The sequence below is a fragment of the Rosa chinensis genome, chromosome 3 (assembly GCF_002994745.2).
Source record: "Rosa chinensis cultivar Old Blush chromosome 3, RchiOBHm-V2, whole genome shotgun sequence".
Lineage (NCBI taxonomy): Eukaryota > Viridiplantae > Streptophyta > Magnoliopsida > Rosales > Rosaceae > Rosa > Rosa chinensis.
In genome coordinates, this window is record NC_037090.1 from 28,458,489 (window position 1) to 28,599,778 (window position 141,290).

Sequence of the window (141,290 nt, forward strand, 5' to 3'; positions counted from 1 at the left end):
TAGCCAGGATGGTTAGGTTGCTTTGATTTTTGAGCAGGTATTCCTTGAATTGATGAGTTAATGTGGCTATTCGTTTTCCCAATTAAGTATTAGTGAGATGAATCATTTTGCTTTCACGAGTTTCTTCTTCTTATTTTTTTTTAAGAGAAGAAACCCTACAAATTTTTAGCTTTCATAAGTTGTGTTACCTTTAAATTAGGGTATAGAAACTCAACACAAATCATGCCATTAATATTATAACTATACTGAAACCCATTCACAAAAGGACAAACAAAATGAATGGTCCCTTGACCATTCTACCTCTGTTCTGCTTCCTCTTTTACGGAAGTGTCCCTCCAGTTATTAAAAAAAAAAAATAATAATAATTATACCTTACATGTATAAACATCACCTGCAGCAACGACAACTCATAAAAAATGACTTTAAAAAAAAAATTTATCATAGTTTAGATAAGAATAACTTTTTAAGTTTGTAAACAAGTATGACCCTGCCTATAGGTTAATGTCTTTTCTATATTAGATTTATATAACATATGCGTCATGGACATTAGCCAACAAATTTTGAATTATAATCCCTGCTTTATTATGTATAAAATTCAGAAAGAAAAGAGACCCGCAACATCATGCGGGCTTTCATCTTCATGACTAGTTATATACTAAAGTAAAATCAGGACTGTTACTGTTAAATAAATAATACTTGACCATTTTGCCCTCACATGCTCTTTGTTGTTTTTCCACTTTACCCTTGAATGAATAGTAAAATATGGGTCCCATTGAATGTTTTGCCCTTGAATTTATATATATACATTAAAGTAAGATGAATGGTGGTACTATTGATGAATAGTAAGAAGACTATTTTGCCCTTAAATAGTGAGAGGACTATTAATTAAAACATTCAATCTGCTATTTCGGTATTATATATTCAACAATCAACATATGTCATCTCTAGCCCTCTAGGATTTTTTTTCCTCCTACTTTGGTTGAAGTGGTTTAAGCCACAAAATTTTCTGCCATTAGCTTTACCAAGAAACTCTTGAATAAGTGATGAGTTTTAGATTTTATGGAAGAGTTATTCACTATGTTTGACTCTTGGCTAGAATGAGAGATGATTGATTAAAACATCGGTTGTATATAACACTGCCCTCTATTGTGTTGTGTCCTAATTTTGAGCTATGATATCTATGAAATGTGATGGCGGATTTGTTAACGTTGAAGTTGAGATGGCCAACGAACTTTTGCTTAATATGTAGTTTTTTCTATTTCTTTTTTGTTAAGAGAAACTGTTGATGTCAAATAGTTACCCTAACAACAATATGTTCAATGGTCTTTGTCTTACTCTATGCATATAGTTATGATTTATGAATATGTTCAAATATATATGAGAATCATTTATTACATTTAAAATTCAAAAAAAATTAAACCCACAACATCGCACGGTCTCATTTGCTAGTAAATGACAAAATAATAAGACGAGTGATTTTAATGGTGAAATGTTTGTTAAGAGGACGCTCTGGTGGAAGATATCAAAACACTATTGCACGCGCTAATGCTAACATTTGTTTCTTCTTGTAAAAACAATACCATTGCGCATTCGGTGAGTCATTTTATGAGAGTTGGACAAACCCTCCCTCATTTAGTAATTTCACATACTAAATTGAACATTTTGAAAGTCAAAATGCTTTTGAGCTTTTATTTTGTTTATATATTAATCAAGAAGGAAACATAACATTAACACGAATATTTGTTTTGATTTAGAATGGTGATCCATTGTGGGTTACAGAGATAAGTTCGTTCCTCTTCCTATGAGTATTTTTATCCAAGACAAGTTTGGAACCTCCATCTCTATTACCAGGTATGAGGTATCAAAGCAGCGTTCGTTTGTGCAAGGAGGTCTCCGCTATCCAACTCCACCATATCACATGGGCAAAGAAAAAAAAAGGGTTATTATCACAAATAGTACCTGAACTATACCTCAATCTTATCGATGGTACCTGAACTTCAATTTTGATCACAACCAGTACCCGAACTTTTCGATTTCATTTTAAATGGTACCTAGAGCCACCTCCGGTTACTATTCCGACTAAAAATGGCATGGAAGTCGATCATAGTGATGATTTTTGATGATTTCAAGGGTTGCAAATCATATATAGTGATGATTTTTTGGTAATAGACTTGCCTTGAACTTGTTTTTTTTGTTTTTTGCTTTTTTTTTTTTTTGGATTTGGCTTTTTTAGCCGGAATAGTGACCGAAGGTGGCCTTAGGTACCATTTAAAATAAAATCGAAAAGTTCGGGTACTGGTTATGATCAAAATTGAAGTTCAGGTACCATCGATAAAATAGAAGATAAGTTCAAGTACCATTTGTGATAATAACCCAAAAAAAAAAAAGACTTCCAACCAATTTGTGAAGAAAAGAGCGAAAATTACTTGGCCTATTGGGGTAAACGAACACAATAATACAATACCCTCTTGTCCCCCAAATCCCCATTAATCATACACAAAGACATGGAGTAATAAATACTCAAAATCCACCCAATGCAACCATACAATATTGCAGACTGGCAAATCCAGAACAACCAAAATATAGAATCAGCATGATTGATCCCCTCGAGCAGAAAATAAAATAGAAAATGAAGAAGGAAAAAAAAAAAAAAAAAACAATATAGAAAGAAGAAGCAAAGAAGAAGAAGAAGACAGAGACCCCGCCCCCACAAGTCACCACCAAACTGGGTGTGCAAAAAAAAGAAAGAAAGAGAGAGAGAGAGCAGTTTAATTCAAGTCTACGAAACACCCAACTCCAACCACAACTCCTCACCCCCCAAACTGTCGGCACCACCAAACCCCCAGATCACCCTCAACCTCTCGACATCCCTGATTCAATGTCTGCCCAAATTCCCAAGAGCTCAAGCTCATTATAGTCAAGTCACTTTAAACTTGGGAAGATATTATTTTGAGGCATTGGGGTAGTGTATACTGGTACTACTAGTAGAGAGTTTAGTTCAATGTTGGTCCAAGAGCGCAGCAGACCCAAGTCCCCTAAATTCTCCAACACCAGAGCCAACCTCGATTTCTCCCCCAACCTCGATTTCTCCACATGGTTTTCCGACAACCTATACAAGATCGTCACCGTGGTGGCCCTCATCGCCACCGTGGCGGCCCTCTTCGTGCTCCGGAACATCGGCGACACGGCGGCGCTGCTCTGCTTCCAGACCCAGGCCGCCGAAGCCGTGGAGAGGATCCAAATGCCGCAGCTGGAGGAGAAGAGCGTCAAGCGAGTCTTCGACAAGGCGTCGCCGTACGCGGCGTTCCGATCTGAGAAGTGGGTGGTGGTGTCGGTGTCGGAGTACCCGACGGAGCCGCTCCGGAAGCTGGTGAAGATCCGAGGGTGGCAGGTGCTGGCGGTTGGGAACTCCAAAACGCCGTCGGATTGGAGCCTCAAAGGTGCGATCTTCTTGTCCCTTGAGCAACAAGCTGGGTTGGGTTTTAGGGTTTTGGAGTATTTGCCTTATGATTCTTATGTTAGGAAGACTGTGGGGTACTTGTTTGCGATCCAGCACGGTGCCCGGAAAATCTTCGACGCCGATGACCGTGGGGAGGTTATTGATAACGATTTGGGGAAACATTTTGATATAGATTTGGTAGGTGAGGAGGGGCATAGGCAAGAGACTATATTGCAGTATAGCCATGAGAATCCGAATAGGACTATTGTGAATCCCTATATACATTTCGGCCAGCGCTCCGTTTGGCCTAGAGGTTTACCGTTGGAGAATGTTGGTGAGCTTGGTCATGAGGAGTTCTACACTGAGGTTCTGGCTGGGAAACAGTTCATACAGCAGGGGATATCCAATGGGCTACCGGATGTGGATTCGGTGTTTTATTTTACGCGAAAATCGGGGTTGGAAGCGTTTGATATTAGGTTTGATGAGCATGCACCGAAAGTGGCATTGCCGCAGGGGATGATGGTGCCGGTGAATTCTTTCAATACGATTTTCCATTCGCATGCGTTTTGGGGATTGATGCTTCCCGTTTCGGTTAGCACAATGGCGTCTGATGTGTTGAGGGGGTATTGGGCGCAGAGGATTTTGTGGGAAGTAGGTGGTCAGGTTGTGGTGTATCCACCAACTGTGCACCGGTATGATAGAATTGAGGCGTATCCGTTTTCGGAAGAGAAGGATCTTCATGTGAATGTAGGACGTTTGATTAAATTTTTGATTTCATGGAGAGCAAGCAAGCAAAGATTGATTGAAAAGATCCTGGAGTTGAGCGTTGCTATGGCAGAAGAGGGGTTTTGGACTGAGAAGGATGTGAAGTTTACTGCTGCTTGGCTTCAGGACTTGATTGCTGTTGGGTACAACCAACCAAGATTAATGTCATTGGATTTGGGTAGGCCACTGGGAAATATTGGTCATGGGGATAGAAGAGAATTTGTTCCTCAAAAGTTCCCATCTGTTCATCTTGGAGTTGAGGAAACGGGAACTGTGAACTATGAAATTGGAAATTTGATCCGATGGAGAAAGAACTTTGGGAATGTTGTCCTTATTATGTTCTGCAGTGGTCCTGTGGAACGTACTGCTCTTGAATGGAGATTGCTTTATGGGAGGATATTCAAAACTGTGATCATGTTGTCAGAATCGAAGAATCTAGACCTTGCTGTTGAAGAAGGAAAACTGGAGAATGTTTACAAGTAAGTCACTCTTGTCATAATTTTACGTCAGTTTGGTCATATTTCTTTTGTTAAATTCCCGTGTTGGCTGTCCTTTTTATTTAAGAGAGCTTTCCATCTAGTTAAATTGCTTAGGGGCTTAAGAAGATGTAGGATTGATATTTCATTGAAATCCTGTTTTTTATTTGGAAACCTATATTTAGGGATATGGTCAGACACCCCAAACTTGTATTCTAATATTAAGTGCATTTGGAGATGACATGAGGCTTTGCACATCTAATTTTAATTTCTTTATTAATGATAATTATGGTTCTCTTATGAAATGGAAATGATCTAGTATATAGGATTGCAGATGGTGTAATGACTTAACATTCTTACAGTTTAAGACTCGATATGTATTAGGTAATATGTAATACTCAAATATGTTGTTACATAAAAATGATAGGGTCACTTCCGGAGCATGATATAAGTGGTAGGTGCATATCATTTATGAATTAAGGACACAAGGAACATTAGTGACCTAATTGAGTGTCTTGGTAGACAGTGCACCATCTATGAGATTTTTGAGGATCTAGAAACAGCAGGAGTGGTTTTTGTCATCAAGTAGGAGGTATCCAGGCTCTGCTCTTCTCCTTTCTTGAAGGGCAAGGTGCAGAGCCTTTCATCACTTAAAAGGGGTTGTACATGTAGTCTTGGGCCTCATGTACTTATTAATGTTGGCAGATATCCAGTTATTCAGTGATTCCACAATTTCTGCGGGTTGGTAGAATTTGTGAATTCATATATCACTTGCACAATATCCTCCTTGTCATTGTTGAATTTCCTCTGGTTGTAGTGGTTATGATTGGTTTCATAAGAATCCTGTGTGGCTCATAAAGATTTTTATTTTAGAAGAGTATTGATCCTTCTCCTTCTCAGTTTCATGACTTGCTGCCTTTTGGGTATGCCTTCTATGCTAATTAAGTCAATCAAATTTAGGCTAGAAACATGAGTGAACCAGAGGCAGATTGACAAGTTGTTTCTGGAACCCGTAATATATATTAGGACTGCAGAATCTATACATAATCTAGTTTTGGAATAAGTCTGGCACCAAATGTGCTTAATTGATGCACTTCTTTTAAAAGCAAGCTCTGGTAGTTGCGTTGTTAGTGTAGACGCGTTGTTAGTTTTTAAGTAACTTTGACTTGTAGTTTAGTTAAAGCATATAATGAAAGTAGTTAAGATGGGCCACCACCAATTTTCTAACTTTACTATTTAATGTTGCTTTGCAGGTACCTACCCAAAATATTTGATCGATATTCTGGTGCAGATGGGTTTTTATTCCTTCACGACGACACTATTCTTAATTACTGGAATCTTCTACAAGCAGACAAAAACAAATTATGGATCACAAATGAGGTAATATGACTTCTGATCCATTTGCATATTATCGTTTATAAATTATGCCAACTTTACAAATAGTTATCACAGTTCCTTTTAGAAACTTCATTAAGTTTCGTTTCACTTTTAAGGAAAAGGTAAATATTAGGACAAAAAAAAATTGTTAGTGTTGGTCCTTCTTGCCAAATGCTGCTCTATCTCACTCACAATTACAATGGAATTCAGGTATCCAAGTCTTGGACCAAGGTGTCACCAAATGACAACTCAGATTGGTTTTCAAAGCAAGCAAGCATGGTAAAGAAGGTTGTTAGCATGATGCCAGCTCACTTCCAAGTCAGTTATAAGAACACCATACCTAGTCGCAAGAGCTTCATAGTATGCAGTTCTGAGATATTCTACATCCCTCGTCGCTTCATATCTGACTTCGTTGATCTTGTTAATCAAGTGGGAGATCTGGAAATCCATCACAAAGTTGCCATTCCGATGTTCTTTCTAGCACTAGATTCACCTCAGAATTTTGACTCGGTGCTAAGCACAATGGTCTACGAGGAAGAATCAGCTTCTACTAATTCTTCATCCCTTTATTCAGCCCAAGTGCCTGCCGTTCACCCATGGAGTGTGTCAAGCGAACAAGATTTCATAAAACTAATAAGAATAATGGCAGAAGGTGACCCTCTCTTAATGGAGTTAGTCTGAAGGTAAATTCATCTCTTTTGATACTTACAAAATACGAAGAAAGGGAGTAAGAAAGAAATGTGTACCACTTTGTTAATTGTCATACGAACCATCTTTTTATTTTTCTTTGAGGGAGGGCATGTTTTTATTTTTTTCTTCTTTATTTTTGGTTCTCTGTAGGTTTACATTTTACCATTCATTACTGATTGTAGATGCCCCCCCCACAAGATGTATTCATCTCTCTCTTTTTGCTCGTGAATATATGAAACAGAATTGTGTAATCAACAGTGAGAATTTGACCTGTGTACAGCTGTGATTAATTTAGTAGAAATGTGATTGTTTAGAGGAATTATCTAGCAGCAAGAATTGCAATGCGCGGCCAATCTTTTATTTAAGTAGCCAATAAACACATTTAAGAGTTACGGTTTAGCACACTTCATACAAGAGAGAACTATACAAAAATCTGAAAGTCTCATGTCATCATAAGCATGCATCACCGCAGTTGTTGCAAAAGATCTGAACTCATCACTAATCAGGTTGATCTGTTAGAGCATTTAGGGGGAAATGTGAGGAGCATTAAGGATTATTTAATATTGCATAGAAAATTTGGAAGTGTAATTTCATTTGGGGCCATTAGTCCATTATGCTTCTTTACTATGACGGTTCTCACACAACGATACTCAATTCTTTAGTCAGGTTCAAGTGCCTAAATTGAGACAAATTAATCCAAGGCTTTAACAATGTTAAATTGAGATTGACAACAACGATAATATTTATTACATCAATTATGAATACATGTATTTATAGGACTTGATGTCTGAGCGTAAAAGTACAGATACATATCCACAAATGAATTAACAGTGGGGAACTGGGAAAAAAATTCACATTAGGACATTTCCTAGAAGCTCAAGTAAATGATCATGTTACTTATATTTGCAAATTAATGTACAGTTTTCTCAACAATGAGTTTTGAGTTCACCGATCAATTCCCTCGATTTTGTCTTCAACTTCTGAGTACAACTCCTTCAACCTCTCAATATTCTGCTCATCAGTGTCCCAGTAACCGCGTCCATTGGCCTCCAGGAAGGTCTGTAGCAGCTTCCTAAAGGAGTTTGGATTTGTTTTCATAAGCCTGTTCAGCATCTCCTCATCTTTAATGAAAGTCGAGTTGGCCTCTTCATACACAAAGTTGTCAACTTGCCCAGAAGTTGCACTCCACCCAACTGTATTAGTGAGTCTCTTCTCAATTTCACGAACACCCTCGTACCCACTAGACAACATTCCTTCGTACCACTTGGGATTCAACAACTTGGTCCTTGCATCAAGACGCACGGTCTCAGAGAGCGTACGAACCTGCATTGTAAGAAAGATTGTTAATTGCAGATTCTATTTGGTTTATTCGCAGCTTCTGCAATATTAACATCTATGACATATACTGAACTCAGTACTGAAAGAGTACATATACTGTATCGTTCTCACCTGGGCATTAGCTGTGGTAGTGTCAGCAATGTAAGAACTAGGTTTCTTTCCATCCTTCCTTAGGTTTTGCACCAGATTGGTTGGATCCGAATCAAAGTAGTGACTCACATCAGTAAGTGAGATTTCTGATGAGTCCAGGTTTTGGAATGTTGCATCAGCTGTGCTCAATGCCATCTCAAAAACTTTTCTGTTCTCAGCCATGCCTGTACCTGGAGCATCACAATCAAAAGCAAATGATTTCCGGCTCAGATACATGTCTTGCAGCTGCTTCTCATCATTCCATGAGGAGTTCTCCACAGCAAGATTTATATTAGAGGAGTAGGAGCCTGAAGCATTGGAGAAGATCCGGGTTGCAGCTTCACGAACCCCAATCCCAAGGGTTTCTGCTTGCTCCAGTGCATGCTTCCTGACAAAGTTCTGTTCAATTGGCTCATCTAGTTCAGCTACCATCTTCACTGCTCGGTCAAGCAAATTCATCTGCAAACAATCACAAATTTTGACAAAAGGTAGTAAGTAACAATTATACAATTCTTACTTTGCTAACCATGTACGAACATAAGAGCCAAAAGATAGGAAGCACAGTCCATAGAGAGGGAAAATACCTGGTTGATAAAGAGGTCTCTGAAGACTCCTGAGCAGTTGACAACAACATCAATCCTGGGTCTTCCAAGCTCTTCAAGACTCACTACTTCTACCCGGTTGACTCGTCCAAGACCATCAGCAACTGGATTCACACCAACCATCCACAAAACTTGAGCCAAGGACTCACCATAGGTCTTGATGTTGTCTGTACCCCACAAAACAAGTGCAATCGTCTCAGGATACTTTCCTCCATTATCAATCTTCTGCCTCTCTATCAACCTCTCCACCACAATCTTTGCACTATTCATTGCTGCTGTGGTCGGAATAGATTGTGGATCAAGTGCGTGAATATTCTTTCCCGTTGGCAACACTTTCGGGTTTCTGATTGGGTCACCACCAGGTCCTGGCTCTACAAATTTACCCTCCAATGCTTGTTTCAAACTCCCTATCTCATTGTCCGCCACAATTAGCTTCAAGCATTCTGCCAAGTACTCAAACAAAGTTCTAAGTTTGTCCCTGTCTGCCCTGTAAAATTTTGTGTTTGCTAAGTACTGGATCCAAGGCTCATTGATACCAAACCCAAGAATTGAGGTCAACTTATTCTTTACATCAACTACTTGACCCTTCTCATTTGTTGTACGCTCCACAAATGAAGAAACTGCTCCCCTTGATGTGTCTGTTATTTGCTTAAGAAGCTCCACATCCTTCAGTATCCCCTTATCACTTTGCCTGTAAATATCCTCTATGTCTCTTCCAACTGTCTCAGCCAATATAGCTGGGAGCGAGAAAATATTCTCTTCTGGACGGTTCAGTGCAGCAATGTTCACCAGAGTTGCAACTGCTTCCATGGCTGTTGGAGGCTCACCAATGACATGGAGCCCACAAGGTAGCAGGCGGGACTCAATCTCCATGATTTTGTTATACACCTTTCCGACCACAAGATCTCTTTCTTTGGCAGAGATTTCCACACCTTCATCAGGTAGTTCTACATCCTTATCAAGATTGCATTGCCTAGCAGTGCTGATTATTGAGCTCACAATCTGTTGTCCACGGCCGGTGTCTTTAAGCGACTGGTAGGATGCGATAAGCTCGCTCAATTGCTTGAGGCCTTTGTAAAGCCCAGCATTTTCTGCAGGTGGTGTCAGATAGCTGATGGTATTGGCATAGCTCCGACGCTTAGCTATTGTAGCTTCAGATGGATTGTTAGCAGCATAGTAATAGACATTGGGAATGTTCCCAATCAGACTGTCTGGGAAGCATGCATCACTCATCCCTACCTGTTTTCCAGGCATGAATTCTAGTGAACCATGAGTACCAAAATGCAGTACAGCATCAGCTTGGAAAATCTTTTCAACAAATGAATAATATGCTGCAAAACCATGATGCGGGCTAGCTGATTTGGAGAACAGCAGCCTCATCGGATCACCCTCATAGCCAAATGTGGGCTGAACACCGATGAAGACATTGCCGAACTGTTTCCCATATACTAAGAGATTCTCTCCATCAGAGTTCAGGTTCCCAGGAGGCTTTCCCCAGTTTTCCTCCAAAGCAGCGGCATAGGGAGTCAAGCTTTGATATTCACGGACCCCCATTTTGTAAGCAATGTTCAGATTTGGGCTGCTGAACTGAGCCTCTTTGTCATGGATTACCTCTTCAATCAAAGCTTCTGAAGTCTCTGGAAGGTTCTCCACATTGTAACCATCTCTTTTCAGTTCTTGCAGAACTGAGAAGATGGAGGAGAAAACATTAAGATAAGCAGCTGTTCCTACATTTCCTTTGTCTGGAGGGAAACTGAACACTGTGATCGCCAACTTCTTCTCTGCCTGCATCAGTGCATATACGTGGGCATATTGAGATTACCAAAAACTATCTCAAATTTTATTCAGTGAACAACCAGAAGCTGAGGATGCTTAAGAATGGAAGGCAAGGGAAGTATTTCCATGACCAGAATCTATCTACTTGAATGGCATAGATAACTTCCCAAAAAGCATCTTGCTAATTTCAAACATAACTTTCAAATAAACTAAACAGCTTATGTAGAATATTTACAGATTACTTGATTACCTCCTTTTCCATTAATAATAACTATGTCCTGTATATGCAATGACGACAGCAAAGCATGAAACTTATGGGCTTTATATAATAAAAGAGAAAATTATGTACTCCCTTCATCCCCAAGCTCCACTTTTCTGAAAAAGTGGATTCATAAAGATCATTTCTATGTAACATTTTGAGACATTGACAAACAGTAGGAATATGATAGGTATTAGTCAATTTTCTTTTATCTCCAAATAATAGGCATGGAACTTCCTTTTAGTTTCATGTATTGGTAGCAACTTCCTTGGGTTTAAGAAGAAAATAAGAAAAGCATAAATTAAGGTAAAATACCTTGGCCTTCCTTTTCAGTTCACCCCATCTGATTGCCCTGGTGCAGAGCTGTTCCACCCTCTTGTGAAGAGCATGTGATTTCCCTGCAATCATGATTTGATCCTCAGTAACCATAAGAACTTTTGACTACAAGGATGCACAAGTAGAGAATGCAAGGGTAACCAGAACAGGAAAAGAAAAGTAGAAACTAGTAAGAACATAACTGTCTAAGCAATCAAGTATGTGGCCCAATTTTGATTCATTCATTGATAACAGCATTTATCTCTTATATTTTTTCACAAAGTGCAAACTGAATACTACTTGTGAACTACATAAACAATAAAAGAGTAAGAACATCACTCACCAGTCCTAGGATCCCGGCCAGCAAAAACAATAGGCTCCATGCCTCCATCAAGCTCCGGAAGAGCGACTTGCAATGCCACCTGAATTGGATGCAAACCCAAAGTGCTGTTCAACCACTCCTCAGTTGTCTGGAACACCAAAGGCAATGCAACAATGTACGGAACATCAAGCTTCATAAGAGCCTCGATAGCCCTCGGATGATCCTGCCTAGCTGGCCCCCCAACAAGAGCAAAACCAGTAAGCGAAATTGCTGAATGAATAAACGGCTTCTTAGTCACCGGATCAATCAAAAACTTCTCAACAGGCCCCGAAAAATCAAGTCCGCCAGCGAAAATCGGTATCACCTTGGCCCCTCTTGCCTCCAACTCCATAATGACAGCCACATAGTGACTCTCATCACCTGTAACAATGTGGCTCCTCTGCAGAATCAACCCGACTATCGGCGCATTCGGGCTCTTAAGCTTCTCATTAGCATCCCTTCTAGTATCATACCAGTTCATATACTCCTTCACATCATCATACATACAAGGCGCCAAAGGGTGCCAGATTCCACTGTCCAAAAACAAAACCGGGTCCGAATACGGAATCTTTGCCCCTTTGAGAGCCGGAACATAAGAACCGGATATCATTTTCAAGAAATTCTGCAAGTTATCAGGAGACCCACCAAGCCAAAACTGCAAACTGAGAATATAAAGCCTAGCATCCTGAGCTTTATCACTAGGCAAGTACTTGAGTACCTTGGGCAAAGTCCTGACCAGCTTGAGCATACTGTCAGCAAAGCCAGCACCTTGCTTCTTCCTCTTGAAAAGCTGGAAGAACGGGCTCTTGGACTGGCCCAGCTGCGACATGCTGAACGAGCCCAACTTGTTGAGCCTCATTACTTCAGGCATGGAAGGGAAGACCAGCACTGCGTCCATTCTGTCCCTTTGCTTCTCCACTGCCTCCTTCACTTTGAGGGCCAGCTCCTCCACGAAGATCAACGACCCGATGAAAATGTTGGCGTCTTCGAGGTCCTGGCAGAACGTTTTGTATGTCGTTTCGTCTCGAAGCTCCTCCACCAAGTAACCTACGACCTCGAAAGAAGCGTACTTGTTGCTGGAGTTTAGAGACTGGACTGCGGCTGTCAGGGAGGACTGGTACTGTGCTTCCAGTACGACGTAGACGACTTTGACGGTCGGGAGGCCTTGTTTGTTTTCCGGGACTATACGACGCACCTCCTGTGTCGTTTGGGTGAAGAGGCCGTTGCCCATTGCGCATTTCACTTTGAGGGTGGACTTTGAGTTGGTCTGGTTGGCCTTTTTGGGGAGAAAGGAGTGGAGAAAGTAGTGCTTTTTGGAGAAGGAAGATAGTTGGTCTGGTTTTGTTTGGGGTAAGGTGAAAGGTGAGGACACTAAAGAAGCCATATTTGGTGATCAAAACCCAAGAAGCAAAAATTTAGACACTCCTCTGTTTTTGAAAATTGGGGAGTGGAAAAAAAAAAGAGAGAGGGAGAGGGAGGGAAGTGCTCCTCTCTTGTGATTGTGTTGAGGTTGAGGTTTGTTTGTTGTGTCTTTTTTCTTTTCTGGGGGATTTGAAGGTTGTAGTTTTATAGTTTGTGTGGAGAAGAATAGAAGGAGGAGAGCACACTTTGGGGACTGTGAGTCAGTAACAGTTTGTTTTCATGGCCGGTGGTGGGAGTTGGGGACACGTGGCTTGATGGGTAGTCAAGCAAATTGTATGACGGTGTAAATTGGGTTCTGAGGTGAAGTTGGCTTGGGGATTTTGGAAGAGAGAGAGAGTGGGAGAGAGGACTAGCTTATCTATCTATTCGGGTCACTCCGATGGAGTTTCCTGAATTCTCATTGGCTCAATTGGATTACTCTAGAGTGCTTGTTGGATGATGAGAGAGAAAAAGGGGAAGGAGATATTTGCTTTGCTTCAAGTGAAGCTGATCTTGTGTGTAAAGATTCTGGTTATTAAGTCTCTGTCTTTTGGTGAAAAGGAGTTGATATTGTTTCTGTGACACTCATGGGACCAGGTATCATAGTCCGAGGCCATTGGACTACACATTTGCTGCTGTCCACATCTATGTGAAGCTTTTTTTTAGTTACTCTATTGCAAAACTCAGTTCACTTGGCCAAGAAATGAATAAACATAGTTCACACTCAAAAGAAAAACACCCTGATATGGAACTAACAGCTTCAGTCATTTAAAGCATTTACTCCCAGGTAAGGTAAAGTCAGTTAAAATAGGCCATTTTGGCCGCTAGCATCATGAAAGGAATAAAGTGAAGATGGTAGGATCTTTAATGTTGTTCAGACAACCTAATTTGAATGTCATAAACAACTAACAAATACACTGATGCTTAAGACTTCATACTGTCCACTGGATGCAGGTTTTAATGAACATGCAACAAAACATTTCATGATTCATGAGTTTACAAAGAAAATCATTTGCAACTGAACTAATACGAAAAGAGACTGCAAAGGAAAATAGAATGGTCCTGGAATAAGGAAAAGAAGCTTTCACACTAGAGGTTCATTTATATTTTTCAGTAGACGCTTGAACTCTAATTTGGAAAAATTGGCAATGGCATGCAACGATGACGAATAACTTGATTACAGCCATGCTTATCGAATCAAAGTTAACTCAAAAGAGATTGATGTGTTAAAGACATTGTAAGCTAATGTCTCTCATAATGCATTTGCCATTTTGGCTTTGCTCTCATTCCCTGAACCCAATAATTTAGCGACAATGATTGGACCTGTAGTTTGCCACCACACGTCCAAATTGATGCCACATATTTTAGAGGAGATACCAACACACCCCCTCTCTATTTTTTGTCTTTCAAAAGTTCACCAAATGGAAAGAACAAAAATCTTTTGTTCTTATAAAGAAAAACACATTCTGCAAGAGAACAAAAAAAGAAATACACATCAATCTGATCTCCACGCATCGCCATTATTACATTTTGACACCTTCGAGGTTTTTTTTTTTTTGGTTAATAAAAGAAATGGAAAGGCTTAGAAGAGGGAATCATCAACGCAGATACTATTTCTTAAACTATTATGAGCACAAGAAAAACATAGTAAAGGCACAATCAATCTCCAATCCTCCTCAAAAAACAGTATGATGAACATGTATGTAACTCCAACCAATTTAGAACAGATATAGTGAGCGCCACGCAAGTACAGTAACAAGCTTTGTGCACACAGAAAGCAACCCATGGCATCCAAATTTCAAGGAATTTGAATTACCACAACTGCTAATTGCTCTAACAATGTGACAATAAACATTAAGACGTATGCCAACAAAAGATTGCAGAACAGTTTCACATAGTGATTCAATATTTGACTATTAATGCTACCTTTCTGAAGCCTTTCACTAGAGTAACCAATATCAATACAAAATAAGGCCAGAATAAGATGTAAATAGAAAAGACATTCCCTTAGGAGATGAAAGATGAAACTAATCGACCTCCATACCAGCGGTGGCTTCGTCTAGAATTGTCTGAAGCTCCCTCACTCTTTGCCTAGTGAGTGCCACACAATCCTGCAACCAAAGAGAGTCTTCCTTATCATCATTTGGATCATAAGTCATGATTCATTACAATTTTTCATCAGCCATTGCATTCTTATGCTCTTACATACATAGCTTAGCTTACTTGATTTAGACGAAATGTATACAGCAAAAAATGGAGGATAACTTGGCATCTTTCTGCCTAATTTTCATAATGGAGTTATTTAACATAAACAAATAATAAATACGCCAAGACAGTCTAATAGTAACTCAACATACTTCATATGAAAAGGAATCAAGTTGAATCAAGTTCCAGAGTTGCCTGCCAATTTCATTAGTTTCAAGCCAATTGAAAGCTGAACACATTCTTAAAATTGATTCGCTTTAGATTATTGGTTCAGATGGGAAAAAGATTGGAATGTCGTATTCATGTTCTCTTTTATTTTTGGGTGGATGTATGCAACTCATGTCAGAAGACAGAAGACTCAAAACAGTTTAAAACCTTAGTCACTCATGTTTGATGAAAATGACTATGGATTTAGCAGACACTTTATTACTCTCAGTTATCATGGCATGCAGACAGACTGAGAACATAAATCTGAAATTCATAACCTCCTAGCAAGTTGAATTGCAGGGAACCATCAAAACATTGACATGAAACGAGGGTAAAAACTAAGTAACCAACCTGGATAGCTGATGTATAGGCAAGAACTGATCCACCTGGCTTGTAAAGAGACACAAGTTGACCAGATGAATCCAAAACCACGGTTACAAGGGTTTCCATGATCGACTCTTCCTCTGCTGTAGGGTCCGCCAAGATGTAATTCTTATAAAGTATGCATGTTAGTGAAAATGGAATACTGCATAACGTGAGTTTCCTCTTCTCTTTATTGACTGGCTCCTTTCCTCCCTCATTTTCCTCAGACATGACTACTACTTTCCCTTCATCATTCATAGAAACTACAGGAATCTGCACTGCACGACATGGGAGTTAAATGGTACACAACTTGCAACAGAAAATTCATGATGTACATTATACAACTCTCCATTTGTTCAACTAGAGGATATTCTTTTTTTTTTTTTTCTTTTAATTAGATGATTTTAGGGAGTACAATTCAATCATTTCACCCCACCTCACTTGCATCATTCATTAACTTCACCTTTTTCTCACTTGTAGTGTCATTTATGTAATCTTCTTTCCCAACCTAAGTCAAACTCTTTTTCCGAAGAGGGTACAACTCCTTTGACAGCACTAAAAGGGAACAACAGTCTATTTATTAGTGATAAATACAGCAACCTTCTTTTTCAAATCCAAAGAGTAGGGGGCTAACTTTTATAATACAGTACTACATATGCCAAAATAAAATTTTGAGCTATTTGAGATGCACACAAGATGTTCTACAAAGTAAAGCTACCCAGAATTTCGAACAGCACTTAAATGGATGACTTTTAACTTTTAGATTTTATATATAGAAAACATGTTCCCAAACATGCACAGAAGAAGAGACACTCAAGAGAGAGACGTAAACCAGACATGCATGAACAAGAAAAAAACAGCACAAGCTTCAGTAGTATTTTTCATGTACATTTCTCTTCTTTAATGCTTTTTTTTTTTTTTTTGTTATGCATATATGTAGAAATCAAAGTCTGGGATAAAACTCAAAACTTTGAGTAATATAACTGGGGTAGTTGGAATTTTGGGCAACTAAAATAATTCCTTATTTTGTAACTGAGCTCTTCACACAGGGAAAGCCAATAGTTGTAAGACTTACAGTGAGAAAAGGCAGCGACTGCTGACAGCAAAGCAGCATCAAATAGAGCACCATCAGCATCCAAACAGTATATGTCCTGATAGTTGGAACAGATAAATCAGACATTTGTTCAGAATATATACGTAAGTATATATGTCTAAGTTTGGATAAAAATAAATAAATAAAAAAAGAATATATGTCTAAACAACAAATTAACTGCCATAGGCACTGGCACATAAGATATTTCCAAAGTTTCCATGAAATTTACCAGGTAGACCATCCAAGCAGCTTTTCCACTAATCAAGGATAATTCCTTCAAATTAATCATGCCGGAACTGCAACAACCAAGAAAACTAGTAAATTCACAATATCCAAGATTCCAAATATCAAATGAAGCATCATACCGAAACAGAGCAAGTAGCTATGCAGCATGAAAGCTAAGACAAGAAAAAGATAACGATACCAATATGCAATGCATTGCATTACAGGATTTCAATGCATCAAACTGAACAGAGCAAGTAAGTATACTGCATGAAAGCTAAGACCAGAAAAAGATAATGATTCCAATATGAAATGCATTGGATTACAGTCCTGTACATCACACTCAACAGAGCAAGTAGCCATACTGAATGAAAGTAATACCAGAAAGACAACGATACCAATACAAAATGTTTGGGATTACAGGACTGATTTTCAAAAGATATTGGGAGCCTCAACAGTAGAACTACTTTAGTACATAGAGGATAAGTTGTAATGTTTGCCTCAGTTGAATTACATTGTGTACTCACATAACTGACACAAAGTGATGGAAAAGATTTACACGGATGATAAAAAGAGGAAAAGAAAACAAAGAAAAGATATAATAAAAAGATCAATACTAAATCATATTTTGTATTGAAGTGGTTAGAACATTTGGACTAAACAAGAGAAAGAAAAATAAAAATAAATTGAACACATCAACTGAAATAAACTCCAGGTAGAAAAGAGAAACAAAGGACATGCCTTAAAATAGTGTCAGATAGCTGTTTTGACACAACAGGTGCTGCCTCAGCTGGCCTGCCAGGCCTTACAATTGGAGAGCAAATTGGAGGCATGTGGAATTCAATTGCTGAAAAAAAAAATGTGGAGAACCAGTTAATTACAAGAAAAACGACATCAAGAAAGTAAACTCAAAAAAAAAAAAACAACAAAAATTTATCAAGTGGTGCAAGTTAACCTATGCATCCCTCATCTGGTGACTCTTGAGAAGGGGTCATGACTTCCATTTTTATAGCAGCCAACATTGTCTACACACAAAGAAAAAACTCATCAGTGACAAGGCCATATATCTGATTAACAGAAATAAAGCGCACACACAAAGTTAAGCCACTACCGTCGAACCAATTTTTACTAGCGCTGATCCATCCGCAGATGCAACGGCCCCTGCATAAAACGAAACGAAAAAGGGTTCAGCTTACATGTTAAACAAGTTAAGTGAAACTCCATGGTTACTTGACAAGAACTAAATTAACAGTGAATGGGGACTAACCAAGGGCTGAGGAAGTGTCTCTAGCTTTGTCAAGTGGCCTGCCATCAGGGCGTGTGGACTTGGCAAGATGGCTCTCATAAAACCGAAGAGGAAATAGGCGTCTGAAAGCATCGACGTCCAATTCAGACAGCAAACCTCCAGAAGAATCAGGCAATCCCATTCTCTCCTGTCGAGTTTATTATAATGCTATGTGTATCTTGCATTACAAAGTAAAAAGGCATAACCTTAGTACAATAAGCTACAAAACTTGATTGCATTCACTAATAGTAATACAAGATTGTAACGAATTTGGGAGTGAAGGGAAGAAAGAAAAGAAGTAAAATTTGAAAACCCCATTTTGGCAAATAGAAAAAGGTACAAGACCCACAAAGGCAAAACCATTTACAAGCTTGTTCCTCCTATATTCCGACCCAGAAAGAAACTGTAAGTTAACCCAGAAGAAGGTTCCGTTTTTGGAACAACAACACAAATCAAAAGCTTGAATGCATGAGAGACAAAGGAGTTGAGAGACAAAGCTGATACGCACCTGTTGGAGCTTCCGAGTTGAGAGAGACACACACAGAATTTGCGAGACGAAACAAGGAGACACAAAGGCTGTGGAACTGGGCGGGTCAAGTAAATAGCTAGGTTGCTGTGACCATACCCGTTTTACGCTCCGGGGCTCATAACCCATACCCGTTTTCTATCTTTGCTCAATAAAACGTATGTCATTTTTTTTTTTGAAGAGATAAAACGTGTCATAAACCAAATAAATAGTTTTTTTTTCCTTTTCTTTTTGCTAGTCACTCAGTTGTGATGTGATGTTGAAGTTTATATAATTCGGTTGATTTGATTAAAGAAAATGATCAAATTATATTCGGTTTCTATTTGCCCTGCCTTCCAGTTTTATCAATTTGAGATCGTGTGTAATAAGGGTTTTCGTTTGTAGTCGTTTTCTCTCTACTTCTTTTCTTAATGACCATTTGCTTGGACAAATTTAAGTTCTCTTCTACGGTTTTACCCCATCAATGATTGTTAGGGCTAATTTTTTGTAATAATCACAAATAATTGAAATCAAAGTAATTCGACATCAATCACAATTTTGTTTCAATTCCCTATTCACATAAAACGGAACAAATTTGATCAACTTCCTCTATATACCTGAGATGCATAATAATGTGTAGTGGATTTTCAATGCATGTATCATGTATGAAAGAGATAGATGATTACTAGTTTTTGGTATCGAGTATGCATTTTGGTTATTGCATTTACAAATCTATTAGAAAGTAAACTAATATGGGAATTTTCAAGTGGTTGAGATCGGTCAAGTGGTTTGCTCTCACCACCTTGAGGTGGCGTGGCAATGAAGAGCACTGCTGCAAAAGGTTTAGGGAATGATAATGTTAGGTTACTTCAGATGAGCAATTGGTTAAAGTTGCTGGGAAGATGAACGGGAAGGCTTTTCAACTTGATTTTGTTCAATATCTGATGTACAAAGTAGACATTTATCAATGTACTTCTAGTACCTCAGAAGTTATATGAGTGCAGAACTACAAGTCAGAGAGAACCATTCATCAATGAATGCGTCTTAAACTGCCCACTTCTATTCAGTGTCCATCAAACATGTAGAGGTCAAAGCTCAAAGTGTCAGAGAAGAACAAGAATAATGATTTGTAGCAGACAACACCATTTCCAAATGAAATCATCTGGTATTTGCAATTCCTTACGTACGGCTTGAGCAATGTAAGTGATATTACTCGATTATCTGAGGCAGCTGACTTCAAATTTCATGGCTTGTTCTCCAAAGTTGAATGACACTGATTGATTATCTAGATTTACAGAACACGTCTGAACCATTGATGAAGGAAAAAAGAAAAGCTGTTATTTAACTGTTAAGTTCCTGACTGTTTTCATGAATCATGTAAGGAAATAAATTCAAACAAAACCAGTAAAAAGGAAATAATTTCAAACTCAGCAAAGATAAAGGCTTTGAAAGCTAAATAGTTAGAAATATCAGATTCTGCATAGCTAAATAGTTAGAAATATCAGATTCTGCATAGGTAAATAGGTACATAGACTGAACCAGAAAGAAATACTATAGCTACAGACAGGACCATGAGACCATCAACTTTAGAAACTAGGACGAGCATTCAAATGCTGAACTATTGAAAACCCAAGAAAAACTAATAACAGAGTTGTCCTGGCTACATCAATTTGAAGTTGATTGATGGCGCATCACATGGTACACAGTTTGGAAGCAGTGCGTAGAAAACTATGGTGTTCCCATCACCTGAAAATCACACTCCCAAATCCAAGGGGAATCGGTATAGCGTACTGGTGATAGAGGTGGAGAATTGCAAGGAGGTGAGGAGACGGAGGAGTCCTGCTTGACAGGCAGCAAGGTGGATTGATCCTCAGGTATCTCTTCCAAGAACATCGTCAGACTCTCCTCCTGAAAAATCACAATGTAAAAGATAGATCAATAACTGTTCTGTCCAGAATGATCCAAACTAAACTAACAAAAAGCTATGCTGCAAAAGAAAGCACCTGCAAATTTACCTGAACTTTGGTGAACTGAGAAGCTTTTGGTGGAGATGAAAGAATCTTGAATGGATTTGGTCCATGTATCATCCTAAATATATCCATTTGATCCATGTGGGTAGCCTCTCTCATTGCTTTGATACACTGTTTATGGTCGTGCAGGAAACCTTCCTTCTCAAAATCACAAGAGGATTCCTCTGCCACAGCACTTGAAGCCTTCTGAAGGGGTGGTTTCACCGTGTTAGAAACATCAGATAGTGCCTTGCGGCTGCCACGAGTCTGCACTTTATCCGAGGCTTTAGAAAGGCCTTTCTTATTGCTTGCATCAGCAATGATTTCAGGAACATTGGTGAGAGCAGGTTTTTTTGATGCCTTGGTAAAGTCAGGCTTTCCCCTATTTGATAGATCTCCTAGAGGTTTCCTTCCACCAAGTCCCCCTTTCTTGGTTGATTTGAATGCATCACCCTTTCCTGCAACTGAAGCTCCTGTTGTAGATAATATGGTTAGATCTAAATATCATAAGAAGAATTTTAGACATTGAGGAAAAGCATAAAAATAAACTTGATCACTACCATCAGAGTGAACATTAAGGTTCTGATCCTGAATCAAACGAACTACTTTTGATGCCATTGGTGTACTTTTTGTAGCCAACTGAACTTAACTCTCTGCTAACTGTAGAAACAAATGAAAGAAAGAAAGAAATTAACCATTGTATACAATGCATAAACACATATTTAATACCAACTCATGTACAATATGTCCCTTTGTTGTTGTTGCACTCAGCTCGTCCATTGATCGTTTTGTATGGATAAAAGAAAATATACAGTCATAATTCAAAAACTGATTCATGGAAACTTTCCAATGAAAAAATAGTTACCAACATTAAACCAAAAACACCAAAAGTGAGATCACAGATAAGTTATCAGTGAGAAAGTTAAAAGAAGTGGACATACTATAGTATCCCTACATTTACAGAGAAGTAAACAACTAACCAAAATTCTCCACTGAGATCACAGCCTAGTTTCCAGTTTAAACCAAAAAGATGAACCAAAAAAAAAAAACTGCAATTCAGTAAATCTAGTCTTAGATCAAAATCTTCTATAAACCCATTTCAGAACCGCATATGAAAACCCAAAAAAAGATACCATCTGAATCTTAATTCTTGATTGTTGATGCTTATTTGTTATTAATTAAGAAAACCCATTTCTATCAGACCCTGGAGTAATGTTCTTACTCCCCCCAATTCACAGAATCCGGTCTCAAATTAAAATCTTGATACATATACAGAAAACCCCGAAAAGAATTCAAACCCCAATAAGAAAACCCATCCCATTAATCTTATGACTGACCCTATTTCCAATCTCCACGAACCCTAAGAAATAAAATCGACTATTCAACATTCAATTCTTAAGGATTTCCTCAATTGAAGACTGACTCGAACAAACAAAACCCTAAGAAATGAAGTAAAATCAGAAAAAAAATTATAAAGAAACAGAGGAAACTGACCGAATGAGTATGAAATCCGTGAAGAATGCTGGGATTGTAGAGCGGATTTGCCGAAATTGCTAAGTTCGTCTTGGAATTTGAAAATTTTGTTTCCCAGTTTTTTTTTTTTTTGTTAATCTTTTCTTTTCGGTCTTCCTTGGGGTTTATATAGAAACGGATGATGGGGTTCCAACGGTAACTCCTTGTGTTATTACGCTAATGCTCCTCTTTTCAATGTTTAATTACAATACACCTATCCTTCCTTTTCTTTTTCTTTTTATTTATTTATTATTACCTTTTATAAATGAGATTTCAATCAAGACCTCACAAATCAATATTTCTAATTTGTGATGATTTCATGATACCCTACACTTCAACGGCACACCCTTGCTGTTATTGGCGAGATGAGACAATTTTAGACATAGTCACTCACATGACAACTTTTGAAATCTAAACCAAAGTAATGGCTAGACAAGAAGATAGAAGAAAAAAATTATAGTTGCAGAAAATAAGCTAAAAAGAAGTCAACTAATGAAGAGTAAATTAAAAAAGGGTTTTTGTCAATTTACCTCATTTCTAGGGATTTTTTTCCCACTTACTCCATTAAGTTTTTTTAATTCTCTCTCAGCACATTCTAAGGGAGTCTTCCCTAATACCCCATTAAGATTTTTTTTTTTGTTTTAATTTTTTTTTAATACAATTTTACCCTTCACCTCTTTGTCTCTTACCCAATACACTCTAAGGGAGTCTTCCCTAATACCCCATTAAGATTTTTTTTTTTGTTTTAATTTTTTTTTACCTTCACCCCTTTGTTACTTAGAGAGAGAGAGAGAAAATGGAAGAGAGAGAGAGAGAAAATGGAAGAGAGAGAAACCATAGGAGACTTCGCCGGAGCCAGTCACCGGCCGCCGGAATCCGGCCACCGGTTGCCGCCCACCGGAATTTGCTGAAAATCTCACCGGAAAGTTTTTTTTGCCCCCAATAGATGTCTATTGCCCCCCTAATAGACGTCTATTGGGGGTCAATAGACGTCTATTGCCCCGATAGTCTATTGTCCCCCAATAGACGACTATCAACCATGTATTGCCCCCCAATAGACGATTATCAGTTATGTATTGCCCCTCAATAGACGTCTATTGCCCTCCAATAGATGTCTATTACCCCCTAATACCCATTTATTTATTAAAATTAGATAAATAAAACTTTGATTAAAGAAAAAAAAAGAGGAGATTACATCAATTCAAAACGTCTACTACCCTCCAATAGACGTTTATTGCCCCCCAATAGATCTTTAAGAGGCCTCTATTGCCCCAATAGAACCTTTTTTCTTTCTTTCTTTCTTTTCATTTTGGGCTTCTGAACCAATTTATAGCAAAAAAAAAAGAAAAAGAATTTGATTTGGGCACCCAGAGAAAAGCTCTGGGCACCAAATCGTGGTTCTCCTCCACCACCGGCATACCAGATCCATGTTCTCCTCTGCCACTGGCCTGTGTCGAGGCCGGAGAGCCTGGTTCGAGCACCAGAGGTTGAGCTCGAGCGCCAATTCCCGCCGGAGATGAGTAGCGGTTTTGATTTCTTGATCGGCGAAGCCAAGCAACCGGTGACTTCAGTCTTCAGCACGAACTCGCCGCCGGCAATGGATGGCGCGAACTCCGAGCTCACTGCACGAACCGGAATGGCATATGGTGTAATTTATTAATTTGACTGAGGGTAAAATTGTCTTTTTAATTTAAATTGGTTAGTAGGGAACAACAGATTTTTGCTGGGGTAAGTGGGATAACTTTGGCTCATTTTGGGGCTTTGGGTCAAGGACCCATTAAAAAAATACTAATTCTCCTCGCACTATTCATCGGCTTAGTAACTGTGAAATGACAATTTTGCCCTTCTTTTCCGCCCTAAGTATAAAAACCCTCTTCAGCTTGTGCCCGATCTTTTTTCTTCTCTCTCGCTCTCTCTCAAATCTCAATCAAATCACTTGATCAAGATTGAGCCAGTTGCACTGCTTTCATCTTTCAGTTTGGTTGTTAATTGACAAAGATAGAGAGAGAAAAGTGCAGAGGTTAATTTCCAAAATAGGATTACGCCATTTGCGATCGTTGTTCAAGTCAAAAGAACAAGTCTTCCGTAAGTAGATTTTGTTAATTCTTCTTAATTAGTTTATGGGTTCTGTGATTGGGATCAGATTCTACATTAAAGTTTTAGTCTTCATTACAATTGGGTACTTTTGCTTTTGTTCTTTTATTTCTGCTATTAATTTATCATCCCAAACAAATTCCTTTGATAATGTTCCACTAGGTCTTCTACTTTCTGATTTTCAATTCAGTTTCTTTTGTCATTTTTCCAATTGTCGTGATCTTTCTTATTCCTTAATTTGCCCTCTAACACTAGAAGACCATTGGCAGAAGCCAGGTATAACTTTGGTGAAGAGCCTTAATTTAGACCAACTTTCTTACTAAGTTTCTAAACATTTTACCTAAATCAAAATGAACAAATTATGAATACCAATTCTAAACATAAACAACCATCTATATAATGTTAGTATATTCTGAACAAAATCACTTGCTAAAAAAAAAGAAGAAGGAAAATAGCAAGAATTATAACTAAGAAAAAGTGCAAACTAATCAAAACGTCTTCTTCATTTTTGGCAAAGACACACATAACCTCTATCATACAAGTAATAGGATATATTATCATCATACAAACCAGTGCTACTATCATATGCAAATTCATATACCAAAAAATAAGAATAACACTAAATGTACATCAATAGATTTTGGAAGAGTGTGGGGAGGGTGTTTTATTGAAAACTATAAATGTTGCTACCATGAATTAAAACAAAAAAATCAGCAAAAACAAGCAAACGCACAAAAACATATTATCTTATGTTTACTAATTGGCTACAAATTTTACTATAGTGAAAAATAAAAAGTGGGTAATATGTTTTCGTGTCAGTGTCACTCAATAATTTTCTTAGTAATTTTCTTCTTGAATACCAAATATCTAACCAAAATTGGAAATGTAGGACACTCGAAGAGAGACGACAGTCAACCATAAATGTTTTCAAAGTTAAGAAACTTATAAAATACAACTGTCCAAACAACAAGTCTGAATAAGAAGTTGCATCAACCCATTACTCAAAATAACATTGAACAATATTCAATCATCAAGTGTAAAAGTCTTTGAAACTACGGTAATAGGACAACACTCTTTGTATTGCTCTAGAAGGTTCTGATATCTAGAATACAAATGTATAACTTTGGCGTCTGCATTCCTCTCTCATTTGGTACAATTCTTGGCAAAGGATGTCCCGAAGACAATTTAAGCTGAAAAATATGAAACACGTTAGCATCCGATTAAGAAAACACAAAACATAAGCATATGCATTTGAATAAATGTACATACATGTATGAAGTGATTATTATTCACATAACCAATTCCAATCTCTTTAAGCTCATTGCTACTCAATTGTCCATTATGTTGCCCACGAGAGGGAGAAATGTTAGGCATTGTCCATCTGATAAATCAATCACCACCACACCATAACAAGTTGCAATCAAATGCCTCATTTTCGGGAAATACATCCAACATCTTTTAGGTGCGCTCCCAGAGTTGTAATGGTCAAGTGCATCCTTAACCTTCTTAACTAATTAGTACCAAAGAGACTTTCATAGAATTGTAACATACTATCTATCTCGTTCAATAAATCCTTACAAACCTAGCGCCAAGATTTTTGACCAAATCCCATTGTCAAAACCACAACTATATTACCACAATTGCCATTAGATTCAACATCCTATGCACTAATAATATATGGTTGCATATGTAATTCGGAATTGGCAATTATATGTGCTTGTAAGTACAAATATAGAATCTTTTGGGTTCTGTAAAATAAAGGATTTAGGCAGTAAAATATTAACTAATAATTTAATTGGTATCATCGTGTAAAAGACATTCATATTTGAATTTTATTTGGAACATCCTTAGGTTTTTTATTGTTGTAATAGGATGAATAGGAACAACAAGACCATGGCAAACATCTTGACCAACTTCATAAATTATAGGTGCGAGTGAGTTATTGTCCTGACCAGAAAGAACATTATCGGGTGTTACTATTTGAACTCATCAAATATCTTAATGTACCCAGCATTCTAAATATTATCTTTTATCCTTGTTTAGATAAACCTAGCAAACATATATCTATGAATACAAACCCAACATATATTATCTCCATCACCATCTTCAAGGTTGAGATCATATATAGAAAGAGTAGTATTGATCTATATTTCAAAGGTTGAAATAAAAAAAATCGTCTGCTCTTTTGCAGATATTGCAGAAATTGCATAAAATATTGATGGTCGATCTTGATCGCTAAAACTAAGTCAATGAGTTGTAAAGCATTGCATGACGACGACTCTTCCTTAACATGTCTCATTCCCAAACCAAAACCACCAACATACAAGGAAAACTCTACTGGTGACGAGATTCGACCACAATCTTCAACTTTGAAAATGTTAAAGCTAAAAATAGGAAAAAGAGGCAAAGGAAAAATTCATGGGTCTTTTCTTTTGGGTGGGAGTGAATGATTTGAGAATTTGTTGGATCATAATTCATATACATATTTGTGCCCTAAAACATGGAAATTACTTGTTCTAAAGTCCAAATTTAATGTTGACTAATCCAATTTCATTATTTCCCTAATCTTGTACTTTTGGTTAACCTTTGTGTTTATTTATATATATTTATTATGTTTTCCTTATCATGCTAGGAAATGATGGAGAAGAATTGAAATACACTAAAAAGTCAACCCTAGAACATTTTCTTACTCCGGCTAAGAGAAAGTGAGCTAGACAAGAAAAGAGGGGTAGCTGCCTGACCAAACGAACTCCAAATGAGTTGAAACTCTCCAGTTTCATCCTAGACATCCCAATGATCATTTGTTATGAAGAGTACTAAAGCTAGTTTTGAGTGGAAAGCCTTCAAACAGTCGGTCCAATCTTCTGAAAGATGAAAACTGAAAAACCTGACCTGTACGTATTTCAGAAGCATTTACGGTCTAACCACAATGAATTTAACTCTGAGATTTTACCAGAATGATCTAGACGCATGGAGGAACATTTGATATGAAGAAGTCAGAGGCCCATTCTGAATTCTTGGTAGAGATATAATTGAAGGAATAAAGGGGCAGAAAGTGACCTGAAAAACAGCTCAACATATTCCCACTCACATGAAGAAAGCTAGATGCTTTTCTCTTTTTCCTTTAATATATTTTTCTACTCCATTCTCTTTAATAGATCATCATCACTTCCATGTTTCTATACCTTCATGGTTTGCTTTCATTTCATCATTACCCCATCTTTTACTTATTTTACAAACTACTCCCATACTCCACTTTCATTATTTTTCTTTCTCTCATCATTTCACTCTTCTTTTTCTTCCCTATTTAAACACATTCTCCTCTCACTCTCAATGACCAATTCCTTCATCCCATTACATCTGATTTCTCTCTTCATCTCCTTCACAAAACCTCCATCTCCACCTCCCAAAATCCAAACCCACAATACCCAATCTACTCCATCATCACCACCACAACTACCATCTTCCACCACCATAAACTTCATCATCACCACTCAAAGTTAGCCAAAGGAGCATCATATCTTCATCACCATTTCATTCATCATCACCATCAAGAAGTTCATATCCATCCATTCCACCATCAAGGAGGATTCAAGGAGCATTGAAGGAGAAAAATGAAGGAGAAGCTACCCATTGATTTGTCAAGCTTCAACTAGTTCTTTCTTCCCTTAACTCTTTAATTTACCTTGATTTACTTTATAGATTTGATACCAATTTGTATGATTATGAGTGAGTAGTTACTTTGTTGGGGCTGGGGTTGAAAGCCGTAGCCAAACTTGTATGAATTGATGTTTTAATTGACATTTGTTGTTATTTGTGATTTTCATCTTCATATGCTAATTCAAGAAGTGAATGCATTCATTCAAACTTAACTATTTTGAATGTGTTGTGTTTGTCATCTCATGAAAAAATGTTTAGGGAGTAGTTAACCTTGAACATTAATAGCATGATAGCATCCTCTATGTGCATGTGAGGGTAGTGAGTTAAAATCACCTAGATCTAGGATTGGTTTGCTTGCTTGATTATCTAAACTCAAATCTTTATGCATCTAGGAGCAAGGAATTGATACTTATCCTGTAATATGACTTGTTCTTGGATAGTTAGTTTCGCACTTATCCGGTGAAAATTGATAAAATAAAAGGAGTTTAAGCCTTTGTAGTCTTATCCGGATGCAAAGAGGGTAATTGGGAAATTAGAATAGCATCACTTGTATTTGAACTTCAATACTTGCAAGGGAGGTTAGTGGTAGACAATCCAACCCCTAACTTCATCCATTATATTACTAGTTTAGTTTAGAGTAATTTAGTTTACATTTGAGTATTTAATTTAATTTGGTTCACTACTCTATCCAACAAATAATTTCACTATCACCACAATGCACATACTCACCATGAGCCTAGATTTCCTTGTGAATTTAGGTTTGTGATTGTACATTTGCATATTCTAGCTCTCCTTAGGTTAACACCCTAGCTAGTGAAAGGAATCCAATCCTCGTGGGTTCGACAACCTTTCTTAAATCCCTATACTATTACTTGTACCCCTTATACTTGAGGGTGGCTATTTGGCTAACAAAATTGAATTGAAACATATGTCTTTGATTGAAAGGAATGAAAGTGAGAGAGTGAGGGACTAAAAGTTATACTATTTATGGTATATAAGATACATATGAGAGTCCACTTGTTTTATAAGTAGGATAGGAGAAAAATACTACAGAGAAGGTGTAATTATGTTGACAAGGGGAACAACCTGATTCAAGCTGAATTGTAGCCTAAAACTCTTAAAGCCTTTTGCAGATGAGTAGGGAAGAAGCCACAATACAACGTAATGACAATTTGTTTGGGTATGCACAGGCATCTCAACTTGAAGAGAAGATTCTTAATGTATAAAACTATGGGAAAATTTTGAGAACAGTACATCAACTTAAGGCGACTATGCATTTCTGTACACAAAGTTACAAATTATAAACTTTAGTACACGAACTTGTAATCTCGACCAACTATGTGTACATGCCGTGACTGACGCCGTTAGTTAGTGTGCCACATGGCATAATTTGAAGGGTAATTTGGTCTCTTCAGATTTTACGCTGGGCACCCCTCTCTCTTACGCTGGGCACCCAAGATCATGGCCATTGCTTCCTCAGTTGCAAATGCAGCAACCATCCTTTTCTTCTCGAGTTCTGCACATGCTTCATTCCCCCGCCGGCGCTCAATCTTTACCAATTTCCTCAAAGACAATGTATTTGATCTGGATATTTCAAAAAGTCTTCAATTTTTAGGTGGTGGATTGAGTAAATCTTCAAATCACATCATCATCAAGGTATTTGATCTGGAAATCTCGGAAAGTCTTCAACTTTTGAGTTTGATTGTTTGTTCAAGATTGGGTTATGTGAAAGCTCTTTGATTTTCTTAAGTTTGCAGAGCTAGATAGTAGTAGAATGTAATTGAGGTTGAAGCATTTGCAGGAAGACTGAAAAGTTTCAACAAGAGTTGGTTGAGAAATTGGACGTCCTAAGAAATTGGGGGCAGAGCATGGCAGAAGCTATTGGAGCTGAATAGTAAAGGGGACTTCGGAAAACGGTCGGAGGTGAGCTTCTCGGCAAGCGGCGACCGAATTTGCGGCGGTGGTTGTTGTTCCGGTAGGTCTAGGTCTTATTCCTGAAAGAAATTGAAAAGGAAAAATTAGAGGGAAAGATGGAAACTTTGTGTGGTTTTTGGAAAAAGGAAGGGTATAATCGAATTGGCTACCTGTTTGATCCATTTGATTGCGTTTTCGTCGAGGCCTTCTGTGAACATTTTGCGATTTGGAAGAGAATGGGGTTTTGGGTTTTTGAGGGTTCGAGATTGAAGAAGGGTTTTGGTTAATTTGGTCTGAAAGATTTGAAAGAGTGAAGAGAAAAAGTGATAGGATTAGTGGAGGAGAGAGAGAGAAACAGAGAGGCGAGGAAGAAGAAGAAGGAGAAAGAGAAGGAGAAGAGAGCGTAGGTTTCTGGGTAAAAGGTTGTGTTGGGGTTGGGTTCATCTTTTCTAGGTAAAATTCCTATTCTACCCATCATAATATAGATAATGGCATATGGACTGATGGAGTGACTAACGTCGTGTACAATTCTTTAGTCGGGGACAAATGTTCGTGTACTAAAGTATATAATTTGTAACTTTGTGTACAGAAATGCATAGTCGCCTTAATTAGTTGATGTACTGTTCTCAAAATTTTCCCTAAAACTATTTGCTCTTCTTCTTATTGTGAATGTTGGGTTCTTTATGACGAGGGAAAAATTGGAAAATATAGAATAGTTTTTTACATGTTGGGTACAATAAGAAATTTGTTGGGTTCAAATAAAATCACCCACCAATCTCTCATCCGAATTACCGATTTGAAGTAGTAGTATCACTGTACATGCAAGTGTTTGTCCATGCAACCACAAATCGTTCTTAATTTGTAGTTGTCCAGCCAATTGCTCTTCACATAATGAAGTTCATTAGGATATATACTAAATTTAGACTCTAGTTTCCAGAGATTTTTCCAATACTCACCCTCATTTGTAGAACTAACAACACTCAGTCGTCACGTTCTTATTAATATGCCATTTACACAAGAGATGTTAGAAATCAGGAAATAATTTGATAATGCTATTCATTAGTGCTAATTCTCGATCAGTTACAATAACACCCAAAATGCAGTCATCACGCAAAAGAGTCTTCAATCTACTCAAAGCCTATGTGTAATTGTCTTCTGCATTTTTTGAAATATAAACAAATGCAACATTGAAGGTCTTCTCGGTAGATGCCACCCTGACAATTAAAAGGAGGAAAACATTATCTATTGGTCTTAGTTATAGGTGCAGTCCATGATAAGAACATGTGGAAATGTATGTAAATTCTCAAGACAATAAGGATGATACCAAAACAATTCGATGATAATATCACCTTCACTCCTATGATGCTTAACATAATTGTGTTCCCTCAACTTATGTAGCGAAAATTGCATTTGTGATATCTCAGCCATAACTTTCGTCTGATGTACTTCTCTAGCATTTTATATCGGCTTCATAGTTGTGACATTTTCTTTATCCCATTTCTTGAGAGCAGTCAAAATATCCTTCAGTTTCATCAAACTAGTTGACATATCCACTAACATTGTATGCTCTTCCTTAGATAAGCATCCAGCATAAGAGTGACCATGAAGGGATTGAGAAGGATGATAATTATGTACACCACATACCACCACCACGCTAGCAACAAAATTTTATCTTTGGTCTTTCTTTCTTATTCCCAACAATTCTTGAATAAGAACTCCGAATGATAATCACCATATTGTTCTTCCTTCCAACAAAACGAACCCACTCAATTGATGCATCTTTACTATTGAAGACATGCAAAAACCATACCATTAAATCAATGCATACATGCACTAAGAATGAAGTATGTAATTTCTCTGGAAACTAAAATTCATGCATCCATATATGACATAAGAGTCAAAGATTTACACACAGAACCTTTGCCAAAAGAAGCTATATCTACCTGACAAGAGCTTCATACAAGGGAGGGTTATATAAAACCATCAAATTGAGTAGTCAAGAGAACTCTAGTACCACCCAGGGCATACAAGTGCAAAGCAAGACATATGGTAACAATAGCTAATGACTTTGCATTCATTATAACAATACCAAAAGGGTAGAACATTGCATTAGGGACCGAAAAAAGGGACTTAAAATGCAAAGCTTTTTGAACATCATAGGATAAGTTTATCTTGCCACAAGTTCATCAACATTTATATAAAACTCACAATGTGCTGCTTGTCGCTGGGTATGATCAGCTCGCAAGGCAAGAATGGAACTGATACCAACATGATTCTATTAGTTCAAAACAGTATAGTCTTTGTAAAAATAAAAACGTCATCAATTTGTCATGGGAGGTAAAAAAAAGGCTTTTTTTTCCCCTCTTTCTCTCTGTATCCTTATTTGTTTTTTTTATGTGAGTTGACAAAATCAAATAACTATTAAAAAAAAAATATAGGTCAAAATAGTAAATTTAGAAATCTAACTAGAACCACCTTGAAATTTTTTTTAGTGATGAATAGAGCTTGTGGCATTTATCTAATTGGAAGGCTTATGGTGCTAGGCGGGTCAACAAAATGGGTTAAGGTCCCACGCCCACGCCCGATTAAGCAAAAGGGTTTATAAACTCAGAGATGTTCCCCTAGTCAGCTGCTGACTAGGGATTTTGTGCTCAACTACCGTCCGATTTCAATCGGACGGTTGACATGTATTTAAATTTTTTAGAGATGATATATGTCAACCGTCCGATTGAAATCGGTAGTTGAGCATAAAATCTCTGGTCAGCAGCTAACCAGGGAACGGGACCCTTATAAACTAGACTTATAAACCCACTTCCTGCTCCTAGTTTGTTCTGTTAACCCTACCCTCTCCAAATCTTTGAGCTCAGTAATCATGGCGTGCAGTGCCTCAACTTGCCAGTCAAATTGCTACAGAGACCAACCACAAGAAGAAGAAGAAGATGCCAAACACACCAATACCAATTCAATTGCTACTAACACAATCAGCAACAACAACAGAAACAACAGCCATGGTTTGTGCCTCAAGTGCAAGGCCAACCCTCCCATCTCCGCCGATACCCACGCCGACGATTCCCGTTTCTGCGCCGATTGCTTCCGCGCAAACCTCTTCGGCAAGTTCAGGTTCGCCGTCACCTCCAACGCCATGATCTCTCCCACTGATAACGTCCTCGTCGCCTTCTCCGGCGGCCCTTCTTCCAGGTCCAATATCCCTTTTATTCTTATTTCAGTTACACTTGTTCTTTCTCGAAAATCAAATTGATTGCATACTCTTATTGATTGAATGCACTGAAATGTAAAGTTTGGTTTATTGAGTTCCGGAAGGATGTTGTTCTGGGGTTTCAGGGTTGCTTTACAGTTTGTACATGAGATGCACAGTAAAGCGCAGAAGAATTTTGATGCTAGTAGGGATAGATCGTTACCGGTGTTCGGTGTTGGAGTTGCATTTATTGATGAAACTAGTGTTTACTCTGTTCCATCCAGTGAACAAGACAATGCAATTGGAGACATTACATCTATTGTGGAAAACCTAGCCCTGCCGACAAAACAATTGTATGTTGTGCCGATTGAGAGTGTCTACTCTGAAGATTCTGGCGATGGCAGGGAGAGACTGAAGAAGTTACTAGATGCTGTTCCTGACGCCACTGGAAGAGAAGATCTTTTACTACATCTGCGGATGTTGGCCTTGCAAAAGGTTCAAATCTCGATACATGTTTCAATTTTTATTTTTAACCAGTCGTGGGCGGTTTAATTTGTTGTTACTGGATGCCTTGTTGGTTGTAGATTGCCTCACAAAATGGATACAACAGACTTCTACTGGGATCATGCATATCGAGGATTGCTTGCCATGTTATTACAGCCACTGTGAAGGTCTGTTTTCTTAATGCCTTGCACTAAGTTGTATCTTCATTTCAGCTCATCTCAAGGTTTGTATTATAATACTTTAGTTGTTGTTACGTCAGCATTCCTATATCGCATTCGATACATTTGATATCCGGAAATAATTACCCCAACAAAATGGTTTGTAAACTGATCATCTCTGCTAATTTTGTTCACACAACAATGGAATAGCTGCGGAAGTAGTGGTTATGACTTATGGGTACACTGATCCTTTGCAGATGAATCTAGGGCTTGCCTCATTCAATTATTTTACTAAAATTTGTGACTCTTTCTTGGTGTAATTTTAATTAGTAATCAGCTTCAGAAAGACATTGTTATGTGCACACTACTTATCTTCTCTGATTTTGAGGCCTAATTGGGCAGCATACCAAATATGTATTCCAATTTCTTGATCTTAATGCAATTAGTCTGTATAATTCTTAACATATATTAAGGAACCTAGAAAGATTTCATCTTAGAAACAATATATAAAAATTGATGTTCCTTTTTACTTTTGATGCCTGTAAACCATGCTCTTTATGGGTTTTCTACTTCCTGCAACTCCATTGCCTTAACTCTTGGGATGGTTTCTGAAGGAAGGCTGCAGTCTGCATGGTGGTTCCTTTTTTTTTTTATAATTTTTTTTTCAATAATATTTTAATTTCTTGTCATATGTGTTACAATTGTTTTTCCTTGATAATTGTCAAATGGACACCATTTATCAAATTGTCTAGTATTTAGTATTTATACTTTCTTTTTATAGGGACAAGGATATTCACTACCAGCAGATATTCAGTATGTTGATTCAAGGTGGGAAATCCCAGTTTTGCTTCCTCTTCGTGATTGTCTTGCACAAGAGCTGAACATGCTTTGCCGCCTTGATGGGTTTGTAATCTGTACCATTTCTAAAGTAGATTCATAGAGAATTTTTTGTTATCCCTCCTTAATAATATGTCTGATATCTCCTTTTGGCAGGGCAGTCTAAAAACCGTTGATTTCATAAGAAGTCCTGGCTCTGGCATTAATGGGTTGGTTTCATCATTTGTGTCGCTCTTGCAGGTACAAAGTGGTACTGGTTTATCTTGTCCATTTATGAGTAACTTGTTGAAAACTGGCATTTTTAGGTTGTACTGTGCTACAAAGTTGCATTGGCATCATCATTTAGGAAGACTAATTTTCCTCATAGATTTCAGTATGCACTTTACATGAAAAATAGTAGAAAGGCATCAATGAAAGGTCAAACTAGTATACTGAAAGGTTGTCCAAAAAAAAAAAAAAAAGAGTAACTGTAAAAGGAATCCAGCAAAGGTTGTAGTAGTCGTTGTACACATTGTTTTAGTTAAATAAAAGTCCGAGTTTCCAAGATAACATGCATTTCGCTACATATAGTCTTACTCCAAAATAAATTTTCTTTTAAGACATATTCTGAAGTTTTTCCTTTCAAACAGTACATGATGAAAATCCTTGAAGTTTTTCCTGCCATTGAATTTTTGTGTTCCAGGAAGAAAACCCTTCTCGGGAGTGCACAATTGTGAGAACAGCTGGAAAGCTTATCCCATTTCATTTCAACAGAATTCAAGAGATCGATGACTCTAATGTCCCTTTGGCAACTCGAAGGCGTCAGAAGAGATATAACCTTAAACCTAATGAATGTTTTTCTTCAGAGTCATTCTGCTTTATCTGCAATGGCCCACTTAGCAAATCTGATTTGCTAAGTTTGCGCAATCTGGAACAATGCCAAACAAGTCCCGACACTTTTGTTGGTGCCTGCTGTTCGAGCTGCCGGTTTCAGGTACTTCCCCAGGACCCTTCATTACTGGATCAATTTTCTGCAGTTTTACCTCGGCAGCTGGTCGCTCGGGTAAAGCATGACAACCTTGACAATTACAGTGTGCTCAGGTCAGAACGGTACACTTTTTATTTATCTGTCTACTCTGATATACCTAGGAAGAAGCCCTTGTTCTGCCAGTAGGTTTCATGCACATGTCCTTTAGTAAATGAGGCTTCTAGTAATAGGGTACTTGTTCAGTCAGTGCACGCTTCATCTCTAATAGAAAATACTAAATCTTAATCCAAAACCCATAGATCCACAAAATCCTACTAAATCTTATCCACAAAAACCCAATTAAGCACTAATCGTCCCCAAAATAGCATTGAATAACAATCAGAAAACTGAGAGTTATCACTCTATTAATGGTGCTCTTGATGTCAGCATGGACACTCACTTTCTGTGCAAGGCCAAACATGGGCTGGAAGGTAGAATGTCTACTTTCTTCTGTAGTTGAAACTGTAAACCCATCCCCTCGGGGTGTTTGAGTCATATACAATTGTTAATACAAGTGCAGAAATGTAGGGATTATCTTTTAGCTTTAAAGTTGATCATCTCATGTTATACCGCACAACATCAGATCCGACTTTCACAAATTTCACAATATAAGAGAACTTATGGGGTTAACCTTTTCTAGTGTAGGTCATCTTGTTTTCAATATACCCGTTGAATGGGAAAACTAGGGCAAGGTTTCTGTTCTGGGATCATTTGATCAAGTTCTGTTGATCATGCTTGGTAGTTATCACTTATTTCATTTCCTTTGTATGGCTGAAGACAGAAAAATTGAAAAAATTCATTTTAATTTGACCTTCAGGGAACAAATACAAGATTGCTTGCTTTCAGAAAGCGACGATGAAACCTGAGTTGGCCCACTCATGGGGTTATCATTCCCTTAAGGCACCGCATACGCACTATTCCTATTGGCTTGGTCAGACATTTTGAAAGGATAGCAGACTTGTACTAAAGGCAATCAAAAAGAATTGCCTATTCCTATTGGCTTGGTCAGACATTTTGAAAGGATGGCAGACTTGTACTAAAGGCAATCAAAAAGAATTGCCGACATCAATGTTAGGCTCCCTAATCGTCTAGGTTTCATTCTGAATAGCCATCAATAGTTTCTATCTTGATGACGGGATTTACATTGGAAAGATTTTTTTTTTTGGTGAATACATTGAAAGATAATATGTATTAACTAGACCTGGTTCAGTTGACCCTGCCTGGTTTGCAAATTATTTGATTATTGTGCTTGATAAAACAAAGAATCTGTAACGCGCTGTGTCTGGTTTGCAATAAAACAGTTGTTGCAGAAGATGGGCGAGAAAAGTGGGTTGAGGGATAATTTCTTTTTATTTTTGTTAATAAAGATTTATTTTATAATTGTCATATTTACCCTTGTGATTTAATTTATTCTCAAAGTCATTCAATCTTTTAGAGTTAATTCTGTCAAAATTTTTTATTTTAGCTAATAGAACCTTTCCTCTTTTTTTTTGAAATAGGACGTCAAGCCTTTCATATATTCGAATATAAGTGATTACACAACATGACCTACCCCAAAAGGGCCACGTCAATATCAAGTCATGCAGGCTACCCTAAAGCAACCAAATGAAATCACTATGGTAATAGGACCAAAAACCAAACCTAGACAATGTTAGGGCAAGAAAAAGAAAAAAAAACCCCAACTTATTCGACGGAACCCGGGACCTCCCTACGCAGAGGGAGCTTCCCCAAGTTCAAGTAAAAAATAGACAACACTACTAAAAGAGGCCTAAGCCTTAAGGACAGACCCAAGACCTAGACCAGCCATCATAGCTAGTAGAGCCCAAAAACGAAGCCCAACAGTTTGAGGAAAAAACCCCAAAACCGAGCCCAGAAACCCTAACCCTGCCTTGCCATGCTCGACGGCTGCAGCCTTCCTCAAACCGTCGTAGTCACTGCCGGCATACCAGAAGCAAACCACCAGACCTCTGCCGCCGGTAATCTCCCACGAACGGCCCAACTCTGGAGCCGCTACTCCACCGCACCGCGAACCCGATATCAGACCCGCGTTGAAACCTGCCCAAGCATAAGCAGATCCCCTGCGACTACCCCTATCGGCCGGCCAGCCAAAATCCTGCAACCCACGAGGCGCACCTCCACCTAGTCGTCCCCTTACCGGGAGAGTCCCACTGTTCAAATCCCGATCTGGTACTGGGATTTCGTTCATAGCTCCTCCATGGAGAGAGATGCAGAGAAGACTGAGTAGACAACAGCCTACCTATACTAGAGAATGCCGCACGAAACCGCCGCCACCCTCTCGAGAGGTCGAGAAAGGCCGAAGGCCAATCCAGAACCAAAGTGCAGAGACGCTGCCTAGAAACCCTAGGGAGAGCCTCCCAGAGAGAGAACCCATTTTTTCAAGTAGAAAGTAACCTTTCCTCTTAAAAATAGTATAGATTAAAAAGAAATTTATCAGTCTGGTGCTGAGGTTCCTTAGTAAGTCACCAAGGAGAAATTGTGCTAAGTTGATGGATCAACTTGAGTGGCGAACTATAAGACTATAACAAGACGAATCAGTGTTTTTGAGAGCCTCTCTCTAAGTTTAGAGAGAGAAAATAGATCTAGAAAGAGTAGTGTCTCCCCCTTCTCTCTTCCCCAGATTGTGATCCCTCCGGATCTTGATTGGTGGCTTGAGAGTTGGGGGGAGGGACTCTCCTTGCTCTGTCTTGCTCTCACTTCATTTACCTTGATTCTCTCACACCCTCTGCGGTGGCTTTACACCCTCTTTGTGGTGATTTCCTGACTTATGTTCAGATTTAGAGGACTTTGTTCCTTCTTTCTTTGTCAACCATCCCAAAAAATTTTCAAATCCAGAAACCTCCATGATTCCCCTCACCCATTACCTCACATCAACTCCTCTCGAACTACCAAAGACTTGTTCCTTGAAGATTCTCATGGCTACCTCTTAAAAGTGAGAAACACTTACCTAGAGGAGTATGGCTGCTCACGCATAGGTGTTTCAGCCCCCATTCACCATTGAATTTTTTCTTTGCTTTTGGCTTCCGTCCCATTTCGGTGGCTTCGATTCCTTCCCGGATTGAGTCTTTCTAGTGGAGAAGAGAAAGTGTGTGTGTGGCTTTGGCTCCAATTAGTCATCTCATTACCTTGGTTTCGATTGGATTTGTATTTTGGGATTGTATTGGCAGCGGTTATTCGGATTTTATCTCCTCGATATGACACTTTTTCCGACCTTTCGGCTTTGGGCAGCGGTGGCGGCTATTGTATTGTAGGAGATGATGTTTTTCTTAATTTTTGGGGTTACACTCTTTTATCCTATCTATGTGGATTTGAGTTGAGTAGTAATTTTCCTTGTTAGGTTTACTTGTAATTGTGCCTTGTTTTGGGATCTTTCTATTGGGTTCACCCCCTTTGTTTATTATTAATGAATGATTTCATTAATTCTAAAAAAGACAAAAAGAAAAAACAAGACGAATCAAACTTTTTTTTTTCTCACATTAAAAACACTATAAAGGGTGTAACTTCCTACAGAAGTACTCTTTTCTGAAATATAATGAAGAAAGAAAACATTTCTTTGGAGAAATGATAGTGTTGCTATATACAGAAGTACTCTTTTCTGAAATATAATGAAGAAAGAAAACATTTCTTTGGAGAAATGATAGTGTTGCTATATATGGTAGTATGGTACCCGTTGCCGGCCCTGACTAGGTTTGGGCTGTGCAGTAGCACAGGGCACCAAGCAGATGAGGGCATCAACTTTATATAGTACCGTCTTGCATTCAATCATTTACCCATGCATTCTCAATCTGCTATATCCAAGATTCCAAGTGACTACTACTTGTTCTCTCTACGTTCAACTTCTGCCCTATTATTTTATTTCTTCAATGTTAATAATCCTAATTGTACACGGTCTCAGTGGAAACAAATGCAGTAATAGTGGTTTGCTTGCTGCAACTCTTTTCTGCCTTTTTTTGGGTTTTATGATTCATTCATTCATGACCCAGATTTGGAACATAATACCTTTCTTCAAAAGAGGCTACAAACCTATTCAGCCTAATTACCCATTCTCTACAAACCTATTAGTTTTTGTGAAAGTATTATGTTCCAAACTTTCTTCGTTCTCCACAAACCTATTTTTATTATCATTATTATTATTTTTTTATCAAAATTGGAACCTAGAGGCTACAAACCTATTTAGCCTTATTACCTTTCTTCATTCTCTACAACCCTATTTAGATATTTTTGATGAATTTTGGAACATAATATCTTTTTTCATTCTCTACAAACCTATTAAGATATTTTTCTATCAAAATAGGAACATAATACCTTTCTATTCAAGGAAATCTCTATTCTGTGTTTGGCCCAAACTCTAGGTTACTTGACTTAGTGATAATAGGGTTACATTAGAAGGATCTAGATTCCTATTCAATGTATGATTACTTTCCTTGTATGATTTGGATTCTATGCATTGTAATCCTCTATATAAAAAGGCCCCTATTATCAATAAGAATATACATCAAATTCCTCTCAATTACCGTTTCCCTAAAACACGTTATCAGCACGAGCCCTAACCCTAGCTTTAGAAACCAAAACCCCAGAAATTGATCAAGCTCCATCGGATTAGCCTTACCTGCGCTACTACTGCCCCCACAGCCCCCGCGTCGCAACTCAACGCTAACCCTACCAGGTTAGCCTCGCTGCCCCTGTAGCGCCCGCAAGCCCTGGTTGCCTTCTACCTTCGCGCGCGCTCGCCTGCCCTCGCGACCGCTACTCACCAGCGACCCCGGGGCATCTCCGCAGCGTCCTCGCTGCATCCCTGCAGCATCCTCGCTGCCCCGCGACATCTCCGTAGCGGCCTCGCGGCATCCCTGCAGCATACCTGCAGCGACCCCCGCGACTCCGCATTCCCGTGACTCACCTGCGACCACCGCAGCTCCTACGCGCCCCTGCGTTTTCTGTCCCCTTGAGCGCGCCCTGCAGCACCAGCAGCCTATCCCCGCAGCCTGTTTTCCAACATGCGCGTGTTCTCAAGCCCTGAATCAACAAGTAAGTCTTTGGGATTAAAGTTCCCGTTTTTGAGTTTTTCTCCTTTTTCTCTTCTTTTCTCGGGGACTTGCAAACTCCCTTCTTCTACCCCCCCTTTCTTCTTCATAGGGGAGATCAATAGCCGAACTGTGGGGGTTCGTGCTCACTCCAAGCTTGGAGCCTGTAGAATCCTCCAAACTTAGAGTTTGTTGAGATGTTATGATCGACCACAAACACATCATTGTTTCGATCTAATACAATTCCTCTTGGAATCGGATTTCTTGGAAGCGACTACGCTCAAAAATTTCTATTGTTTTCGTGGTAGCCTTTTCGCTCCGAAACTAACCCTAATTTCTTGTTCTCTTTCAGGATGAGTAACCTGAACAAATTGGACTTTGCTCCATTGGGAACAACTAGCTCTGGATATCACAGGTGGGTTCGTGATGTCTGCCAGCATCTCAAGGCCGATGGAATCTTGGATATGATTCTCGAGCCTAGCCAGGACGTGCTAACTGTTGAGCAAGCTCAAGCTTTGGAAGCAAATAGAGCAGCCTTAGAGGCAAATAAGGCGAAAGCCATCATCCTAATGACTCGTCATATGGATGATTCGCTCCAGTACGAGTGTATGAATGAAGAAGACCCCAGAAGGCTGTGGGTCTCACTCGAAGAAAGATTTGGCAACGTCCGTGACTCCCTGCTTCCTGACCTAGAAGTGAGATGGCATAGCCTCCGCTTCTGTGATTTCAAGTCAGTTCTTGATTACAACTCAGAAGCACTTCGCATTAAATCCTTAATGGAATTCTGTGGTAAAGAGATCACAGATGCGATGTTGATTGAGAAGACTCTCTCTACCTTCCCCATCTCTGCACTGATGGTTGCTAAGAACTATCGAATCGATGTTACTGTAGGACGGATCACAAGGTTTCATGAGCTTATTGGAGCTATGAATATCGCTGAAAAGCATGACAACATCCTTGTGAAGAACTATAATTCGAAATTCTTGGAAATAGAGCATATTCCGAAATCCAATTATAGTCGTGCCCTTAAGAAAGGGCGCCAAGAGCGAAACCCTAATTTTAGGGATACTTATGGACGTTTTGGTCCATATAGTAACTCTACTTGGGAAGGTAACCGCCAAAATAGGCGAACACGGAACCGAAGAGGTCAACATGGAAAGAGAGAGGGAGGCAACGCCTCTGGCCATGTTGGTGGCGCCACCAACACTAAAAGCCATCTAAATGACGCTTTCGAAGCGCCTCAATCAATGGAGTCTGAGCGCAGAGATGTATGTTTTCGATGTGGAGTATCCGATCATTAGACACAAATTTGTAGAGCTCGTGAAGAAATTGTCACCGCCTACAAAGCATATTGTGAAGCAAGAGAAGCTCACTATGTGGAACAAGAAGATCAACAAGATGATCTAGAGTGCAGGGTTGAAGACTACAAATCTGGGTGGGATCGATAGATCGCCAATTCTGTTTAAGTCTTTATTTTTTCAAGAGATGTAATGGGCAATTGCCATTTTGCATTAGCTAGCATTTGGATTAGATTCCCCTAATGGTTAAGAGACAATGATGTACTCCGTTGGCTTATGAATACAATTTCGAGTTCCTTTCATTATGACTCCATTTTGATTATGAGCATAATTCTTTGTGACTACGATGGCTTGGCCATTAGTATTAATTCAAGGACATGGAATAGCCCAAGTTCCCTTTGCCAAATGGCACCTTGATTACTGTCACAGAAACTCTCTACTCTCCTATGGCAAATCGCACCTATGAATAGCCAACGGATTCCGTGAGAAACCGCATGTAGAGAACGGAAATGAGTTCCTTTGCAATACCTCTAACGATTGAGAACAAAGGCGCATCTTAGAGAAGTTTATGTGTCTCTATAGTAGACTCTATGTCACTATTCGAGCTATTAAATCCAATGAAGTTATGAGAGAAGATCTCTTGGATTTAGACACATATTGGCTTTGTAACGACAGGATAGATCATCCTAGTCATGATATGATGATCCATCTACTAAAGACTTCACATGGACATCCATTCTTCAGAGTGAGAAGAAGCAAGAATCAAAAATTGATTCCCGGACTTAGCGTGACTGCCGCTACCGCCGCATCTGGCGCTGCCGCTGTCCTTAGCCGCCGTAGGGCAGCGAAAGTCCTTTGTGACAATGCCATAAACGGCGCCAACCATGGCCATTCCGCCATGAATGTTCCATCCCATGGCCATGCCGCCATGGATGCCACTTTCCATGGTTCCATTGCCATGATGGGTGATGTAGTCACATATTTTTCTTCTAATAGCGCTACAGACGCTCATGCCTAACCAAACTTCTCATTGGTTGCTTCTAAGGCACCTCGCTCATTTTGCAAAGCCCGTTCCTTAGGGAAATTAGGACTGAGACCGTCCTAGCAAAGGATATAAAAATACTCATTATGTTCTTACATAGAATCTGTGGGAATTCTGTGGACTGATCCAACCAACTTGCGGACGTTTAAATATCTCATGATGTTGGTTGAGACGCAAACACGCTGGTCACGTGTTGTGCCATTGTCCACTTGTAATGCTGCTTATGCTACACTCCTAGCACATATCATACAACAACGAGCTCACTCCCCAAATCATCCTATTCCGTCAATTGGACTTGACGATGCTAGAGAGTTTACATCGAAGACTTTCGATGGTTATTGCATTGGGACTGATGTTGGACATCATATTCCCATGAACACACCCAAATGGTCTCTCGAAAACGACTACGATGGTAGTCCGGTCATTGGTAATGTGCACCAATCTCCTTATATCAGCTTGGGGTGATGCAATATCACATGCAGCTATGCTAGTTCGTCTACGACCCACCGCCACTCAATTTACCTCTGCGTTACAGCTAGTGACTGGGTACAAGTATCATACTTACGCATATTTGAGTGAGCCATTTATGTGCCAATTGCGCCGCCACAGCGCTCTATGATGGGTCCTTATAGACGAATGAGCAACTACGTTGGATTTGAGATTCCAACAATCGTCCGCCACTTAATGCCCTTGCTAGGCGATCTCCTTACCGCTAGATTTGCGAATGTCACTTTGATGAGACAGTCTTCCCGTCGTTAGGGGGAGATAAGAACACGGATGTTCAGCAGGAATGACAGGAATTGTCATGGCCTGTCCTCACTATGTCTCATCTCGATCCCTGTTAAAGTGACGAGATCACACAAATATGCTACAAACATGCCTGCAAGGATGGACGTCCCTACGAGAGGACGTAGCGCCACCCTACACGGAGGTAGGCATGGCGCCAACACCAAAGAGAGTGGCACTCTGGCGTTATAGGCCATGGTCCCAGCTAGGATGCGTGGGAGGCCCGTGAGTTTGAAGGATACTTTGGCACATTCCAATCCTTTGATCATCAAGACTCAAAATCCGTCTCATGAGAATATTTCGGGTTATGGTTATTGTTGGGGGACGCCTCAACGTCAGAACCTATTCCTGAGAATATAGAGCTCTTTGAAAATTACACTAGTGTACATGAGACGTGGGATAGAAACTCCATCATAATTGATGATGTAGTTGCGCATTTCGTCGCGCATGAGTTTGTTGAGTCTGATGATATCGAACCACGCTCCATTGATGAATGAATGCCAACGTAGAGAAATTTGGCCTAAATGGAAAGATGCGATCCAGGTTAAGATGGATTCTCTAACGAAGAGGAAGGTTTTCGAGCCAGTGATGCCAACACCTCCTATCATAAAACCTGTTGACTAAATGGGTCTTCAGTAGAAAGCGTGATGAGAAAAAGAGATGGCAATCTCGCCTTATGGCGCAAGGCTTCTCACAAAACGCCCTGGAATCGACTACGATAAGACATATTCTCTCGTAATGGATGTCATTGCACTCCACTACCCTATCAGTTTGGTAGTTTCCGAATAACTGATTATGCAGCTTACAAATGCGGTCACTACGTATCTCTATGGGGATTTAGATACGGAATATACATGAAGGTTCATGGTGAACTTCATTTACCCAAGTCAAGTGGCTCTAGACCACGGAGCGCGTTTTACAAAGAGGTTAAAACGCTCGCTAAAAGTGACTACTTGATTGGGAAGGGATATGCCCACGCGTTTCCATAACAAGTTTCGGATTCTATCGCAGTTCATGTTGGACATGATCTTCATTGGAAGCCCTTCAAGAGTTAAGGGAAACCGCTGAACACTTGAAATCCGAGTTTGAGATGAAGGATTTTGGAGAACACGATTATGTCTCAGTTTGGAACTTGAGCATCGTGTTGATAGATGCTTAGGCATTTTGACAAGGTCAAGCCTTCAAGCACCCCCATGATCGTCCGTAGTCTTGATCCTGAAAAGAATCTTCTTCGTCCAAAGGATGATGGAGAAGATGTGCTAGAGGCAAAAGTGCCCCACTTCAGTACAATAGGCGCATTATTGTACTTAGCTCAATGTACAAGACTGGATATCTCATTTTGCAATGAATTTGTTAGCTAGATATAGCTCTGCGCCAACGCGACGCCATTGGATTGGTGTAAAAGATATCTTTCGATACTAGAGATGTACGACTGATATGGGCATGCTTTATCCCTAACGAGAGATGATGGATTCGGACCCATCACACACCAGGAACGCCGCCAACATTGGCCTGCGTCCTCTATCCCCATCCCAAAACAACATGTTTTTTGGAAGGTTTTGCTGATGTTGGGTATCTCTCTGACCCACACAAAGGTCATTCCCAAAATGGTTAAGTGTTCACCATGGGAAAAGACCATGATATCTTAGGGGTCTACAGAACAGACCCTAGTCGCTATATCTTCGAACAATGCAGAGATTATTGCTCTTCACGAAGTGGTTCGTGAATGTATATGGATTGGATCCATAATTACGCATGTTCGAACAATTGTGGTTTGAAGTCTACCATAGATGAGCCTACGAGCATTTAGGATAATGCTGCTTGTTTTGAACAAATGAACCAAGGCTACATCAAAAGCGACAACACCAAGTATAATCAGCACCAACAAACTCTCCTCAAGATCAAAGTGAACTAGGTTTAATCTGAGGACAGTGTGGAAGACTTATTCACTAAGTCATTGCCTAAATTCCACTTTCGAGAAACATGTTGGTAGCATCGTTTGCGGAAGTTATCCGAACTCCCATGATCGTAGTCATCAGGGGGAGATGCAGACACCAGGGGGAGATGTCTACATGTATGGTCTCGAAATGTGAAGGGTGTGTTGTGCTCTTTTTCCCCTTCGACCGAGATTATTTTTATCCCACTAGGTTTTTGTTACTCGGCAAGGTTTTTAATGAGGCAACGAGAGAAGCACCGCGTTTGGGCAACACAAGGGGGAGTGTTCAAGGAAATCTCTATTCTGTGTTTGGCCCAAACTCTAGGTTACTTGACCTAGTGGTAATAGGGTTACATTAGAAGGATCTAGATTCCTATTCAATGTATGATTACTTTCCTTGTATGATTTGGATTCTATGCATTGTAATTCTCTATATAAAGAGGCCCCTATTATCAATGAGAATATACATCAAATTCCTCTCAATTACCGTTTCCCTAAAACACTTTCTTCATTCTCTACATTAATTTTGCTCGATGATTAATGTTCCAAATTTCTTGTGAGTGTGGCCACACTGAACAAACAATCAATTCAGATTAGAGTATGAGATAACTACAGAAACTAAGGAAAGAAATTAAAAAAAAAAAAAAAAAAGGTTCTCTTGTTGTTATTATTATTATTATTTTTTCCAAAACAAGGACATAATGTTTGCAGCTTTTAGCTTCTGCCAAGAAAAAAAAATGGCATTCATCTAGAGAATGAAGAAAGGTATTGCCAGACAAGAAAAACAAAGAAAGCCACCAAAGTAGTAAAGAAAAGAATAAGAATGTATACTTGCATTCACCATGTTGTCTTCGTTTACTTTAGTAATCAAAACACATGAAACTTAGAGGTCCCTAATTCCAATCTTCAAAATCACCAAAATCATCATACTTGTAAAACAAACAGAAAAAACAAAATCCACATTTCCTTTTTACTCACCTCAACAACATGGCTGAACTTGTCGTGGATTTGTCAAGCAGGCTAACAGAGAGGTTGGGCTCGCTTGCTTACAATGAGATTTGCTTGGCATGGGGAGTCAAAACTGATTTGCAAAAGCTTGAGCGCACCATGTCCACCATCAAAAGTGTGCTCTTTGATGCTGAAGAGAAGCAAGTGAGTGACAAAGGGGTACAAAGTTGGCTGCGACAAGTTAAAGACGTGTTCCGCGACGCTGAAGATGTGTTGGATGAGTTTGAGTGCGAAGCTTTGAAGAGGGAAGTTGTAAAAACATATTACAGCACTGCGAGAAAGGTACGTCGTTTCTTTTCGAGCTCTAATCCAATTGCTTTTCGTCTGAGAGTAGGTCATGAAATCATTGAGATAAGGGGGAGATTAGATGAGCTTATAGCTAATAAGGCTATATTTGATCATCTCACTGATCATCATGATCATGATAGAAATGTACGGAGCGTGAATGTGAGGAGGGAGAATATGACTCACTCCTTCATTCCTGCTTCAGAGGTTATTGGAAGAGACTCTGACAGAGAAGTGATTGTAGATCTTCTAATGCCAAAAGCTGTTGATCAACAAAGTGGGAATTCCCAGAGTGTTGTCTCTGTTATTCCCATAGTTGGTATAGGAGGTTTGGGTAAAACCACACTTGCCAAGTTGGTCTACAATGATGAAAGAGTCAAAGGGCATTTCGATTTGAGGATGTGGGTGTCGGTGTCAGTGGACTTTGATATTCATAGGTTGATGGAAAAGATTCTTAGTTCTGCACTAGGTACAGAAGTCAGTGAGAAGATGTCTGTGGATCAATTACAAGCAAAGCTACGTGAATCTTTAAAGGATAAGAAGTATTTGCTTGTCTTGGATGATGTATGGAATGAGGATCGTAGTCAATGGAGTGACTTGAGAAATTTGTTGATAGACGGGATCAAATTAGGAAGTAAAATCTTAGTGACAACCCGTAATCACTCAGTTGCTTCAATCATGGGCACTTTACCAACATATAAATTAGATGGCCTCTCTTATGAGCATTGTTTGTCATTGTTTACAAAATGCGCATTCAAGGAAGGTGATGAGAAAAGGCTTTCACATCTCTTTGAAATTGGAAAAGAGATTGTGAAGAAGTGCGTAGGGGCTCCCTTGGCGGTGAGAACTTTAGGGAGTCAACTGTTCTCAGAGGCTGATGAGCGTCGATGGAAATTAGTAAGAGATTCTAAGATATGGGAATTGGAGAGAGAGGGTAGTGGTCATATCTTGCCTGCTTTGAGATTGAGTTATACTCAATTGCCTTCATACTTGAAACCATGCCTTTCTTATTGTGCATATCTTCGACATCAAGCAATTCGATGTAGTTCTCTAGACTTGATCCATTGTTGGATGGCTCATGGAATCCTTCAATCTCGTGATAATGAGAATATGGAGATGGAAGATGTTGGGGAGCAATATTTTAAGGAATTATGGGCGAGATCATTCTTTGAAAATGTGAAAATAGTCGAGGATAATTATGATATTCACTATGAATTTTCTATGCATGATCTTATCTATGACCTTGTACGGTCAATTGGGCAAGATGAGTGGTCTGTTGTGGATTCTGGCACTAAAGGCATTGTTGAAAATGTTAGACACTTGTCATTTTTTGAATTTGACAACAAACTAATGGTTTCAACGATGTTGCAAAAGTTAAAAAAAGTGCGGAGTATATATACAATAGAAAAAGCGCCTATCGATGAATCCTTCCTTGATACTTGCTTTTCAAAATTTAAATATTTGAGGGTGCTTCGCTTCGATGGTTTACCATTGAATTTGAAGGAGTTGCCAAGTTCCATCGGTACACTAAAGCATTTAAGATATATGTATTTAGAGACAGGTGAAATGACAAAACTCCCCAATGCCATTTGCAAGTTGCAGAGCTTGCAAGCTCTAACGTTTGGTGTGTGTGAAAATATTCAAGAGTTGCCAAGAGATATGAGCAACTTGATCAGCCTCAGACTCCTTTCAATGACCACCAAAGAAGCATGTTTTCAAGACAATGGAGTGGGATGTTTGAAATCACTTCGGTTGCTCATAATTAACAATTGTGTTAATTTAATCTCTTTGCCCTGCGAGATGAGTTATCTTGCTGCATTGCGGACTTTGATATTAGTTGATTGTGAGCAACTCGATCTGGTGAGCCAACATTATCAAGCAATTCCATTGAGGCTCGAAAAGTTGGTTACTGATGGACTACCACGGATCACGGAGTTGCCTGAATGGTTTCGAGGAGCTGCCAGCACCCTACAGTACCTGTACATTCAAAATTGTTCCAATTTGGGTTCATTACCAGGGTGGCTCACAGATCTAACATCACTTAAAAAGCTTGTCCTCATTGATTGCCCCAAATTGGTGTCACTTCCAGAAGGGATGGATCGTCTCACTGCCTTGAGAGACTTGAAGATAGAAGATTGTCCTGAGTTGGAGAGAAGATGCAAGCGTGACACTGGTGAAGATTGGCCAAAGATTGCTGGTATTCCAAACCTTTCTATCTCAGACTCTGAAGAGTGACGACCACATTTGTTGCTGGGCAGCACCAGAAGCTGATCAGAGGTTATTGTATAGTTGTATTGTTCGATGTGTCTCCATCTTGTACATATTGTCCCATCTTTGGTGTGTTTTTTATTTTTGTCCTTGCTGTATTAGGCTGGGATTCCAGAACGGCAGAACCTTTTCTTTCTTCAGTAAAAGTTGTTCTCATGATGAATGATAAAGATTTGTTTGTATGCATGTTTCTTTCTTCAATAACAGATCGGATTAAGTTAGTTGATCGTTGGTTGCCACCAAATAGGCAAAGAGACCCAGCCGAAGCATGGCCGCAATGCTTCAGCTGAGTCCTTTGGTCTCAGCCAACCCAAGTTTCATAGCTCCCACTAACCAAAACGACCCAAGGCCATAGCCAAAAACACTTCGCCAACCGGGTCACTAAGAAACTGTAAAACCATAAACCAAGTGAAGCAACTTCACTCACATCACACTAAGACAGGACTCAGTCACAGACCCTGTGGACTAGTTTGATTTGTGGTTATGGTAGGAGGAATATGCCAAAGGAGGATGTTTCTTTGTTTTTCGAGATGGTGGCTGCCGGTGTTAAGCCAAATTCGGTGACTATGGTGTGTGTCATTTCTGCTTTGTGCAAAGTTGAAGGATGTTGCGTTGAGTGAGAGAATGTGTGCTTACATTGGGGAGTCTGGACTCAAGACTAATATGCTTATGGTGAATTCACTAGTTGATATGTATATGAAATGTGGAGCTACTGATGCCGCAAAGCGGTTTTTGATGAATGTGTGGATAAAAACTTGGTTCTTTACAATACCATTTTGTCAAATTATGTGCGCCAGGGACACTGTCTGCCATGTCAAATGCTACAACAGGGCCAAAGACCCGACAAGGTTACCATGTTGTCTGCAATTTCAGCTTGCGCACAACAAAGTGATTCTCTCTCAGGTAAGTGTTGCCATGGTTATGTTCTAAGGAATGGACTAGAAGGTTGGGATACCATCTGTGACGGCATGATTGACATATACATGAAGTGTGGCCAACAAGAGATGGCCTGCATAATTTTTGACAATATGTCGAATAAGACTGTAGTATCATGGAACTCCTTGATTTCTGGTTTCATAAGAAGCGGGGATGTGAAGTCAGCTTGGGAAATTTTCAATGAGATGCCTAAGAGTGATCTCGTCTCTTGGAACACTATGATTGGTGCTCTGGTCCAAGAGAGCAAGTTTGAGGAAGCAATTGAACTTTTCTGGGTGATGCAGACTGAGGGAATAAAAGGAGATAGGGTGACCATGGTGGAGGTTGCATCTGCCTGCAGATATTTAGGAGCTCTTGATCTTGCAAAGTGGACTCATGCTTATATTGAAAAAAAAAAAAAATCAACTGTGATATGCGGCTTGGGACAGCCTTAGTTGACATGTTTGGTAAATGTGGTGATCCTCAAAATGCAATGAAAGTATTCAGTACAATGGCAAGGAGAGATGTTTCTGTTTGGACTGCAGCCATCGGAGCAATGGCCATGGAGGGAAATGGGAGACGAGCTCTAGAACTTTTCAATGACATGCTTAAGCAAGGGGTGAAACCAGATGAAGTAGTCTTTGTGGCAGTACTAACAGCGTGCAGCCATGTTGGTCTTTTGGAACAAGGGGAATATTTTCATGTCAATGCAGTCGGTCCATGCCATTTCCCCTCATATCGTTCATTATGGTTGCATAGTCGATCTACTAGGCCGAGCTGGGCTCTTGGAAGAAGTTGTTGATCTCATAAAGTGCATGCCAATGGAACCCAATGATGTCATTGGGGGCACTCTCTTGGCTGCTTGTCGAACCCACAAAAACATCGAAATGGCAGCATATGCAGCTGAACAGATATCAAAGTTGATCATTCAGAGGACTGGTATGCATGTGCTTCTCTCAAACATATATGCATCAGCTGGGAAATGGGGAGTCGACGTTGCAAAAGTGAGGCTACAATTGAAAGAGAAAGGGATTCAGAAGGTACCCAGATCCAGTTCCATTGAAGTTAATGGAGTGATTCATGTGTTTACCTCCTGTGGTACTGGTGATACTGATACACGCACAGAGCAGAGCCACATTGCGTTGATGTTGCAAGAAATAAACAGCAGACTCAGAGATGCTGGTCACATTCCTGATCTGGACAATGTCCTGCTTGATGTTGATGAGAAGGAGAAAGAGTACTTGCTCAGTCGACACAGTGAGAAACTGGCCATAGCTTTTGGGCTTATAGGTATAGGAAAAGGAGTGCGAATTCGTGTGGTAAAGAATTTGAGAATGTGTTCTGATTGTCACTCTTTTGCCACATTAGTGTCAAGAATATACGAAATGGAAATTATTGTTCGAGATAACAACAGGTTCCATTTCTTTAGTCAGGGCCTTTGCTCTTGCAGTGATTACTGGTAATACAATTATGATTTGAAGAGAACTCTCCCCCAATTATTTTTCTTCTTTAGCCTGCACTCCCATTATCTATTGCTTTTGATCTGCACTGCCATTATCATATTGTGTTTATTACACAATCCAATTATGCCTTCATTATCATTGAGCCATACTTCAGGGACAATATGCACAACCCAATATCTTCCATTGCCATTTGATAACATATATACATATATACACGCGTTGCACCATTTACCATTTACCATTTACCATTTACCATTTACCTTTTATCTTTGCCTCATGTGTTGTGTAGCCTTCGTGTGTTATTGTGACACGCGTCACCTTGCTGCTGGTCTCATGGAAGATTAGTTACGTTGGATTAGTTACGTTGATTAGTTAGCATGCTAATTAAGCCTGTTGGCTTGTTACTATAAATACGTAACCCAAATCCCTCTGTAACAATTAAGTCCAATTTATACAAAAGCTCAGTTTCTATTTTCTGGTTTTTCTCTCAAGCTTATCTTGAAACTTTCATGGTATCACAGCCATGGCCGGTCACTGTGGAGCTCCGTCGTCTTTCCGATCATAGTTCCGGTGTTATCCTAATCTCCGGTGCTCGTTTCTCAACTCTCAGTTCTTCATTTCAGCTAAGTTTGTTCTTTCTACTCGTTTCGTTTCAAGTCTCCGATTTTGACTATTGATTTAGCAGTTCTTCATCATCGAAGCTTTGGATTTGGTTATATCTCTGGTTTATATCATCACTGTTGTTTAGATCGTGTTTTTGATTACTTGTTCAAGATCGAAACCCTAATTTTAGAGGTTCTTCATAATCGTAGTTGCAATTCCGGTTGTTTCTTCCACAATTCTTCAGATCTGGTTACTTGTTCACACTTGCGGTTGTGATTTCGTTTCGTTCCTGTGATTTGCTTGTTGAACTATTCCATTGCTTCTTTATGGCTATTACTCAAACCACTGTGTACCTTCCTAACATTCTGTTAGATGAGTCGAATTATCCTACTTGGCTCTTTCGACTCGAATCGTTTTTACGAGGCCAGAACCTCTTTGGTTTTGTTGATGGATCCACACCTTGTCCACCACAGTATGTCACTGCCTCTGATGGCACTCGGACTGTATCCAGTGAGTATGTTGCTTGGAAAACACAGGATCAGAGCATCGTTAACATGCTAGGACAGACCTTGAGTCCAATTGCTATGTCTTGTGTTGTGGGAAGTCGGTCCGCTCATGAGATGTGGTCCAATCTTCGTCTCAAATTTGCTGCTCCAAATAGGCAGAATATTTTGCAGCTTAAGTCCACTCTCCAAGGCCTCGAGAAAGGTTCAGATAATATAGAGACTTATTTGGACAAGATCAAGGCTGCTCGAGATGCCCTTGAAACTGTTGGTGTTTTTCTTGACGATGAAGATATTGTGGTTACTGTCTTGAGGGGTTTACCATCTGAATTTGCTGCCATTAAAAAGGTAATCCGAGCTCAGTTTGTTAGTTGTTCTATGGGGGAGCTCAAAACCCTGCTCAAAGCTGCTGAGGTTGACATTGAGAATGAGTCACAACCTGTTCCTCTTACTGCTATGGTTGCACAGAGTTCCACTTCTGCCACTCCTTCATTGCCAACCAATCCCATTTCCACTTCATCTGTTTCTCCTACAGTCTCCACTGCCCCTCCTGGCTTTAGTCCCCTTGTTGCACCAGCTCCCAATCCGATTCCATCTCCCCTTACCCAGCCAACTTATGTTCCCGTTCCTCCTGTGTCTTATGGTTATTCTCCATTCCATACTTTCCCAATGCTTGACCCTACACTTGGGATGGCCGGCTTTTATGCTGGTAGAGGCCGCGGGAGATTTGGTGGACCTAGCCGAGGCCCTCACATGGCTGGTAGAGGCTTTGCCAGTAGCAACTACAATAATGGTATTTTGGCGGATACCTCCAACAGTGTTTCACAATCTGGGAACACCTTCTCTTGCCAACTCTGTGGCAAACCAGGTCATGGAGCTCGGACTTGCAGAACTTTGTCCCAATATCAGCCCTTTGTGCAGCCCTACCCTAGTACCAACTCTGTTGCTGGTGTGGAGTGTCAGTATTGCAAGAAAAAGAACCATACTGCTGATAGGTGTTATCATATTATTGGCTTTCCACATCAACAACAATCACCACCTCCAATCCATCCCTCTGCCATGTTCGCTTCTTCCTCCACACCTCAGTATTGGCTTGCTGACTCTGGTGCCACCAACCACATGACTAGTGAGGTCCAATTGCTTAATAACGTTGCTCCTTACACTGCCTCTGACACTGTTCAAGTTGGTAATGGTAAACAACTCAATATCACTCATATTGGTAATACAATTCTTGGTTTACTCAAGCTTGATAATGTCCTCATCATACCCGAATTAGCTGCTCATTTACTCTCTATCTATCAATTGTGCAAACAGAACAATTGTTCTGTTTGGTTTGATGAGTTCATGTGTGTGATACAGGACAAGGTGCTGGGAAGAATCCTCTATCAGGGACTGAGTAGACAAGGGCTATACTCCATACCATTTGATCTGCCACTCAAGATTACTAGCTCTTCTTCCAAGACTACATACGTTGGAAAGTCTATCAAGAATTTGCTTTGGCATCAAAGACTTGGTCATCCTACCAATGAAGTTGTCAAAAGTATGTTAAATAAGTGCAAACTTTCGGCTGATACTATTGTTGATTCTACACTTTGTGAAGCATGTTTGCTTGGTAAATTTCACAAGCTTCCCTTTCCAATTTCTCACACCAGAAGTGACGCACCATTTGATATAGTCCACTCTGATGTTTGGGGTCCTGCTCCTTATTTGTCCTTAGATGGTTTTAAGTACTTTGTAATTTTCATAGATGATTGTACACGACATACTTGGATGTTTCCAATGAAAAACAAATCAGAAGTACTTTCTTACTTTAAGTCTCTTTGTGCTTTTGTCAAAACCCATTTTTCCGCAAGAGTTAAAACCTTGCGCAGTGATAGGGGCGGTGAATACACTAGCTCACTGTTCAAAGCTTTCATGAATGCTAATGGGATACTTCATCAAGTCTCCTGTCCCTATACGCCAGAGCAGAATGGTATCTCAGAGAAAAAGAATAGACATATAAGGGAAACCGCTGTAACCCTTTTACGAACTGCTTCTCTTCCTTCACCGTTCTGGTATCATGCATGTGCTCTTGCCATATATCTCATCAATAGGATGCCTACTACTATCCTACAAATGCTCTCTCCATTTGAAAAGTTGTACAATACGGTTCCCTCTGTTGATGTGTTAAGGGTTTTTGGATGTGCATGCCACCCTCTCATGACACCATATAGGACTGACAAGCTTCAACCCAAAACCACAAAGTGTGTCTTTATTGGTTTTGCAGCTGGATACAAAGGATACATTTGTTACAACTGGGTCACAAGAAAGTATATTATGTCAAGGCATGTCTTCTTCGATGAAATATCTTTTCCTTTTGCTAGCTCTCAATTATCTTTTGGGTCAAAGCAACATTAGCCTTGTGTATGGCCTTGCTCTTTAGCTACTCAGTCCCATGCGCAGCCTACTATCCCAGCACCGGTCCCGCACTCAACAACACATGCCACTACAATCCTCTTGTCAGGTCAGCCTACTGTCTCATCTAATACTTGTACTAATGCCACTATTCCTCCACATGCTCCTTCTGGCTCTACATTACCGTCCACAATGCACACTATTCCTTCACTTCCTTCCTCTTCTTCTTATTTTACATCACCATCTACAATGAGCACTATTCCAGCACATGCTACCACTCCTGCAACTGACACACACACTATTATCCACTTTGATGAAAATGACGGTTCCATTAATATTACCTCCCAACCTGGACTTGGTCTCTCAATTGAATTGGAATGCTCACCCTCTCGACATACTAGTCACCTATCTCAGTCCAATGTTCTACATCCTGTGGAGGGTCTAACTGATGCTACAATAAATGACCATCACATGATGACTAGAAGCAAACGAGGAATTGTTAAGAAAAAGGCCTTTTTCTCTGTTCTTTCTTCTACTTGCTCCGCTCCTACAACTTCAGAACCTTACTCTCATAAAACAGCTCTAAAAATTCCAGCCTGGAAGTCAGCTATGCAAGAAGAATATGATGCTCACATCAGTCAACATACCTGGACTTTGGTTCCACTTCCTCCTGATAAAAATCTAGTCTCTTGTAAGTGGATTTATAAATTGAAGAAGAATGTAGATGGCTCTATTGCTCGACATAAAGCTCGACTTGTTGCTCGGGGCTTTAGCCAAGAATATGGTATAGATTATGACGAGACATATTCCCCTGTGGTTCGACACACAACTGTTCGTTTGATTCTGAGTATTGCAGCCTCTTATGGTTGGAAATTACATCAACTTGATGTCAAGAATGCCTTTTTGCATGGTGTGCTTAATGAAGAAGTGTATATGGCATGACCTCCTGGCTTTGAGGACTCACTGTTTCCCACTCATGTTTGTAAGCTTCATAAATCTCTCTATGGCCTCAAGCAGGCACCTCGAGCCTGGAACGAAAGGTTTACCTCCTTTTTACCTTCTCTTGGCTTTAAACCCTCATATGCAGATCCATCACTCTTTACTCTTGTGTCTGGTTCTTCCAAGGCTTATCTTCTCTTATACGTCGATGACATTATACTCACTGGCAATTGTGACACACTTCTCATTGAGATTAAAACCTCCTTACAACAAGAATTCGAGATGAAGGACTTAGGTCCACTTCATTATTTTCTGGGACTCGAGATCAAATATGTCTCTCACGGTCTATTTGTGTCCCAACAAAAGTATGCCAAGGATCTCGTTCACAAAGCAGGTTTGGATGATTATCATTCTCACATTACTCCATGTCAGTCCGGTCTCAAACTTCTCAAAGACCATGGCACACCTCTCTCTTCCACCGATGCTGCTCAATTTAGAAGTCTTGTAGGGTGCTTGCAGTATCTTACCTTCACAAGGCCTGACATTGCCTTTAGTGTAAACTTTGTGTGTCAATTTTTACATTGCCCCACTGATCAACACTTCAATGCTGCTAAACGCATACTCAAGTACATCAAAGGTACATCTGATTATGGCATTACCTTCAGGAGGGGGTCCTCTTCTTCTTCGGATACTAGTCTATCGCTTCAAGTCTTTTCTGATCATAGTCTCTCTCTTCAAGCCTATAGTGATGCCGATTGGGCTGGGGACCCGAATGATCGAAAGTCCACCACAGGCTTTGTGATTTTACTTAATGGTTCTCCCGTTTCGTGGTGTAGTAAGAAGCAAACCGCTGTTTCCAGGTCCTCTACTGAGGCTGAGTATCGTAGTATGGCTGATACAACCTCTGAGCTACAATGGCTTCAGCTTCTCCTAGCTGACTTGCATCTCTCTCTTGACTCTACACCTACACTCCATTGTGATAACATCTCCGCACTTGCCCTTGCTACAAACCCTGTGCATAATTCCAAGCTGAAGCATATTGAAGTTGATGTCCATTTTACAAGAGATAAAGTAAGAGATGGTTCCATTCGGCTCCAATTTGTTTGCTCCCAGGAACAGCTCGCTGATCTCTTTACCAAGGGTCTTTGTTCTCCTCAACACAATTATTTGTGCTCCAGCTTGAAGCTTGGTCCCCCACATCAAGCTGAGGAGGGGTGATAACATATATACATATATACACGCGTTGCACCATTTACCATTTACCATTTACCATTTACCTTTTATCTTTTATCTTTGCCTCATGTGTTGTGTAGCCTTCGCGTGTTATTGTGACACGCGTCACCTTGCTGCTGGTCTCATGGAAGATTAGTTACGTTGGATTAGTTACGTTGATTAGTTAGCATGCTAATTAAGCCTGTTGGCTTGTTACTATAAATACGTAACCCAAATCCCTCTGTAACAATTAAGTCCAATATATACAAAAGCTCAGTTTCTATTTTCTGGTTTTTCTCTCAAGCTTATCTTGAAACTTTCACCATTGTCCAAACTCATCGACTAGTCGGCTGAGAAAACAAGCATTGTATATCAGACCAATCAAGCCCTTGAGCCTGAAGCTGGAATGACAGTGGTTCACCTAGTATGCCAACAGAATGGATATTGACCAACTGTACCCGTCCACTTCAGAGTTCCGAGAAGAATGCCATGCATTCAGATGTATTCTTTCAGAGACCGAGAGGTTTGTAGCTGACACTTGAAAACAATCTTTAGACTTAAAGCTTAAAAGTGCGGGAGCTATTCAAAATTCCAAGATTTTTCAGGGTTGGTTTTCCTCTTTTTTTTCCCTCAGATTCTGCAGGCATATTGTTTTGTGACTGCCTTATGGTGCAGCTTGGGGAGGTTTTAGGGGCTGGTTTTGTTTTGGATTGCTCACTTTGTTCCAAAAAGCTTTCTGATCAGCAAAGTACTGAGATAGAGCTGGCAACATCGGCTCATTCAGTGAATTAAGTTTGAAAAAGGGCGTGAACGTCCTCAGCTGGTAATTTTTCAGGATCAATTATGGTTTTGATTCCTTCTGGGTTTTATTATTTGTTTTTGTTCACTAATGTTGTCATTTAGGAAGACATTGGAGACCTGGATTTATATATGCTCGATTTGTACCTTCAAAAACTTTCATTTACAATCTTCAGTTATCTGGAACATAAGTTAAGTTGATTTGTTATCCAGTTAATAAATTCGATTATGATGCATGCTGTTTTTTAGGAAAATACACATTCCTTCTGCACCCTGGAAGTTAGAACTGATTAACTATTAGACAAAATATATATAAGAAGTGAATTCAATTAAAGCATGTGATAGTTCTTCATTTAAAAGCATACTTTGTCTGATAGTTTCTGTTTAAGAAGTGAAAGTAACCTGTGTGCAAAGCATACTTTCATATAAACTGATACTTTGCGTGCTGATAATTGCTTATCTGCACCCTGGAAGTCAGCTCCTTTTAGTTTAAATTATAAGTTATGAGTTACTTTGCAAACCGATACTTATAAGTCACTCTATTTTTTTAGGAAATACACATTCCTTCTGCACCCTGGCAGTTAGCTCCTTTCAGTTCAACTTATAAGCAAAGCATACTTTCAGTTTAAGAAGTGAATTCAATCAAAGGGCCACGGCATCGTCGGAGCTCAGGTAGCTCGGATGTGGCTTGGCTTTTGCACAAAAGCACTCTAAGGACAAAACAATGACCTTTGCGCTTTATGGAGACGGTGTTGCAAATCAAGGACACTGTTTGAGGCACTTAATATCTCTGCGCTTTGGGATTTGCCTGCGATTCTGGTCTGTGAGAATAATCACTGTAATTAAGCAATTAGCTTGGTCTTTTCTTTCATGGTATGCATTTTTCACAGTTTTGGTCTCCTTTTTTTTTTTTTTTTTTTTTTGTTTCCCCTTTATGTGATTTTAGTCTGAAGCTGTATTGGTGCCATATAAACTTACTGAGTTAGCTGGCAATTTGAATACTTTTCTGTTTTTGGTACAATTTTGTGTTCTGTCAAGCAAAGCAATCTGTAATAAGCCTAACTTTGTTTTCAAGTCTGATAATTGACCCTATAAATTCGAAGAAAGCTGTGATTGGTTTGTGGGTGTGTTTTGCAGAAGGGTAAGCATTTGAGAGGAAGATTTGAATAAGGAGATGAAGAACTCGGTGTCGGATCTCAATTTTACATTTAGAGTGAAGAAGAAGATGATAAGGAGAAGCGCAACAAAAGCATAGAAGATGGGAATGATTCTGATTCTTCGGGCTCAGAAGCCGAGCACCGCAGGCAGCAGTACATTCAGCCCAGTTCTTACAACATCCCATAGCCTCAAAGTTACAGGTTCTCATCTCTCTCTGTTCTTTTCCTCCATTTAGCTCTTTGAAACTTTTAGCTAGTTCTCTAATTGTCCATGATGTTTACACCAAAGATGGGACAGTGGATTACAAAGGAAACCCAGCTAATAAAAAAGTCACAGAAACCTGGAAAGCCTGCCCTTTTATCTTAGGTACTGTTTTAATAAGATTTCTAAAATAGAACTAGTGGATATAAATCAGATGTGAGGTGTATACTGATTTGATTTTTGGGTTTGATTTTTCAATAGGGAATGAATGCTGTGACAGATTGGCATACTATGGGATGAGCTCAAATCTGGTCATTTATTTCAAGCAACATCTGCACCAAAGCAGTGCTAAAGCAGCTAAAAGCAACTCAAATTGGAGTGGAACATGTTATCTCACTCCCTTACTTGGAGCATTTTTGGCTGATGCCTATTTGGAAGATATAAGATTTTGCCTCTTTCTCAATCATCTATGTCATTGTAAGTTTCCTTTGCCTCCTATCAAAAAAAAAAAAAAAAAAATAGTTTCCTTTGCCTTCAATTCTGTGTCTGCCAGAAGGTTGACTAGGCTTCCTATAATGCATGTACATTAGGAAGAGTACATCGAGAACTAAGAGCATGAGAATTTCAATTCGGTTTTCTCATGTGGAAGGTTATTGATCAAACAAGGGGACTCCTATATTATGTTAAAAAGAATTGGTCAAAAGCTGTTTACACTCCTGAACTGAAATATTTATGTATCACTGGGAGGTAAAGCTCAAATTGTTCCTGTTTGTTGTTCTTTGATTTGCTTCTGTTCTTATATGAATGCATATACTTTATGAAACCATCTCTATTTTTGGATAAATTATTTGGCAACTACTGTAGTATACATTGTAGTAGTCTGTATTCATTGCTACTGCTCCAACAGAAGATCTCGCAGCATTGATAGGAGCATAATTATGCGATAATAATGTTGTTAATTCCCATATTTACTTTGTTAGTTTATCTTATTTTCTGGTTAATTTAGTTGTTTTTATGTTTATAGGTTTTCCGAAGTAAGGAAAGAAATAAGAGCAAAAGGAAGGAGATATGTGCAATTGATGGAGAATTGTGGACTCTTGATGAATCAAGGAAGCTTAAGGCAATATGGAGAAAAAGATATTCAGCAATTAATTCTCTTGGCTACTCCTATTGGATAGAAGGATGTCAATGAATCCTAAATCAATTAGAACATTAATCAAGGAGTTAGAGTCCCAAAAGGAAAGATGGAAAGAGTTACAAACTGAATAAAATCTCTCCTTGGACGTTGAAGAAAGGGGGATCTCACATACGAAGAAGCCTAGATGCACCAGAGCTCAAGAAGAAGCAAGACTGCAAAACCACACCAGAAACGATCGATCGTTGGAATTTCCGAGATCGATCGCTGATCCGTATTTTCCAATTTTCTGATTCTTGTTGTCTTCTTCTTTCTCCATGAACTCCTTTGTGTTTTTGATTCCCATTATGTGTAACTAAATTTCCAGTAGTTAGGGGGCAGTTGAAACCCCTAGACATGATCCATAATATGCTTTGACATTCAATTTGTTTTCCAATTAATAAAGTTGAGGTATTGTTTACCTATTTCTCATTGATGAATTCTATGTTTGTATGCTTTGGAGGCCTACTTAGTATGCATGCTAGGGTTCTAATACTTTGATTGTTTGATGCCTGGATCAATAGTTGGATTCCTCAAATTGTCTAGAGAAGTAATTGGTAGTTTTCACTAGCAAGTAAACAAAACCCTAGGTTCAGCAAGGCTCTAAGTTATTTGCGATGCCTAGTGATTGCTCAAACTCTTTTCAAACTTAACGATCTCTGCATGTTTAATCTAATAAACGTACCTTTAGGTTGCATTGCTTGGGAATAGTCTAGGTGTAGAGCACTTCCTGCCTAGCGTACAAAGTAAGAAAGGGTAATAGGTTGTGTTCAAGCGTACCGAGCCAATCTGAGCGTCTTCAACTAAGTTAATTGGAAGTAAATTGGACAAAGTGTGTTGTGTGTGATTGTTGGGGGTGGATACTTCCTTCCTAACTAGTTTCATCATCTTGATATCAACCAATCTCAAATCTGTCTCAGTTTTGTTTCTCCTTCTGTCCTCTGTTTTCAAGTATTTTACTTTCATAGTAAACGAAATCCAAAAATTCCCAAATTTTGTGTGCTGGACGCCTTGTGTGTCTAGTACGTCTCTGTAAATTTTCATATTTTTCTGGGTTGTTTTGGTTAGGATTTTAGTTTGTTTTTCGACTGCTGTTCAGTAGGAACTGCAGTCACGTTTTGTGACTTTTGTTGAAGCTTTTAGTTTAATTTAATCCTCTGCGGGAGACCCTTATTTCCCTATATTACAATTGACATATTTGCAGGAGAATAAGGAAAATCAATAGCTTATAAATTTAGCTATCAATTTTTGGCGCCGTTGCCGGGGATTACTTTTATTCTAATTGCTTCTACTAGTTTGTTTAATTTGATTTTTGTTTTAGTTTCTTACTTAGTGTTTCTTTGTTTTGTGTTTTCAGGTGTATGCTTACTCGTAGAACTGCTCAAGGCAATCTTACCCCCTTGGATTCAGAGATAGAACGCACTTGCAAGTCGAATAGGAAGCAAACGAAGGGAACTAGTTTGCCAATTCACGACACAACGGCGGGTTCTACTTCCTCACAAGGGGAGGAGGAGGAGAACACACCACCAAACTCACCTGCGCATTCAATTCACGAGGACGAAGAGGAACCCCCAAGACTCGACATGGCATTGAAGGATGCTTTTGTTCCGACAGCTTCGGAATCCCCCTCATGCATAGCTTACACACCACCTGGCAATCAAGCCTTCTCCATTCCTGTGCAGCTCCTTAACTCGTTGCCTAAGTACTCTGGCACACCATATGAGGATCCTAATGTTCACATTAGGGAATTCTTAGATATTTGCAAGCTGCAAACCATTCAGAACATCCAACCAGAAGGACTCAGGTTACTTCTATTTCCCTTTTCTTTAAAAGATGATGCAAAACGTTGGTTGTACTCGTTACCTGCAGGTATCATCACAACTTGGGATGAAATGGTTAAGAAGTTTTTGAAACAATATTTTCCCGCTCAACTGACAAAACGACTAAGGAGGGAGATTCAAAACTTCACTCAAAAGGATGGAGATACACTATATGAGGCATGGGAGGAATTTCAGGAGTTGCAGAGGAAGTGTCCCCATCACAACTTCAGTCTGAATGACCTTGTCCAATTTTTCTATGATGGATTGGACATAGCTAATAGGGGCAGCGTTGATTCTGCATGTGGAGGGACTTTCATGAATAAAACCGGTCAAGAAGCATATAATCTAATAGATGATTTGGCCGACAATAATAGACAATTCTACACAAGGGATAAACGTACAAGAGGACGAGGAGTGTATGAAGTCGATTCAAGGAACCAAATGGTGGCTGTGGAAAGAAAGATTGACATGTTAATGAATGCCTTAGGCAATGGCATTAAGGCAACACCTCAGGTATGCTCTATTTGTTCCTATTCTGATCATACTACTGATAGATGTCCTATGTCTGCTATGTCTGAGCAACAGGTGAATTACATGGGGCAACAAAGGCCCAAATATGACCCTTACTCGAACACGTACAATCTGGGATGGAAGGATCACCCAAACTTCTGTTGGGGCGGTAATGACAACGTGGTTCGACCTACTCAAGGCGTCTACAATGGACCACCTGGATTCCAACAAGGGGCTAGGCAGCAAGTCTATCAACAAACTCCTCCTCAACAATCCTTAAGCAAGTCCTTGGAAGAACTAGTGAAGGAGATGACTCTGAACACCGCATCTTTCCAAAAGGACACCGCAGCTTTCATCCAAAGGACTGAGATTCAGTTTCAAAAGCAAGATGCCTTAGCTCAGCAACATGGACAAGCTATCAAGAACTTGGAAAGGCAAGTTGGGCAACTTGCAACGGTGATGCAAACTAGACCTCCTGGCACCCTCCCTAGCACAACCATTCAAAATCCTAAGGATGGGAGCATAGCTGAGCTCAATTCAATCACTTTAAGGAGTGGTAGACAATTGGAAGAAGTCTCTGGGCACCAAAGAACATCCAAGAAAGATCAAGAAGAGAAGGAGGAGCAAAGAAATACGAAGGAGGAAAAGAAAATCATCGCTGGTGAAAAAACGATCGATCTCATAGGGGCTGATCAAAATGTTCATGTTTTTTCCCCTCCAAAGGTAAAAGATCCTACTCCTTCTAAGTTGGTTACTTCATGTATTCCTTTTCCTCGCAGGTTCATGAGCCCTAAGAAAGAACAAGAAGAGAAGGATGTCTTGGAAACTTTCCGTAAAGTCCAAGTGAACATCCCTCTTCTGGATGCCATCAAGCAAGTACCTCAGTATGCCAAATTCCTTAAGGAGCTATGCACCAAAAAGAAAAAGTTCAATGGGAATGAGATAGTGGCCCTTAGTGAAGAAGTCTCAGCTGTTCTTCAAAGAAAGCTTCCACCTAAACTTAAGGATCCCGGACGCTTCACGATTCCATGCACCATAGGTGCACAGAGGTTTGATCATGCTTTACTGGATTTAGGAGCTTCGATTAATTTAATGCCATATTCTGTGTTTTCAACTCTTAAACTAGGTGAGCTAAAGGAGACAAAGGTGATCATTGAGCTAGCTGATCGCTCAATAGTCTATCCTAGGGGAGTAATTGATGATGTACTAGTACGTGTGGATGGATTAATTTTGCCTGCAGACTTCTTTGTTCTTGAGATGGAGGAAGCGCCTATGCCTACATCATTACCATTAATTTTGGGGCGCCCATTCATGGCCACAGCTCACACCAACATTGATGTGTTCAGAGGCACTTTGAGTATGGAGGTTTTGGGGAGACAGTGACGTTCAAGGTGTTTGAACCCTTGAAGCCTCAAATTAATGAGCAAGATCTTTTAGGTGATGGTGGGCAAATAAGACAAGATGTTCGATTTCTTAGAACTTGGACATCACCTAAAGTCAAGGCAAGGGATCTTGGCGATTCGGAGTTGTTAGCAATGGCAAGCAATGGTCATTCTCCATCAATTGTCGAGGAAGAGGTGGCTACAACCATGCATAAGAGTCCAAATGAAACCATGGCTGCTAAACAAGCAATTCCATGTCATGAAGGTAAGTCTATATTCTGGAAAGAATTTGTTCCTTTAGCTAATATAGAGAGTGTGAGTGTTGATGATAGGTGGCTTCGTGGGGATTTTAAGCCAAGCAAGGGCTATCTTCCGACCAAATCTCCTTCCTCAAGTGGTTTCACTGAGCCTCCATTGAAGAGAACTTCAAGTGGTGATCCCCCATATCCACCTGATCCAAATAAAAAATCATTCATGAAGAAAACGGCAAAATTTCTTGCGAAGTCTTCGAAAGGAGGCTTCTTTACCTTTGCCTAATTGTTGGTGGTACCGTCTGGCTGAAAAGACGTTAAAACAAGCGCTCGTTGGGAGGCAACCCAAACTTTTTATTTTTTATTTTTATTTTTATTTTTATTTTTTTTATTTTATTCTTGTTAGTTCGTTTTAATGTGTTTTGTGAGTGTGCAGGTGTACCCATTAAGAAAGGCTAGGAAGTTACACTTGCCTGCTCGAAAACAGAGTGCCGGCTGTGCAGTCAGTCAACTTTGGATGGCTTCAGTTTTTAGCTCAGAAAGAACCAGGAGTCGTGCCACATATGCACAGACAGCTTCTTACACCAATTTTCAGCTCCCAGTAGCAGCTCATCCATCCAGTTGTCCCTGCAGAAGTTATAAGGGCTGGAAGTTGGCCTCATGACACAAAATTGCGACATTTTGGAGTCCATATAGCACGGAGCTTACATTTTGGAAGTCAAGGCCTTGTGCCTTGAAGATGGTGTCTAATTTCGGTCTTCTACAAAGGTCGTGAGCAGTGGGAGGTCTACAAGGGGGAGCTTTTCTATAACCTTTCTTATCTTTTCACTTGCCCTCTTCTGTATTTTCTTTATCTATGCTTTCCTTGTACATTGTGCGTTATATTGCCATACATTGAGGACAATGTCTAGTTTAAGTGTGGGGGAGGGAAATACAAATTTGTCAATTTGTTTTTGAGTCATTCTTTGTTTAAACAAATTAAAAAAAAAAAAAAAAGAGTCTAGTTTTAGGTTTTATTTTTCAATGAGTCTTAGGAGTCTTCCAACTCTATGATGAGCATGAACTTTCGGATTTATATTTTGGTCACAAAAGGATTGCAGGCATGTGTTAGATTCTTGATTTCAAATAATTGTTAATAGATTTTGATGATTATTGTGCTTGATTTATATACATTGATGGTTGGATTAATGTAACACTTGAGAATTGATGGATGCATGCTATGATAGGTTAAACTTGACTTAAACCCTTGTGAGCTTTTGAGCCTGTATATGTGCTATTTCTTTTCTGAGTGCTTAGTATAGAATCATCTTATTTTCTTGACGAGGATTTTGCATGATCTCATCTTTTATTCATCTTGGTTGAGACTCGGATTCGACTTGCATATTTTATAAGGACAAATGCTAGAACTTGCCCCAAAGCCTCTTGAAGCGTATGGTTGAATTGCATGATGGATGGGAAGGGATAAAGGCACTAAGATTACCACCATAGCCAAATTAACCTGTGTCCCTTTTATGCACTCAAGATGTGCAATCCCCTAGTTAACCCCGTTGAGCCTACATTAAGCCTTTTTGTTTCATCACCCACAAATTCCTTAACCCTAAGCTTAGTATAGACTTATCCTTACCCTATTCTAAGGAATTAGTGGAGCAAATATTTTTAGAGATATATGTATGTTCAAGGTACTTTTGTAAGCAAGTGTGGGGGAGTTCATTGTACATCGATCCAAGGAAGAGAAAAAAAAAAAAAAAAAAGAATATGTGATAGCCGAAAAAGGAAAAAGAAAGAGAAAGAATGCTTGAAAAGAAAATCAAAAGAATCGAAAAGCAAAATACTTCCTTGGATTTGATACATTCATGTTGTAGCTGTTAAGGTTAGAATGAAGCAAAGGCCCAAAAAGATGACATCTGGCCTTGGAAAAAAAAATTTATTTGCTTCATGTTCGAAGATTGATTACCTTGAAGAGTTTCAAGATTCTTTTATCTCTTATGTTCTTCTAGTGCTCCACTAGGTTCTTTAGGATCTTTGAATTTCCTATCCTTTCTTTCTTCTAACCTTAACCCTTGGCCCCATTACAACCCTGAATAAAGACCTTGTTGATTTTTGAAGTTGTGCATTCAATTTGTGGAGACTTGTGTGGAGGGGTGAGCATATGGTGTCACTGGCCTTTCGTCCGAGTTTTGGCATTCCAATCATGGGATCATATGTAAAAAAAAAAAAAAAAATTCAGAAAAAGCCTTTCTTTCTTGTTATCATATGTGAGCTATTTGTTTGTCTTATTATATCATTCCTTTCACACATAACTTGAGTGAAATATATGCTTATACATCAAGTCAGAAAATCATGAGTGAAAAGAAATTGAGAGCATCTTTGTGAGAAATTGAGTTGACGCTTGTTTGACCCATGAATAAGTTGGTTCTCCTTTGTTGCACTAGTTTGATTGTTCACGTTACAACTTAAGCGCTATGGTTATCAAAATAAATTAGCTTTTAAGTGAGGTTATGAATTCTGACATGTGGTTGTGTGAATTTTGTTGACCATACTTGTGGGCATTATAAGTTCTCTGAGATGTTTGGAAGACATTAGGTCCGTGTCTTTTGTGCTAGTTAGTTCTTTGTTTGCTAGGGACTAGCAAAGCATAAGTGTGGGGGTATTTGATAGGAGCATAATTATGCGATAATAATGTTGTTAATTCCCATATTTACTTTGTTAGTTTATCTTATTTTCTGGTTAATTTAGTTGTTTTTATGTTTATAGGTTTTCTGAAGTAAGGAAAGAAATAAGAGCAAAAGGAAGGAGATATGTGCAATTGATGGAGAATTGTGGACTCTTGATGAATCAAGGAAGCTTAAGGCAATATGGAGAAAAAGATATTCAGCAATTAATTCTCTTGGCTACTCCTATTGGATAGAAGGATGTCAATGAATCCTAAATCAATTAGAACATTAATCAAGGAGTTAGAGTCCCAAAAGGAAAGATGGAAAGAGTTACAAACTGAATAAAATCTCTCCTTGGACGTTGAAGAAAGGGGGATCTTACATACGAAGAAGCCTAGATGCACCAGAGCTCAAGAAGAAGCAAGACTGCAAAACCACACCAGAAACGATCGATCGTTGGAATTTCCGAGATCGATCGCTGATCCGTATTTTCCAATTTTCTGATTCTTGTTGTCTTCTTCTTTCTCCATGAACTCCTTTGTGTTTTTGATTCCCATTATGTGTAACTAAATTTCCAGTAGTTAGGGGGCAGTTGAAACCCCTAGACATGATCCATAACATGCTTTGACATTCAATTTGTTTTCCAATTAATAAAGTTGAGGTATTGTTTACCGATTTCTCATTGATGAATTCTATGTTTGTATGCTTTGGAGGCCTACTTAGTATGCATGCTAGGGTTCTAATACTTTGATTGTTTGATGCCTGGATCAATAGTTGGATTCCTCAAATTGTCTAGAGAAGTAATTGGTAGTTTTCACTAGCAAGTAAACAAAACCCTAGGTTCAGCAAGGCTCTAAGTTATTTGCGATGCCTAGTGATTGCTCAAACTCTTTTCAAACTTAACGATCTCTGCATGTTTAATCTAATAAACGTACCTTTAGGTTGCATTGCTTGGGAATAGTCTAGGTGTAGAGCACTTCCTGCCTAGCGTACAAAGTAAGAAAGGGTAATAGGTTGTGTTCAAACGTACTGAGCCAATCTGAGCGTCTTCAACTAAGTTAATTGGAAGTAAATTGGACAAAGTGTGTTGTGTGTGATTGTTGGGGGTGGATACTTCCTTCCTAGCTAGTTTCATCATCTTGATATCAACCAATCTCAAATCTGTCTCAGTTTCGTTTCTCCTTCTGTCCTCTGTTTTCACGTATTTTACTTTCATGGTAAACGAAATCCAAAAATTCCCAAATTTTGTGTGCTGGACGCCTTGTGTGTCTAGTACGTCTCTGTAAATTTTCATATTTTTCTGGGTTGTTTTGGTTAGGATTTTAGTTTGTTTTTCGACTGCTGTTCAGTAGGAATTGCAGTCACGTTTTGTGACTTTTGTTGAAGCTTTTAGTTTAATTTGATCCTCTGCGGGAGACCCTTATTTCCCTATATTACAATTGACATATTTACAGGAGAATAAGGAAAATCAATAGCTTATAAATTTAGCTATCAAGCATTATATAAACTAAGTGAGATAGTTACATATGTTAAACAGTACACCACACCATGGATGGGACTAGCAAAACATGCAATGCTTTATTATGATAGCCATTTATGTCCTGTAGCTAGGACTACTTGAACGCATAGTGATGATGTTCATTTCATTTTGGGGAAAGAGTAGTGATGATGGTGATGAAATTTTGTTGTTGGATCACCTCCACTTTCTAATTGATCATCTCTATTCTGGATCACATCCAGAAGCTTAGGGTTAATTATTTGTTTTTGATATTAGGGTGAATTTGATTTTGGTGAAGAATTTATAGGAAATTACGGTGTGGGTTTTTCTTAAGAAATTATTTTGAAGGTGCTAATCTGCCAAAAAAAATCATTTTCTTCAATCTCTAGAAACCAACTCATTAGTATGTGCTGAATGTGATGTTCAACAAAGGTTTAGTTTCTAAAGCAGTTTTTTTTTTTTTTTTTTTTTTTAGGAAATATAAAGAGGCGTTTAGGCATCTTCACTGCCATCGCCAACTACTTTGATTTCCAAGACCATAGATGGAACTGCAAAGCTCAGATTTACAAAAGCCCCAACATTGCAAGTCTGGCCATTGCTGCTTATTGTCAGTCGTGCGTCACGCGCCATTTAACTTTCTTTGGGCCCAGATCTACGAAAGCTTCTCAACAGGTTCTGCTGTGTTTGATTTTCATTGGAAGTAGATTTCTAGGTTTTGCTTGAAATGAAATGTACCTTTGGTTGCGTTACCACAGGTGTGTAGCAGGTAATGTGTATGGGACAGGGGCGCGGAGGTGAAAGAGTTGTAATATTGCTGGCTTTTGCTTAAAATGAAATGTACCTACCTAAAATAGGGGTTTGGGATTAGTGGGTTTTGTTTTGGCTATGTTTGTATACAAATGCATTACTGCTTCATACATGGGAGATAAGCAATTTGTGTAAGAGGTTTCGACAATGTGTTTTTGCTAAGCTTAGACCATTCTGTAGCCATTTTTAAGTCAGAATAATGAGTTTGGGTTTTAGCCTCAAATGTATAGACTTATAGGAGAACATAAATAACTGTGAGGGGTTTTAGATTCTATAAAGTGATTCAGTTAAGCTTTAGACCATAGATATTAAGGGTTGATGCTTTTTACTGTGTGGGTTATTTTTTTGACACCAATATATACTTTTTGGCAGAAAAGAGAAGAAAAGCAATGGATGGTTAGAGTTGCTTAGATATTAACATAAATAATCAAGGCAGTTAATTTACCTTCACAGAGTTTCAGAAACAATGTATGGTTAGAGTTGCTCTGCTTGTACCCAAACGACGCATAGCTTGAGAGAATCTTCGAAACCAAGCTCGTGGTGATTGTTTGAGTCCATACAAGGACTTATTTAACTTACACACAAATCTACCTCCTGTGCTTGCCTCATATCCTTGTGGTAGATCCATATAGACTTCTTCAGATAGCTCTCCATGTAAAAAGACATTCTTCACATCAAATTGTTGCAAAGGCCAATCTAGATTAGCTGCTAGAGACATCAACACTCAAACAATATTAATCTTTGCTACTGGAGCAAAGGTCTCCTTGAAAGCATCCTGCACTTTACTGGGAACACATACAGAGGATATTTGATTCACAAAAGCAGCATGGGATTTGGATAACCGGTGGATGGATACAAAGTTAGCTATGACATACTTAGACTTAACATCTAAACTTGGTTCATATTGACGAGGTGGTTTACCACGGGTGGACCTAGGAGGCAAAACATACACACTATCACCAATATCAGAGTTAGAAGAAACACCACTAACCTCAAGATTGAGACGCTCCTCGGGGATTGGTTGACAAGGGTTATCTGTATCTAAGAGGGGTGGAGGAGCTTGGCCATCTTGGAGGGTAGACGATTCGACAATTGTCTTTTCTGTTTCGGAACTCGCAATGCTCTGTTCGGCAGCTGCATGGCGAAGGGTAGATGATTCCGCAATTGCCTTTTCTGTTTTGGAACTCGCAATGCTCTGTTCGACAGTTGCATGGTGAAGGGTAGACGATTCGACAATTGCCTTTTCTGTTTCTGCAGGAGTGTCGTTGGTTTCAATGGGCTGAATTTTAATCCCACAAGACTTCTCTTCCAAAAAGGTGTGTTTCTCCCCCTAAAGTGAAGGATTGATGGGAGAAAAATAACATGCATCCTCATAAAAGGTGACATCCATGGTAACAAAAACTTTCTGTGTAGGAGGATGAAAACACTTGTAGCCCTTCTGATTAACACCATAGCCCACAAAAACACACTTTAATGCCCTGGCATCGAGTTTGGACCGTTGATTCTTAGGAACATGGACGAACACAACACACCTAAAGACACAAGCAAGGAGATTAGAAAACGAAGGGACAGACACATGATGTGAAAGGGCAGCATATGGGGTTTGACCATTGAGAACAGAGGAAGGTAGCCTATTGATGAGATGACAAGCAGTGAGAATTGCATCTCCCTAAAGATACTTAGGCATATGAGCACTAAATAGAAGAGACCGGGCTATGTCAATTAGAACATGATGATTCTTTCTTTCTGACACCCCATTTTGTTCAGGAGTTTGAGGGCAAGTAGTTTGATGAATAATCCCATGAGAATGAAAGAATTGTTGAAACTGAGAATTGACAAACTTCCCCCCCCCCCCCCCCCCCCATTATCAGAACGAAAGACTTTAATATTGGCTCCAAATTGATTTTGAACAAGAGCAAAAAATTCTTGGAAAGCAGAGAAGACTTTATATTTGTGTTTCAGTAAAGAGACCCAAGTAAGACGGGTATAATCATCAATAAACAAAACAAACCAATGTTTTCCAGACAAGGTTGACTCACGGGAAGGTCCCCATACATAAGAATGAATAAACTCAAAAAGAAAAGAACTCCTAGTAGTACTCAAAGGATAACTAGTACGATGACTTTTAGCTAAGACACATGACTCACAATTCAACTTAGACTCATCAATGCCCAGAAACAAGGATGGCATAGATTTCTTCATGACACTAAAGGAAGGATGTCCCAATCTCCGATGCCATAGCCATAATTCTTCATCTTGATTAGTAACCCCAGTCGAAATCAAACCTGCTTGGACTGCCTTCTCCGGCTTCATTCCGGTGAACATGCAATCCAGATGAAATAGTGGACCCCTCAGATAACCCCTGCCGATTATTTCCCTAGTGAGGAGGTCCTGAAAAATCACATACAACTGAAAAAATGTTACAGAACACCGAGATTGAGTATTAAGCTGAGGCACAGATATAAGATGATGTGAGAGATCAGGGACATAAAGAACATCATGTAGTGTCAAAGAAGGGGTGAGACGAATAGACCCTATTCCTAAAACAGGAAAAGAATCACCATTGGCATTGACAACAGAGGAAATAGAGGGTGGATTGAGAAAAACAAAGAAACTACGATCATAGGTCATATGGTCAGATGCTCCAGAATCAGTTATCCAAGTATTGCCACCAGTAAAGCTAGAAATTTTTAAAGCAACTCCAATCTTACCATTACCACCGCGACTTATGGATGCGATATCCTTACCAGCAAAGTTGGTGTGATCTGGTTCTGTCACCGCATAGTAATCTTGGTCTTGAACAAGATGAACAGCAGCCTTTCCCTTGGGTTTGTTATCCTGAGGTCGGGGCTTATCAAAGTAGCCTGCTAGAAAACCAACCAACCTGTAACAATTTGCTTTGATGTGGCCTGGATTCTTGCAATAGTTAGAAGTCAGACTTGAGGAGAACCCGGGAGGAGGACCTTGAGGAGAGGGACGCAGAGAAGAAGGAGGTCGATTGCCTGAGAGTGACCGATTACTTGAGGGATTGGATGGCTTTGATTGTATTGCAAGGCCTGCAACTTCTGAAGTAACTACTCTAGTTCCAGCCCTCTGGGTCTCATCTTTGTGAATATAAGCAAAGGCTTGCTGCAAGGTTGGTGTGGTAGTCCGGCGAAGCAATTCGCTCCTTGCATTCTCAAATATTGGATCTAGGCCGGCCAAAAAAACATGAACTCTCATGAGATCTTGCTCCTCCTTATAAATCTTGACATCATCCGAGCACTTCATGCGACATGGATTCATCTGGTCAATTTCTTGCCAAATCCCCTTCAGTTTTGCAAAATACATGGCAACTGTTTTTCCATCTTGTGTCATACGGGAGGCTTGAGTGCTCACCTCATAAACCTCGTCAAAATCTGTTCCGTTAAAGTAGATCTCCTTGAGGCTTTCCCAAATTTCTTCAGCTGTATTACATCCCATAATCATCTGTGAAACATCTTTAGTCATGGATTTGTAAAGAATAGAGGTTACCGAGCCATTTGCAATCTTCCATTTTGAATAATTGTTGGCTGCAATTGGTGGTTCAGTAATTGAACCATCAACATAGCCCACCTTATCGATTCCACAGAGGTGTGCCTCCATCATCTTCTTCCAGGTTCGGTAATTAGAGCCATTGAGCTTGACACCTCCATAACTACCAGTTGAATCATCTTTAACGGAGACAGAAATTTGGTTGGAACCATGAGAAGTCTCACCATCTCCATCTTGCTTGATCACGGTCGAAAAGTCTTGATCTTTCACCATGGTGAATACGCAGCGGAATGAAAAAAAACAACAACAACAAAGTACTTGGAAATATAAGAAGGCAACGGTGATGAAAAGATCAAAGAACAAGGAACAAATCCAAGCACAAAGAACAAGGGTCAAGGATCAAAGAACAATGAGTCAGAGTCCAGGATCGGATCTCTACTCTGATACCAAGTCAAATATAACGAAAAACAAAAGATAATTTTGACTAAATAACTCAGATATTTCATTCACCTTACAAGAAGAAATTATATACAAATTACAATTGTGCCTAATAAGACAAGTACTACTCCTAAGGCAAGTAGTAAACCTAATACTACTACAGATATTATAGAATATTACAGATCATGGAATATTACAAAATATCTACATAAATAAGGTAAGTATGACACACGCCAACAGTTTCTAGTCAATACATTTATGCAATTATACATGAAAGTTCATAATGCGCTCTCAACAATCTGGAGCAAAAAATAAATAAAACTCCAGACGACCAAAATGCTTTTAGAAGTCATAATGTACTGCCCATATTGATGATAACATTAATACAGACAATTAATTAGGCCATCAGGAAATGCTCTAGGCAGTTCATATGAGCAGTTAAGCACGCTTGGTGCCTTCTTGGGCTTCTGTTCCATGACAGATAGGAAGGATCTCCAAGTTGCCTGAATAGAAGAGGATCGGTCATTGTTTAAGCATATACAGGTGATGTGCACACTCAACGAAGTCAACCAACCCGGGTGCACTCCCATGTGCCTGGACAAAACCCTTTCCTAGAAGGTCTCCAGAGCTACTTAGGGACAACAAGTCCCACATCATACATGAAAAGGAGGACAACTCAATTAGTTGTATATAATGGTACATATTCATTATTTACGTGCTGTTACTTTGTCAACATTAACAATGGACAGTCAGTGGCCATTTACCTCACCTGAGTAACTGAGCACCTGGCCCCGGCCAGCTACTTAGTACCTCTGAGCAGACCCTCTCTGGATTTGAGAAGTAACACCCTAGGACTCGGTCTCATCAGTGGCTTGCGTGAACATCCCACCGATACATAAAGTATCATAACTGTCGCCCTGTGTGGAAAAACCTTTCCCTAGCTTATGCTAAAACATTTTGAAGTCAGCATCAGGGAAATCTTTTAAAGACATTTATCCATATTATCTTTGGAAAGACTTTGAATTTTGAAACCTTGAAAGTGGCAACAGCTTGACATAAATTATTGAACGAATGTGACTTCGATCTAGAAGCAGTTACATATAATTTACAGATGTGAGCAAAATGTCAATATATGAAGATGGATTAGACAAGAACCAAATTGTTTATGACCTTTGTGCATCGTTACCTACTCTTCAACAGCTCATTCGTTCATATACTATTATTACCTAATGTTGTTCGTACTTCATATATAGTCAAGCGTTTATTATAAGCTTTTGGTCGGCAAAACTCTTTATTTTAAAGAAATTCGCCGGCATAATAATTCTTGTCCATATACCATAATTTAGTCCTAGTCTTTCACGATTGCCTTTAAATATAACAGAACATGCAAATAATATGCATCATATGCTATTTTGTAGTTGTGATATTTTTCCCTTTAAAGACTAATTGTGTTGCTTATCCTAGAGGCTCAAATGGTTGTTGCAAAGAATATTTAGCTGTGAAATTATAGTAATTTTACTCTCTGTCAAACCCAAAGTAATAATTTGTTATTTTATTATTTGAAAATGTTACTTCACTGATTTTTTCTTGGTGAGTTTTATTAGTTATTCTTTCGTTGCGCAAGTAGGTAACTAACATGTTCTTGGCATTTCCATGGTTATAAAGATATGAGGTTTCATATTTGTTTGTCATCTACACTTGTGACTTGTCGAATTTAGTTGGAACAAACTGTTTCTGCACTTGAGTTCTGTAGACAGCTTTTCTCACTTATCTATGAATTAAAGTGCGATCACTTGTAATGTTTTGGGGCTTAGGTTTTGGTGATTGTATTTTTCTGATAATGACTATGTGAAGTCGTTTGAATATGTTATTAATTCACGTAAAAAGAAAAAAGCCATTACCTTAAAAAGCCGCTCCCTAGGGTTTCTCTCTGCAAACCCTGGTGTTGCGTGGTAGGCGGCGGCCGCAACGACGATCGGTGCTCGCTGGTCGTGCAGGGTGGGTGATAACCTGCTGCTTGGGTCGCTTCTGCTTTGGTGGTACGGCTTTGGAACTGGAGGATCAAGTTTTCTGGTTCGGTTCTCGGGTGTAGATTGGTAAGAGGTGGTCTTTGGTCGTTGTGGTTGCAATAAGGGTCTTGGAAACAAGGACTCGGCGCCGGTGGTGTGTGGATATTGTCTTAGCAGCAAGGTTTTTGATCGGGTTCCGGAGGAGGTGCTTGAAGGCGGTGCTGGTTTGGATTTCAGGTTCCTTCTACACTAGGTGTGGTTGTCTTCCAAGTTAAGCGCAAGGCGAGGTCTCTTCCAGATTGGTCTGATGGTGGAGAGCCGCGGTCGGCCGCCGGAGCGGTGATGAGTGGGGGTTGCCTCCCGGAAGGATCAGATCAGGCCAACCTGGGTGATGGGGATGTAGGGTTTCGGCAGTGGGCTTTGGGCCATTGCCTTTCTGGGCTGCAGATGCAATCTAGTGAACTGGGCCTATTGTCCAGTTCCCCTTTTCTCTCTCTCTTCGGTTTGGTTTGGTTTGGGCTTTTTGGGAGGTGGTTTTGTCCTGCTCTTAGTCATACTTTTGTTTCTAGCATGTTGCTGTGGCTGTGTTGTTTGTTGCAACGTACACCAAGAGGGTCTTAGGCGTCAAGATGTTCAAGACAGTGGCTCCATTTTAGGGCAGGGTAGGGTTAGAGAGTTTTTTTTCAAATTCTGTATTTTTTTTTCTGCAGTTCCTTTAGGCTTTTAGTCTTGTTGGAGTAGAGACTTTAGTTTCTTTTGTTTTCTTTTGGATTTATTCTCTTCGTGAGCATGCATTGTAATATGAGGGGTGTTTGTACCCTTCATGCTTGACCGAGTGAGGTCGTCATGATTTCTATTAATGGATTAGTCTTCCGTTGCCCTAAAAAAAAAAAGCCATTACCTTGTAAGATTACACTCAAAGAATTTTAGCTCAAGAAATCGGATATAAATGAATGACTCAAGAGTCATGTACATAATAAGAAGAAGTTAATGCCAGCTGTACCCGCTCATATTTGTCCTACAATTTAACTTTAGTAGGTAATCAAAATAATATTTTAGTTGTGACCTATTTATGTGGAACACAAAATTAATATGATGTTGTAGGAGAATTGTAATTGCATTTATTATTGATAATAGAAGCCTTTATATAGGGGTTACAAGGTACACAATAGGTAATAGAATCCGAATACAATTGAATACCTAAAACACTTTCCTATTACAACTCTAAAACCTAGTTTGTAGAGGCACACATTATGTCGACATCCTTCAACACTCCCCCTTGTGCCACTCAAATTTGGTGATGACGCTTTGATTGTTGCCTCGTTAAAAACCTTGCCAGGTAACAAAAACCATGTGGGACAAAAATAACCCTGGTCGAAGGACAAAAAGAGCACAACACGTCCTTCACTCTTCGAGATCGAACATGTAGACATCATGTCTCCCCCTGATGTCAATATCTCCCCCTGATTGCTACAATCATGGGGGTTCGGATAACTTTCTCAATCCGATGCTCTTCACATGTTTCTCGAATGTGGATTTTGGTAACGACTTAGTAAATAAGTCTGCTACATTATCCTCTGATCGGATTTGGTTCACTTTAATATCTAGAAGTGCTTGTTGTCATTTTGATGGAGGGGAGGAGGAGCACGGAAGGTGGCATTTTTCCTTGTGGGGTCCGATCCCACACTTCCGTCATTTATTTTCTCTCTGTAGGGATAGAACAAGCCCATATCAATCGTACCTCTCAAATATCGAAAGATTGTCTTTATACCAATCTAATGGCGTTGCGTTGGCGCGGGACTATATCTAGCCAACAAGTTCATAATAATTGAGGTGTCCAGTCTTGTATTGTGGTAAGTACAATAATGCGCCTATTGTACATAAGTAAGCACTTTTGCTATTAACACGTCTTCGTCATCATCCCTGGGACGAAACGGATCCCTTTTAGGGCTAAGACTACAGACGACCATGGGAGTGCATTTTTGACTTTATCAAAATGCCTAAGCATCTATTAACACGGTATACAAGTTCTGAATCTAGACAAAATCGTGTTCTCCCAAGGTCCTTCCTCTCAAACTTGGATTTCAGGTGTTCAACGGTTTCCCTTAACTCTCAAGGGTTTCAATTATGTTTATCAACATAAACCGCGACAATTGCAAATCCGGAACTTGTCATGGAAACGCGTGGGCATAGTTCATCATATCCTTTCCTAATCAAGTAGTCATTTTAGTGAGCATTTCAACCTCATTGCAGATACGCTCCGTGGTCTAGAGCCACTTGACTTGGGTAAATGAAGTCCACAAGAACCTTCATTATATTCCGTATCTAGATCCCCATAGAGATACGTAGTGACCACATTCGTAAGCTGCATGTTCAGTTATTTGGAAACTATCAAACTGACAAGGTAGTGGAGTGCAATGACATCCATTACGAGAGAATATGTCTTCTCGTAGTCGATTCCAGGGTGTTGTGAGAAACCTTGCGCCATAAGGCGAGATTACCATATCTTTTTCTCATCACGCTATCTAACGAAGACCTATTAATGTCAATAGGTTTTATGTTAGGAGGTGTTGGCATCTCAGGCCCGAAATCCTTCTCTTCGTTAGTGAATCCAATTCAACCTGGATCGCATCTTTCCATTTAGGCCAATTTTCTCTACGTTGGCATTCTTCAACGGAGTAAGGTTCGATGTCATTGGTCTCAACAATTCCACGTCCTCATGTACACTAGTGTAGTTCGTAGAGATCTCTATATTCTCATGAATTGGTTCTAACATTGAGGCATCCCCCAATGATGTCTCTTGGACATAAACACAATCCAAAATATTCTAATGAGACGGATTTTGAGTATCAATGATCAATGGATCAAGTTGTGCCAAACTCGCTCTCTTCTTAGGGCGAGAATCCATCTAACCTATGGGTCTCCTACTCTCTCTAGCGGAACCCATGGCCTATGACGCCATTATGCCACCTTTGTGGCGTCACCATACCACCATCCATGGTGGTGTTGCCGTACCCATCTTCTGGGTGGCACCATGTCCTCTTGTGGGGACATCAATCCTTGCAGGCATGTTTGCAGCAGGTATATGTGATCTCGTCACTTTTAGGGGATCAAGATGAGACATAGTGGGGACAGATCACGACAATTCCTGTCGTTCCTGTTGAACATTGACGTTCTAATCTCCCCCTAACGACTGGAAGACTGTCTCATCAAAGTGACAATTCGCAAATCCAGCGAAATAGAGATCGCCTGTCAAGGGTTTTACGTAGCGGACTTATAGTTGGAGGCCTATGGCCAACACAAATATATATATGCATTCATTGCAATGACTCATGTTGATGCGCTGTGGCGGCGCAATTGGCACATAAACCGCGCACTCAAATATGCATAAGTACGAGATATTTAGACTCGAACTCAGTCACTAGCTGTAATGAAAATAAAAGTTGAGTGGATGCTATGAGTCGTAGACGAATGAGCATAGCTGCATGCGATATTGCATAACCCAAGAGGAAATATTGGTGCGCATTACCAAAGTCCGGGCTACCATCGTAGTATTTTAATGGTGGCTTTTCCGCCAGACCAATTGGGTGTGTACATGAGAATATGATACTTGATATCAATACCCAATGATATGCAATAGTCATCGAAAATTTTCAATGTAAACTCTCTAGCATTATCAAGTCAAATTGACTGAATGGGATGATCTAGGTAGTGAGCCTGTAGCCATATGTTATGTGCTAGGAGTGTAGTATAAGCAACATTATGAGTGGATAATGGCACAACACGTGACCAGCGTGTTTGCGTATCAACCAACACCATAAAACATCTATACGATCCGCAAGTTGGTTGATCAAATCCATAGAATTCCCTTTGATTCTTTGTGAGAATGGAATTATTTCCTCAATCTCCTTTGCATAGGATGGTCTCAATCCTAAATAACAGGTTTTACAGAACGAAACATGGGCCTTATAATCAACCAATGAAGGTTTTGGTTAAGCCACAATGTCACAATAGACTTGAAAAGTAGGGAGAGGAGTTGAATAAGGGTTTATGGCGTCAATGCCATGTATTTGCCGCAGGGGGTAGGCGGCGCCTGCCATGTGTGGCTGGTCTTTGAACAATCATGGCGCCATGAGGCGCATGTGCAGCTCCTCGAACCAATTCTTAGTTCTTACTTTTCTTCGTTCTGAAAATGGAAGTCCATGTAAAGTCTTTCATACACGGATCATCATGCCAAAGCCTATATGTGTCAGAATCCCATAAGTCGTCTCTCATGACATGGTTGGATTCAATAACTCGAATAGTGATTGCATACAACCCACTAGAGTGACACATAAGTTTCTCTAATACTCATTTATGTCTGTAGTCATTAGAAGTGATGCAAAGGAACTTTGTCCATTCCAATAATGTGTTTCCACATGAAAACCATTGGCTCTTATATAATAAAGTTCGAATTAAGATATGTCCAAGACATTAAGTAAAAGGATTGACACTTTATTAATAGCCAACAATTACATCAAAGTTTCCAAAATCTAATCCAAAATAAAATCAAACTAAGACACATTGTAGTCACTCTATCCGTTTGGTAACTCCAATCAAATATGACCAGGAAAGTAGAGAGAGATGTTGGTGGAGAGAGGCTCTCTTTAGTACCAATAATCTCAATGACTTTCCTAGACATCACATTTTATTGGGTCCGCCACATAAGAAAAAGTTAATACAATTGTCATTTATTGACTAAGGCATATTGCCATTACAAAAGTTCTTGGAAAAATAAAAGGACTAATCTAATCAAAGTCTGCTGCATCCTTGTGCACTTCATCTTCAGCTTTGAAGTCCTCTATGGTGAGATTGACATCTCCACTATCTTCTTCTTCTTCTTCTGCAAGGTACACTTCTTGCTCTCTTAGGTCCCTGTATGCCCTGTATCTTTCAGGTAGTTCCTCGCTTGCCTTGCATTGCTTGAACCAATGCTCAATTGATCCACATCGATGACACACATCATTGTGGTTGCCTCCCTTTAATTGAGGTGCACGTTGTGCACGTTGCGGCATTCCCTAGGAGGGTTGGTGCCACCACCACGACCCATGGCGCCACCATTACGACTAGGGATACCACGACCTCCTCTCCCACGTGTGGCATTACCATCACGTGTATCCACACCAAACTTGAGGTTTCCTTCCTGGTTAGGGCGGTTATATGGGCCCATACGCCCCTCATATCCCCCATTCTTAGGGTACCGCTCCTTGCGCCCTCCTTTGGGTGCATTATAATTCGCCTCATGAACGCTCTTAGTTCTAATGGGGCCTTGAATTATAATTTTTCACGAGTATGTTATCATGTTTCTCAGCTACAAATATAACATTGATAAGCTTATGAAACCTCATGATCCGTCCAGCATTGACTTCAGTACGGTATTGCTTTGATACCACAATGGCTGAAACGGGGAAGGTGGAGAGAGTTTTCTCAATTAGCTCTTGCTCTGTGACAGGTTGTCCACAAAACCTCAACATGGACTGTATGCGAAGAGCTTCTGAATTATATTCAGCAACAGACTTGAAATCAGCAAAGCGCAGATTGTTCCATTGAACCTTCAAGTCAGGGAGGAGGGAATCTTGGACATTGCCAAAGCGCTCTTCTAGCGCTACCCATAGCTCTCTTGCATTCTTGATCGACATATACTCCAATCTGAGTCCTTGTCCATATGGCGTCGCATCAAGATAACTTCATGAGCACGCTTTGTAGGTGTTCGCACGAACACAAAATCCGGGTTAGGTGCCTGGATTATGGGTAATATTCCCTTTGAAGTGAGAGGGTTCTCAACATCGGTTATCCAACTGTGCTAATCCGAGCCTGTTGAGTCAAGCATGGGAAAGTCGAGTCTAGGTTCATTCGACATCCTGAAAATAAGAAGAGAATATATATTAGTTTCGGAGTTAAACTTCCATGAAAACTAAAACAATAAGATTTCCGAGCTATGCTACCAAGAAATCAATTTCCAATAATCTCTTTTGGATTAGACCAAACAATAATGTTTTAATATGGTCACAATTTAATGCTTACGGACGCTCTTAGTCCAACCATTGTGAACACTCTTAGTTCACACGAACGCTCTTAGTTCGTTTAATCCATACGAACACTCTTAGTTCGTTAAGCGTGAATCCCCAAAATTTCGCTTTGTTAAATACTCAAAACCATTTGGCAACATATATTCCAATATTCTGCGGAAAATAAAGGAAATTTAAATACAAGAAAGCAGCAACCTTAATTATAAAAACTTACGTGATTGTTCTTGGCTTGAAGACACGCGCGTATTGATGCAGGCGTGTAGCTAAATTAGGATTGCCGGAATTTGGTCGGAAATTGGCAGTTGGTGGGCTGCCCTTCTCCCTTCTTTTTTTTTCTCTCTTTTTTCTTTTTTTTTCTTTTGGGCCCAAGCCTGCTTTCCCCCCCCCCCCCCCCCCCCAATTTTTTTTCTTTCTTTTTTTCTTTTATGGGCCCACTCCTTCCCCTTCTTCTTCTATGCGTTTCTTCCTTTCATTTCTGTTTTTTTTCTTTCTTTCGCAAGGCAGGCAGACTTGCAGGGAGGAGGGCTTGCAGGGACGCAGGCAGCTTCGGCAGCAGGTGCGCAGGCAGGTGCTTTGCAAGGTGGCTGGCTGGTGGACTGGGCTGGCTGGTGTGCAGGTCGCAGGGGTGCACGCGGATGTGCAGGCTGCAGCGCGGGCTGCTGCGGTGCTTGGGCTGCAGGAAGGGTTTACGGCAGGGAGCTGCGCGGCTGGTGCAGGGACGTGTGCGGGTTGGTGGGCAGGTTGCAGCTGTGAGGCAAGAAGGTTGCGGTGTGCAGTTAGGGAGGTTGCGGTGGGCTGGCAGGTGCGCTGCGGGGCAGCAGAGGCTGCAGGCTGCGGCAGATTTTTATGTGAGAGAGTTTTTTTTTTTTTAAGGGTTTTTTCTTCTTCTTTGGGCTAGGGTTAGAACTCGTGCTGATAACGTGTTGTAGGAGAATTGTAATTGTGTTTATTATTGATAATAGGAGCCCTTTATATAGGGTGTTACAAGGTACACAATAGATAATAGAATCCGAATACAATTGAATACCTAGAACACTTTCCTATTACAACTCTAAAACCTAGTTTGTAGAGGCACACATTATGTCGACATCCTTCAACATATGAGATATTATTGTGGTGGGGGAGTGGGGGTAAGAGTGAGCAAACGGGGGATTCCCCCGCCCGGCCTCAAGTTTCCCCCGCGCCCCCCGCCCCCATCTGGGGATATTTTCAAATGGGGATACCCCGCCCCCCGCATTGGTCAATTTCCCTATATGAGGTTTTTTTTTTTTTTTTTTCCCTATTTTAAAATTCTATTTTCTATCTTTTCAGATTTTTTCTTTCCTTTTTTGACAAAAAATAATTCATAAATCACAATTATACGACAATCCAACGGTAGAATCCTCACAGATCACCTAGAGGATCATCTTTACCGATTTATAAGATGATGCAATGGTCGGATCCTCACGGATCGCCCTTAGGTTCATCATCTCAAAATTATACTAAGGTCTAACGGTCAGATCCTCCCGGATCACCTAAAGGATCATCTTTACCGATTTATACGATGATCCAACGGTCAGATCCTAACGGATCGCCCTTAGGTTCATCGTCTCAAAATTATGTGAAGATCCAACGGTTGGATCGTCCCGGATCGCCCTTAGAATCATCCTCACAAAATTATATGACAATCCAACTGTCAGATCCTCCCGGATCACCTTTTGAATCATCTTTTCACAATTATACGAAGATCCAACGGTCAGATCCTCACGGATCACTTTTAGGATCATCCTCTCAAAATTATGTGAAGATCCAACGGTTGGATCGTCCCAGATCGCCTTTAGAATCATCCTCACAAAATTATACGACGATCCAACGGTCGAATCCTCATGGATCTTCTTTTGAATCGTCTTTTCACAATTATACGAAGATCCAACTGTCGGATCCTCATGAGGAATAAGAAAAATTATAAAAATGCCCAAGTTGAAAAAAAAAAAAAAAAAAATTAACTGGGAACCCGCATGGGTAATGGAAAACCCCGCCCCCGCCCCCGCTTGACAAATGCGGGGAAAACCCGCGGGTACCCCGCCCCTGTTTGCTCATTCCTAAGTGGGGGTGGAGTGAGGGTGGTGGTTAAGAGATGTCCACTGTCCTCCATGTCTGGGCGATCTATACAGCCCACTATGCACTTAAGAACAGACAATCACCACTCCCCACTTCCCTAAACCTTAAATCAGTTAAATGTCTAAAACGCCTTTTCATCTTGCGTATCAAAAGATCTCACCATGCACTTGCGCACATACAATCAGCACTCTCCACTCCCCGCCGTTTCCCCACCTAACCTTCCCGTTTTACTCACCTCGTTAGGAATTAGGACCCATCCCATTACTAACGTTAGTTGTAGACTTGTAGGTGGACATATATTTCAACTCGGTTGTAATGCTGAAGCTTATCAAGATTTATCAGTCAGATTTCAATTTTCAGTTCTTCCTTTTTGCATTTGATTTCTCTCAATCAAGTTTTCCAATTTGAGCCTTTGAGGTCTCATTAATGGCTGAACTTGTCTCTGACTTGGCAAGCAAGCTAATAGAGAGTTTGGGCTCCCTTGCTTACGATGAGATCTGCTTGGCATGGGGAGTCAAAACCGATCTGCAAAAGCTTGAGCGCACCATATCCACCATCAAAAATGCGCTCGATGATGCTGAAGAGAAGCAAGTGCGTAACAAGGGGCTACAAAGTGCGCTGCAACAACTTAAAAATGTGTTCCGCGACGCTGAAGATGTGTTGGATGAGTTTGAGTGTGAAGCGTTGCGGAGGCATGTTGTAAAAAGCACTACAAGAAAGGTACGTCGTTTCTTCTCGCGCTCTAATCCTATTGCTTTTCGACTGAGAGTTGGTCATGAAATCACTGAGATAAGGCAGAGATTAGATGAGCTTATAGCGCGATACTACCAGAAAAATGGTCTTTTACGGCCAGCAAAGAGCGCCGTAAAAGACATTTTACGGCACACAAAAATGCGCCGTAAATGGACATGCCGTAAAAGACAAAACTCTTTTACAGCGTGTTTCCGAAACGCCGTAAAAGACCTCACCAGCACGCCGTGAAAGACATAAAAGAGCGCCGTAAAAGAGTTTTAGAGATTCTTAATTTCAATTTTCAAATACAAAGAGCGCCGTAAATGATCAAATATGTGCGCCGTAATTGATATCAAAAGCATGCCGTGATTGATCTCAAAAGCACGCCGTAAAAGACAACAATGAACGCCGTAAAAGGGTTTGAGATTTTTTATTTCATTTTGAAATAACAAAGCATGCCGTAATTGATATCAGAAGCACGCCGTAAATGTAATTGTAGGATATATTTACAGCATGTAATATTTGCACCGATTTTTTTTTCCTGTAAATTTTGTGATACCATTTCAAAATCTATATAAATCTATACAATTTATTGAGATGAAAAGCGAGATTTGTTATATCACATTACAAAATGTGAATTAATATGCCAACAACAATATTGTATAAAAACAACTTAATTAAACCAACAATTTATCATTACCGTCCTAAAATGTAAAACATTCTAGATTAACAAAGAGCATCCTAGATCAAAATCTTGAATCACTATAGCAGCAGCATTGAAGACCCTTCCAAAGACGAACAACCAGAAGTTCATCATCACTGGATAGCTAGCTTTTCAACCCCATGACTGACAATACTCTGAATTAAAAAAGCAGACGAATCAGTAAAAATAAATTGGAAGCAAATAACCTCCAGGAAATAACATACTCTAAGCATTAATCAACATGTACTTTGAAATCCATGTAAATACTCTAAGCATTAATCAACATGTACTTTGAAATCTGCAGGAGAGCAAAAAATCACCCTCAAAAGAACCAACAAGCAACTCAACAGAAGTTTAACGGCAGAAACTAAATAACAGAGATAAAAAAGTTGACATCAGCTACACAAGGCAGATTCCAAACATTCAAGACATGAAAAGTTCTTTTTTTCCGTTCATAAAGTGACAAAGGGGAAAAATCCTATGCACCGAATGCCTCACATAGCCGGCGGGCCTTGTCACAATGGTGATGCAAGACCTATACCAGATGTAAAAAAGATGAGTCAGAAATAGACATCCATTGGAAAAAAGAAGACTGTATTCAGTGCAATACTATGCCTAGACAAGAAATACTTACCAATATAAATCATGGAACTTTTATAAGAATGCAAGGGCTCCGTTTAAGAACCAGCAAAGACTAAGCATCAAATTCTTTGTAAACAGATAACAATGAGAGCTGGAAATTAATAAAAGTAAATCAAAGAACTCAGACTCAAATTGAAAGACATAATCAATTCAATAAACAGAGCAGAGGAGAAACTATACCTTTGGATGGGAAGAGTTTGAGAGAAGGATATGAACAAGTAGAGAGAGACTTTGGGAAAGGAAGAGATTAAGAAAGAAGTTAAATCGTCTGATCAAGATAAATCCTTGAGTAGTGGATAAGAAGAGAGATGGTGATGGACTGAAATGATAGGAATTGGCAAATAGTAATATATAAAAACATAATTATAAAGAATCATAATTAAAAGGAAAGTAATCATAATTAAAAATAGTAATATATAAAAACAATATCATATATAAGAAATCATAATATATCTTTGAAACTTGGGTCTCCACAATGAAAGTATTAACTTCAACAAAATAGAATACAGAACTTTATGTAAAAAACTAAAACAATCTTTATGAATGACAAGATCGAGTAAATAATACAACTACAATGAAATCATTTTTCTTAATGAACTGGTAGAAACCTACAAATTGGCAGATGGGGAAAGCCAAAATAACAACTTCAATAACTCTCTTAAAAGTGAAATTATTGTAGAGTGAGACAATTGGTAAACCCTGCAAATTCCACACTCATTGTCTGCGTGACTCATATACTATAAAAGTATAAACCACACTGTTTCAAACATGCCAGCCGCTAGTCCTCTAAAGCTAAATGTACAAATTTACCTAAAAACATCAGCAGCTGCCTGAGAATCAGCACCCATTGCAAGTCCAAGATTGGACCTTCTCACCAGAACCAAGAGAAATATAAGCACCTAGAATATGATCACACAAAAAAAAACAAGGCACATATCTTGTACATCCAAGAAATGATGCATGGACCAGTAGTTGTCTTAAACAGTGCAGACACAGAACTAAGTTTTGTATAAGTATTAAGATTTGGTGCATTCTTGAGTCAAACACCCTGAAATATAGTCAGGGCCAAAAACACAATGCATATAAGACTTCAAGATATCAAGAGGTAAGAAGAAGACTTACTCCTAGGACTCTCGTAGGGTAGATATGTACCAGCTGCTGTAGAACTTGTGGAGGCAAAAAACAGAACAAGGAAAATAGCACACATAAGCTATGAAGCTAAGTGACCACTTTCAAAGGAAACAGGAAACTTGGAACTTCAAACAACCTCAATCACACCTGGTGTCGACATCACAATCTCGAGCTACATATCAAAAGATATACAAGTATTATAAAGCCATCATTGGTGATCCAAAATAAAAATAAAATATTACAGTACTGCACATCTCCTAATTAATGCAACCACTCAGGGTTGCACACCCTGGCTCTCATTTGGTAAAATGCCTTAATTAGATTGTAGGTTAGCAATACAAACAAAGAGGAAGATAATTTGAGAATATATGTGGCTTATCTTCCAGAATGCAAACATCATGTATTATGCAGAGCTGCAAAACTAATATTGCCTCATTATGATACCCCTAAGAAATTCTGAAACAAACATTCAAAAATACAAGACACCCTAAGGATGGAAACGATTTACCAAATACCAGCTACCTGGGAGACTCAACAACCTGATTTTTATCTATTTGGGATCAATATCCTATAGGGGCTAGTAATGTCTTTCAGACAGTCCAAACTGATGCAACTATTTTATACCATGAAACATACACGAGCAATTACAAAACTTTAGTAGAACTTGGAGTAAAACAAGATTGGTAATTTATAGGACTCACTATCTTCCCCTGCTTGAACCATTCATCAGAAGGGCTTGGTCCATTTGAATACTTTCATGTCAAAAACTTCCTCAGTTACTAGTACTGAAAAACTTGGAAAGGCCATTTAGCAAATAAAAGAGGTAGTGGAAAAGAGAATAGGCACCTCCACTGAAAGAGAAGCCATCACCCACTTGATAATCAACATCTATGTAATAATCCTGCCAGAAAAACATGGTAACAAATCAATCAGGTCTCCGCTTGGTTTCGTCCAAGTCACATATCTTAAGGACCCCAAACGCTTGACCACCTCCAAAAAACTAAACAGATAGACCAATCAGAAACCCTAACCTATGAAATCAAACCAAACCAAAAGCGAAAGGGAAGGTACTCACCAGCCCCGAGTCGAGTTTGATAGACGGCTCGAGAGCACCGTCAGCGAACAGAAGTCATATCTCCACCGCAGCTTTCTCTATTGCAAAAACTACTTCAACCCCTAAAACCCAAACAAATACAACAAAATTAATCCAAAAACTGAACCATAGAGATAGAGATAGGGAAGCGGCGATGAGATAAAACCTCAAAATCCCTAAAAACCACCAAGTTTGAAGCTTTTGATTGAAAAATTAGATCAGGTAAATACAAACAGCGAAAGATACAGAGAAAGAAAGAGAAAGAGATAGCGGCCAGAGTACTGAGAGAGGACGGAGAGAGAAGCAATTGATGCATACACGTCCGGCGTTGGAAGCCTCGAAGGGCTGCGCAGAGCAAAGAAGAGAGAGAGACCCCAACTGAATTTGGGAGAGACATATTCACTCACCTAATTAATGACAGGATTATTGGCTTCGGCCTTTAGATCGATGGGATGGCATCGAGCGAGGATGAAGAGAAGAAGAGGAAACGAGACGAGAGATGGAGAGTCTGAAGAGATCCGGGTTTGGCCTGAGTTTTTATCTTTTCAAAAAAAAAATGTCAGAGTAAAAAGGTTTGGTGGGAAATTAGAATTTAGCTAAAAATGGCTGAGCGGGATTGTTAAGAAACACATCATTTACGTCACACATGAAAAACAAGCCGTAAAAAACAAAAAATTAGTCTTTTACGGCGCACAAAAAAAACATGTCGTAAATGTAATATGTCATTTACGGCGCACATGAAAAGCAAGCCGTAAAAGACTAAAAATGGACGTCTTTTACGGCACACAAAAAAACACGCCGTAAATGACCGTCTTTTACGGCGCACACGATATGCACGCCGTAATTTTCGCGTCGTAAAAGACAAGTTTTCTAGTAGTAATAAGGCTATATTTGATAATCTCACTGATCGTCAAGGTGATCATCATGATCCTGATAGAAATGTACGGAGCGTGAATGTGAGGAGGGAGAATATGACCCACTCCTTCATTTCTGCTTCGGAGGTTGTTGGTAGAGACTCTGACAAAGAAGTGATTGTAGATCTTCTAATGCCAAAAACTGTTGATCTACAAAATGGGAATTCCCAGAGTGTTGTCTCTGTTATTCCCATAGTTGGTATAGGAGGGTTGGGTAAGACCACACTTGCCAAGTTGGTCTACAATGATGAAATGGTCGTTGGGCATTTCGATTTGCGGATGTGGGTGTATGTGTCAGTGGACTTTGATATTCATAGGCTGATGGAAAAGATCCTTAGTTCTGCACTAGGTAAAGAAATCAGTGAGAAAATGTCTGTGGATCAATTACAAGCAAAGTTACGTGAGTCATTGAAGGATAAGAAATATTTGCTTGTCTTGGATGATGTATGGAATGAGGATCGTAGTCAATGGAGTGACTTGAGAAATTTGTTGATAGACGGGATCAAATTAGGAAGTAAAATCTTAGTGACAACCCGTAATCTCTCAGTTGCTTCAATCATGGGCACTGAACAACCATACAATTTAGCTGGCCTTTCTTATGAGTATTGTTTGTCATTGTTTACAAAATGTGCATTCAAGGAAGGTGATGAGAAACAGCATCCACACCTCTTTGAAATTGGAAAAGAGATTGTGAAGAAGTGCGGAGGGGCTCCGTTGGCGGTGAGAACTTTAGGGAGTCAACTGTACTCAGAGACTGATGAGCGTCGATGGAAATTAGTAAGAGATTCTAAGATATGGGAATTGGAGAGAGGGAGTGGTCATATCTTGCCTGCTTTGAGATTGAGTTATATTCAATTGCCTTCATACCTGAAACCATGCCTTGGTTATTGTGCATATCTTTCAAAGAATAGATGTGATTCTGTGGATTTGATCCATTCTTGGATGGCTCATGGAATCCTTCAATCTCGTGATAATGAGAATTTGGAGATGGAAGATGTTGGGGAGCAATATTTTAAAGAATTATGGGCGAGATCGTTCTTTGAAAATGTGGAAATTGACGAGGATTTGTATGATGTCGTCTATACATTTTCTATGCATGATCTTATCTATGACCTTGTACAGTCAATTGGGCAAGATGAGTGGTCTGTTGTGGATTCTAGCACTAAAGACATCGATGAAAATGTTAGACACTTGTCATTTTTGAAATCTGACAACAAACTAATAGTTTCAACGGTGTTGCAAAAGTTGAAAAAAGTGCAGGGTATAACTCTAATGGAAGATGTGCAAAAGTTAAAAAAAGTGCAGAGTATAACTCTAATGGAAGATGTGCCTATCGACGAATCCTTCCTTGATACTTGCTTTTCAAAATTTAAATATTTGAGGGTGCTTCGCTTCGTTGAATTATCAGTGGAGTTGCCAAGTTCCATTGGTACATTAAAGCATTTAAGATATCTGGTTTTACAAGGAGGTAAGATGACAAAACTGCCCACTGCCATTTGCAAGTTGCAGAGCTTGCAAACCCTATTTCTTGGTGGTTGTGGAAATATTCACGAGTTGCCAAGAGATATGAGCAAGTTGATCAGCCTCAGATCGCTTATAATGACGACGAAAGAAGCATGTTTTCAAGACAATGGAGTGGGATGTTTGAAATCTCTTCGGTTTCTCGCGATTGTAAATTGTGGTAATTTAACCTCTTTGCCCCGCGAGATGAGTTACCTTGCTGCATTGCGGACTTTGATATTAGCTGATTGTGAGCAACTCGATCCGGTGAACCAACATTATCAAGCAATTCCATTGAGGCTTGAAAAGTTGGCTATTAAGGGACTACCACGGATGACGGAGTTGCCTGAATGGTTTCGAGGAGCTCCCAACACCCTACAGCACCTGTACATTAAAGATTGTTCCAATTTGGGTTCATTACCAGGGTGGCTCACAAATCTAACATCACTTAAAAAGCTTTTCCTCAAGAAATGCCCCAAATTGTTGTCACTTCCAGAAGGGATGGATCGTCTCACTGCCTTGAGAGACTTGAAGATACAACGGTGTCCTGAGTTGCAGAGAAGATGCGAGCGTGACACTGGTGAAGAATGGCCAAAGATTGCTCGGATTCCAAACATTTATATTTCAAACTGGTGAAGAGTGATGACCACATTTGTTGCTGGGTAGCACCAGTGAAGCTGATAAGAGGTTCTTGTACAGTTGTATTCTTCCTTGTGTCTCCATCTTGTATATATTATCCCATCTGTGGTGTGCTTTTTCTTTTTTCCTTGCTGTTGTATTAGGCTGGGATTCCAGAACCTTTTCTTTCTTCAATAAAAGTTGGTCTCATGATGAATGATGTAGATTTGTTTGTATGCATGTTTCTTTTTTCAATAACAGATCGGATTACAGTGCAATATAGATATGGATATTAGCACATACGCCGAAATGAGCACCCTCGAAAGCTTAGATTATGCCCGAAAAGGGTGTATTGTTCATGTACAATTCTCTCATAAGGGGTGACTCTAGTGCTGGGCTTTGTGACGAGGCTATTGTGCTCTATGTTCACATGGTGCTTCAGGGTGTTTTGCTGGATAAGTTTACATTCCCGCTTGCACTGAGCGCGTACTCAAAGACTCTGGCTTTCTGTGAAGGGGTTCAGCTCCATGGCTCGCTTGTGAAGATGGGTTTCGAGCAAGATGTATTTATTGGGAATCCTTTGATTCATTTCTATGCAGAATGTGGGGACTTGGATTATGCCCACAAAGGTGTTTGATGAAATGCTTGAGAGAAACATCGTGTCGTGGACTAGTTTGATTTGTGGTTATGGTAGAAGGAATATGCCCAAGGAGGCTGTTTCTTTGTTTTTGGAGATGGTGGCTGCCGGTGTTAAGCCCAATTCGGTGACTATGGTGTGTGTCATTTCTGCTTGTGCAAAGTTTAAGGATGTTGCGTTGAGTGAGACAGTGTGTGCTTACATTGGGGAGTCTGGACTCAAGACTAATATGCTTATGGTGAATTCACTTGTTGATATGTATATGAAATGTGGAGCTACAGATGCCGCAAAGCGGCTTTTTGATGAATGTGTGGATAAAAACTTGGTTCTTTACAATACCATTTTGTCAAATTATGTGCGCCAGGGACTGGCTAGTGAAGCAGTGTCTGCCATGGGTCAAATGCTACAACAGGGCCTAAGACCCGACAAGGTTAACATGTTAGCTGCAATTTCAGCTTGCGCACAACCAAGTGATTCTCTCTCAGGTAAGTGTTGCCATGGTTATGTTCTAAGGAATCAATTAGCTTGGTTTTTGTAATTTTAGATGCATTGCTTTCTGAAATGATAGACGAGTTGATTTACTTATTCCAATTGCTTTACACAGATGGAATGAGAATGACACAGTGGAGAGCAACCTAGAGTCCTGGGTTGCGGTGGCTTTTGATTCACATGGAATTATTATATGCAGATGGATTGGAAGGTTTAATTGCCTTACCTTGATTAAATTGAATTGGAAGGTTTAATTGCCTCAAGTCATATTTCATAGGTACATTGGAACATAAGTGAAATTGTGCATTATACACAAGTTTATTTTAATGCATTTTCCTATTGAAGAAAATTGTTGCTGATGTGAAAGATTTCTATGTTTGATTCAGTTCAGGGTTGGAGCTGATTTTCAAGTTTGCAGCTTTATAATCCCAAAAGCCAGAAGAGTTTTAGGGCTTGACACAGTCTAAAAACCATGGGAGAACGTGTTTCAGTGTGTCTCAAACAATATAAGTATATTCTAATTCCAATTCCCTCAAGAATGTTTGTTCTTTTCCTTCATGGTACTCGTTTTTCACATTTTTGGTCTTTTTTCCGTTGTGTGATTTTAGTCTGAGCTGTATTAATGCCATATAAGCTTATATAGTTACGCATGTTCGAACAATTGTGGTTTGAAGTCTACCATAGATGAGCCTATAAGCATTTAAGATAATGCTGCTTATTTTGAAACAAATGAAGCAAGGCTGCATGGAAAGCGACAATATCAAGCATAAAATCAGCAATAACAGACTCTCCTCAAAAATCAATAAGAGGGGGAGATGTCTACATATATGGTCTCGAAACGTGAATAGTGCATTGTGCTCTTTTTCCCTTTCGACCGAGATTATTTACTCGGCAAGGTTTTTAATGAGGCAACGAGAGAAGCACCACGTTTGGGAGACACAAAGGAGATGTTGAAATCAGGGGAGTATCCAGAAGCATACCCACTTGACCATCTGTACTCTTTTTGTCCTTCGTCCAGGGTTATTTTTGTCCCACTGGGTTTTTATTACCTGGCAAGGTTTTAACGAGGCACATCTTTAGCATGGTCGCCCCACTTATACTACATCCTGAAGATGTTTTGATTCAACATATATGCTTTTGCTCATCTTTTCCCTTCGACCAGGGGTTTTTTCCCACTGGGTTTTCCAGGCAAGGTTTTGTTGCAGCAACTCTATTTGCATCCCTCTCGTAGACATATTATCTACTTATGATGCTGATAAGAAGACTCCACTTATCTCCAAAGCTGTGATATTACTACTCCACACTCATGCGCGTTGTGCTCTTTTTCTCCTTCGACCAAGGTTGTTTTTCCCACAGGGTTTTTATTATTTGGCAAGGTTTTTAACGAGGCAACTTAGAAGCGCAAGGCCTAGACAATACTATTGACATGAAATATCCAAGGGGGAGTGTTGTAGTATATATGAATCATGTTGTATATATGAGTCATAGTATAAATGTCTATATCATGTATACAATAGGTACTTGAGTGTATAATGTAGGTATAGAGACTTGTGTGACAAGCTTTATGCCAAAGGGCAACAAGCATGGCAATTGTGATCATTGCAGCCACCATGTGGAGCTGCAGCCCTCAATCAACCAAGAGAAGATTGTTATCATTTTGAGTTTCTCTTAGAGCATTCACACTAGCTTTGTATTTCTATATAAACCCTCCATTGTGAGATGAATAAACAGATGAATCTCCATTCTCTCTGCAACATTACTCTCTCCTCTCTCTCTGTTAATTTATGCTTGTCCTTAAACAGATATCAATATTTTGTAACCAATATGGACGCATTTTAGTTTTTCATCAAAAACAACCTAGTTAGAATGTATTACTACAACTAGATTGATTAACTATAAAATCCGCAGCAACGCGCGGGCACTGTTAATGTATTGAAATTATACATGAAAGTTCATAATGCTATGCTCTCAACAATTTGGAGCAAAAAATAAATAAATAAAACTCCAAACGACCAAAATGCTTTTAGAAGTCATATGTACTGCCCATATTGATGATAACATTGATACACACAATTAATTAGGCTATCAGGAAATGCTCTAGGCAGTTCATATGAGCAATTAAGCACGCTTAGTGCCTTCTTCTACTTCTGTTCCATGACAAATAGGAAGGACCTCCAAGTTGCCTGAAGAGAAGAGGATCGGTCATTGTTTAACCATATACAGAATAGTGTGCACATCAGAACCAAGTCAACCAACCCGGGCGCCCTCCCATGTGCCTGCACAAAACCCTTTCCTAGAAGGTCTCCGGAGCTACTTAGGGACAACAAGTCCCACACCGACTACATGAAAAGAAGGACAACTCAATTAGTTGTATTTAATGGTACGCATTCCTACGTGCTGTTACTTTGTCAACATTAACAATGGAAAATTTGTGGCCATTTATCTCCCCTGAGTAACCGAGCACCCGGCCAGCTACTTAGTACCTCTGAGCAGAACCCCTCCGGATTTGAGCGGTAAGACTCAGTCTCATCAGTGGCTTGCATGAATTTCTCACCCATATATAAACTATCACAACTTTCCAAGAGAAAATAGTTCATCTACACAGGCTCGTGTGGAAAAACCTGTCCTTAGCTTATACTAAAACATTTTGAAGTCAGCATCAGGAAAATCTTTTAAAGACATTTATTCATATTTTCTTTGGAAAGACTTTGAATCTTCAGACCTAGCTTGTAAGTAGCAACAGCTTCACATAAATTATTGAACGAATGTGACTTCGATCTAGAAGCAGTTATGATTTATACATGTGAGAAAAATGTCAATATATGAAGATGGATTAGACAAGAACCAAACTGTTTATGACCTTTGTGCATCTCTATCTACTCTTCAACAACTGATTCGTTCATATACTATTATTACCTGATGTTGTTCATACTTCATAGTCAAGCTCACCAGTCAGTAATTTTATTATAAGCTTTTGGTTGGCAGAACTCTTTATTCTAAAGAAATTTGCTGGCATAATAATTCTTGCACATATACCATATTTTAGTCCTAGTCTTTCACGATTGCATCACACAACATTTTTAGTTGTGATATTTTTCCCTTTAAAGAATAATTGGCGTTGCTTATCCAAAAGTCTCAAATGGCTTGTTGCAAAGAATATTCAGCTGTGAAATTATAGAAATTTCACTCTTGTCAAGCTCAAAGTAATCATTTGTTACTTTACTATTTGAAAGTTTTACTTCACTATTTTTTTTCTTGGTGACTTTTATTAGATATTCTTTCATCTACACTTGGGACTTATCAGATTCACTTCGAATTAGCTGTTTCTGCACTTGAGTTCTGTAGACAGCTTTTCCCACTTATCTATGAACCAAAGCGCTGTTTCATAGATAGCCTAACTGGTACTGGAGCAAGATATAGGGAAAACATTAGGTTTCGAGTTTTTTTTTTTTTTTTTAGCAACAAAAAGAAAAACAGAGAACATTTTATAGAAGATAGTAAGAATCTGCAATTGCTTCAAGAGATATGGTAGTAATTGCTAATAATTACTTAATTAGCAGTATCCCTAAACAACATTTAAGACCACAACTAGACTGTTATAAACTTATAACAGTAGTTCTGGTAAAAGTTACAGTCATAAGTGTGAACATCTTGCAGGCATAGATACCATAGTGCATTCATTATAGCTGGTTCAGTTTGAATTAGAGGCAAAAGGATTAGGAGGCATGGGTGGACGATCTACTGGGTGCCATTGGATGCACCATAGACCCACGATTGCAAGCTTCCTAGCAATTTTACCATCTCCTCCATCCTCAATATGGATTCGTAGGTCGTTCCCTTCTTCTAAGAAGTTATAGATCCACTCTGGGAAGTAGACTTCGCTGGTGGAGTCCTCAGTGACTTTAAAATTTTCTCTACCCCCAACCATTTCCAGCAACAATGTTCCAAAACTATAGACATCTGATTTATAGGACATGTTACCAAAGTTCCTAGAGAACACTTCGGGCGCTACTTAGCCCATGGTCCCCCTGGCTGTAGTCATGGATATTGCGCTTTGATCCTTGGAGCATAACTTGGCTAGACCAAAATCAGAAACTTTTGGGGTGAAGTCCTCCTCTAGCAAAACATTATGGGGTTTGATATCAAAATGGAGGATTCTTTGATCACACCCTTGGTGAACATATTCAATTCCCTTGGCTACACCTAAAGCAATATCTTGCAACCTATCCCAACCAAGGAAAGAGTTCTTACGATCTGCTGATGATAAGAAATTCTGCAATGAACCATTTGGTAAGAATTCATAAATGAGAGCTCGTATATATCCATCGGCACAAAATCCAACCAAGCGAACCACATTGACATGGTGGATTCGACCCATTGTTCCTACCTCATTTATAAAATCTCCACCCTTTTCATTTGAATTGTTGATGATTTTCACAGCAACAAATAATTCAGAGGAAAGCTTTCCTTTGTACACTGTTCCATAGGCCCCTTGGCCCAACTTGTCCTCAAATTTATTTGTTATCCTCTTAATATCAGCATAGGAGTATCTACTTGGCTTGAGAGCTACAATCTTTCAATTCTCAGCTGATTTGCATCTTCTGTTTTCTTAGAGCTATAGATATAGTAAATGACAACTCCTGTGACTGAGAATCACAGAAGGTGAGAATGTACCTGCAGATATGGAAACCAAAAATAAGTTTTTATAAATAAAATAAAAAATAGTTGTAATAAGTTAATAACCTGTAGTGGGTTTACTGTGGATAAAGGAAAAGAGGAGCATGTTCCGTGTTTTGAGCAGCAAAGTGAGGCACTATGTTCTATTTTATTGCATGGGTTTTGGTGGAGGGTGTAGGCAAAGCAGCATAACAGTTTCTCACTCTCCCTCTCTCTCTCTCTCTCTCTCGTCCGAAACCATCCAAGAAACAGAGCAATTATTCTCCAAGCTTGTTCTCGCTCCACAGGCCATCGATCGACCCCAGACCACGTTCCACGCCTTCACCTATGCCTTGCTCAGCTGCCAGAGGTAGCCTTGAACCGCGACACGGCCACCAGCGGCGGCGGGAAGCTCTGCCCGGTTTGAGCTCATTTTGGTTCCAAACTTGATATCTCAAGCTACCGGTCACCAATCCTCACCAAAATTCATCCTCGAGCTCACCTCAACCTCCAGGAACTCCCAGAAGTGTCCTTTCACGGTGGTGCTGCGCGTGGTGGAAGCTGGAAGCCAGCCCCGATCAAAAATCGAAAACGAAAACCTTCCGATCGTGATATCTCGAGCTGTAGTGCATCTTTTTGATTGATTCTTGAACCAGTGAGTTCGCCTTGATGTTATTAACAACTCTCTAGAAGGAATAGAGCCCTGAAATTGAATTTTTTACTTCGGAATTCAAGCTCGCCGGATTCTGGAAATTTTCCGGCCACCGAAGCTTTCGATCAATATATCTCTAGGTATAGAGCTTCGTTTTGAGTGATTCTTTAACCAGTGAGTTCGCCTTGATGTTCTTAACAACTCTCCAGAAGTAATCGAGGGCTGAAATTGAATTTTTTACGTCGAAATCAAGCTCGCCGTTTTCTGCAATTCTCGCCTGTTTCTGGAAAAATTCCGGCCACCTAGACTGTTTTAGGTAATTTCGACCACTTCCGTTCATTTTCAGACTTCATGCTAGTTAGAAAAATTGTTGGGCTTGATGAGATGAAGAGGAGCAGCCTGGCCCCGACACCATTGGCGGTGATCGGCGGCGGCTCGGCCCCTAACTCCGGCGTCCCTTTCCGGCCACCTCCGGGGGTCAAAAATGTGATTTCTTTACATTTTTAGATTCTACTTTTCAATACGATCATTTTGATATATTATACGCAATTTTTGGGTATCGTATGATTTAGTTATGAATTTTACGGTTTTGATCAATTTCGATTGTTCGATTAATGATCTGTGAAGATCGGACCGTCCGATGGACTTGTAATTTTGATATGTTGATCGTATGACTCTCCCGATGACCTTGTGTGGTCACGGGCGAAGATATAATTGTGAAATGGTGTTTTGGAAGGCGATTCGTGAGAATCCGACCGTCGGATTTTTATATAAATCTGTGGAGACGTTAATAAAGGTGATTCAGGAAGATCCGACCGTTGGATCTTCGTGATAATTTCGGGAGGATGATCCAAAGGGCGATCCGTGAGGATCCGATCGTTGGATCGTCGTATAAATCCGATCTGACCGTTGGATCGTCGTATAAATCCGATCTGACCGTTGGATCGTCGTATAAATTCGATTAGACCGTCAGATCGTCATTTATTTTATTTTATAAGTTGTTGGCTAAATTCAAGTCACTTATGATTAGGTGATTGACGGTTTTTACTTACGCGAGCGAGTTCGGTATGATTGTGTTATATTGAAGACGCAGCGGGAGTATCGAGGTGAGTAAACCGCACATGGTTCATTCACGAACCGGAGTTCTAAATATTTATATTTAATGCTATAATATTTATAGCTGTTAATACATGTGCGAATGACTTTATACATATTTTATTATTGATAAAATATACGTGTTGTTGGGTTGTGTTGAGGAAATTATATATTGAGTGAGGTGTTGAGTTTATAGTTTGAGAAACAATAAATTGTTGAATTGTTGAGATATATTGATCTGTGGAGATCAATAGGTCACAGGGGTGACCATGGCATCTATTAGTGAATCACGCTCTCGTACCGGGCTAGTGGTTACTAATAGTATTAAATCGTGAACCACGCTCTCGCGCCGGGCTGGTGGTTGCGATCAGTTAGAGCTCTAGTCTGTCTGCCAAATGTTGAGTGACCTTATGAGTGAAATTGAGAGTAACTCATAAGTGTCTATATATATATATATATATATATATATATGTGTGTGTGTGTGAGAGTGAGAAAGTGACGTGGTTTTGTGGTGGTTGTTGTGATTGTAATATTTCTACAATTTCTTTGCTTGAGTTGAAATTGTTATATTAAATTGTGCAATCCTTTCGTTTACTCATACGGGCTGTCAAGTTCACCGGGTTTGTGTTGTTGCAATCCCGGTACACTATTCCAATGGTGTAGCGGATAACCCTGCAGGTCAGGAGAATCAGGGTGCAGATCGGGCTACTTAGGGCAGTGGCATTCGAGTCACATTATTATTGTGAGTTTCGTTATGTTCATTTCGAACTTATCAATTTGGAATTTGTGATAGTGTGCTGTAATAAGAAATTGAGGAGTTGGGTAATGTAATATTGAGTGGTGTGAGGCGTGTTACTCTGAAAGAAAAATTTAGATTGGTATTTGTATTTATAATTATTTCATGTTTCGGATTTGAATTGGTTATTCAAAATTCGGGGCGTGACAATAGTAGATACATGCAGGAAAATATTATTAGATTAGCTTTTGGAAGGCACCTAATATCTTCAGGGTTGCACGGCTACGATGACCTGTAAAAATTGCAAATGAATCAAGTCAATCAACTAAGTTCATATGCTAATAAAATCAATATTATCCTGAATTACTGTTTGGTTAAATTTGTTATAGTTCAAATTGGAAGTGTCTCCCTTCCCAGTCTTTCCTCCACTTCTCTAACCATGTCTAGAGGATTTCTCCTCTTTGTTGCTTACACAACCCTTACTCTTCTTCGTCCGTCGTTTGTTGGTTCACAAACTTCAAGTGCTGCTAAAGATCATATTTATAATTGTGCCTTTTCTTGTGGCAGTATTAACATAGCCGCTCCATTTCGATTACGAGGAGACCCTCAAGACTGTGGAAACAAGAGGTATGAACTATCACTACAACAAATATGGGCTAAAGATACCAATAGTCCACACAATTAGATTAATGGTGACAACACTCACCAATCCTGTTTTTTTAAGTTTCGAGACTCACCAATACTCTCAAACGTGCTCTAGCAAATTTAAAGGAAATATAGAAAAGGAAGATTTCAAACTATTCAAAGTCACCAAACACAATTTTATTAAGGGCATGCAGAGCCCTGTCCTCAAAAATAAAAATGAAAGAGAGTTCTCCCTCCCCTTCTCCCTTCTCCCTTCTCCCTTCTCTTTTACCGGCACTATGGTCTCCGACCATCACCGCTCAACCCATCTGCCGTAGGAACCAACGATCTACAAACTATACGCGCGCGTTACTCGATCAGCTATGATCTGATCAACAGTTCTGGATGTTGTCATCGATTGGTAAGTCAATTTGCAATTAGATCTAGTTCTTTTTGCCTTTGCATGTTCGTTCTCTCTCAACTTGCCTTGGGTAAGTTTGTTGTGGGGGCTCTCTATTCTATTGTTGTTGCAGTCAGCTTGTTTCATGCTCATCTATCAATCTACTTAGATTTAAATTGGAATTGTTCTAGGTTGGTTTTATTTATTTATTTCTCAAACTTATTGGTGTCTAATTACATTTCAGATCTTAAACTCCTTTACTTTCTGCAATAGATTATTTATCAGGATCGAAGAATAGGTTCATCACTATTCTTCACTCTCTCTTAAAAAGTAGGTGTCCGTGTTGGGTTTTCCAAGAACATGAGAATTGTTACTGGGTCGTGAATAGGCAATTTGAGTTACAACAAGTTCATTAATTGTGATGGCTTGTGTTGTTTGAGTATTGAAATTTGTGTACTGATTGATATATACTATATATGTTATTTATACAAAAGTTAATCAGGGTCTTTTGTCATGTACTCATGTCGTTTCCTTGGTAGCATTAGTTTTGCAGTTAGATACATGTTGAGTCTAGTCGAATGTATGTAACACGTTTTTTAGGCTTAAAAATGAATGGGGAATTATATGCATGGTCATTTTGTACCTGTTATGCTGTATGTCAATAGGACAACAGAAATTCTATTACTGTTGTACAGCTTGCTGGAGGAATTGGTTTTCCCATAGCACTCCTGTGATTTCTTGGTGCTCTGTTTGTTTGTTTGTTTGTTTTAGGCCTTTTTTTCCTTCTCAACATATTTCACATCTATTCTATGTTGCAGGACTTGAAGAAGTGATGGGTTTTCTTGAACAGTCGTTTCCTGATGTTGAAATAGCTATTGAACTTGGGAAGGTATGCTCTTCCTTTTCTTTAGCAATTGGTATCTTCTAAGGGAGCTGCTATGAGATCAAAGCATAGACCCCTGATGGGAAACTGTCATTTTTAGATAGCCTGGTGCCATGAGTTATAAATTACTTTGTAAAATTGTCATGAAATCGAGGGAGCATCGAGATCTGAAAAGGAAAGCCATGTGTAATTTGTTATGCATCATTAACTAGAGCTTAGGGTGGGATCCATCAAATCGGGTTTCTTTCTCTACAGTCTGTACTCATAGATGTGTCTTTTTGCAGCAATATTGAAAGAAGCTAGAGGAAACAATGGAGAAATTCTCACAAGGTGAAATTTCGATTCTCACATGCACTAATACAGTAGAAAGTAGGCTTGACATTCAGAATGCAAACACCATTATAATTTAGGATGTTCAACAATTTGGCCTAGCACAGTTGTATCAGGTCCTCTTCTTTCTTCTTTCTTTTTTATAATTCTCAGAGGGTGCAACATATGTGAAGAACTAATATTCAAAATTGTTACCTTGGTTGTTTTATGTGCTTTCATTAATCTAAACAAAGTGAATAAGCTCTTTTATATCTTTAATATCTTTATATCTTTAATCTCTTTTACATATTAAGCCGAGTAATTTAAGCTTTCCTCTATTTTTGACAGTGCTAGATTTGTATAAATTTCTTTGCCTGCAATGACGTTTTTATTTTCAATTATCTAGTAGTGAAAAATACGATTCTGTAATGAATGGCTGTGAAATTTATATTTAAATCTGTTAAACATGCCAGACATGTAGGAATGATGGTGATTCGCCGTAGATTGATTTGGTTGCTTAACCTTGTTACTGTTATTTCAGGAATAACAATGTTGAGAATTCTATTGATAGCTACCGCAAAGCCTTTGACATTGTTGACCTGGTGAGTTCAGTTCTCTGAGATGTCTATTTGCTTTGACTATTTTGGGTTGTCTACGGAGTTATGTGCTCATATGTGGGTAGATCTACTGCACTAGAGATTGTAACTTTTAAAATGAATACAAGATGAATGAATCAATTTGGTGCTATAAGCTGGGAATTCTAATATATGCCATTCAGCATTTGGGTATTGAAAGATACAGTATATGTGATTAAAGTTGATAGGATTTCTTGCTTATACGTCCTTGATGATTTATACTCTTTTTAATTTATGGTTTGCTGTTTCAATTATAGAAATTCTTGAACTTGTATATGAAGCTTATGTCTCATGCAGATCCATTGAGAACTTGATGGCTTTTTGTTTCATTTTCTGTTGTTTTCGAAGGCTGTGTTTGGTTGATGAGAAAATGCTGGCAAAGAATTAGACTTCAAACATCAAGTGTTGTACTTCTGTTAGTTGACTCAGCAAAGAACTTATTATATGCTGATTGGAATTTTCTATACCTGATGCAGATGGTATATAATGGTACATGTTGTTGGCTCTCTTTTCCAATATATCCGGCTAGGAATCGGCCTGTCTACAAGGTACTGGACACTTGATTCTTTTCTCAAATTGCTTTGCTAAAGTGATTACAAAAATGCTTATTTCTTAGCTTTGCCTTCACACTTTTTGCCTTTATACAAGCCAGTAGATTTCAAAATGTTTAACTCATAGTCTTGTTTATCATCTTTTGTTGTGGAATTATTAAGATAAGTATTAACTATAAACTTTCAATTATCTAATTCTTGGAAACACAAGCAAGATAGTTGTTTTGCAATTCTAGTATGTTCTGACCTCAAGCTTTGACTCTGAAGCAACAGTCAGGATAAAACTCACATGTGCCTGTATAGAATTACGCATGTTACTGCTAGGGACTCCATTCTGTTCTATTGATTTCTATTTAATCAAATGGAGCTGTATATTGAAGTTGGTGTTTTCTTGCATGCTTGAGCAGTTTAATGATTTGTTGGTGCAGGAAAATCAAGGAGACTGGCCATGAGCTCTCCTTTGTTTGACTTGACTGCTATACTATAGTACTATAGTTGCACTTGTATATTCGAAGTTTCCTGTTCTAATATAACCTGTGAATTTTGCAGGCAAATGGTGGCAGCATACTTTGTCACATTGACAGATTACTTGCTTGACAGTTTCTTCTGGAGATCAGACATGTATAAGGTAATCATATAACCATTTCCTTAAGCTTGTGTGTTCAGAATTTTAATTGTTCCACAACAAAAATATTTAGCTGATATTTCATATTATGCTCTTATATTTTCTAAATATTGCTTTCAATTTATGTGATGTAGTCATCCATGAAGGAGAAGAGGAAATTGCAGTATCATGCCTAGAATTAAGGCTGCCAAGAATTTTTCTTTGGTTTGATAGGAATCATTGAATTTGTATATTAATTTTAATTTTTTTTAATGTGAAATATTGCAGTCACCATTGTTAGAAAGTGTGTTTTCTGATGATGGGGCCCACAGTTTGAAAGTCACCAAAAAATTGATAGTGTCATTTTGAGTATATGTCACGCCAGCAAAGGCAACCATTCTTTAATTAGTGTCTAAGAAGGTGGCTATTGCTATTAGACACCAATCATGGTTGTCTTTAACTTCAATACACACCATTCATAATGGTGTTCATAGCTCAGTTTTGTAGTAGTGTATCTTGTGAGACAAATATTACAATATTATACTTGTACTCGGGGAAGTATTACGTGCAGGAAATCAATTACGATAACTTCACAATCCGACTTGTGGATGCTGGTGTTCAGAATATCAACTACAACTTCTCCAACCCTCTTCACTCGTTAACTAGCTTCAACTTTAGTTTTACAGATTCCTACAGCTATTCTCAATACGGATATGCAGAACTATTATCAGTTCCAATCATTTTTCTGAGCTGTACAAATCCAGTGAATTCTCCTCTCTTTGTTGAAACTACTTCATGCATCATGAACAAGAGTAGTTTAAGATTGGATTCTAATTCATACTTTATAATTGGCTTCATAAGGCCAGTCACTTTCGTGGACTCCTGCAAAATAACACTGATGGTTTTGGCGTCGGTGTCAATAACTGAACATCCCACGTTGTCCAGTGAAGGCTCATATGATGAGTTAGTTCATGGCTTTGAACTTTCATGGTATAATTATGGATGTGGAACATGTGGAAAAGATGAGATGTGCCAGAGGTATCAAACCCTGAACAAAACCGAAATTTACAGCTGCTAGGTATCAAAAGGTATTACTGTTTCTTGTTTGGGATCCAAACATGAATTAATATATAACAGTTAGAATCACCAAATTAGTTCAAAAGAAGAAACGTAGTGGACGAGGGGAGAAGTTGTTAGCCTAATTAGCTGAACATGATCAATCTTTCAGGAATTTCTCACTGAACAATTTTCTCTTGAATACTCTCTGTATATCAAAAGGATAGGTATAGACAAGTTGGTGCTGCATAAAATTTGGTGTCGATGGTTGTTTTTCTTTGTTTTGTGTATGTCAATATGCACAATTTTCTCTTTTTAGTAAAAGACTAATCAACTGAGTTGTAGTATAATATATTATCAAGTGTGTGCATGCTAATCTTATTGTTTTCTTCATCCATTTAGGACCCTGGTACAGAACAATACAAAGTAAAATAGGCAAGCTCTCTACCCTCTTACAGGCCAGATTATAGAAAACTTTGTTGCTTTCTCTTAACGTATTTGATCAAACTACTTTACTAATGTGATCTTTTTTTTTTTTTTAGGGCAACAGAAAACTAATCCATTGATGGTAAATCATACGACCTCACTCGGTCAAGCATGAAGGGTACAGAACACCCCTCATATTACAACGCAAGCTCATGAAGAGTACGAAATCCAAAAGAAATAAAAAAAAAAGAATGTCCAAAAGACTAAAACCTTAAAGGAACTGCTGAAAAAAAAATGCAGAATTTAAAAACTCCCTAATCCTACACTGCCCTAAAATGGAACCAATGTCCTGAACATCTTGACGTCTAAGACCCTTTTGGTGTACGTCACAACATTGAACACACCCACGGCAACATGCTAGAGACAAATGCAGGACAAAAGAGCAAGACAGACCACCCTCAAGAAGCCCAAACCCGACTGAAAGTGAGAACATAGGGGAATTAAACAATTAGGCCCAATTCAAAGGCAGAGGCCCAAGACCCACTGCCCAAACCCTACGCTCCCAAACCGCCGACAGGATCTGGAACCTCCAAGGAGCCGTCCGCCAGCTGCTCGTCAAACCGGTGGCCTCCCCAGGTAAGGGGCCATAGCACCCATCGCACCACCTACCAAAACTGCCCTCTGCAACTTATCTGGCCTGCAAAGCACAAACCAAAACCTTAGTGGACTGCTCCTCTTCGCCTGAAGGACTTCTCCGACCGCGCTCCTCCACTAGACCCCGAAAGCCTGTCGCTGCCTCCTCCTCGTCGACCCTAAAAGCCGCCCCAGAACCAATCCGAAGCAATCTGAACCTGCGGTGTTCTCCTCCAGCCGAACCACATCCACAACCACACGAAGGAGATAAAGCCTCGTCCTTCTGTCACTTGCAAAGCCGGAGCGCCCTGCTGCAGGCTGTATGGGAGTTGCCGCTTGCCACGCGAAACCTAGAGGGTTTCGGTTTCGCTCAGGAGAAACAGGAGCTCTAAGTAAAAGGGCTAACGCGATACAGAAGCATATTACTAATTTGATCTATTGTTATCACTTCTCTTGCAGAGATCATTCTTATCGTAAATTATCTTTACTATTGGGATCAATTCATCATTCGACTCATTCTCAGTGCAATGGTTTACTTTGGTAAGATATGGATTACAAAACGGGGAATTTGATTCTACACCCAAATTCACACACACCTTTTAGATTAATTAAACCCATCTATAAGATTGTTTTAATATACACCCAAACCTATTAATTAGGTTTATATACAAAAAAAAACTATTAAATAGGATAAATATCAAAACCCATTATTGTTAAGAATTGCTAAAGCTGCCACCATCCCCAAACTTTCTGCAGATGCAAGTCTTGAAACGGTTGCACAAAGACATCGCCCAGAATTAATCAACTCTTGATTCCAGCAATTGAAATCAATACCTGGTTGGAGGTTATGTAATCTCCACATTCAAAAGCCTAATCTAAATCAATACCTGGATTGGAGGTTGTGTAATCTCCACATTCAAAAGCAAGAATTATAGGTGCCTAAGTCATTCTCTGAATGATTTAGGTACAAATTGTGAACTCCCTGAATGATAGGTACCTAAATCATTTGTTTATGTTAAAACCCACATGATGTTTAACACCTGAATGATTGACAAAATTATGCAATTTTACCTATGGTTCATTCTACCTAAGTGATTCCCTGATTGATAGGTACAAATTGTGAACTCCTAAATGATAGGTACCTGAGTCATTTGCTTATGTTAAAACTCACATGATATTTAACACCTGTACAATAGAAAAAATTATACAGTTATACGGTTATACCTATGGTTCATCTAGAAATACCAAAATTAGCAAGTGAAAGTAAATGACAAGTGTGTTGGATTATTCTATTTCATTTCCATTCTATATAAAGCATTTATTAGTATATCTAGCTATCTATTGATTCCTTTTTGTGAACCGCAGTACTATTCCAAGCAGTAAAGCTATTATTTGGCTTTCCCCTTGTGATTGCATTACTAATCTACAAATGCCGAAGGAGGCACTTGTCTATGTATGAGAACATAGAAGACCTTCTGCAGAGTAACAACAATCTCATTCCGGTGAGGTACTCTTACGCAGACATCAAGAATATGGCAAGAGGTTTCAAGGATAAACTTGGTGAAGGAGGCTACGGTACAGTTTACAAGGCAAAGCTCCGTAGTGGCCATCTTGTAGCCATCAAGATGTTGGGTAAATTCAGAGCTAATGGGCAAGATTTTATCAACGAAGTCGCTACCATCGGAAGGATTCACCACGTTAATGTGGTTCAACTTATTGGATTCTGTGTCGAGGGATCAAAGCGTGATCTTATATATGATTTCATGCCCAATGGCTCTCTTGAAAAATATTTCTTTTCTCAACAAGGAGTCATCTCCTTGAGTTGTGAAAAGATATTCGAAATTGCGCTTGGTGTAGCCCGTGGTATTGATTATCTACACCGGGGATGTGACATGCAAATTTTACACTTCGACATCAAGCCTCACAATATTCTTCTAGACGATACTTTCATACCAAAGGTTTCTGATTTTGGGTTAGCAAGGCTAAACCCATTGGATAATAGCATGGTGCCTATGACAGCAGCAAGAGGTACCATAGGATACATAGCTCCAGAACTATTCTATAGTGTTGGAAAGGAAAGATCCCACATTGGAAAAGTGACAAATGAAATATAACTTATAAGTGGGTGGATCTCACCCAATTGTACCGAGGCCTTTTGTGATTAAAACCCAACACCTAAATGAGTGGTTAAGTTGGGACAATATCGGTACAATGGTGGGCCACGGGCCACGCTTGTCGCTGTTTAACATGGTATCAGAGCGGGTCCTTCTCCAATTGCGTCTCCACGTAGGCACGTATCATGAACCCAAATTGGGGTTCCCTGTATTGCCATTGAAATTACCAAGTGTCCAATGTGGGCCTTGGATTGTATCGACCAAGTCTCCGATATGAGACTTGTGTCCCAATTTCTAATGTGGAAATTGGATTAATTAATTTCACGTGCAAACCTAGAGTTAGGTTGCACGTGAGGGGGCGTGTTGGAAAGGAAAGATCCCACATTGGAAAAGTGACAAATGAAATATAACTTAAACAGCGACAAGCGTGGCCCGTGGCCCACCATTGTACCGATACTGTCCCAACTTAACCACCCATTAGGTGTTGGGTTTTAATCACAAAAGGCCTCGGAACTCAGCTTCTGCACTTGATCTGGCAACGACTTTTTGCTTTTTGCTACGCCACGTGACAAGGTTCCCTCCAACAAAAGTGAAGTACCCAGATGTAGAACGTCTGTCCGTTTTATCACCAGCCCAATCTGCATCTGTGTACCCAACAACTTCCAATTCATCTTTTTTCTGAAACAGTAACCCTTTACCTGGCGCCCTCTTCAAGTACCTCAAAATACGAAAGACTGCATCCATATGCTCTTCACTAGGACAATGCATAAATTGACTAACAACACTCACAGCATAAGCAATATCAGGTCTAGTATGTGAAAGATAAATCAACCTTCCTACAAGACGTTGATACCTCCCTTTATCAGTTGGCACTTGATCAGGATAGATAGCAAGTCCGTGATTCATCTCAATGGGTGTCTCGATGGGTCGGCAGTCCAGCATCCCCGTTTCAGCAAGTAAATCAAGAACATATTTCCTCTGTGAAAGTGAAATCCCCTTCTTAGACCTTGCAACTTCAATACCCAAAAAATACTTTAGTTGTCCCAGATCCTTCATTTCAAACTCCTTTGACAAATACTTTTGCAATTCATTTATCTCCTTCGGATCATCTCCTGTAACAATCATGTCATCAACATACACAATAAGAGCTGTAATCTTACCATTCTTGCGCTTGATGAACAAGGTATGGTCAGAATTGCTCTGTCTATATCCAAAGGCTTTCATGGACTTTGAAAATCTTCCAAACCAAGCTCTTGGAGACTGCTTTAGGCCATACAAAGACTTCTTCAATTTACACACCTTGCCAACATCACTTGGGTAATTCTTAACACCTGGGGGCATATCCATGTACACTTCTTCCTCCAAATTCCCATTAAGAAACGCATTCTTCACATCCAACTGGTGCAAGGGCCAATCTTTGTTTGCTGCAAGTGAGATTAGAATCCGGACAGTATTAATCTTTGCCACAGGTGCAAAAGTCTCCTCATAATCAATCCCATAGCGTTGTGTATATCCTTTGGCAACCAACCTCGCTTTGTATCTATTAATAGTTCCATCTGCATTAAGCTTCACAGTAAATACCCAACGACATCCTACAGTCTTCTTTCCAACCGGCATAGGTAGTAGCTCCCATGTTGCATTTTTCTGAAGAGCTTCCAATTCTTCATTCATTGCCTTGGTCCATTTTGGATTCGCCAATGCATCCTGCACATTACTAGGAATAGATACAGTAGATAATTGATCAACAACAAGTGCATGTGACCCAGAAATCCTATGGTTAGACATAAAATTAGCTATAGGGTATTTAGCTTTGGCTTTGATATCTGGTTCATATTGTTTCTTAGGAATTCCCTTGGTAACCCTTTGTGATTTCCTAGGTTCGACACTTTCTAACCCAGAAGACTCATTAAAGTTTAGGGATACCTGAGGTGGATCATTCTGACTTGGATCTTCAGTTGGTGAGGCAGAAGGGGGAATATCTTGTGTGTGAGCTTCAGATACATCTTGATTTTGTTTCAAGTTATCCAGAAAAGTCGTCTCTTCTGTCTCGGAATTCACAACGCTCTGTTCGGCAGTTTCAGCAGTTGCATTATCTGTTTCGGAATTCACAACACTCTGTTCGGCAGTCGCATTCCTTGTTTCGGAATTCACAACACTCCGTTCGGCAGTCGCATTTTCTGTTTCGGAATTTACAACACTCTGTTCGGCAGTCGCATTCCTTGTTTCGGAATTCACAACACTCCGTTTACAACACTCTGTTCGGCAGTCGCATTCCTTGTTTCGGAATTCACAACACTCCGTTCGGCAGTCGCATTTTCTGTTTCAGAATTTCTACCTTCAAATCGTTCCTCCAAATCTTCCAAGTCTTCAAAGACATCAAAATCAATAATAGAACAAGGATTCCCTTCATAACCTCTCTCCCCCTGAAGGGAAGACTGAGAAGTTCCTCCTGAGTAATATGGCTCTGATTCATGGAATGAGACATCAAGAGATATATGTATAGTGCCAGTAAGAGGATCATAACATCGATAACCCTTCTGGAAGTCAGCATAACCAACAAAGATACACTTACGGGCACGGGGATCAAGCTTGCTGCGTTGAGGCTTGGGAATATGAACATAGGCTGTGCACCCAAACACCCGGGGCTCCAAATTAGGCATAGAAGGGATGGTCAAAAGTGTATGAAGCTTCTGATGAGGATTCTGAAACTCAATCACCCATGAAGGAGTACGGTTGATAAGATATGCTGCTGATTTTACTGCTTCTCCCCAATAGGATCGAGGTACATTCATACCAAACAAGGAAGCACGAACAACTTCCATCAACTGCCTGTTCTTCCGTTCTGCTAAACCATTCTGTTGAGGAGTATAAGAATTGGAGGTTTGATGACAAATTCCATGTGACCGGCAAAACTCAATCATAGGGCCATTCACAAACTCTCCACCATTGTCAGACTGAAACACTCTGATGGATTGTTGATACTGAGTTGCCACCATTTTGTGAAATTCGGTAAACATTCCAAATACATCACTCTTATTCTTCAGTATTGACACCCATGTCATGCGAGTGCAATCATCAATAAACGTTACAAAATACCGAGCTCCAGAAAGAGAAGGAATTTTCGCAGGACCCCAGACATCGGAGTGAATCTTCATAAAAGGAACAGGACTTTTATTAAGACTTGGTGAATATGAAATACGGTGACTCTTGGCCAGTTCGCAGATGTCACAGTGGAAATCCAAATCGCTAACAACTGAAAACAATTGAGGTTGCAGCTTCTTAAGATAACGAAAGGATAGATGACCTAAACGGCGATGCCATAACCATACAGCTTCCTTCGCATTCTCTACCCCGTTGATATGATTAGCCTGTCCCAAAAGATGCTTCTGTTTCTTTCCAGTCTCTGTCAAATCCAGATAGTATAATTTCCCCCTTCTAACACCATAACCAAGAATCCGCCGAGTCAGAATGTCTTGAAACACACAAAAAGACGGATAGAAGGTCACAATACATGCAAGAGCTAAAATAACTTGACCAACAGACAAGAGATTATAAGCTAGTGATGGAACAACTAAGACAGATTCAAGGGTTAAAGTATCAGATAAAGCAATAGAACCTTCTCCGGTGACCGGAGTTGGAGTACCATCAGCAGTAGAGACAATGTCTTGAGGGGAACGTCTAAGGTTTTTCACAAGACTTGGGTCATTGGTCATATGGTCAGATGCACCTGTATCAATTATCCATGTATTATTCAAAGTAGCCTTACCCTTCATACCTGACTGCGCTACATTAGCGGAGGCATTGTCGAGATGCTCTTCCTCTGTAGTAGCAATAGCCGCCTTGCCCGGATTCTTTCGCGGTTTCCTGGTGAAATCCCACCAATCAGGGTAGCCAATCACTTCATAGCACCGCTCCTTGGTATGACCTACTTCCCCACAGACAACACATTTTTTGTTTGCGTATGGGTTTGGTTTGTCATGAGGACGGCGTGGAGAAGGACCTGAGAAGCCTGGAGGAGGACCTGGTCGGCGTTGAACGGCCATTGAGGAATTTGGGATTTGTTTGTTTTTTTTTTTAGGTTTGGTTTTTCTAGGGTTTCAAAAAATTCAGGGATGGCTTGATTTTAATGGTGGTGGTACGCAGCGGTTTGTGGTGTGCTTTGGGATTCAGGATTCAGGATTCAAGATTCAGGATTCAGGATTCAAAGGATGCAGGCAAGTTCAAAGGATTGAACCTGCTCTGATACCAAGTAGAAAAGAATACTTCAATTCAAGGTTAATTCGATAAATCTATTCATCCCACAATGGGGATATATATACAAATACAAAGGAGTAGTCTAACTCTAATAGGAAACAATCTTTCCATAATTATAGGATATTCTAATTAAATAAAATCCTAATTACATACAGATTTACAGCGATTCTACACTCCCCCTCAAGTTGGTGCATAGATGTCTATCATGCCCAACTTGTCAACCGAGCTGTCAAATACCTTCCTGGACACTCCTTTAGTAAGAACATCAGCTAATTGCTCCTCTGAGTTTACAAATGGAAAGCGAATAACCTTTCTGTCAAGATTTTCTTTAATAAAATGACGGTCAACCTCCACATGCTTTGTTCTATCATGCTGAACTGGATTATGTGCAATCTCAATGGCAGCTGTATTATCACAATGCAAATCCATAGGCTTTTTAAGCTTGTAACCCAGGTCCTTCAAGACATTACGAATCCACAATATTTCACATACTCCATGTGCCATACCTCGGAACTTGGTTATGGTATCAGAGCGGGTCATTCTCCAATTGCGTCTCCACGTAGGCACGTATCATGAACCTAAATTGGGGTTCCCTGTATTGCCATTGAAATTACCAAGTGTCCAATGTGGGCCTTGGATTGTATCGACCAAGTCTCCGATATGAGACTTGTGTCCCAATTTCTAATGTGGAAATTGGATTAATTAATTTCACGTGCAGACCTAGAGTTAGGTTGCACGTGAGGGGGCGTGTTGGAGAGGAAAGATCCTACATTGGAAAAGTGACAAATAAAATATAACTTATAAGTGGGTGAATCTCACCCAATTGTACCGAGGCCTTTTGTGATTAAAACCCAACACCTATCGGGTGGTTAAGTTGGGACAATATCGGTACAATGGTGGGCCACGGGCCACGCTTGTCGCTGTTCCACGCTTGTCACTGTTTAACATGGTATCAGAGCGGGTCCTTCTCCAATTGCGTCTCCACGTAGGCACGTATCATGAACCCAAATTGGGGTTCCCTGTATTGCCATTGAAATTACCAAGTGTCCAATGTGGGCCTTGGATTGTATCGACCAAGTCTCCGATATGAGACTTGTGTCCCAATTTCTAATGTGGAAATTGGATTAATTAATTTCACGTGCAAACCTAGAGTTAGGTTGCACGTGAGGGGGCGTGTTGGAAAGGAAAGATCCCACATTGGAAAAGTGACAAATGAAATATAACTTATAAGTGGGTGGATCTCACCCAATTGTACCGAGGCCTTTTATGATTAAAACCCAACACCTAACGGGTGGTTAAGTTGGGACAATATCGGTACAATGGTGGGCCACGGGCCACGCTTGTCACTGTTTAACATATAGAAACATCGGAGGCATTTCATACAAAGCCGATGCATACAGTTTGGCATGTTGTTGATGGAAATGGCTGGTACAAGGAAGAATTTGGATCCTACTGTTGAGGATTCAAGCGAGTGTAGCCAAATGTATTTTCCTACATGGGTTTCTGAACAATTAACTGAAGGAAAAGGCATAGAAATAGGAGATGCCACAGAGGAAGAAATGAAAATCATAAAGAAGATGATCATAGTTGCATTGTGGTGCATACAAATGAAGCCTAGTGAACGCCCTTCTATGAATAAAGTGGTAGAGATGCTTGAAGGAGAGATTGAGAGCCTACAAATGCCTCCAAAGCCTTTCTTATACTCGCAACAAATCCCAGGTGACAAGGATGCTGAGGATGATTCAAGAACAATGTTGTCGTCATCATCAACGACAGATTAATTGTCATAAATCAATGATCAATTGCAGATACAAGTTTATATATGGGATTCAATGTTGATCGCAGTGGGAAAGTCAATCAACATTCCTCCTAAAGCATAGTGTAAAATCATTGTCAGCATCTCATATGCAAATTCCACCACTGAAATAAAAATCTCACGTAATGAAAGAAGTTCAGTACGTCTTACAATCTTATAGTCACTCTAAATACATAAAATGTCGTCAGGCAGCAATACTTTTACTGCCTGCTCAGAAGTGTTATTCTACCAGTTAATGTACCTTGACATCTTTATGCAACTTATTAGACAAAATGCATGCATGGTTCCTTCCGTTCTATTGAAGTATAAATAGCGTCTAATTCGGCCGGTACAAATCATGGTTAATAATTAAGGATTAAGCCTCTACTTCCTTAGTTGATATCTTTTAAGTTTCAACCAAGTAGATTCCGGACCTGGAAGACAAATTCAGGATAATAGTAGCTCATGCATGGTTATAAATGACCCAGATATACACTTACAAGGAATTTTGGTCCCTGAACTAGAATTGTTTTGTTTATCACCTAATTATGTTTTGTTACCCCATATCTATGCCCAACTTAGCATACAACCATGGACACAGGACCGGTCCTGACTTTTGAAAGGTCTGAGGTAAATAATTGAAATGACGCCTCACATGAAACTAAAAATATAATTTTATTTTTTTTCTACAAATAACTATTAAAAAGTAAAAATATAACCTTAAAGTAATAAAAAAACCATATAGAATAAAAAAATTGGGTGTCAAATACCAAAAAATTAAGGTAAAAGAGCATATGAATTAAAAGTATAAACAATTTCAAATACCAATTAATTTTAAAAAGCAATTTCAAATACCAAAAAAAAAAAAAAGAGTTAAAAGGCATATGAATGACCAAATAAAAGAAACAACTAATAATAAAAAGTCAAAAACAAAATAGCTCAAACGAATCTGGATATTTTCAGGGTCACAATCAGGGGCGAATCCATGTAGAAGGTTGTCTGGGCTGCACCCAACCCAAATTTCTCTAATAATCTTACATATATCATAAAATGTACCATAATTACATCTATTTTCCACAGACCAAATGGTTGGGGAATTTTGTTTCTTTGGGATGAGGTCTGACTATTGAGTCTCAAGGATGTCTCTTTTAAGAATGCATAGCTTTTGTCATCTTAACTGGCATAGTTTTCTTTGGCTTCTTGTGTTAACCCATTCAATTTTCTCTCTTATAAAGTTGGCTCTTACTGGCTCTTTCTTGTGGATCAAAATTTTTGCCTAGATACCTTTTGCAAGCAGTTTTAGTTTTAGATACTGCCGGGTAGTCGGTATATAAATGTTGTGTAGAAAACGATCCTGGTAAGAAAATGTCAGCAGTCATATACTTTCACCAAATCATCAGGACAGTACAACCGGCTTAACTGGGACAGGGCCCGAAGTTATGTGGTGAACATTTTTTTTTTTTTTAACAAGTGAAAACCATAAATATTATTCTATCTTCTATACACCGATGGTACAAGTAACCCAACACTCATAAGATGATCCCCTAATATAACCAAACTAAGGGCTGTTCCCGACTCCCATCACCTTTGATAATCAAACAACTAGTTTTGCACTTCTACTGGATCAATCAAATAAGCCAAGACCTGTTGCCAAGAAAAAGAGCCAGGACCCGGTAAAGTGCAAGTACAGTTTCCCAAAAATTTATCAAAAACAAGCATCTGGATTCAGCAAAATGGGATGGAACAAATGCTCTCGGACATCTCGTCGTCAATGTCACAGATCAAGAACAAATCTTATACCAAACCACTGCAAGAACCAATTATACAATACCACTCAATAATGTCTAATTTGAGCACACATTTCTTTTCAGGACAAGGAGATGGTGAAAGCAGGAGTAGTGAACAAAAACTCTCCAATCATTGAAATCGAAAATGCACCATCTTTAAATATTGAAATAAAATTTCATTTCTCAGAAACACTACTGGAATGAACTGCTCCAACATGTGATTCTACAAGAGACTCAACCCAGAAAACAGAAAAGAATGGTTATATATGCTGTGTGCAGCTGATAAGAGAATGTCTGTACATCAAGGAATTTGGGAAAAGAATTCCTCCAGTTGGTTTTCACCTACAACCACACCAAGCTTTTGGGTAAAAACTGGATCGGTCATATCATGACCTGCCTCCTTCACAACATCTGTAGCCCTGATGTCAAGGTAGTCATTCAGGTTATGTACAGTTCCATCTGCAAAATAAAGGATGCCAGCTTCAAGTAAGAATCTGGGAATGTATCTGTAAAAGCTTTTAGAGCACTATTCCATTAAAATGCAAGTGTTCTTAAAACATTTACTTGCAAGCCTTTCTAGAGACTACCAATTTTTTGTAGCAAAAACTCAATGTACCAGTGTTCGTATGAAATTTCTGTCTATTTAAGCCAACACTGTCAAACCCACTTTTGGTTATCTAGGCTTGCCTTTGGTATTACCAAACATGCCCCTAATTGCCTTAGGTTGTCCATGTAACAACAGCTATAAGAAGTTCAACTCTACCTCAAAGCTACTGAGAATGGGAAGGAGGAGGATCGGCAAAATTATGCTATAGTTCATACTTCATACAAGATGTATAAGAAATAAACTGTCCTATAAAATAAATAGATATAACACTAATCTATAAGAAGCATGAGCTTCGCATGAACCTGTACCAGTGAGAAATCCATTTTCCAACTATGGCAGTTGAAACCAGAATAATCATCAAAGTATTAAAGACATTGGATTTGCCAAGTAGATGCAGTATCTAACTGCATGTAGCCAAACAGACGATGAGGCACAAGCTTTAAGATCCAAAACAGAAAACAAAATCTATACTTGATCTCTGCGTCCACCAGACTTGGGACAAGCACCTTGAAAGCAAAAGTGCCATTTGTATTTTTGAAAATCCTCCCATCTCCGAGTCTCCAAATGACCCTTCGGTGTTAACTTTGGTCCACTCTGCAGCAGAAGGTTGCCATGCTACAGGAATGAAACTAGGAGCTGTCGGCCTTAAATAGGAGTTATCTAATTATCCCTACTTACAAGTATAGAGTCAATTTCATTCTGTCTTGTAAGTAAACAAACAGTAGCTACAATACCCAAGATAACTCTAGCCTCCATATCATCTGACTATGTCAGTACTCTTCGAACCCTAAGCTTAACCGTAGATCCCATACCTACGAGCTAGTTATGTTCATAGTTTCTGTTCTAGTCTGACGGCCCATTTCAGCTACATGCACATTTGCAACGCAACCACTGCACCAACCATTCAGCAACCTCGGCTTGGGACCTGCGCCACCACCAACTCCACGAATCCACAGCCATGTCGCAGGGAAAAGACTCCACCTCATATTAATGTCCTACTTCTCTCTGTTTCCTATTCACTAAGGATACATCACACGACCACTTACTAATAGGCTTCTGTCTCGATTTGGGATAAGCTCACGTTTGTGGCTGGATTGTTTCCAAGACATAAACGTGCCACACACACATAGTCAAAAACCTAAGCCAGCGTCACGCTGCCAAAAAGATAGAAGGAAATGGAAGACATCTGGTATAAAGAAAGGTCCAAAATGAGGAGTGTATATTTTCTTAATAGTCAAGTTTATATGCCTGATTAAGTGGTTGGCCTTTTCCTTGCATGATAATGCCAGATAATAACATTATAATTCACTTGGGTTGTGCATAGTTCAAAACTATTTAACTACTGAAAAACAGGTTAAGGAAAATGAAATAACAGTTATTAAGCAAACAGCTCTAGCTCAAAAGGCAACTTCTAAAAATTTATTCGATTATAATAGATAAATATCAGACCACTCCGCCACATGAAGCATGAACTTGGCAACATCCTGAGGTCCTGGACTCAGTTTTCCTTCTTCCACTTGCATATTTATCCTTCTTCCACTTATTACCAGAAATCTAGGAGACCATACTACAATGCTATGATAACGACTGACCCTTTCCCGATTTGGGGGTAAAGTGATTCTCAAACAAATTTTGAAGCTTATATAGGCAGATCAATTTAATCTAATCTGAGTTTACCACCCGAACAAATTAAATGGGAACAGCATCTTGGTACCAAAAAAAAAAAAATTGCATCAGTTTTCCCCTTCTTTTTTTAAGCAACAATGAACCTCTATCACAGACCATAAATTTTTAATGAGGAACATTTTCACCCAAGAGACAGAAATCTCAAGGTGATGGAGACTTGAGCAATCAAGAACCTCATTTGCACTCGACTATTTTGCTCAGATGTGTATTGGAATAAATCGGTTAGAAGTGGCATCTAAAAATCAAAGTATTCTGAATGTTCCTGATTTAACCGGTACCAGACTTTATAAAAATATAATACGAACTTGGCATTTACCTTCAGAAACAATCGGCTCATATAGAGGAGGCTGATGAAGCCATTCGCCAAGAGAATCTTTCATGTGCCTTCTATCAGATGCAAAGTTACGGAGGAATATTGGGGCATGCACGATCCGGAAATACCTGCAGCACACAATACCAGTAAATCCATCAGCATATACATATTAGGTAAAGAGTGAGGTCAATAAACAATCACCTAATCTCTCTTTAAGATCAACAAACTCACAATACAAGTTTGGAAAAACCCAAAAACTCAAGTAGAAAGATACAAGTGATGGAATACCTCTGGAATTCAGGAAAGGTCTGAAATGTGGGGCGGATGGTTTCGGAGACATAAGTTGCTAAATCACAAGGAAACGAAAGAGTTGAATCCAAATCCCACACTAAATGCTGTGAGGGTGAGTCACCTCCACCAACTTTTCTCTGTACGCAAATGACATGATAATCCCAGAGAACAACTCCATCTGCTCGGTTGCTCGCCTTTTGATGCCACAATGGTATCTACACAATTTTATTCCCACAACAACAACACACAGTAAATCTAACCAACGAAGTAGAAAACTTGGGTTCTCCAACCAAAAACAAAGAAGAAAAATAAGAAAAGGCAATAAAATGGGACATGCCTGTTTCTTCTCATTGGAAATCAAAACCACAAAAAGATCAGAGCTTTTTTCATCTGCGATTCCCTTTTTGCTCAATTCCTTGCAAAGCAAGTACACATTCTCCTCACTACAACAAAACCAATCAATCAACCACATCACTAGTATAGTTCATCGCTGAGCAATCCAATTCACCCAAAAAAAAAAAAAAAAAGATAAAGGGTTGGGTTTACTGTGCCAATTTACCAGTAAAAAGGGGTGTGCTGGAATTGCGAAGCTTCCACAGTGCTAGTGCTGGCTTCCAATTTTGAGGTCGTCATCTTCTTTCGCCGCTTTTACCTGCCTCGTTTCCATTTATATATCCCTCATTTTCCCTAGCCTCCGGTCTTAACGACATGTAGTTTTTTGAAAATCGCAAACGATGTCGTTTTGGAGCTCTTAAGTTATAAAGCGGATCCCTAAGACGAGCTGGAGCTAATTGAAAATGGAAGCTGAAGACGACGAATTCGAAACCGCCTACAACGCCACCTCTTCGCCGCCGCGGAGGCCGAGGTCCATCTGCGGCAACTGCAACCGGCCCGGCCCAGTCTGCCTCTGCCAGTCTCTCCCGGCCCAGCCCATCCCAACCCAAACGCAAATCATAATCCTCCACCATCCTCACGAGGCGCAGCACAAGCTGTCCACCACGCCGGTCCTGACAAAATGCCTGGCCAACTCCACCGCCATCGTCAGCCGCCGCCTCAAGCCGGGCCTGTCCCCGCTCCTCGACCAATCACCTTCCGCCATCTACCTCTTCCCGCCCTCGAAATCCTCGCCGTCCGTCAGCTTATCCCGTCTCCGGATCCCCAGCCAGTCGCCGGTGGTGGTCGTAGCTTTCGACGCGACGTGGAAGCACGCGAAGGAGATGGTGAGGGCGAGCGAGGGGTTCCTGTCGAAATTCGCGAGGCGGGTGAGTTTGGATGTGGATGAGGATGTGAGGGGAGGGAGCATCTACGACTCGGAGTTGATTCTGAGGCAGGAGCCGTTTGGTGGGTGCGTGAGTACCATGGAGGCCGTGGCCAGGGCTCTGAGAGTGCTCGAGCCCAATGGGCTGGAGATTGAGAGCAAGCTTATTCGGGTTTTGAGGGACATGGTGGCGCTGCAGGCGGGTTTTCTTAAGCCCGTGAAGCACAGGCCCAAGTTGTTGAAGAAAGGGAAGGAGGAACAGAGGCCCAAGAATGAGACTCACTCTCATGAGAGTTCCCTGATAGTTGGTGAAGGTCAGTCACTCAGCTTTGGGTGATTATCAATTTTGTATCTTTTTTTTTTTTCTTCTCCTAAGGAGTGAGTCCATTAGGCTAAGTTCTGAAGACGGGTGAATTAGTGATGATTAGAATAGGTTTTTAGCTAAGTAATGGCTACCGTGCCTATGATGATTCCGTGTTTTTCTGAGAGTAGCTGCATTAGCTTTTACTTGAAAAAAAAATATCTCAAATTTAATTGAAAAATACATGGTTTACAACTTTACATTATGGAAACAGTTTACCTTTGACCAAAAGGAAACTCTTTTCCTACATGATTTGGGTTTGCCGTTTATCTTGGTCAGAGGACTATATATATACACTCCTTTTGTCGAAGAAAATAAACCTTAGCTCTCCATCTAGCTTTTTGATTACACGAAAAAGAAAAAGAGAAAACCGAGCTCCATTTTTATTCGTTAACTCATTCATTAATCACTTGATATTCATACATGGATCTGGAAGTCACTCACGAGGAAAATCACTTCGACTTTGAAGTTGTCCGTCCCGCCACACTAGTCCCACAACCAGGTTCCCGGAAAGGACCACCTCAAGTCCAGGTCCACTTTGTTTGTAGCATCGAGCACAAATACTACCACACTTCTTCATGTGACACTAGAATTCTAACCCTCATCAACCATCGCGAGGAGACGAGGACACAAATTTTCGAATTCGATCAGTGCCTAGTATTCTTTAGTCCTGACGAGTTCCGCGCAGATCTCTCTCGGGTTCTTTCGGAATTCGAAATCGGAGAAGATGATAACGTCGTGCACAGGATGGCGAGTGAAATTAAACGCTTGGCTTTCAAGATTTACGAAGAGTCCTGGGGCAAACGGATATTCGCCTTGGAAGCTTCTATGTCAAGAAAACGTGACATGATTCGCTGCAAGAGTTGTCTGGACGACAGGGTTGCGAGGGAATCCATTACGTTGGCGGAATAGCAAAGCCAATTAATGAGTCATCGATCAAGAAGCTCCTGATCAAACGAGGACGGTTAGAGCTCAAGAGTAGAGACTGTTAGATTTAATTGTAGCGTTTGCTTGTACGTTGAGATCAGTTTGGTTTTAGGAGAAAGTGTATAGTACGTGCTAAATTATTGCTCGAGTTTGTTCTTGATTAGTTCCCTGGTTCTATTAGCTTTTATATTTGTGAAGTTTATACTTGATATGAAATCCTACTAACTAATTTTGATGACATAATTTCATAACAAAACATATAGAAAAGCAGCGTTTAGATGCAGGATACTGTCTGGTGGCTTGGGCACGTTTGCAGCAGTCTTAGATAAGAACAAGAAAAAATATAAGATCACTCTGTAGTCTGTACATTATTCCTGCGGGAATAATAAGGGCCGGGCTAGCTATGTCCTAGCTCCATCAATCTGCAACCAAATAAAGGTTTAAATCCCGAGGTCATTCACAAGTCTACAAGCTGGAGACTAGAACTTCCAATCTCACAAAATGTAATGCTCTATGATCAGTTATTTCTCTAGATGCAAAAAAAAAAAAAAAAAAAAAACCAAGGGGCTCTAAGACTCTAACCTGAAATTTGTTGCACAAGGTCCAGCAAATTAGGAAGACAACCATTTGCACAAAGGAATTGGTCGAACTTTTGACACACAAAATTTATGGTGTGAAACAATGGACCTAAATGCATTTGTAATTAAGCGGGCATTCTCCAGAGTCCAAACAACCCAGTCAGGTCATTCCGTCGTTGTGATTAGGTGGTTCATTAGAGAAACCGGAAGCAAGCACGCTCTATCATATTACGACCGCCTTGCTTCCGGCCCATTTCAAATCTCGGGACCAAATTCAAAAGCTTGGTTGGTCAACTACAACGCGACTACCAAGCAACTATGTACATGTAAGTACTCATAATGAAGATATATGTAGAAGGAATCTGGTAGTCGATAAACACCACAAAGCAATTGGTAATTGATAAATAAACATATTACATGTGTTATCTGTATGCATCCAATCACAAAGATAATGAAGAAACGAAAGCTAGCTAGCCATGAGTTGGAATCTGATATGAATCATGTATGAGAGCGTAATTTCTGTTCCAACGGCACTAAATTCTTAACAATTTCAGCAAGAGTAAGGAATGGCAACGGCTTTCAGAGGATACTTTCTATGTACGACTGCACCAGTGGACTCAGTCATGTATAAGTCCTCCAATTTTTCATCTCCAGGCAATGACCAAGTAAAGTTGTGTACTATACTTGCCAGAGCCATCTCAGTAACAACCATACCAAATGGAATACCTGGGCAGACTCGTCTACCGGCACCAAATGGAATGAGTTCAAAGTCAGTCCCTTTGAAATCTATCTCACTATATATTCAGCAAGAACTTCTCTGGCTCATACTCCTCTGGTTTATTGTACGACTTGGGATCTCTTCCAATTTGCCATGCACTCACCAGAACTTGAGTGTTGGCCTTAATGCTGTAACCATTTACATTCACATCTTGGGTCGCCATCCTGGGCAGTAACAGCGGAACCGGTGGATGTAAACGAAGAGTCTCCTTGATTACTGCTCTCAAGTAGTGCATACCCACCAGATCATCTTCTGTTACCTCGGCTTTATTTCCGACTATTTCCCTCACCTCATTCTGCAACTTCTTCATGACTTTTGAATGTTTTAGAAGCTCTGAGTCGAGCTCTGACATTGCCCGCTCTAAGACAGTAACGTGGTATCACTGCCAGCAACAAACAAATCCTACAAAATATGCAGGTCAATGTTTCATTTGATCAAATTAGAAAGTAAAAGAGTAGTTAAATGTTGACTTGTGAATCATGTTATGTAGAACAAGTTTGCTTGCATATAATCTTGTAGAAGAAGGAAACTTGGAGGACAAGTACACTTAGAGAACAAGTACACTTAGAGAACAAGTTTACTTGGAGATCAAGATGTGTAATGTAGTAGTGTAGGGCTTGTATATATAACCTCATTTACACCATTGAATCAACATAAGAAAATTCATCATTCACAAATATCTCTTCCTTTCCATTTCATATTTTGACTTGGTATCAGAATTCAGAACTAAGATTCGAGAGGACTTTGTCTCTTTGTTTTTCCTTCATTCTTCTTTCCTCACACTCTGGGGTAAGATTGTTCCTTCCTCTAATTCAGAGGTTAGGATTGTTCTCTATCTTTTAGAAGGTGAATTTTATCTTTGTAACGTCGAGCTTACTCGCCCAACACAACTAGGTCCATCCAATTAATGCGATGTCTAGGCCAAGGATCGAATAAGAGAAAGGTAACCGAAAGGTTGAAAAGTGAGCATTGCTCCACCAAAATCTTAACCCTCTTTATCTGGTCGCATTAAAAAGAGTTACCGAAAGGTTGCGCGATAGGCAACACCCAAGGATAAGATTTCTTTTCTCTTTACTTAGGAAGTACTGCTACTTCTTGACTAGTCGATTAATCCCTCTTGACTTGTCAAACATATATACCTTCTATCTCAATTCCATTGCATATTGTTTTTTCATCAGTATTCCAATGGCTGGCCCTAATGCTCCACTTCTAGAAGGAGGGAATACCAGCAATTCCGGTATTCAAAAAGTTGAAGTCTCAGTTCAAAACCCAGATTCTTCATTAGGTTCATTCGGAGGAGCAAAACTGAATGGACCTGGGAATTATAGGACATGGAAGAAGATGATTTCCGCTCACCTTCGTGGAATCCATAAGATGGGTCATGTCACCGGTACCATTAAGACACCGGCGAATGAGGAAAGTGAAGAGTATGTCAAGTGGGAAGATGCTGATGGACTTGTACTGTCAATTTTGTACAAGGCCATGACTGATGAGGTGATCCAATTGATCATTGGGTGTGATACTGCTGTAGAAGTTTGGAAGACGCTCAATGATCTCTATCTAAATGAATCTGATTTTTCCCAGATCTATGAATTGTTGTGCAAGGCAACAAGGATGAAGCAGGATGGGAAAGCAGTTTCAGTGTTCTACAACCAGCTGAAAAACATTTGGGCCTAGATTGATCAACGACGACCAAACAAATTGAAGAATGCTGAGGATATTACTTGGTACCAGAAGGAGAAGGAGTTGGAGCATGTGCACCAGTTTCTGAGTGGCTTAGATGTTAGACATGACAATGCCAAGGGAGAGTTATTGTGTCGGGAAGAGCCTCCTTCCCTCACTGAGGCTTTTACCTACATCCGCAAGGATAAGTCTCAGCAAGGCAGCACAAAGGCAGCTCATTCTGAAATCTCCAACCTAACAATCCAAGCTAAGCCCCCTTGGGCTCAAGGTCCACTTCTTGGCTTCAGTACACCACAATCAGGATTACATCCCATGACTCAGGATTCTTCTCCAGGCAGGTCTGTATGTCAACATTGCAAACTGACTGGACACACCAAGGAGACTTGTTATTAGTTGGTTGGGTACCCTGCTGGATACTTCAGCAAACCCAAACTAACTGAACCTCGAGGTAGAGGAAAGGCAGCTGTTCATCTTGTTCAGAGTTCAGAGTACTTTGGAGTCGCTGGGCAAGATCATACCACAGGCAATGATGGCCCTCCCTCAGTCTTAATGGTTGCTAGAGGTACTGGTAAGATTGGTATGGCTTTAAAAATTTCTAACTTTGTAGGTTCAGATACTTGGATTATTGATTCTGGTGCTTCAGATCATATGACCTATGATAAGAAGTATTTCATTACCTTATCCACACCTAATGTGTCATATGTTACAAATGCCAATGGTGAATCATTTCCTGTCTTAGGTATTGGGTCCATAAAAGTCACACCTACCTCAGTATTGCATGATGTATTGTATGTACCAGACTTGTCTCACCAATTAATCTCAGTTCCCCAATTGAATAAGAAATCCTTGTGCTCTGTGACATTTTTTCCCATGTATGTGGTGTTTCAGGATCTTCTGACCAGGGAAGTCATTGGCAATGGGTATATGAGGGGGAGACTATTTCATCTAGATCAAGCTTATGCCGGGGAGAGACCAAGGAAGAATGTCCCAGTTGTTTTGACTTTGACTTCTAGAGAGCTTAATGAAGTCTGGTTATGGCATAGACGCTTAGGGCATCCTTCATTCAGTGTAATGCGTAAAGCTATGCCCTCTTTATTTGTTGGCATTGATGAGTCGTCCTTACATTGTGAAACTTGTGTTTTGGCAAAAAGTCATAGAGTCAGCTACCCATTGAGTCTTTCTAATAAAAGTTCTATGCCTTTTGAGATTATTCACTCTGATGTGTGGGGACCTTCCAGAGAACCCACTGTTTCTGGAATGCGTTATTTTGTCTTGTTTATTGATGATTGTACTCGATTATCATGGGTAGCATTGCTTAAATCTAAGGATGTTGTGTTTTCTGCTTTTTAAGCCTTTCAAAAATTGATTTAAACACAGTTCAATGGTCATATCAAAGTTTTTCATTCTGATAATAGGGGGAGTTTGTTAATAGTGATTTTCAGGAATATTTCTAAGAAAAAGGTATAATCTACCAAACCACTTGTCCTCAAACACCTGAACAAAATGGTGTCTCTGAGCGTAAAAATCGTCATCTTCTAGACATAGCACGAGCATTGCTATTTGGTGCTCACATGCCCAAGTATCTTTGGGGTGAGGCGGTTCAGACTGTCTCACATCTTATTAATCGTCTTCCTTCCAGTGATCTTCAGGAGCGCATTCCCTTTGAAGTCCTGTCAACCCATGTCTCTATTCCTTCATTCCATAATCTTCATGCTCGTGTCTTTGGTTGTGTTGTCTTTGTTCATATACCAGTTGGATGCCCGAGCTCTCAAATGCGTCTTTGTAGGTTATGGTTCTCATCAGAAAGGCTATAAATGCTATCACCCACCTACACGAAAGTTCTATGTCACCATGGACGTGTCATTTTATGAAGATATGTGTTATTTCTCCCCCAACAACACCACTCTTCAGGGGGAGAATGAGTTTTTTGAAGAGATGTTTGTTGGTGGAAAGTTGAAGATGAATAAAGATGCAAAAGAAGAGAGTACTGACATCCCAAAGTCGACTAGTCAAATTTCCCAAATCGACCAGTCGATAGGGAGAGTCAACCAGTCGAACGGGAAACCGGCGAAATGGGCAGAAGTGTACTAGACCAATGGAAGGAAATTCTCGACCAGTCGATTTCTGAAGAGGACTCTATTCCAGCTTCCCCCTCATCTGATACTTCACCCCCTAATGCTGAACTTTCTGGTCAAGAAGATCCATCTCAGGTATGTCCAATATCTTCACCTGGTAACCCTGTAGAGTCTGTATCTTCTACATATGTGTTACCTAGTAGGACTACCCGTGGTCAACCAGCAAAAAAGTATGAACCTTCCATAACTGCTAAAGCCAAATATCCAGTAGCTAACTTTGTGTCACACCATAGGTTATCTAAACCTTATGCATCATTTGTGAATCAATTATCCGCTGTATCTGTTCCTAACAAAGTGCAGGAGGCTTTGGGAGACCCAAAGTGGGCCAAGGCAATGGAGGAAGAAATTAAGGCATTAGAAAAGAATCACACCTGGGAACTTGTACCACTTCCTCGTGGTAAAAAGATTGTAGGGTGTAGATAGATTTTCACTGTCAAACATAATGTAGATGGCACAGTAAGTAGGTATAAGGCGAGGTTGGTGGCTAAAGGGTTCACTCAAACTTATGGGATTGACTATGATGAGACTTTTGCTCAGGTAGCAAAGATGAATATTGTTCGGGTATTGTTGTCACTTGCAGCTAATCTGAATTGGTCATTTCATCAATTTGATGTAAAAAATGCTTTCCTTCATGGGGAGTTAACTGAAGAAGTATACATAGGTCTTCCTCCTGGATATGCATCAGATACACATGATGATGTTGTTTGCATATTGAAGAAATCCCTTTATGGACTTAAACAGTCACCCCGGGCATGGTTTGGTAGATTCACTCAATCCATGAGATGCTTTGGATACAAGCAGAACAATTCAGACCACACCTTATTCTTAAAGCACCAAAAGGGGAAGGTAACTATGTTTATTATATATGTGGATGATATGATAATAACAGGAGATGACTTGGTAGAAATTGAAAATCTTTAGAAGAAGTTGGCTTCTGAGTTTGAGATGAAGAATTTGGGAGATTTGAAGTACTTCTTCGGGATTGAGGTAGCCAGGGGAGAGATGGCATCTTCTTATGTCAGTGAAAGTATGTGTTGGATCTCTTGGCAGAGACAGGTATGTTGGATTGTTCTCCAATTGACACTCCAATTTAGCAAAATCACAAACTAGCAGAATATCCTGATTAGGTTCCAACTGATAAACCAAGATACCAGAGGTTAGTGGGACGCCTGATATATTTGTCACACACTAGACCTGATGTTGCTTATGCAGTTAGTGTTGTGAGTCAGTTTATGCATAATCCAAGTGAACAGCATATGGAGGTAGTGGTAAGAATCTTGAGGTACTTAAAGTCAGCACCAGGAAAAGGTTTAATGTTTTCTAAATGTCAGCACCTTGATGTTAATGGATATACAGATGCAGATTGGGCCGGTTCTATCACAGACAAGAAGTCTACATCGGGGTACTTCACCTTTGTGGGTGGAAACCTTGTTACCTGGAGCAGTAAGAAGCAAAAGGTTATTGCAATGTCAAGTGCTGAAGCTAAATATAGAGGTATGGCACATGGAGTGTGTGAACTTCTGTGGCTACGAAATTTACTTTGAGATTTGGGTTTTAAGCCTAAGTCAGCAATGCAATTGTACTGTGATAACAAAGCAGCTATTGACATATCACATAATCCTGTACAACATGACCGAACGAAACATGTGGAAGTTTATCGACACTTCATTAAGGGAAAGATGGATGCAAAGTTAATCTCCTTTCCTTTTGTTCCAACCGAGGAGCAATTAGCTGATATACTTACCAAAGCTATATCTAGCAAGTTGTTCCATGACTCACTAGGCAAGTTGGGTCTTCGTGACATTTATGCCCCAACTTGATTGGGAGTGTTGACTTGTGAGTCATGTTGTGTAGAACAAGTTTGCTTGCATATAATCTTGTAGAAGAAGGAAACTTGGAGGACAAGTACACTTGGAGAACAAGTTTACTTGGAGATCAAGATGTGTAAAGTAGTAGTGTAGGGCTTGTATATATAATCCCATTTACACCATTGAATCAACATAAGAAAATTCATCACTCACAAATATCTCTTCCTTTCCATTTCATATTTTGACTTTAAACACATGCATGAATCTTTCTAGTGTTCCATAAAGATAAGAAGATTAACTGGCCAAGATTATGTAAGTGTATATATGTAAAGCAGGCCAGTAATTTTTTTTTTTTTTTTTTCCATTAGAAAGAAAAGGTGGTAACTATTACTTACCAAGATGATAGCCTTTATGCCAACTCGCTCGAGAGCAAAACCAGTCGTGTTTTCTTTCTGAATTGAAAGCAAAACGTCCACAAAATCTTGGTGGTCCTTATCAACCATATGAACATTTCCAGTCTTGGAACTATCTATATGGTCTTGAACAACCATATCCAAAAATTCATCGAACCATTTGGCTAAACTATCTAATTCAGCATCCAAACCATTGACACGGGTCACCCAAGAAAGCCAGGGAATATAGTCACCAATATTAACTCGAGTGAATAACTCATTTATCTCTGTGGATAGCTCCATAAACAGTCTCCCACGACATTCTCCTCTATCACTGTATTTCCTCCCCATAGCAACTCTGCAAATGACATCACTAGTAAGCGTCGTAAGCATCGCTCAAGTTCACAACTGATGATGCAAAGGAGGAGGAGGAATTACAGCGCTATTTTATCTTGCTGATTAGTAAACTTATTTCCTCCTCTCTCACAGCGCGAAAAGATCGAACCCTTTTGTTGCTCAAAAGATTCAAGACGCAAGTACTTCTCATCTGCCTCTAGTACTCGCCATAAGGTGATGTCACTACGTCTTTGTAGTTATAGAACATCTTTTTGAAGAAGACGAACTTGGGTCTGTCAGAGAAGACCAAATTATGGGTTTTCAGGATCTCGCGGGCAGCCTCAAACGACGAGACCACGAGCACAGGCTTACTTCAGAAGTGGAGCAGCATAAGAGGTCCATAGCATTCAGCTAGGGTTTAAAGCGAGTGATGAGGGAACAAGCCTAGTTAGTGAAGGTTTCCAATTACAGGTAGCTTTGGTGGAGAAGGTGGTACTGATTGGTTTGTGGTGGAGGATAATTTGTACAACAGGACGATGAAAATGGCTAGAAGTATTAGCTTTAAGGAGAGAGGTTTCAATAAGCTTGCAAGAAGCAATTGCAAGAGACTTAGCATCTTCTTCTACCTCTATAGGGATCTAGCTTGTTTGTTTTTGTGAAGATAGGGTGATCCTTTTATATAAAAGGGAGTATCGATCTAGTGTTTCAAATATATCATTGACTTTTTTTTTTTTAACATGCAGGCCTAAGTCTAAGACAAAATTATCATTGACTTTCTTTATCAGGGTGAACAGGAGTTACACGATATTCTAAATTTAAAATGCTAATTATGGTAGCAACTAAGAGTTTTGAAAAGGACTTTTTTTTTTTTTTGAAAGAAAGGGCTGGTGCAGCGACCCTCACGCCTTAACCATTAATGAAACCATAGAATACACCGGGAGGGGGGGGGGGGGGGGGGAGAACATAGTGCCTTAACCCCAAATTACAATAAGCCTGAAGAGAACCACCTGAAATAATAACAGGCATCTCACCTAAGAATATGCATTCTATCATGCACCATTTAGCGAAGAGCGCTCTACAGGCTACTCCATGCGCTTTACAAATGTGGTGACAAACCGGAAAGATAATACTCACACGAAGCCATAAGTTACTAATACTATCAGCAAACCACAAAGGGAAACAAGATGATGTAATATAGCAGCTCAGAGCATGAATTTGGTTATTTATAACAGAGCAAATCAACTTGATGATCCTAATAAATCTGGCGGATACATTGCGTCTCATAGGTAGAGTTCAGCACACAACAACAACTCACAAGGTTCCAACTACTGATCTGCAAATAATTGAAAAGAAATTAAAAAGGAATCTACAAGATTCATCCAACATGTAATTACATGGATAAATAATTGTTTGAGATCATAAATATTAATGCTCTTGTTCCAAAAAAAAAAAAAATCTTGCAGACTATCTTGCAAACTCTAACGAACAGTTAACAAAATATACAAAAGTTTTGAAATTATTAACTTTGCGAGGTGAAAATGTAACAAAAACAACAACAACTGAGTTTTTATTTATTTACAATTGGGGTCAACTTACACTCCAAATTGAAGCAAGTTTACATTTCAAAAAAAAAAGAAAAAAAAAAGAAAGGAAAAGCATTACAAGATAAGATTTTTTTTTTGGGGGGGGGGGGGGGGGGGGGGCTGCTAACCTACTTTGAATTTATGAACCAGCGTTGTTCCTAAATCATCATTTTGGAGGGAACCCTGGAGGAAATAGGGAATCATTTCCCAAGATGGACTGCCTCCACCAGTTGGAGTACCTGAGGCTAACACCCGCCTCTGAATTCCCAGCCGGAATATACAGTCTCAGATTCCTGGAAAACGCGTTTGGAACATTACCAACCAGTAGAGGACTAGTAAGGCATAACAGAAGGTCTTGATCATAACCGAATTGTCTTGCTACATGATGTGGTCGGTATATTTCTTCTTAATCAAACCCGGTTAACCTATCTTTCTGTCTCGCTATGCATATTGCGACTATGAATAAGGTATTGCCTAGACCAGGACCAACCACTACCGTTTTCTCATTGTCCAGATAGACCCTAGCATAAGCTGGGGCGCCACTTGAAATCAGCTTCAGCTACCGTTTCTAGAGCCCTCCTCCAGTTATCAACTTTAACATCGTTTACTTGATTCCAACGAGCCACAGAAGAATTGATAGCCCCAGTTTTGAGAATCTTTCCCATGCCCAAAGTTGAACAAGTTGAAATGGCGACTTGACAATGAGTTTTTTAGTCGCGGGTCCTGCGAAGTTTCTTCTTAGACCAAAATTAGTTACAGGTTCTACAATTTTGAGATTTAACAAAGTCAATTCTAGATATGTATCGGAAAGAATAGCTGATGCAAGACTCGTCTGCCCGCAGCTGATTGAATTGCAAGGGTTATATCTCCTTTTTCAATCACAGTACTACAAAAAATGCACCTTGATAACCAGTAAGCTATGAAGGCTTCCTGCTCGTATTCGGATTCAGTTGCCATGAACTTCTGCATCCAAAGGCTTGTGCTAGGCTTCCTGATCTTTTCTTGCATTATCTAGATTCTCTAATATCTTTCATATTTGACTACTGGTTTTGAATCATCAAGAGATGCTTGTCCCACCAAGAATGAAGCATCCCAATGACCTGTTACTAAGAGATCAATTATCTCTATTTGGAATAGGTTGTGGTTGATAGTATAGATGTAAGCAACTATTGACATGTGTTGCAGCTTGTTTAGTATTTCTTGTTCAGATAAACCACATTCAATAGTGATAGGTTTGGGCTTGCCACCCTTTCATTTCTCATGTAGACCTAGATGTGGCCTATCAAGGTTAGGAATGTGAGGTTAGTATATGTGTTGGGCTTTGAACCTACCTTATAGAGTTATGACCCAAGGCTCTTCCTATGGCGAGTTGGCTTGTTATTCTGGTGTTTATGCTCGATATGCATATGGTATAAATAAGTCTCCCAATTCCCCGGTCAAGAACTCTCTTGGGTGGGGAGTTTGTCTAAGTAGAAACACCGAGAGTACACGGTAGATGACCCATTGAGAGGCGCTCTATTGGGATGAACAATTCCCCAGTTGATGTAGGACGATATTTTAGCCAACTTCAACAAAGAATCTCGAAAAGAAAGAAGCGCCTGCACATTAAGAAGAATGATTTGAATATTGAAAGTTGGTATTCAAATAGGCTTCTTACTGATGGAATTAATCATAAATTACTCTTTTGGATATACCGGGATTCTCGAGCGAAATCTTGGTTGAGATTCCAAATATATGTTTGCATAATATTCTTTAATATCTAGGATTTTATTTCCGATTTTTATTTAATTAGGTTTCCTAGTTTTAGTCTATAATAAATTGTTCTTTTTGTTTTCTAGTTGTATTAGGTTTATTCTATGTGCCCTATATAAGGCACCTTTTCGATTGTAATTTTCATTCAAGTTATCAATAAAAACTCAAATAGTAGAGAAGTTTCTCTATCTTTCTTACGGCTGTGCCCGTAATTGCTAGTGGATTCTAGCTCATCTCATATGGCTTTCGACGCTTGACGGAGCCCCTTACTATCGTGTTCACGCTTCCCGCATCATTTGGTATCAAAGCGGGTATCGCCCGCTCCTTAGCAGACGACGATCCAAGGGAGAAGTTCACTACCACCAACCTCAACGACGTTGGTCGTAGAGTATCTATCAAAGAATGTTTCGTTGAAGAGGAACATGCCAAGGGATTCGCCCTAGGACAACCTCATCAATCCAAAAAAAAAAAAAAAGAGAGAGAGAGAAAAAAAAACATGGAACATTGGATATTCACAACGCCGGATTACGACGACTTCCGAACTACATGTGTCATCAAAGACAAGGTATGCTTTGTAATAATTGACAGTGGTTTACGAGAGAACTTTGTAGCAAACAAATTTGTGGATTATTTTCAATTACCGACAATGAAGCTGAGTGATCCATACTGGATTCCATTTGGAGAGGATGAATATGCACAAGTAACAGAGGTTTGTAAAGTTCCTGTCTCTATGGGAAAATTTTATAAAGAAGAGATTACTTGTCATGTGATCGACATGGACGACACTGATGTGCTTTTTGGAATACCATGGCATGAAAGCGTCAAAGGTGGTTATTGCAAAGACAGCACATATTTATTTCGGTGGGAGTCACACAAAATTAAAATCAAGACTGAAAAGATGAACATCAAGAATGACCATCCTGAGGTGTGTGAAAAGGAACATGAAGAAGGCACTTTGAAGATTGAAGAGAAACTCATTAAGGACACGGAAGCTGATTCATTCATCACACCGATATCCATGTCAAGCATGCCTAATTGTGTTCAAGATCAACCCAAAGAGAAGTCAATGCCCATTCCTTTTCAAGTGGAGGAGTTCAAGTTTCAAGATGTTTATTCTAAACTTGTCTACGGTATTGGATTCATGGTGATACCTTTTAATTTCGAAAATATTGAAGTTGATGGCTTATCATGTTTTATTCCTACTAACGATCGAGCTGCATACAAGAGGAACTCGAGGTCGAGTTCTTTTCAGGTGGAGGATACTAATGTAGGACGATATTTTAGCCAACTTCAACAAAGAATCTCGAAAAGAAAGAAGCGCCTGCACATTAAGAAGAATGATTTGAATATTGAAAGTTGGTATTCAAATAGGCTTCTTACTAATGGAATTAATCATAAATTACTCTTTTGGATATACCGGGATTCTCGAGCGAAATCTTGGTTGAGATTCCAAATATATGTTTGCATAATATTCTTTAATATCTAGGATTTTATTTCCGATTTTTATTTAATTAGGTTTCCTAGTTTTAGTCTATAATAAATTGTTCTTTTTGTTTTCTAGTTGTATTAGGTTTATTCTATGTGCCCTATATAAGGCACCTTTTCGATTGTAATTTTCATTCAAGTTATCAATAAAAACTCAAATAGTAGAGAAGTTTCTCTATCTTTCTTACGGCTGTGCCCGTAATTGCTAGTGGATTCTAGCTCATCTCATATGGCTTTCGACGCTTGACGGAGCCCTTTACTATCGTGTTCACACTTCCCGCATCACCAGTCCCCCAAGTCCTCAAGCAAGAAAGGTTTAGATTAGGTCCTGCTAGGTATGGCATCGGGTGTGCTGCTATAAGGTTGTCGCTTCAGGTGGGTTAGGGTGATTATCCCGTTCTTGTGCTTGAAGGTAGCGGTACCTATATCAAGGTCACCAGGAGTGTTGCTCCCATGTGGTGTGACATTAGTAATGCTATCGGCAGTAGTAGTTGAGGTGCCGCTCTGGCCCCAAGTTGAGTGACTTGGGGTGAGCGTCCCACTTCGTGTCGTTAGCGGTACCGGGAATTCATGTGCTTTGTTATATTTGCTACCGGTACTGTAGCCTTTAATTGGTATTAGTATGTTTGTATACCTTACGCGTATGTAGCATTTGAATGTTATCAGCTCAATCGAGCTAGAAGCATACTTGAGTCATGCCTCTAAAAACTCAAAGAGGGAATAGGGCGTTCCCAAAACTACTCCATCGTGAGATCTCTATATTTGCAGTTGCCGAAATTTATTTTCTTAAGTATGAGGAAAGTTGATGTTGCCACGAGCTTACTGTATTTTTTGAAATCCCAAGCTACTGTAAATTATTTTTTTGAAGTTTGATTAGAGGAAAATAAACTTGCTGAACTGAGGATTTCGTATGTAGGCTTTGGGATGACCAGTGACACACAAGAGAGCAGCCCACCATACTAATGTCTATGTTAGCCACTTTGGCTTAAAGACATGTCAAGTAAAAATTTGGAGGTCGGTCTGGTCTATTAATGACCGTGGCAAAAGGTTGATCTATGCCCTAATAAGAACTTATGAAGTGCTTGTATTAGTCAGTTGCAAACTTGCAGTATTAACTCGTTGACTCATTTTCCGGCCCTATAAATAGACAACTCAAGCCTATTTTGGACTTTAGATTTTTATTCTTCCTATCTTTAAAAACTTTATTTTAGCATACCTTTTTATTATGTAGCTTCGATTTTGAATCCACAACACTATGGATTCACGGAGGTTCAAATGAGATCAGATGGTTATTTCTTGAATGTTTGTTTTAAGAGGCTCAATTTACGATAAATTATTTTTAAAGGCAATTTGCAGTATCAATATCTCTGGAAATCTGTCTCGTTTATATTCCCCATTAATATATTGTTTGCGGTCTATCTTCACCATTATTCAACATTCAAGAGCTTCTCTTATTTTTTTTTTTTTTTTGGATGTTTAAACTTTAAAGCATTTGTGGCTGAGTCGGGAGCTGGGACAACAGAAACCAACCTGTGAAAATGAAATGATCTGTTGACCAAAATAATGACATAATTAATATTTTTTTTCTACAAAAATATTACAACTTTTATGCACCGGCCAAACTATCCTGACAATTGTCCCATCTCCAGTCTCCGTAGTTGGTCGTATATATCGACATGAGTATATGTGACTGTGTTGGGTGCACATCTATTATATATATTTATCTTTAATCAATTAATTGGTTATAATTTTGTAAATGAAGCACATGCGCTAGTATTGGTAATGGACAAGGATATAAAGCGGCCAATTTAGTGGTACCACATACCACATGATATCATATGTTCACTTTTGATATGCACTTTTCCGTCACTGCCACTCTGCCAGTACTATACACGTTTGGAATTGGATTGGCTTTGCCAGTTTGCCTACACCAGAATTGGCTTGGCTTTGCCTATGAGGCTATGAGTTTTTTAATTTTTATTTTTATTCAGCATGCAATATAAAAATAAAACACTCTTATAGGGTCAGCAGAAATAATCGTTTCTCATATTACTTTGAGACTCCTATTATAAAACAAGAACAAGAACCCCATATACCCCCAATACATCCACCTTTTAGACAATTTGCGCACCATTATTCCAAACAAAAATCAATAATCTCTAAAGCGAGAATTAAAAACCCTTAGAGATTATGATATTTGTGACCTAAAAAATTTAAATATTTTTCTGAAGAGGAGTAGCAGACTCCCCTTCCAATTCTACAAGTGCCCACAACGTCCACATCACCAACCGAAGAAAGCATGGTCCAAATAGCCCAAGGTATGGAAACCCTAAGGGCACCAAATCAGGAAATGCTAAGGGCATCCCATAACTTTCTCCTTGGAGTTTCAAACCACCACCACCAGCAACCTACGCCGCTGCCAAAGGACGTCGACATCGCAGACCACCTCACCCAATGATGGTAAAACCACCACAGCCATCCTTATCCGTCGGTCTGCAACCACCAAATTCCAAATCACTACCTCCTCCGCCATACGTCACGGCCACATAGCACAGCCACAGATCCGACCGAAGCAGCCCCTCCCAGCCATCAGCCTCTCCAACAAACACAGATTGAAATAGAACAGTACAGTTGTCGGCAATCACCCCAACACCAGTCCATCCACCTCTGAACTTGTTCTTCACCATTTTGAGATTACCGCTGCCAACATCATTACCACCTGGTAGCAGCCAAATCCAAGCCAAGAAGCCCCGGTCGAAAGCCATCAGAGAGAGCCGCACTAGAGTCTCCGCGAGCCATCAAACCTTGTCAGCAACCAAATGTTGCTTTGGGCTTGTTACACCGTCTTTGAAATCCAAATAACCCCCACACAGCACCGTCGGTTGAATGAAAGTGACGAGAAGTAAGATTCATTTAGCCATAAGGCTAGCAATGGCCATGGCCAACAATTTTGAGAATTTTGATTGGAAACCGAGAAGTTCACAATTAAACCCTAGCAGAGCGGCTAGGTCTTTGCCTAAGTGAACATGAAAAAACGACTACACTATGAGGCTATGAGTTATGTGAGTTTCTTTGGTTATGTCAATTTTATGTTGCATATAGAAATATTTTTTTCTTTTGAAAGATATAGAAGTATAGTTTTTTTTTTTCCTTTTTCTTTTTCTTTTTTCGTTCGATTGAGGATCTAGAAGTATAGTTATGTTCAGCTTCTTTGCATGCATAGAGGAGCAATAATAGATTGGGTGAGTCTAGTTAGACCTCCCAATTTGCTATTTAGACTTTCTTTAATTTTTATAAAAATTTAATCACTATTTGACCCTTCCTATAAAAAATACAAGATTTTGGCCCTCATATATCAAAAAGAAGAAAAAAAATTACAAGTGAATATTGCAGCCATGTGCAATCCCAACAGAAAAGTTCCAATGCGATATGTTTACACTATTTATTTCCAGATCGAATATGTTTTCTTAGTCGTCTATCTCTATCAAACTTAAGGAATTATGAATTAGTTTATATTTAATCTTTCATTCAGCAACTATAACAAAGGCAATCCAATGGGTTAATAAATCTGATGAGCAACAGAACCAGTGAAAATCAGTATTCTACAATCCTTTATTAAAGAAATATAATTTCTATTCTCATTATCAACATGCAAGCTTTGTTTTGCAACCAAAAAATTAACTCAAACCAATTCCTGCTCATATTTGTTTCTGGGCTTGCGCCGTTGACCAATCGTGGAAGCTTTGCAATGAACCTTGGTACCCGGCAACCAACTCGAGCTGAAGATATAAATGGATGGAATAGGAGGTTGATAAAATGGAATTCAAATATGTAAAATATAAATAAGTGTAAATTAGGAAATTTGATGGACAAAAATAAAGGAGGTATAAAAAGGAGATTGGGAGGTATGAATAGAATCACCCTAATAGATTTTATTGATGACTAAGTGGAGGGGAAACACAAAGACAACGGTATCCATACATAAGATTCCCAATGGATAAGCATATCTAATTATTCAAAATGACCTAAAGTATACGAAAGAGACTAAGCTTACAATAAGTCATACGGCAAACACGCACATACACACATACATATATTAAACATTTTTTAAGATAATATGATATATAATGTCAAGAATTCTGAAAAAAATGTGCCAAATTACTAACAAGAATCTAACTAAAGGGTACCTTTTTTTGAGCACATGTTATTTTTGAAATTTTAGCAGGTTGACTAGGAAAAAAAACACATAATCAGAGACTTGTGAGTTGTGATCTAGATATGAACTTGTACTAAATCCCTATAAATTCATACCCAAGTTCCACTTCATGCATAACCAATTTCTTCTTATGCTCAAGGTACCCATTTCTTCAGCCCGGTCGTTTTTGCGAACCAAGAGAAGTCACCATCGCACCAACATTGCAAGGCAAATTCACCTCTCTTCCTTAACCATTATGAATTTTAAAGGAGTAGAATAATGAGCACCCAAGTTAATTTATTTTATTTTATTTTATTTAATACTATCCTCCTTAGTCCAGGTGAATAATGAAGCCAGAAGCAACTATAAACTAGAAGGAACAGACCACACTTGTAACCTAGAAGCAAATATGGAAACAGAGTATGGTAATTGAATGGGAAGATAGAGATCTAGCTGTCTATACCCTACTGAGATTAGCGTAACAAATGAAATGCCAGCTGATTAATACTAATTGATGTACACAAACTGAAGAATTACGTACCTTATAAAACATTTAAGTGGGTTGATGAGATGTAGACCATCGTGCCTTGATTTAGCTCTTCTTGTATATGTTAACGTCAACAACTGGAGCTATTGTCAACTCCACATCACCACCCAAATTATCATGGATGGATGAACACCCAAAAATGGAATCTCAAACGAGCATTTTTTTTTTTTGATCAGATCCTTTGCCTACTTCTAGTCTCAATATATTTCTCGATGGTAGATATAAATTAATTCTGCAGATTCTATAGTAGTGTACGAAAAATTTTCGTTGTTAAAATAAAATAAAAAATAAAAAAGTGGGTAGTTATTGCAGAAGAAATAGATTCGATGGTAGTTATTGCAGAGAGAAAATAGTGGGAGAGAAAAATGAGAGTTGTATAATCATTTCTTTTTAATTTTCTTAATAAAAATCTATTTTATAATTGTCCTATTTATCCTTATGATTTAATTTATTTTCAAAGTTTTTTAATCTTGTAAGGTTAAATCTGTCAAAATTTTCAATTTTGGCTAACAAACTCTCTTTTCTTAATAATAGTATAGATAAATACATTAATTGACTCATTAATATGATACACTGTTTTTTTTTTTTTTTTAAAAAGGTTTGGAACCTAGCCTAGTTGGGATGCTCTGGCCCATGCCCATTAAAGTTTTGCAACAGAGGGACATAAAACTTGAATCTCGTGCTACAATAGAACACTTACAATAATCCTCGTAGAGTATATCCTGAATAATAATAGGAGTCTCCTCTAACCAAACATTATCTAAACCAGCAACACTATGTATTATTACAAGGACAAATTTGTTTGTAAGTCCGCTTAAAATTGTATTGATTGTGTTACGTTTACTATTTTGCACACCAGCTTAGTGTCTATGACAACTTGTTTTGATTTACTTTCTTGTTGTTCTTGCTTCGAGTCTATAAATTTTGAGTGGCACACAAGCTCTTATGAGGCTCTGTTTACTAATATACCTTGTGTTAATTCTTCCCTTTGTGTTTATACTTAAGCAACTTCAGGTTAACCTGTTGTGATGATCAATTGTACCATAGCCCCAATGTTATTCATCCCCTTTTGCCCAATGTCAATTGTCCACAAAGATTTAATAAAAGGTCTTATGCATTTTCTTAAATTTATTTGTAAAGGATCATCTTTTGTGAATCAATGAAACCTTATGTGATTATGCTTTTGGCATGCTATTGACAAATGTTATACATGTTCATTTCATAACAGAATAGACATATCTAGTGACACCTCGTAGATCCTAGATCTTAAGAACTCTTAAAAGTTCATTTTGATAGGTGATAGTCTTGTGGTAAGAATGAAAGAGGTGCTTTGGTAATGGGTTAAATAATAATGAGTGTAGAAATAGAGATTCTTACATAGGGTAAACATACCACATGACATTGGGGGCAGCTCAATTAAAACTCAAAAAATTTTAAGTGTGTTCCAAATTTATCCTTATTAAAATAAAATACTCAAAACACTCCCTTGCATGTTCACTGATTAGGCTGCCCTACTAACCACATGGTACGTTTGTCCTACGTAAAAATCTCTCGATATGTAAAATTCGCATATTAACGATTTTAAATTTATTTGCCTGTGTAGAGAAAGGCGATATTAGAAATTAGTAGGTTTAATAACTTCTCATACATTATGCAATTAATCTTTCATCTAAAAAAAATGAAATGCGTGGAGGAGTGTAAATTGGCGCACCGCCATTTTTGGGTGTTGGCTATTCTTGCAGTGAAAGAAAGGGTAAAGTTTACCTTCCTAAATGTCCAAATTATCCGAAATTCCGATTGACCAAAAAAAAAAAAAAAATCCGAAATTCCAAATAAGCGAAAGTTGTAAAAGCCAACATGGCCGGTGCCACCGTCACCGGATCTTTGCCTTAAATATAACCCCTTGATTGGCCAATCCTTCTCTCTCTCTCTCTCTCTCTCTCGGCTCCGTTTCTTCTTCTCCTTCTTGGTCATCATCATAATTCTTTCATTCTTCCTCTGTTTCTTTCTGTCTGCAACTTGCTTTCCCTTTTTCTCTCTCTGAATTAGAAATCTGAAAAGGCCACAGAAAAAAGTTAGAGAGAGAAGCCCACACAGGCAGCAATAATTCACTTTTTCTTTCCAACTCTCTCTCTCTCTCTCTTTATTGCCAGCTCCTTCCCCCATACCCATTTCATTTCTCTCATCTCATCTCCCACCCCACCTTCTCCATCATTACACGCAGAGATCCATCTCAGGTACGTCAATTCTCTCTGATCCCATCACTCCCTTCTTTTCTCATACTCCATTCAGCTCCGTCGATTGTTCCTATTTGCTGTGTATGTTGTTTTCATAGATCATCTTTCTTCTCACTTTGATCCCTCGCTCTGATCGTTTACGATTCTCGATTTCTTAATCTGGGTTTTTATTTGTTTGTGTTGGATTTTATTGGGTTCTGATTGTTCTTTGTGGTTTGGTTATGATAGACTGAGCTTAATATTTGATCTGATGATGGGGTGTATTGGTCTTTTGCCTCTTTATTGCTGGTTACTTGTTTGATCATGTATGTTTGAATCTCACCTTTTGTTTTCATCATCTTTTCTTGGTTTGAATTCCTTTAGAGCTCTTGAATGGTATGATTAGGCAAGTGATTGAACTAAAAAACTGGAAGATCTTAATTAGTAGCTGAGTCTTTGAATTTCGTAAATGCCTTTGGTGAAACGCTATCCTCTGTGTGTTTTTAGCCTACTACATTTTGATGTGGTGTAATCAGGCGCGACTCGTGGTCAGTCATCCATAGCATTACTGCTAAAAGTGCCGTGAATGTGCATTTGATACTTTGTTTTAGTTAGCCGTCCTAAAGTCGTGTCGATCACGTGCTATATATTTCAGTTCTTGGGGACCTTTTCACGTATTGGATTACCGGAAGGACTTTTAAGATCGGGGAAGTAATTCTCTCTTTGGTTTTGTTTAGTTGGATTTAGCAATGTTATGATCCAAAGAAAGTTCTGAGTTAGGATTCCACACTATGGTCTCAGTAATTAAATGCAAGGTTCGCAACTTGGTGATGTGCCAGCTATAGAACCTACAGATGCTTCAATGTGGGAATTCCAAATATCTAGTATTGAAATAAACTAGAAAACAAGTAGAGGATTTA

General features: G+C 39.4%; 14 protein-coding genes, 1 long non-coding RNA gene, 2 other non-coding genes and 3 pseudogenes across 25 annotated transcripts in view; 12 read left to right on the plus strand and 8 right to left on the minus strand.

The window, feature by feature from the left end:
• The first annotated feature begins 2,711 nt into the window (after window positions 1-2,711).
• LOC112192429 (probable glycosyltransferase STELLO1) lies at window positions 2,712-7,066 on the plus strand. Its single transcript, XM_024332167.2, has 3 exons — window positions 2,712-4,683; window positions 5,934-6,060; window positions 6,268-7,066. The coding sequence occupies exons 1-3, from the start codon at window positions 3,002-3,004 to the stop codon at window positions 6,736-6,738; spliced, it is 2,280 nt and encodes a 759-aa protein (XP_024187935.1). The 5' UTR covers window positions 2,712-3,001; the 3' UTR covers window positions 6,739-7,066.
• Window positions 7,067-7,465: 399 nt separating this feature from the next.
• Window positions 7,466-13,194, minus strand: LOC112195133 (magnesium-chelatase subunit ChlH, chloroplastic). The gene is made up of 5 exons (XM_024335485.2): window positions 11,510-13,194; window positions 11,167-11,249; window positions 8,799-10,601; window positions 8,197-8,673; window positions 7,466-8,070 (listed from the first exon to the last, which is right to left on the minus strand). The coding sequence occupies exons 1-5, from the start codon at window positions 12,909-12,911 to the stop codon at window positions 7,693-7,695; spliced, it is 4,143 nt and encodes a 1,380-aa protein (XP_024191253.1). The 5' UTR covers window positions 12,912-13,194; the 3' UTR covers window positions 7,466-7,692.
• Window positions 13,195-14,601: 1,407 nt separating this feature from the next.
• On the minus strand, window positions 14,602-18,967 carry LOC112195134 (exosome complex component RRP43). The gene is made up of 9 exons (XM_024335486.2): window positions 18,812-18,967; window positions 18,286-18,481; window positions 18,130-18,179; window positions 17,974-18,043; window positions 17,760-17,865; window positions 17,026-17,092; window positions 16,779-16,854; window positions 15,692-15,981; window positions 14,602-15,039 (listed from the first exon to the last, which is right to left on the minus strand). Exons 2-9 carry the CDS (start codon window positions 18,443-18,445, stop codon window positions 14,956-14,958), a joined length of 903 nt encoding a protein of 300 aa, XP_024191254.1. The 5' UTR covers window positions 18,446-18,481; window positions 18,812-18,967; the 3' UTR covers window positions 14,602-14,955.
• A 1,322-nt stretch (window positions 18,968-20,289) lies between these two features.
• On the minus strand, window positions 20,290-22,459 carry LOC112193262 (protein PATRONUS 2). 2 transcript variants are annotated; one of them, XM_024333337.2, is made up of 4 exons: window positions 22,312-22,459; window positions 21,378-21,477; window positions 20,824-21,290; window positions 20,290-20,716 (listed from the first exon to the last, which is right to left on the minus strand). In XM_024333337.2, exons 2-4 carry the CDS (start codon window positions 21,433-21,435, stop codon window positions 20,537-20,539), a joined length of 705 nt encoding a protein of 234 aa, XP_024189105.1. In that variant the 5' UTR covers window positions 21,436-21,477; window positions 22,312-22,459; the 3' UTR covers window positions 20,290-20,536. The 2 variants fall into 2 exon arrangements, with proteins under 2 accessions (XP_024189105.1, XP_024189104.1); XM_024333336.2 differs by having other exon boundaries at window positions 20,812-21,290.
• A 10,323-nt stretch (window positions 22,460-32,782) lies between these two features.
• On the plus strand, window positions 32,783-36,893 carry LOC112195093 (cytoplasmic tRNA 2-thiolation protein 2). Of its 3 annotated transcripts, none has more exons than XM_040516839.1 (7): window positions 32,783-33,195; window positions 33,478-33,688; window positions 33,778-33,864; window positions 34,637-34,758; window positions 34,854-34,932; window positions 35,375-35,772; window positions 36,516-36,893. In XM_040516839.1, the coding sequence occupies exons 1-7, from the start codon at window positions 32,870-32,872 to the stop codon at window positions 36,562-36,564; spliced, it is 1,272 nt and encodes a 423-aa protein (XP_040372773.1). In that variant the 5' UTR covers window positions 32,783-32,869; the 3' UTR covers window positions 36,565-36,893. The 3 variants fall into 3 exon arrangements, with proteins under 3 accessions (XP_040372773.1, XP_024191215.1, XP_024191214.1); XM_024335447.2 differs by having other exon boundaries at window positions 32,784-33,195; window positions 33,340-33,688; window positions 35,375-35,665; XM_024335446.2 differs by having other exon boundaries at window positions 32,785-33,195; window positions 33,340-33,688.
• A 9,828-nt stretch (window positions 36,894-46,721) lies between these two features.
• LOC112193665 (disease resistance protein RGA2) lies at window positions 46,722-49,475 on the plus strand. The gene has a single exon (XM_024333888.2). The coding sequence runs from the start codon at window positions 46,787-46,789 to the stop codon at window positions 49,325-49,327; it is 2,541 nt and encodes an 846-aa protein (XP_024189656.1). The 5' UTR covers window positions 46,722-46,786; the 3' UTR covers window positions 49,328-49,475.
• Window positions 49,476-49,628: 153 nt separating this feature from the next.
• Window positions 49,629-51,887, plus strand: LOC112194389 (annotated as a pseudogene).
• Window positions 51,888-57,668: 5,781 nt separating this feature from the next.
• On the plus strand, window positions 57,669-61,081 carry LOC112195013 (protein NRT1/ PTR FAMILY 8.1). Of its 4 annotated transcripts, XR_005808159.1 has the most exons (8): window positions 57,669-57,912; window positions 58,024-58,212; window positions 58,739-59,060; window positions 59,325-59,545; window positions 59,634-59,711; window positions 59,808-60,023; window positions 60,137-60,293; window positions 60,571-61,081. XR_005808159.1 is itself a non-coding variant. In XM_040516200.1 (4 exons), exons 1-4 carry the CDS (start codon window positions 59,446-59,448, stop codon window positions 60,582-60,584), a joined length of 408 nt encoding a protein of 135 aa, XP_040372134.1. In that variant the 5' UTR covers window positions 59,095-59,445; the 3' UTR covers window positions 60,585-61,081. The 4 variants fall into 4 exon arrangements, 1 of the variants encoding a protein (XP_040372134.1); XR_005808158.1 differs by lacking the exon at window positions 60,137-60,293; XR_005808160.1 differs by lacking the exons at window positions 59,634-59,711; window positions 60,137-60,293.
• Window positions 61,082-62,081: 1,000 nt separating this feature from the next.
• LOC112194390 lies at window positions 62,082-64,433 on the plus strand. The gene has a single exon (XM_024334637.1). It carries the CDS (start codon window positions 62,082-62,084, stop codon window positions 64,431-64,433), a length of 2,352 nt encoding a protein of 783 aa, XP_024190405.1.
• On the minus strand, window positions 62,661-62,767 carry LOC112195585. Its single transcript, XR_002934638.1, has one exon. It is a non-coding gene; the product is annotated as a small nucleolar RNA R71 (small nucleolar RNA).
• Window positions 64,434-86,480: 22,047 nt separating the features above from the next.
• On the minus strand, window positions 86,481-88,099 carry LOC121052376. Its single transcript, XR_005808874.1, has 3 exons — window positions 88,054-88,099; window positions 87,680-87,879; window positions 86,481-86,746 (listed from the first exon to the last, which is right to left on the minus strand). It is a non-coding gene; the product is annotated as an uncharacterized LOC121052376 (long non-coding RNA).
• A 935-nt stretch (window positions 88,100-89,034) lies between these two features.
• LOC112194391 (disease resistance protein RGA2) lies at window positions 89,035-91,121 on the plus strand. The gene has a single exon (XM_024334638.2). It carries the CDS (start codon window positions 89,043-89,045, stop codon window positions 91,119-91,121), a length of 2,079 nt encoding a protein of 692 aa, XP_024190406.1. The 5' UTR covers window positions 89,035-89,042.
• A 316-nt stretch (window positions 91,122-91,437) lies between these two features.
• On the plus strand, window positions 91,438-92,768 carry LOC112194706 (pentatricopeptide repeat-containing protein At3g22690). Its single transcript, XM_024334921.2, has 3 exons — window positions 91,438-92,225; window positions 92,345-92,506; window positions 92,616-92,768. The coding sequence occupies exons 1-2, from the start codon at window positions 91,697-91,699 to the stop codon at window positions 92,377-92,379; spliced, it is 564 nt and encodes a 187-aa protein (XP_024190689.1). The 5' UTR covers window positions 91,438-91,696; the 3' UTR covers window positions 92,380-92,506; window positions 92,616-92,768.
• Window positions 92,769-95,920: 3,152 nt separating this feature from the next.
• Window positions 95,921-97,012, minus strand: LOC112194392 (annotated as a pseudogene).
• Window positions 97,013-100,018: 3,006 nt separating this feature from the next.
• LOC112194393 lies at window positions 100,019-103,779 on the plus strand. 2 transcript variants are annotated; one of them, XR_005808837.1, is made up of 7 exons: window positions 100,019-100,413; window positions 101,211-101,281; window positions 101,560-101,605; window positions 102,126-102,186; window positions 102,568-102,767; window positions 103,320-103,398; window positions 103,530-103,779. It is a non-coding gene; the product is annotated as an uncharacterized LOC112194393 (transcript). The 2 variants fall into 2 exon arrangements; XR_005808836.1 differs by having other exon boundaries at window positions 100,025-100,413; window positions 102,696-102,767.
• A 2,936-nt stretch (window positions 103,780-106,715) lies between these two features.
• On the plus strand, window positions 106,716-113,638 carry LOC112194395 (rust resistance kinase Lr10). The gene is given in 4 exon segments (XM_040517026.1): window positions 106,716-106,752; window positions 106,855-107,555; window positions 113,220-113,256; window positions 113,259-113,638. Coding segments are annotated over 4 exon segments (1,155 nt in total).
• Window positions 113,639-115,391: 1,753 nt separating this feature from the next.
• Window positions 115,392-119,235, minus strand: LOC112193910 (protein N-terminal glutamine amidohydrolase). Its single transcript, XM_024334173.2, has 5 exons — window positions 118,896-119,235; window positions 118,674-118,779; window positions 118,334-118,551; window positions 118,049-118,173; window positions 115,392-115,898 (listed from the first exon to the last, which is right to left on the minus strand). The coding sequence occupies exons 1-5, from the start codon at window positions 118,967-118,969 to the stop codon at window positions 115,741-115,743; spliced, it is 681 nt and encodes a 226-aa protein (XP_024189941.1). The 5' UTR covers window positions 118,970-119,235; the 3' UTR covers window positions 115,392-115,740.
• On the plus strand, window positions 119,134-120,079 carry LOC112193909 (tRNA-uridine aminocarboxypropyltransferase 2). The gene has a single exon (XM_024334171.2). The coding sequence runs from the start codon at window positions 119,134-119,136 to the stop codon at window positions 119,929-119,931; it is 798 nt and encodes a 265-aa protein (XP_024189939.1). The 3' UTR covers window positions 119,932-120,079.
• Window positions 120,080-121,872: 1,793 nt separating this feature from the next.
• On the minus strand, window positions 121,873-129,208 carry LOC112195107 (annotated as a pseudogene).
• Window positions 129,209-140,055: 10,847 nt separating this feature from the next.
• LOC112192023 (villin-3) overlaps window positions 140,056-141,290 on the plus strand; it is a 14,532-nt gene continuing 13,297 nt past the window's right edge. For both annotated transcript variants that reach the window (XM_024331529.2, XM_024331528.2), the window contains exon 1: window positions 140,056-140,391. The gene's annotated coding sequence lies outside the window, so the exon portion shown is untranslated. The remainder of the gene's footprint in view (window positions 140,392-141,290) is intronic.

Excerpts from the sequence above, each read along its gene's own strand:
- LOC112192429 (XM_024332167.2), top strand. The coding sequence starts at position 3,002 with ATGTTGGTCCAAGAGCGCAGCAGACCCAAGTCCCCTAAATTCTCCAAC. Across the intron at positions 4,684-5,933 it reads AAACTGGAGAATGTTTACAA|GTACCTACCCAAAATATTTG; the intron begins GTAAGTCACTCT and ends GTTGCTTTGCAG. Across the intron at positions 6,061-6,267 it reads AATTATGGATCACAAATGAG|GTATCCAAGTCTTGGACCAA; the intron begins GTAATATGACTT and ends AATGGAATTCAG.
- LOC112195133 (XM_024335485.2), bottom strand. The coding sequence starts at position 12,911 with ATGGCTTCTTTAGTGTCCTCACCTTTCACCTTACCCCAAACAAAACCA. Across the intron at positions 11,250-11,509 it reads TGGCCGGGATCCTAGGACTG|GGAAATCACATGCTCTTCAC; the intron begins GTGAGTGATGTT and ends TCATGATTGCAG. Across the intron at positions 8,674-8,798 it reads GAGACCTCTTTATCAACCAG|ATGAATTTGCTTGACCGAGC; the intron begins GTATTTTCCCTC and ends GATTGTTTGCAG.
- LOC112195134 (XM_024335486.2), bottom strand. The coding sequence starts at position 18,445 with ATGGGATTGCCTGATTCTTCTGGAGGTTTGCTGTCTGAATTGGACGTC. Across the intron at positions 18,044-18,129 it reads TAGTAAAAATTGGTTCGACG|ACAATGTTGGCTGCTATAAA; the intron begins GTAGTGGCTTAA and ends CTTTGTGTGTAG. Across the intron at positions 15,982-16,778 it reads AGTCGCTGCCTTTTCTCACT|TGCAGATTCCTGTAGTTTCT; the intron begins GTAAGTCTTACA and ends CATGTCGTGCAG.
- LOC112193262 (XM_024333336.2), bottom strand. The coding sequence starts at position 21,435 with ATGGCATCAAAAGTAGTTCGTTTGATTCAGGATCAGAACCTTAATGTT. Across the intron at positions 21,291-21,377 it reads CCTTAATGTTCACTCTGATG|GAGCTTCAGTTGCAGGAAAG; the intron begins GTAGTGATCAAG and ends TATCTACAACAG. Across the intron at positions 20,717-20,811 it reads AAGTTCAGGTAAATTTGCAG|GAGGAGAGTCTGACGATGTT; the intron begins GTGCTTTCTTTT and ends GTGATTTTTCAG.
- LOC112195093 (XM_024335446.2), top strand. The coding sequence starts at position 32,870 with ATGGCGTGCAGTGCCTCAACTTGCCAGTCAAATTGCTACAGAGACCAA. Across the intron at positions 33,196-33,339 it reads TCCGGCGGCCCTTCTTCCAG|GGTTGCTTTACAGTTTGTAC; the intron begins GTCCAATATCCC and ends CTGGGGTTTCAG. Across the intron at positions 34,933-35,374 it reads CATTTGTGTCGCTCTTGCAG|GAAGAAAACCCTTCTCGGGA; the intron begins GTACAAAGTGGT and ends TTTGTGTTCCAG.
- LOC112193665 (XM_024333888.2), top strand. The coding sequence starts at position 46,787 with ATGGCTGAACTTGTCGTGGATTTGTCAAGCAGGCTAACAGAGAGGTTG.
- LOC112195013 (XM_040516200.1), top strand. The coding sequence starts at position 59,446 with ATGGGAATGATTCTGATTCTTCGGGCTCAGAAGCCGAGCACCGCAGGC. Across the intron at positions 59,546-59,633 it reads CCATAGCCTCAAAGTTACAG|ATGGGACAGTGGATTACAAA; the intron begins GTTCTCATCTCT and ends TTTACACCAAAG. Across the intron at positions 59,712-59,807 it reads AGCCTGCCCTTTTATCTTAG|GGAATGAATGCTGTGACAGA; the intron begins GTACTGTTTTAA and ends ATTTTTCAATAG.
- LOC112194390 (XM_024334637.1), top strand. The coding sequence starts at position 62,082 with ATGCTTACTCGTAGAACTGCTCAAGGCAATCTTACCCCCTTGGATTCA.
- LOC112194391 (XM_024334638.2), top strand. The coding sequence starts at position 89,043 with ATGACCCACTCCTTCATTTCTGCTTCGGAGGTTGTTGGTAGAGACTCT.
- LOC112194706 (XM_024334921.2), top strand. The coding sequence starts at position 91,697 with ATGCAGAATGTGGGGACTTGGATTATGCCCACAAAGGTGTTTGATGAA. Across the intron at positions 92,226-92,344 it reads ACCAAGTGATTCTCTCTCAG|ATGGAATGAGAATGACACAG; the intron begins GTAAGTGTTGCC and ends TGCTTTACACAG.
- LOC112193910 (XM_024334173.2), bottom strand. The coding sequence starts at position 118,969 with ATGACGACCTCAAAATTGGAAGCCAGCACTAGCACTGTGGAAGCTTCG. Across the intron at positions 118,552-118,673 it reads TTTCCAATGAGAAGAAACAG|ATACCATTGTGGCATCAAAA; the intron begins GCATGTCCCATT and ends AAAATTGTGTAG. Across the intron at positions 118,174-118,333 it reads ACCTTTCCTGAATTCCAGAG|GTATTTCCGGATCGTGCATG; the intron begins GTATTCCATCAC and ends TGTGTGCTGCAG.
- LOC112193909 (XM_024334171.2), top strand. The coding sequence starts at position 119,134 with ATGGAAGCTGAAGACGACGAATTCGAAACCGCCTACAACGCCACCTCT.